The sequence below is a fragment of the Onychostruthus taczanowskii genome, unplaced genomic scaffold (genome assembly GCF_017590055.1).
Source record: "Onychostruthus taczanowskii isolate IOZ18803 unplaced genomic scaffold, ASM1759005v1 scaffold41, whole genome shotgun sequence".
NCBI lineage: Eukaryota > Metazoa > Chordata > Aves > Passeriformes > Passeridae > Onychostruthus > Onychostruthus taczanowskii.
Window position 1 is genome coordinate 5,444,973 of NW_024501571.1, and position 144,179 is coordinate 5,589,151.

The 144,179-nt window shown below is 43.3% G+C and overlaps 1 protein-coding gene across 1 annotated transcript; it reads left to right on the top strand.

Annotated features, from left to right (window-relative positions):
* Window positions 1-5,435: 5,435 nt before the first annotated feature.
* On the top strand, window positions 5,436-95,193 carry SFMBT2 (Scm like with four mbt domains 2). Its single transcript, XM_041413410.1, has 20 exons — window positions 5,436-5,541; window positions 10,508-10,602; window positions 13,694-13,934; window positions 38,561-38,649; window positions 41,790-42,036; window positions 46,813-46,910; window positions 59,276-59,377; window positions 60,019-60,166; window positions 65,917-65,999; window positions 69,086-69,212; window positions 73,385-73,498; window positions 74,789-74,831; window positions 75,436-75,506; window positions 76,503-76,642; window positions 81,024-81,133; window positions 88,083-88,258; window positions 89,704-89,876; window positions 91,625-91,873; window positions 92,917-93,045; window positions 95,053-95,193. The coding sequence occupies exons 1-20, from the start codon at window positions 5,436-5,438 to the stop codon at window positions 95,191-95,193; spliced, it is 2,682 nt and encodes an 893-aa protein (XP_041269344.1).
* The last annotated feature ends 48,986 nt before the right edge of the window (window positions 95,194-144,179 follow it).

Consider the following 144,179-nt stretch of genomic DNA (forward strand, 5'->3'; position numbering starts at 1 on the left):
TTGAATGAAAAAGTGCTTTAATTTTTGAGGTTTGATCTAGTCCTCGGAGAAGTTTGTGGCAGGTTTTGGCTTCAAGTCTGTCTCTAGGTCCTTAGGTTTTATTTACACACAGGACAGCTAAGAGGGTGATGTGTACCCAAGCCTGGGTGTCTGCCTGTCATTTCTGTTTCTTTTCTTAATACTGCAGGGCTTTTTGCAAGTTAACAGTCTCTAATTAGGTTTATTTTACTTTCTGTTATCTCATCTTACTACCATTTATCTGTGTGTGTATCCCGGACTCAGGAGTGTGCAAGGTAGGGAGGATGAGAAAATTGCTTTGTAGAACAGGTTTGTCTCTGTTGGCATCAAAAGTGTGAAGCTTTTGGCACCAGTGCAAGAAGAGAGGAGAGCAAGGACCAGCTGAGTTACAGGGGCTGCCACCTCCTTGCACAATCCCTCCACCACCATGTGTCTTCAGAGGAGTTTGGTTCCTTTGCTTCTCTGACTTCGAGGTAGACAATCCAGACCATCCCTGCTCTGGTGGTTTCCTAATTTCCTGTTTTTACGTGTTTTCCCTCCAGGCTTACTGTTTTATTTTCTGCTGCTGGACAAATGCTGACTTCAGGAGCAGAAGGATGAGTCCTGTTGAGTGGCTGGAGGAGGGGGACTGGAAGGGGTCTTGGACTGACCATCCCTTACCCCAGGGCAGGATTAACTCTACCAAGATCCCTTTCTGGGCACATCAGCATCCTAACTCCTCCAAAAAGCAGAGCTCTGTGCTCTTCCCACTTCTGTGTATTCCACTTCTTCACCAAATTCATTATAAGTTGATTTCTTCTCTTGCCCAAATCCTGTCCCCTCCCTGCAGTTTCAGCCAAGCTGCCTTCTTCAATCCACCAAGAACATGGAAAACAGATTATGTTCTTTCCCCATTCAGTTGTTTTTTATGTATTTGAATATTGTGAACATTCCTGGTTCTCCAGAGTACATGGGATTTGTTTCTTCCACCCCAGAGTGCAACACAGCGCTGTTCAAAGCAGTAAATTTCCCTTATTAAAATCCTGTGGGGTCTTCAATATGAAAGAGAAATTGTCAGTTGCTATAAGTGAAAACATTTGGCGAGGGAACCTCTCAAATAAATAATAAAAAAACCCTCACAGGAATTTGAAAGAAAAGGTCCTTTAAAGGTTTCCAACTGGTACTTTGTCAGAGAGGAGAGACAAGCCGTTTTTCTAGGAGGTGAAACTGTTACTTGACGTGTTCAATATCCCTTCTGAATGAGCTTCCACTGCATAGTGCAGATGCTCAGGGATGTGAGTATTGTGGCAGGCTGTCACTGGCAGTGCATCCTGGATCATATCCCACAGGATGAGATCCCCTTCATCCTGCTCCACAAACACCACCAGGACCACATGGCATTGAGCATCTCTCTTCAGTCTAGTGGAAAGTGTCCTGCCCATGGCAGCAGGGTTGGAACCAGGTGATCTTTATGGCCTCTTCCACCCCAAACCATTCTGTGACTGATGCAGCTTGTCTGCTGGGAAATCTGGATATTTAAAACATTAGCAGGTGCTGTGCAAGAACAGGAATCCCCTGGGGGTTGTTCATCTCATCTGAATTTCAGGTGTCTGAAATTAAGTCAGTCATCCTTTGGATGTGATTTTTCTTGGTTTGGTTTAGGCTGGGTATTTGGAAGGGGTTCTCCCTCCAGAGGGTGGCTGAGCACTGGAACAGGCTCCCAGGGAATTGGTCACAGCACCAAGCCTGACAGAGACCAGGCTGGAGGTTTTAAGGGTGCAGGATCTTTTTTGTCTTCCTTGTGTCAATCCCGATTAACCAAGCATGCTTTGGAGGGAGAAATGAAGTTTTTCAGGAGTAGCTTTAAGGAAGAGCCCTAGGGGTGCTGGATTTGTGTGTGGGTAAGGGATCTCTCCCTACAGAGGATCACTCCAAAGGAAGAAACACCAGGATGGAGCTGACAGGAGATGAGAAGTGTAAAATGGTGTGAGGAAGCCAATGCTGTGCTTGTACAAAGAGCCAATATTGATACAGATGACAAGGCAGCACGTTGGAGATAAAGGCAGGGCTGAGACTGACAGCCGTGGGAAGAAGGAAATAAAAGAGATTCTTTATTATATTGCCTGGCTTTTCCTGCCTGTGAGTTAAGAGCCTAGATCTGAATTAAATGCCAGGGGAATGGGAGCTGCGTGGGGGGAAGAATCGGATCTGTCTGAGCCACTGCTGTGCAGAAACAATGAGCAAGGGATCTGAAACCAGGGAATTTCCCCCCTCCCTGCTCCTTCAAATGCATTTCGTAGGATTTTCCTTTGTGCATCTGCCTGGTGTAATGTCACCTTGAGCCTCTTTTGGTGCTGTTTCCCATCACCTTGTTCCCGGGCTGGCTTGTGGTCCTTGATTTGGTTTCCAGTGGATTTCGCACTGGCAGAGGAATTGGAGTACAGTGGTGTGTGCTGCTCATGTAATGTTGATGATTGCAGGCCAGCCAGTGTGCTACTGTTAACAGTATGGCTGGGGACTCTGTTTGAAGTGTTAATTAGCAGCAATTAATAAGAAGTGAAAAATTAATACCCTGTGTCAGCTTTCTTTGCTAGTTAGTTATATCAACACTAAAGCTCAGTGCTGTCATTTGAGGCTGGTGTTTGCATAAGAGTTTGGTCTCATTGTCACATGCTGTTGGGAAAATACTGAAGTGCTCTCCTACCATAACTGGTAAACTTATTATTCCCAAAATAAGCCAAGTAATGGCCTCTGATAGATCCAGCTTCCTTGGGATGTGGATGCTCTAAACGTGACATTTCAAAGTCAGTAAAGTTGTCCATAGTTTAATCAAAAAATACATTAAAATAGAGTTGAAAACCCCAAAAATGTTGATGTTGTTGAATGTGCCTCAGAGAGTCTGTATTTCCCCCTTTTAATTGAAGTGGGCTCAAAAAAAAAAAAAAAGCATATACTGTTATTGTCTGATTGGGCACCTTCAGCTTTTTGTCAGCTCATAACTCTGTTTTATCAGCATAATAGAAGCATCACAAGATTTAACTACAGTACTGAGAGGATTATGTTTCTTCTTGGTATTTATATTGTTACCCCTGAGCTCTCTTTTAAGATGATGGATTTGTTGTGTTTAAATTGATACCTCTGTTTCTCTCTGTTCTTTGCATTTTTTGGTAGACCCAGGTTATCTTCCATCCTTGTCTGGTCCCTGGCAAAAATTAAAGCAGCCACATCCCCCAAGGTTTAACTTCAGCTGCCGTCTCCCCTCCTCTCACATTTAACAAGCTTGATGTAAAGTCCTGATACTTAGCTAATTTATTATTAATGATATTTACGGAGCATCTCTATCAAAGGAGAAGTGGGGTTTTTTTTTTGACTTTCAGTAAACTGGCTGCTTCTAGTTTCATGGTTAATTGAAACTTAATATACACTGGGGATGAGTGATGTGCATGTTCTGAGGTTAGCTGCACTCAGAATACTTGGAGTCTATAATACACTTAATTCATTAGCAAGTCTCATGTCAACAAAGAATAAAGATGTAGTGCTGGAGTGGCCATGGCAGTGGGAAAAGGGTCATATTTGTGGAGTGCTTAAAGTTTGCTGAGCACTCTGTGAAGAGACCAGCAACCATATTGCTCTAAGCTGGGTTATGATCTTCATTTTTTAAAATATTTTCTAAAAATAATTTTTTAAAATACTCCTTTTTTCTTTCATTACCAGATTCCTTTGGGGTGGGGAACAAAAATTTCTAACTTTGCCTGAGCAGCCTTTGGTGGAGGTTGAATCACCTGCCTTGGTAATTTGCTTCCATCAGTGATTTTTTTGGTGAAACATCTCTAGTTTTTGCAGGTTTTAATTGCAGCTGTGATTCTCCAGCAGACATTTCCACCATGGTCCATCTGATGGATATCAGGCACTTGACATGCTCCTCATCTTTCTCAGTTCTGATATAACTGCTCACACACGTCCATTTCTTCTTTTAAATTGCCATAGGAGCGACCTTAAAAACTGGGAGTGAGAAATCCATGGCAGAACACTCTCCTCCTTTCTATTTTACAACCATCATATCTAGTCTTCTAGAATATGCCTCCACAGTAGTAAAAGTTGAAAAAATCCCATATATTTTTACCATCTTATTACATCCTGCTTTGCCTGGCGTCTGGCAGTAAACTTCTTTCCTACTTTTAGTCACACATTTTGCAGAGCATTTGGCATAGTCCTCTGTGTCCTGTGGGATTTGGAGGCTTCTCTAACAAGCAGGACCAGTCTTCCCCATCAGATATTCTGGACACACACCTTCCCTACTGCCTGGCTTTGCTTTAGCATATCTTGTGTGAATAGCTGCTTCCCTCTGTGCCCATAACCGCAGCTCTTGGTTTCTCTTTTTCAGTCGTCCTTTGACACCTCATAATTCATCAGCATCTCAGAGTTTTACTGAAAAGCTCACTTTGGAGTTGTTTTTCATCTGCTCCTGAAGGTGTTTCTTGGGGTATTGCTTGTCTGGTGGCTTAGAGTGGCTGGAAATACAGTTCTCATTTAGTCTGGTGTCTGATGCAAAATCTGATCAGCCTGGGTGCCCTTCCTCATATTGTTTTTCATTTCTGTGTGTCTGTATTCAACTTTGAATTTACTATGGTCACTCCTGCTAGAAGAAACTCCTCTGCTAACACAACCCAATTTAAAATCAGCTAGTATTTCCTGCTGTGCATGTTAAAATTGGTACAGTTACCTTAGGTCAGTCCTCATTCAATAAACAGTTGCAGCCAGCACTATTTCATGAAGGTATCTGCATTTTGCATGCTCAGTTTTATTATCTAGAGTTACTCCAGTCTCTTTCTCATGAGTATTTTCACTTTGGTGTTTGCTCTGTTTCATTATCACAGATCTCCCCCTTTGGAAGTTTAAATATTTATGCAGTGAGATATATCTCACACAGCATCAAAAACTGGAAATGAAGGGCTGAAATGGCTGGAACATGGTGGAGATGTTGTTTTTTGGCATGGGTTGTGCTGCCTTGTGGGCTCATCCTTCTCTCTCTGTTGGTGAGCTGGTGGGAACTTTGAGATGTGAAACGTCTGATGCTGTTTGTTACCTTATTATCTTCTCTCTTGTCATTATTTTTGCTGTTGCTCATATTATATTATTGCCACTAAGCTCCTTTGTTGTGGTTTTCTTCCAACCCCAGCTGCAGGCTGGAGACGAGCAGGATGGAAGGGTCACCATCAGAGAGTCATAGAATTATTTAGGTTGTAAAAGACCTCTGAGATCTTTCATTCCAACCATGTCAAGATGGGGTGGCATGAAAACCATCAGGAAGTGCTGAGGGAATGGGTTGGTGTGCAATAAATTACTCTTTTTTTTTTTATTTTTTTTTTAATTTTCCTTGTAGCTTGTCCTCCTTGCTGCAGGATGAATTAGGAAGGCCAAGCCTCTTCCTCTGAGCCATGGAGACGAGGGCATCCTTCATTGCCAGCATGAGGGAGACCCAGCAGCTCTCCCCAGAGAAGGATCCCAGCCCAGCCAACGGTGATGGGGAGCAGTTTGATTCAGGTGAGCTCCCCTTCACCTCCACGAGTCCTTGTCCCTGCTGCAGCTCCTCACAGGTAGAGCTGGGAGCCAGGGAGGCATTGGGAATGGTTGTACTCTTTTTTGGGTCTTAAGGATTGGACTGTGTCCCGTGATTGATGGGAAATAGGAGCTTTTCCTCTTCTGGACCTCATCTGCAGTAGGTATCAGCTATTCAAAATTTAAACAGCCGTGGAAAACCTTTCCTAAGGCATCATATTGCGTTCTCCCAGCTTCCCCAGCGTTTTTTACGCTGTTGAAATTTTGTGGTAAAGAGAGACAGAACAAGCATTCAGAATTTTTTAGCATTTCTCCTTTGTTTTGACCTTCCCCCTCATTTCCTTCGCTATTTTTTGGAGTGCTTCAGGTGAGGGGGTTTCACAAACACTGAGGAGAGCTGGTCATATGTTGTCCTTGTGCTCCTGACTGGATGCTTTGTAATGCTCTGGGATGGGCTCCTGAAGGTGTGAGGATCTGCTGTGCTAAATTTGGGTGTTCTGTGGTAGATGCAGAAAAGTAAATGCTCCATTCTGGTGATTTTTCGTGGGATCAGGTGCTTTAACTTCCCATATCCAGCCTTAGCTGGAGGAGACGGTGTCACATGATGAAAAAATACATTATGGCTAGACCTAACCTACTTTCTTTCTGAAGCCAGGCTATTCCCTGCTTTTCCCTCAGCATGTCAGAAATTTGGCCACTCAGCCTTCAGTTTCCTCACTTCTTGTAGCAGCTCAGTGATTTTCCTGTTTTCTTGGACACCAGATCCTTGGATTTCCAGAGTAGACACATCTGGGCTGGTCTAGTCACACACTGGGTCTATTTTTATCTGTGGTTGAGAGGTAGGAATCTCTATGATGAGATTCAGTTGGCCAACCATAGACTTTTTTTTGGGGATGAGGAGAACTGGCCTGCAATGCCTAAATTGTGGTGGGGATAAGGATTTTGATGGCTCTCCCAAGGCTGTGCCAGAGGTTTGTGGTTGATCAGGTGTCTCCCTCTCCCCACACCTGTTGTGGGAGCATTTCAGTGCTCTTTTCACTCAGAAAGTAATGTATGTGTATGTACATGCTATGAATAAGATGTCTAAGCAATTTGCCTTAAATACTTTCTCCTACAGTGAAGCCTGGGGAAAAAAAAATAGTGTTTCTGGAGCCACAGGGTTTGGGTCTTTTATCCCTTTTCTTTTCCATAGCTGAACATTCCAGGGGGCTGTTAACAGCTGGAACAGTTGCATTTTTATAATGTCAATGCATGAGCACTTTAAAGCCATTGAGAGGCTCGCAGATAATGACTTGTTGATTTTATTTGTCATCCTGGGCTTGTTTATACATCACCGTATTGCAAACCAGCCAGCCTTGACTCTTTCATTAAGAAAAAGCTCTGGACCTAAGTGCCAATAATTGGAAAGGGAGCTGGTATGTAAAATAGGTTTAATGCCAGATTTATCACCTTTCAGGGTGTCCTGTGCTCCTCAGCAGTTGGGTTTTTGTGATGGATGAGGAGATTTGTGTGCAGCCCTGTTGCATGTCTGCGTGGTGTTAGGTCATTTGGGCTGGTCCCATCCCTGTGCCACTCTCTGTCTGCTCTGGATGCCCCCCTGCCAGAATTCCAGCAGGGAGCAAAATCCATTGAAAAACCATTTTGAAAACATACAGTCCCTTCAGAATCAGTTGTGGTGAAATGAAGCAAAATAAACCGCTGATGCTGTGATAAATGAGTGCTCTGACATTATTTTTACAGACCTTGTAAAAGTAATTTCCTGATAAAGTCTGCAGATAAAACATGGTAGAGGAGCCAGGCTGGTGATGTGTCAGAGAGGAATGAGCTGACAGCGAGGGAAGGCTGCAGCTCTCACTCTGCCTTGCTCTGGGCATTGAAGCCTCTTTTTTTGGGTTTAGAAAGGAGAGATCTGGGTGGTATTTTATTCAGCAGGTGGTGGTGTGAGTTTTGCTGGGCAGCATGTGAAGGATCCTGCCAGTGAGAGTCTCTGTGCTGGCCTGTGGCAGAGTAGGTCAGGGTTAATAAGGTTGTGAAGGACTTGATGCATTCATAACTAGCATCTAGTTATATTTGTTAAAAGCTTTTTCCAAATTCTGGAGAAGACTCTGACCTGCCTGGAGACATTGCTCCTTGCAAGGGCTGGGGATGATGCACTGAACTGAAAACCTCTGTGGAATGAATCTTCCCTGTAAGACTGCTGAGGAGGGCTGGAGAAGAGGAGAAACGTGCTGGAGGAGAGACTTACCTTGACCCACACAGGAGATGAGAGCAAAAACAGGGATAAAAACTGAGAGCACACTGTGAGCATCCTGGGCTGAGGGAAAGGGAAATGCTCTGACATGGAAGTGCATTGTATTTGTGGGGTTCCCAGAGGAAGGCAGGAATGATGAATCTGACTCCACATTCTCAGAAGGCTAATTTATTAGTTTATATTATATTAAAGAAGAGTATACTATACTAAAGAATACAGAAAGGATACTTACAGAATGCTAGAAAGATAATAATGAAAACTTGTGACTCTCTCCCCAGGGCCCCGAACCTGATTGGCCATTAAGTCAAAATAACTCACATGAAACCAATGAAACAATAACCTGTTGGATAAACAATGTCCAGGCACATTCTAAAGCAGCAAAACATAGGAGAAGCAAATCAGATAATTATTGTTTCCTTTTTTCTCTGAGGCTTCTCAGAAAATCTTGGGCAAAGGGATTTTTCTGGAAAATATGACTGTGACAGTAGTGTCTGACCAGGAGAGAAGAGAGGCCAGGGCTGACCTGGAAGTCACAGAATCACAGAATTATTTAGGTTGGAAGATATCTCTAAGAGCTTTGGGTCCAACCATTCCCCCAACACTGCCAAGAGCACACCCTAAGCCGTGTCCCCACGTGCCACATCTCTGTGTTAATGTTTTAAATCCCCCCAGGGATGGTGACTCCTCCACTGCCCTGTGCAGACTGCTCCAAATGTCCTGGCCAGGTCCTGAGGTGGAGATGCCCTTGGGATTGTTGGAAAATTCCATCCCAACCCCACAGACACAGGTAGCAGGGAGAGATGAGGCAGAGGGGATGATGCACTTTAAGCTTTTCATGTCAGGTGCTTCTGACCTTTGATGGGATGGGGATTGGTTGTGCTCAGGGTAAAACGTTGCTTAAGCAATTCTAAGCCTGGAATGGACAATCATACCTGCCCATCTACTGATGGACTTGGTTTTAGAGGCTCAGCCTTTGAAATCTCTGCACACAGCTCTTTGTAACATTAACTCTGCAGGGTTGCAGGCACGAAGGCCGAAAAATACCCCTGTTCATCTAAATTGCCTGCCTGCATGATACAGAATTTTTCCACCAAGCTCCCACCTTGTGGTTAAGTTGTGGCTTATCATTCAGTCAAGGTTGAACAAACCCCTCATTCTGGGTCAGATAGCTCAAGTAGAGCCAGCTTCTGAGCCTGGAGGTTTTTGCAGTGATTGCAAAAATCAAAACAAAGCCCATTCTTTATTCTGCCATGAATTTGTCTATTTTTGGATTGTAATCATGGAATTGGGTTATTTCTTGCTGAGTTGAAGAGTCATCTGGTAGCCTCTTTATCACTGGAGTAAACGTTGATTTGCATCTCCATATTTAAGGAGATGATTTGAGTTTAGAACAAGGAGTCAGACTTGATGCAGAAGCATGCAAGTGTTTAATAGTGTTGACAGCTCAGATTTGAACTCCCAGACAGATCTTTACCCTCCACCAGCTCTGTCTCAAAAACCCTCTTCTGATCCCCTTTTTTCTCCCTCACCTATATGGGTCTGGTGCCACAGGCAGCAAATAAAAACTGTGTCTTCCCCTTTTAATAATGAGAGATTCCCCTTGCACAACATAATTTTCTCTGGTCCTGGAAACTGGAGACCTGTAGCAATAATTGCAATAAATTAACCTAGCCTTTTTCTTCATAAAACTGTCTGGGGAGGGTTCTTAATTCAGTTTGTCATGAGTCACTTTAATTACATCATGACCACACTGATGAATGCTGGGGCAGGTAAAGGGTCTCGCAGAGCTTGCCTGATAAATGCTTATTGCAAAGAGCTCATTGCTAGACTGTAAATATTTTTGCTCTGGGGATGAAACTGGCCTTGCAAGATTGCTTGGGAACAAAATGAAAACAATCAGATTTGGCTGATTTTCTGTAAGTGAAAGAAGATTTATTTTTAATTGTTGCTGGGTGCGTTTCAGGGATGGTTTGGGGCCTTGGCTCTGCCTCAGTGTGGTTTTAAAGGAAGGAGAGAAGGAGTGGTCATGTCCAGCCCTTGCTGTGGGGATGGGGGAGAGAGGACACAGAGCCCCAAATCTGAAGGAGAGCAGAGAATAAGAAGGCACTAGGGGTCTTGGGAGGTTTGGGGAAAGCAGCTGTAGCCTTGGGGAAAAGGGGTTTATCTGAAATGTATGGATGCAGCGATGCTGAGGAAGGAGAAGCAGCAGGAGTGACAATGGGTCTCACTCACCCAAGGGTTGGGGTGTTTGTTCCACACACGGCTCAGCCAACAGAAGCATCTTCTCATTTATCCCTGGGGCACTGCTGCAGTCACCAGTGCTGGGGGAGCACTGGGAGGGGACATTCATTGAACCTCGCTGGTGGTGGGCAGGCAGGGAGTCACCAAATGCAAAATAAAAGAGCCCAAGTGCCTCTTGCAGCGTGTGACAGTTTTGTGCCCCTACTGCCATGGAAGCAGAGTCATTTCTGGTCTCAGTGTTGGCTGCTAAAACCCCGGAGTCTGCTGAATTCATAGCAAGAGCTGGTCAAAACACAGATCCTTAAAGCAAGCTTTCTGTTTTCCCTTCTGTTGATGTTTATACTGGTTGCTATTCTCACCCTGAACTCTTTGACACAACTTTTGCCTTCTTTGGCTGTCTTTTAGGCTGCTTTTCTTTCTCTCATTTTTTAATTTTTTTTTTCTTTTGCTTTTGAACAGATGAGGGCTCCAGCATTGAGGATGCAGACTTCAACTGGGACGAGTTCCTGGAGGAAACAGGAACCAGTGCTGCTCCCCACACCTCCTTCAAACATGTATGTGCTCCCTCTGAGCCTCGTGGGTGTTGTACATGTTCCCTCTGTTGGTTTTCAGGGGCTCCCTGGAGAACTGTAGTGGAGTCTTCCCGTTTTGGGGAGAAATTGTCCCTCCACACACGTGACAGCCTGAGTGGGAATAGCCCCCCAGCTGGTGTTGGGTGACCTTGGTGTGGTTGCAGTCACTGATGGGAGTTCTGTGTGTCTGCCACTCCCATCCTCTGCATCAAACTTTCCATTTTCGAGGGGTTGTGTTGCTCTCCTTTTGCTTCTGATGCACTCATTTTTTTTTCTCTTCACTGGTTTTCCCCTGTACATTCATTGTTGTCCATTCCAGCCTGCAGAGATGCATCTCACAAGAGTGTTGTGGTTCCCCAGAGCTGCTTTTAGTGCCTGATTTACTGCCTGGCAGAGTCACTCAGCACTGGAGTTCAGTGTGGCCCTTAGGAAACCATCTCTCCTGCCTGGAGGTGCTGTCTCACAAGTGTGGGGAGCAGGGACTTGGGCAGGTGGTGCTTTTCCTGGCTGGACATGGGCATGCAGACAGCTGTGGTAGTGAAAGGTCTGTGCTCTGCTCTGTGTTAGCACAAGCAGCATCTGGGGGCACCTCTGGAGATCACCTGGTCAAACTACCTTTGCCTCCAGGTAATTTTGTGGCTTGTTTTGTAGGGCTAAAGGAGCTGCAGGGATGAAAAACCTCTCTTTTATGTAGTCTGAGAAACCAGGAGAGTCCTCCATTCCCTATTTTGCTTTCATTTAACAACAGTTAACCCAGAGAATTGCAGGGTGAAGGACCATAATTCTCTAAACTGGAGATTTGCAGGGCAGTGCTTATTGTGGGAGTTCATTCTTGATCCAGCAGCTGCTTGGAGAGAGCATCTTGTCTCAGATTTCTGCTCCAGGCTCCAAGTAGAAAGTTCAGTGCTTCATGAAGCCCTTAAGGATGTCTTAATTTGTGAGGAGATGCCCAGATCACCCTGCTGATGCTGCTGACTGCAGTGTCTCACAGCACCTCAGTCCTGGGAGTGTCAGTGTGGGACACATTGGTGCTGGGAACAGTCCTTGGTGACTGCTTCACAGTCTGAAACATGATCCTCAAAAATCTGGCCAAAAAAAAGCTGAAAGCTGTTGGAGGAGATTGTATTATCTGTCTGTCTGATTCTCCTCTTGATGTGGTTTCCAGTCACAAGTCTCTTGGCTTCCAGAGCACCTCGTTGGTGTTACGGTGAGCAGAGGGAGAAAACCAGCAAATGAATCACTCTCTGCAGGCATCAGGCTCAGGTGTTTGGAGCTGCAGCTGCCAGTCTGTACTGGGAGGAGGCCAGGAGATCCCATTTGTACCGGGACATGGGCCACTCTGTACCCGGATTGTTTGTGAGGACTCTGAGCATCACTGAGATCCTGCCTTAGCACTGCGTAAAGCAGTGCATGTCACTGACCACCTCAGTGTTAGACCATGTCCAAAGGTCCCTCTCAATTGTTCTGTGCCTCTGGGCATTGATTCTGCTGGAAGTGCCCACATCAGGAAAGGCACACAGAGTGCAGGTGATAAATGGGTTTGGCTGGGCAGCCCTTGGGGTCAGAAGCTGGAGCTGGATGAGGCAGGGGTTACTGCTGATGGACCAGAGGAATGTTTTCTCAGCAGCTTGGCATCCCCACATCTGTGAAATCCTCAGTTGAGCAAGTAGACCATGTTATATTTGTCTTTGTGAATAAAAGAGTAATTTAAAACTGCTATTTCAATTGGAAATCTATCAGAGACAGGCTTACCTAGAGTTATAATCCCTCTGGATTCAGTAGCTGATAAGGTCCTAAGAAACCTGTGACAACCTGTCCTTAAATATCTCCTGAGGAATGACAGGTTACATTTTGGATGGTTTTGTGAAGGCTGGCACCTGACAAGTGTCCTGGCATCCACCTCTACTTTATCAGCAACAGCTGGAGGCATCCCACTGTCCTTGGAACACAGGTTGTGCTGGTGTTCATCAGCAGTGCCAGCAGTGTCCCAAAAGAGATGCAGTGGCATCTCCAGTGTCCTAAGGCAAGTTATAGGTGCCCTGTTGCTGCTGAAATAAGTGGAAGTGACATCTCCATCAGATGGCAGGACAGTGACCCAGACAATTCACTTCTTTCAGTGGCAGGTCATAACCTCATTTTCCATGGGGGGATTGATTGGGGCTTGAGCTGCTGAGGATGGGTGCAGTGGAAATTCTCTCCTTGGTCTGCCTGGTACAGCATTCAGCCCTTGATGCTTGTCAAGCCTCTAGAGGGGCTTCAGTGTTATTGTGTGACCAATTATTGTAGTTGGGCTTAACTCCTAGAGGTGCTCCATAGCTGCCTTTCTGTGTCCTGTGATTTGCCTGGGAAATGAAACTTCATTTGAGTTATGCTGACTGTACCCAAGGCATTAGTGACATTTAGGGGTTGAAGATGAGTGCCAGTCCTCTCTTGGATGCAGTACACCTGAAGGTCCTGACTTCAGAGCCTGTGGGACTTACATTGTGGGCAAGTGAAGTAGGAATGGAGCTGCTCAGACAGATGGAGAAGTAGGTGGTTGGATTTAGGAGCACAATCAGCTCATGTCCTATCCCAGTGCTGCTCTTTAAGAGCTGTGGTATTTTCGGGGTCCCCAGGACAAAGGAGGAATGATTGAATCTGACTCCATATTCTTAGAAGGCTAATCTATTATTTTATGTTATTATAATATTACAGAATGCTATACTAAACTATACTAAAGAATAGAGAGAAGATACAGACAGAAGGCTACAAAGAATGATGATGAAAAGTCGTGACTTCTTCCAGAGTCCTGACACAGCTGGCTGTAATTGGCCAATAAGTAAAAACAATTCACATGCAACAAATGAAGCAATCACCTACCACGTTCCAAAGTAGCAAACGCAGGAGAAGCAAATCAGATAATTATTGTTTACATTTTTCTCTGAGGCTTCTCAGCTTCCCAGGAGAAGAAATCCTGGCGAAGGGATTTTTCCAGAAAATATGACAGTGACAAAGAGCAGCGTTTCCAGGGGAGGGGAGAGGGGTGTCCCTACTCAGCAGAAAAAGTAACACCATCCCTTTCTCGTTTTGCAAGGTTGAAATCAGCCTTCAGAGCAGTTTCCAGCCCGGGATGAAACTAGAAGTGGCCAACAAGAGCAACCCAGACACGTACTGGGTGGCTACCATCATCACCACGTGCGGGCAGCTCCTGCTGCTGCGCTACTGCGGCTACGGCGACGACCGCAGGGCAGACTTCTGGTGTGACGTGATGACAGCAGACCTGCACCCCGTGGGCTGGTGCACGCAGAACAACAAGGTCCTGATGCCTCCAGATGGTGAGTTCTGCCTGCTTTGCTGGGGTCCTGCTCTGGTGTTGGGCTTTCAGATTTCTGGGGTTGTTGTATTTGCGGGGTGCCGCGATGAAGGAAGGGATGATGAATCTGACTCCGTGTTCTCAGAAGCCTCATTTATTATTTTATGATACTGTAATATATTAAAGAATACTATGCTAAACTGTAGTAAAGAATACAGAAAGGATACTTACACAATGCTAAAAAGATAATAATTAAACTCGTGACTCTCCAGAGTCTGGACGCAGCTTGGCACTGATTGGCCAGTGGGTCAAAACAACTCATAACAGAACCCAGTGAAACAATCACCTGTTGGATAAACAATCTCCAAACACATTCCAGATGAGCAAAACACAGGAGAATCAAATGACATAATAATTGTTTCCCTTTTTCTCTGGGGTTTCTCAGTTTCCCAGGAGAAGAATCCTGGGCCAAGGGATTTTTCAGGGAATGTGAATGCGACAGGGGATGGGTACTCCAGGTCCTCAGCTGGTTTTGGGTGATGTGGACAGGGTTGTGTCCCCACAGGATTCAGTTTGCCAGTCAGCCTCCAGCAAAGGAGTTTTTGCCCTAGCTGGTGACAGAAGGCTCTTCCATAGGGAGATGTCTTGTTACCGATGAACTGCAATGCTGTGATTGTCACTTCAGGGAGAAAACTGTCCTGTTCTTGTAGAAAGGAGGGGTGAAATTCAAGAGTGAGAACAAACTAACATAAGCAAGATCAGCTTGGGTGTAACCAAAATCAGAAGCTGACTTCGCACTCAAAAGTGTTTTGCCCTGGAAATTTATAACCTTCCATCGCCAGACTCTGGCAGCTCTTAATTCCAGTGGTGGATCCATGTGATTAAAGATAGCAGAATTTGGTCATTACTTGTTAGGGCATGTCCTGATGGGCAGCTCCTATGTGCACAGAAGCTGAATGGAAGTGTTGTAGGTTCCTGAGTGGCCCATGTGGAGCAGTTTGTTAATAATACAATTTGATCCCCAGTGTATAAGAATAAAAATATATATATATGTATGTATGTATAGGCTGTGTGCATCAACAGAGCAGCTGTGGTGTATCCTTGCTACTACACTGCTCCAGGCAGAGGCATATTGTCAGCGTTGCTGCTAAGTATTCCTGCCATATATCCCATTTATTCTGGATCAAGGGAAGAAGAGATGAATATTTAGCCTCCAGCTTGTGCATACATTTAAGGAAAGTCTCATTTAAGGGCTCTGTTGCAGAAGTTACTCTTTCCCTTTTTGCTGTGTGGCCACTGGAAACAGTGCATGTGCCAGTTGTGTGCCACGTGGGAATTCTCCTGGAGTAAGTGTTCCCTGACTTCCTCCTGAAGTGAGCTGTAGACAGAGTCTTTGAATCAAAGCTGACATTCCTGCCTTGCATGTGCCCAACTGTGAGCTAAACTTGTCTTTTTGTTCTGGTCTGTGTGTTTTGAATAAACACAAGATTGATTGCTTAAAAAAAAAAAAAAAAGAAAAAAAAAGCCTTGAAGATAAATATGGCTGAGAAATCTCTTGGCTTAGTACCAGTAAATCAAGCTGATGTGAGAGGGATGAGGTATTTTATTTTATTGGCCTCTTAAACTGCATTTTATTATGTGGATTACAATCAGCGCTACCAGAAGGGTGTACAGTGCTGCAGACTAAATCTCAAATGTGAGGGTCAGGGGGGTAAGAGAATTTACTGAATGTTGTAATAGAAAATAACAATTCCCTTATAACCTGAGGGAGCTGCTTTGCACGGATCTGCTGGAATTTGCCCTTTGGGTTGTGGCCACTCTGTGTGAATTGCCTTGCTTGAGTGACTGCAAGTGTGCAGTGTGTCCTGCATCCCTTTTTCTCTGGTGGGAGATGTAACTGGACACCCGGGTGCTGAATGTGGGCAACTGCCCAGTTAGTCTGGGGCTTTTTTTTTGTTTATTTTCTCACTCCCACTCCCATTTTCAGTGAATAAACTTTGTTGAAGATGTCACAGTATAATTTTCAAAAAGAAGAAATTAAATGCATGGGTTGTTATTCCAAAAGAGATTTAAGCATTTAAGAGCTTGGCTCATATTTTGGAATGAGGCATCTAAAATGCCCAAGAGGATCTGAGCTTTCAGGCCTTAAAGAATCATAGGACCTATGCACTGGTAAAAGAGAAGCTGATGTTCTCTGTGAACTCTGTGGAGTTTTTTTTTAAACCTCTCTATTTTGCTGTCAGACTTTTGGGGGAAACAAAAACCAGCTTTAAATTGCACAGACCTGGTTCTGAAGGCATCAGTTCTGCGCTGTAATCTTGATTGCAGTAACTGTATCTGTTGGCTAGACCATGCAATCAAACAGCATGGCTGGGGCTGGTTGTCTGTCATTAGGCTGTGATTTTAATCAGGAGCTGAAGGCTTTGGTTAAAAAGCAGAGTTGCCCAAATGGACTTGTTTAACAGCCAGAACGACAGCACTGGGACAATGCTTTGTTTCTGCTCACGAGTCAGGTTGGACTGATCGCTGCTCATCTCGTAAATGTGGTGCCAGACAGGAATGGTGGAGTGATGGGACAAAGAATTTCATTAGATGGGAGAGAGATGCAACAAAATGGGCTGGTTCAGTTCAGCAGATCAATAGAACTTGATTTAAAGTCCAGCACACACAGAGCTTTTAAGAGGCGGCTGCCAAATAATTGTAGTTTATGATCCAAATCGAAGGAAGTTGATTCATTTGCAGGCTGCTGCTCCGTTATTTATGGGGTGACATTAGTTGCATCATGAGGCCCGTGGCCTGTGAGTAAAATGTCAAGTCATGTTCTGTCTCCTGTGACGTGATGGTGCAGTCACCAGATCAGGAATACCTGAGGTGGCAATAAAATGTCTTGGTTTATGGCAGGATGGTTTGAGTGCACGTGTGCCTTGTGAGCTTCACGCTCCAACCCCCTCCTTCACAGGAAATCAAAGGAGTAAAATTGTAGTTACTTCAAGCTTTGCCATTAATTATATTTTTCTCATTACAAATCGGTGTGTAATTTGAATTGCAAACTCAACTATCCTGGCAGAATAGATCTGTTTACCATTCAAAGCAAAATGAAAATTATTTAAATTAGTTAATATAGAACTCATTTGAATGAATTGGATGTTTATTCATGAACTAGCTGAGGCAAGTGTGAAGCTGTCCTTATGGTCTGTAGCTTTGGCACTGATCAGCTCTAATGTCACGTCCTGGGACAGAGATTTCTTCTTTATTGCATATTAACTGTGGTGTAAGCAGTGGGTAACTACAGTCTGATGTAGCTGAGTGTGAAATTTTCATCCTTCCTGACAAGACCCTTCAGCACTTGTAGTTCATATGAGGAAGGGCAACCTGCTTCAGAGTTCACTGGCAGCGGCAGGGCTGTGGTAATGTGGGAGGCTTTGTTTCCTGCACTGTAAGGGTGGGATGTAAGGCAGATTTTCTATCAGTTACTTAAAATTTCCCCATTGTATCAGCCTGCATGGAAACAGGGGTAGCATTTATCCCCAAACACTCTCTTCTTCCTCTTAGTGCACTTGTTTGTTGCCATCCTTCATCCCTTGGACTGAGCATCCTTCATCCCTTTTACCCACTGAGCATTAAAAATTTAAGCCTAACTAAACTTTGCTGACTAGTGAGAGGAAAAGAGGTGTCCTTTAGCCTGTTCATTTCCATGTGCTGTTTTCCTGTGTTGGTGACAGTTGAGTTCCTGGACACATCCACCATCGGGCGCAGGAGCGGCGTGGGGAACCTGACAAGTGTAGTAGCTAAATTATGCATTGTGAAAGAGCAGGGATATCCTGTGATTGACACTCGGGGGTTTTTGTACAGATTGCAGATTTCCAGCTGAGCTGACAGAGCCCAGGCTCTCCTGGCACTGTTGTAATGCCTCCTGGAATGAGCTGAAGACACCGGATGACGGGATTGTTTTGTACACTTGGAACTGCAGCAGCGGCTCTGCTTTGATGCTATTGACAGATGGAAATTCAAACAGGGCATTTCTGTGTGCAGATCTGTGAGCTGGAGTCTGTGGAGATGGAAAGAAACATAGCAGGGACAGAGCCAGGTCTATATTTTGGTTTTGTGGTGGGCTGGTGCTAATGGGGAAATCGCTGAACACTGGCTTTGCCTGGGCTTGGTGACCAAGAAGATCAATCCCACTGTGATTTTGTGTAGGAAAGCAGCTTTTACTTCCCTGTTGCCTCAGTGCAAGGAGGATTAAAGTTCAGAAGTCTGATCCTGAGTTGAAATAACCTTCTCTTTCATGGTGCTGAGCTTGATAAAGTTTAATCATCAAATCTACCATTAAGAAGGGTAGACTTAAAGCATTTTGCCTGCCCAGGCTTTCTGTGAAGGCAAACGCCATCATTTGGTCAGTATTTGAGGCAGGTTTTCATCTGGCTGTCAGGTGAGATTAACTCCTGTCCCAGATGTAGGACAAAGGAGGGAAATTTCACTGTGATTCCAAGAGCTGGGGCAGATTCTGGGCAGGATATGGTTGAAAAGGGAGATAAAACTTGTGCCACGGCATATTGGGTTACCTTCAAATGGCAACTTACTGCTTTTTTTGTTTGGTTGGTTTTATATACTATCATTTGAATCTATCACAGAGCAAAATCCTGCTCTTTGAGGTCAGCAGTGTAAAGAAGGGGAGAAATGAATCTGGTTGGCCTTGTTGAAATTTACAGCAGGATGATTCTGAAAGGCCAGAAAATGGTCTGCTGTGTTGCAGGTGTGGGTTTGATGTCACTCCAAGGCACACAGAAGGCTTTTTTTGGGGTCACAGCTCAGGGTGGTGGTGATGTGGCCCATACCCTTGGCTTTCAGCATCATTATTGGAGCTCCCTTGCTGAATGCAAAGCTTGTCCGTGAGTGCTCAAAAGGAGGACAGAGAGATGCAAGATAATGTTTTTGACAGTGGATGAGTTCAGAGATTCCCTTTCAGAAAATAGTCATGGATATAGTTGGGGTTTGTTTGTTTGTTTGTTTGTTTTTTTTTTTTTTTTTTTTTTTTAAATGAAGTCATCTTCTTGCTGGTGATCTCATCCCAGAGGAAGTCAAAATTAAACTGTACTTGCAGGTAGAGGGATCAGATGGGCAGGGTGGACTTCTCCTTTTGCTTTTTTACTGATATGGAGAGCAGATGTGGCCCCAGTTTAGCTCTTTCACCTGAAATATTACTTCCTAAGAGCTTGAGGCTGGAGAAAATAAGTAGGCATTCACTGAGCTTATGCTGTTTTACATCAGCTAAGAACTGGGCCCTCGAGCCAAGTAAAATGAAACTTGGAAATCTTCTTTGGCAGGTTGCACTGTCAAAGCCTGTGGATGTTTCTAAAGCAGTATACAGGGCTGTTTCTTAAAATCTCTGCCCGATCTTTATCCTATTATTCCATCAAAAATGAGTTTAGACTAACCTAATGTAAATAGATGGTAGGATTTCTTTATTTTAAGTGCTGCAAATGACTCTTAGTACAGTGTTTTATGTGTGCTTTTCAAGTCGACTTTAGCAGACTATTAATTATGCAGGGATGACGTTAGCATAAATAACTAGTCAGCAAATAAATGTCAATTAAATATTCTATTAGCATAGTAGGCAGCTTTATGCATTGGCATAGAACATTTAGCAGATCATACTTAACGAGCACATAAAAAAATAGTTGTTTTTTTTTTCTCTCTAAGCTCTCCTGATGACGGCAAAGGGGAGGAGAGGAGGTAAAAATGCTGGGTTTGGCTGAAATTTGCTGTGGTAAGAGTCAGGTCAGTTGACTCTGGTGTATTTTGGGAGTTTCCAGGAGCTGGAATTCATTGGAGCAAGTCATGGCTTGGCATTTCCTCCCAGCCCCTCATAGCCCTTGCAGACTTGCTCCTGAGAAAAGCATATTTTCATTACAGCACCCTGAGTAGTTTTTTTCTTCCCTTCCTTGGCATGATTCAGATCCCTCAACCTGGGATGGGAAAATTCAAGAGTCTGCTCGTGGCTTGAGTGCCATCAGGATAATGTTGTCTTGATAGGGAAAATGCTCTTTTCATTGTTGTGTGAAACTGTAAATCTTTTTCATGTGCTACTGGCTTTAGTTACTTTCAAAAGACTTAGTATTGCCAAGTGAGGCCCTTTGGGGGTAAACTGAGCACAACAGCCCCCCACGTGTCTTTTGAGAATATAATTAATTGTTGAGCTACTGTGTAAATGTGGCGCAGCCTGGCCATGGGTCAGGCTTTGCAAGAAGTTTGAGTTGTAGACTTTATCAAATGCAGAGGGTTTTGGTCATCTCCAGGTCTGCTGGGCTGGAAGTAAACATTTTCTGTTTTGATTTTCCTTTTAATATAATTTTTCAGGTCTAGAGGCATAACTGCAGAGAGCCTTGCAGGGATGAGATGCTGGCAGGTTTATTAGGTGGAGTGGGGAGTAAATGATTTATCCTGATATTTCAGTTGTGAAACTCGTGAAACTCAGACCAAAAATCACATCCTGAGTGGGAAATGCGAGGTGTGCACTGCTGTGGCTCTGTGAGGGATGGAGAAAATCGAGGGGGGAAAACAGTGTTTGGTTCAGCACAGGTCTTTTTGTTTAGAGTGTTTTGGGAGTGCTGTAGAAGTGTTCTTTAGGAATGTGGACAGGATTCCCAGCCTTGGCTCTGCAGGGGCCCTGTGGCTCAGGTAGTGACCTTGGGGCACTCTCAGTTCTCTGCTGAGGGGAAAATTTCCCCTGAGGCCAAGTCTCATCAGCTGGGGTCACTCTTCTTGCTCCTCTTGAGTATCTGGTGGAACTGGCTTAAAAAAGTTCCTTTCTCGCCTTCATGAAACCATAAATTCAAAGCTTCTGCTTTGTGCTCACCAGCATTTTCCTTCAGGAAAACATCAGTGTTTTTGCACTCAGAAACATCAGGGTGGCTGTCTTTGGGTTTAAACACCCAAAAAACTGTCTTTGAGTTGAGTTGCAGCAGACTCAGCGCCCCAAAAATGGGCGCTGGAACCACCTTGCCCTTTTGCCTGGGTTAGACTTTTTCTCAGAGGGCTTTGGCCTCTCCTTGTGCATTCATCTTGAGATTCTTCTCCTCCATTCCCATGAGATGCTCTTGTGCCTGGGGATCCCAGTCCTTGCTGAGGATCAGGCATTTGAAGAACTGAAACCGTGCAAGATTGTTTAGTTTTCCAGCAGAAAAAAGAAAGCCCAGAGCTTGCACATGAAGTAGGCTCTGTTTATTAAAAGCAAGAAAAGAAACACACTTTTATCAAAACCTAATTTTCCAGTAAGAAGCCGTTTCAGCAGAACATGCCCAGCAAGCCTAGTTTCCAGGGACAACAACATCTGCTTATACTGTATTTATATTTATTTATGCTCACAAGCAAATGGAGGAAGGGAAAAAGGAGCAGGCCTGACCAGGCAGCCTGTGGTCCAGCGAGGCAGGGATGTGTGCAGTGTCTGTGGGCACCAGAACTGCTCAGCAGCCTGCAGGGCACCTCAAGTGCCTCTTCAGCATCTGTATTTGGGTGCTTTTTTATCATAGAACCTGAGAATGGTTTGGGTTGGAAGGGATCTTACTGATCATCTCATTCTAATCCCTGCCATGGGCAGGGACATCTTCTGCAGAGCAGAGTATTACTGAGGATAATTTGGAAAAATCAGATTTGGCCTTCACCTAGATTAGATATCAGTGCAAGTCCTTAGAGGGTTGGCAGTTTCACAGATGCACTTGTCCCCTAATGTAAATCCTGGATTTTTGCAGATTTCTAAATGGAAATACTTTTCATCTGTAACTGTAGCCTGTCCTTGTTCCCGTACTGGACTGAGCCGTGTAGTCAGCAAACCTTGTAAAAAAATATGACTTAGTTTTACGGCTAACACTGAGGATAATGCAGCACTGTTTACTCTAGTGTGTTATTAACCCAGCTCGGAGCAGGGGTTTAATCTGCAGGTTGGCTGGCAGCCAAGGAAGGGTTCAAGAAGTGGTTCTCCAGTGGATGAAGTTTGAAAGCCAGTGACTCAGACATGGCCCTGCTGCAGTGAATCCACTCTCTGCCTGCTTTTCCCTCGCTTGGGTGGACTCTCTGTTCTGACTTTTATCTCCACATTCTGCTGCCTTCCCCCATAAAGGAGTGATGCTGCCATTCCCACAGCAGCTGGATGGTTTGCAGCATTTTAAGGGTCTCTTTTGGGTGGTGCAGGGAAGGCTGAATGATGAATCCTGTTATGATTAAAGAAGCAGCACCTTGTGTACAAGCAACAGTAAAGCTGAGGATCAGGGATATTGCAATGAAAACTGAAAGCCTAATCCTTTTATAAACAGTCTGGAGGGGGGAAAAGGAAAAGCAGTGATTTTCGGGGACTTTGACAAGTTATAAATATATCCTGAGTGAAACCAATAGTGTGGAGCTTTATGAAAGATTTAATGAATGAATATTTCATGCCCACATGGTGCTTCTTCTGTAAAGTGTGCTGTTGGTAAAAAGCAATAAACAAAGAACCTCCTTCAGGGTTTGTTTGGGCTTTTAAATTAAACTAATTTAATCAACTTTTTCAGTCAAGCTTGATATTAGTTCATTTCTGTACACAGCACTGTACTCGGTTGTGTTTGTTTTCTCCTGATACCTGTTCTGCTGTTTGGAAGATGCCTGAATATCAGAGACTGATTCATTTCATCCTGGCCTTATGGTGCATCTGGGTTTTCAAGGCAGAGAACTCCTGACTTTCTCCTTTTTCTAAAACCTGAGGAGCCATCCACCCTCTACCATCACAGCTGGAGGTGTTTCAGGACTGCAGCTGAGGTCATTATCCAGCAGGAACATCACTTGAGCATGTTGGTCATTTCTGATTGTAAGCAAATAGGATTTTTTTGGGTTTTGGAAGCCTTCAGCACCCAGTTTGCTGCTGCTTGAAGGACTAGACTAGCCCCAAGTGCTCTGGAGTCTGGCCTCCTATGGCCAGAGAGGTTTGGACATTTCTGCACTGGATATCAGAGATTTATGAAGGGAGATGGAAATTCTCTTCAAGCTCAGGCTCTTGGCAGGGCTGGGGCTCGGGTGTGCTGGTGAAGTTTCTTTATGGTTGGCAGTCATGACAAATGGCCAGGAGGAAATCAGGGTATGTGTTAGCTCTGTGTTCCATGTCTTCTGCAATAATTTCTAAAAAATCCTTGGGGATGTGATTGCTCCTTGGGAACAGCAGGACTGAAGCCAGTTGATGTGTTCACAGCTGGCCCAGCAAGTGAAAAGCAAATGAGGCAAGTAGGGAGGTAAAAGCAGGGGTGATTGGAGGAGTAGAGCTAACTTTGGGAAGGCATCAGCATGAGCTGGGGATCCTCTCAACCCCACACCTTGCATGGAATGGTGTGGTTGGTGTTGCATGGAATGAGGCATTTCTTAGCTGCTTTTGCCATGAAAAGGTGCAAAAGTGCTTTTTTTTTTCTTTTTTCTTCCTTTTTTTTTTCTTTTCCTGTGGAACCAGTTAATTTTGTAGTGGGCAACTTTGGGAACTGAAATTTATCCCTCTTGAGTGGATGGAGTCTGGTCCCTTGAGGTTTCTGCTACATATGAGCAGGGCTTTGTATTAGAAGAGAAGTTGTGTTAGAAACTGAGGGAATTTTGCTTGTCCAAACCCACACAGATCCGAGTTCCATTTTTTTGGTGGTGTTATTAGGCAACGTGTGAGATTCTCTCTATAGATCAAGGCTCAAGCCCGTTGCACAGGAAAAGCATTAAACTTCAGCAAATCCTGATGCAGCAAAACTCCTCGCGAGTGATGCTGAGCTGCAAAAACTGCTTTAATCCAGCCCAAAATGTTGGCAGAACCAATTTCTGCGGCAGCTCCTGACCCCCTGCAAGGAAAGCTCATTTCAGTGGGACTCAGGCTCTGTTCAGGATGCTTGGAGCACTTGAGGTGAGCAGTTGAGACCCCATGGCTTTGCCTTCTGTTGCTGATGATTCTGATCACAGTCTGCAGCTTCCACCGTGACCAACCCATTGGTTTTGAGCCTGAGGTTTAGTGCAGGTTGTGCTGGAGGATCAGAGATAGGGCAGGAGAGAGGAGTAATTGCAGCTTGAGGCAGAGACTGAATGAGAAGCTGCATTTCCAAGGAAATACTGCAGGAAAAGGCTGTGAGCAGACACCAGACTTTCCTGCAAGTAGAGATTTCCTCCTTCTTTAGCAGCAAGTGGAGCAGGGTGGATTTTTTGGGTGGTACCTTTGAGACCATTTAAGAAAAAAAAAATTCTCTTTGACAATTCTTGCAAAAAACTTCTTCCATCCACTGAGTGAAAAAGCAGAATCCTCCTCCCAATACATTTAAGTGTCAAGATGGAAATTATTTTATAATCAGCCTCTGTGAGGTTCCTTAAAAAAAAAAAAAAAGTTTCAGAATTACTGGCCCCGTTGCTCTGAGTTTAACCAGTGTTTGACAACATCCAGCTCCTTGTTTCAGGCCCTGTGAATATGAAACAAAATGCAGAAAAGTTGAGAATCTCTTTAGTATCTAACAGAAGAATTAAAACCCCTTTTCTAGGCTTGGTGTGTTGTCACTGAGGAGACTACAGTGTCATTTTTCAAGCAAACACCACTGACATGTGCACCTTGCTCATGACTCTGGAGATCCCCACACCTTGAATGTCCAGCAGTGAATATCCACAGTTGTTCTTCCACACTCACACCATGTCCTGGGACATCTCCTCTCAAGCTGTGGAGCTAAAAAGCCCAGAAACCACAGAAAAATGGGATGATTGACCCTGAAAGCATAACAGTGGGTGCAGACCACTCATTTTTGTAATTGTCAATTTAATTAATGTCTGGCTGAATGCATTTTTAATAAAATACTCTTAAAAATTATTAGTTTGAGAGATTTTTAAATAGTCATTCTTGATAATTGAATTTAATTTCCCTTCCCAAGTCTCCTGTAATTTTCCCCAGAGGAGTTCTGGAATGGAAATGCCACTTCAACTGTAAGACTAGACTTAGGCAGTTAATGATATAAAAGGTAAAGCATGGTCAAACTTAATTAATCTCTATTGGAGACATCTGTGGAGACTTTAAAAAAAAGTCTTTAATATTCAAAGTTAGGCACAGCTTTGGGTGTTTATATCAGAGAAGGAGGTGATATTTTTGGTGCATTGGATAGGAACTGGGGAGGGTGAGTAACACAAGAGATTTGATCCAGAGCATGCCAAAATTCAAGTACACTCTTCTTCAGTGTACCTTTTTTGATCAGTTTGATTCTTAAATTATGCCTTTTAGTGCTGAGGGAGGATTTTCTGAGCTCTTTTAGGCCAAGGACAAACCAGCATGTCCAGTGCCATGTCTTCATCAGAGCTTTCCTTCAGGTGCACCTCGGATTCGTGAGGAACAGGCACGGAGTGAATTTGGGAAGCTGCTAGTGGCAGATGCAAGCACCAGCATGATCCCGAGCCAGCTGTGACTTTCACTTGATTTTTCCTTCATTATGCATGATAATGTGGGCTCCCAGTCACCGTGGAAGGGGCTGGATTCCTGAAGCAGGCCATATGCTCCTGGAGCCCGTGGAGGTGGCTGATAACACAGTGTGGAGGTTTAAGGGATGTTCCTATAAAGCATTTTCCTGATGACAACTAAAAATCAATTCTTCTAACCCAGATAACCAAATTCTGGGTCAGTTCTGGCCCTTCTGCATTGGAGAACTTTTGCTCTGAATTCTCAAATAATCTGATTCTATGTCTCTGTGTGCGTGCTCTCGCTTCCATTTGATTTTGGTCACAGAAGAAATAAAACCCAGACCCACAAATGAGCTTAAGGACATGCTGAAACCCATCCTGATTGATGGTTTATTTTGTGTTGAGAGGCAGAGCATCCACCTCCTGTGTTTGTAGCTAAAAAAAGCTTCCTTCCCCACGCTGTCACTTGGGAATGAGGAAATGAGGGGAAAGTCAGTGTTTTTAGGTGTAAAAAATGTAGCTACTTCCAAAAGTGCTGGAGTTGATGTAGAAGATTAATTATATCCAGGGGAAGCCTTTCCAGATTGAGGAAATCATCCTGCTATGTGTTTTGCCAGGGCTCTGCCCTGATGAGTACAGGACCTAGAGAGGGGGAAATCTGCAATTCTCCTGTGCCAAGCAGCTCTGGGAAGGTCAGTGAGGAGTCTCTGCCCATGGGAAGCATCTACACCCGGAATGTTTTGACTGCTGAAATTACCTCTTCCATAGATTCTTGCCTTGCTTTGAGCAGTTCTGCTGCTGAGCTTTACCTTTTCAGCAGGTGCATCTTTTGGGAAGGCCTGTTGATATAAGACATCTGAATTTATTTAGAAAGAAGCCAAAAAAACTTAGAGTTAGCATTGTATGATGAAGATGAGATTAAGGGCTCACAAACCAGCTGAATGAACCACGGCTCTGCACTAATATTTGATTTAGCAGTGAAGACATTTGGGTTCACCAGAGCATCATGATCTCCAGTCAGAATATCCCAGGCTGATGGAGAAGCTAAAGTTTTATAATTCAAAGGAAATTTAGAGCACTGTGGAAAAGCTGTTCCCGTTTCAGGTCCTGTAGCACATTGTTATTCTCATTTCACACGTTGCCTTGCATAATGTTCCACATTTATCTCCGATTCAGATTTAAACCCTTTAAAGTTTCGGGGTAGGTTTTTGATCCTGGGATTTATAGTTCAAGCCCCTTTTTTGTTTCCAAGTGAAGAAAACACATGTTTAGCAAGCACAAAATGAGCCTTGATGGAGTATTTCTTTGATGGTGTTGTGATGATGGTTATGAATTTACATTTTGTGCATAGGATGTTGAGCACCTCATGGGGCCTGGCTGTGCTTTGACTGTACCATTAATTTTGGGAAGGATGCATGATGAATGTTCATCAGGCCCTGCAGGTTCTGATTTGTGGTGCTCACATCACACAGCTGAAAGGCTCCAGAGTGATTAAACGGGATTCAGTCATTAGGAGCTGGCAATACAAATGTGATTAATTACAGAACGCACTGTAAATTGTGAAATGAGTTTGATGGGGGTTTTTTTGAAAACATATGTTTCTGCTTCATAGGGTGTCAGAAGTTGGAGTCGTGGTGAATGAGGCTTGTTTGCTATTTCCATGATAATTTGGGAGGGTGCTGGGTCATGGGAATAGTTGGATTTCCATTGTTGTCCCAAGCTCTGGGGATGATGAGATTTGTGGGAGATTTGGGGAGAGTCACAGGGAAATCCTTAAATCAAACCTTACAATCCATCTTGGAGCCCACAGCCAGGCTCTTGTACTGCCCAAGGTGTATCCTTTGAAGACCTTATAATAAATTCCTACTTTATTCCTTCAACTCTGTCTAGCCTCTGTTTCAGTTCAGTCTCTTTAAACATAAATTCCTCACTAACTCAAGCACAGTGGCACCAGCCTCCACTTGAGTCCCGAGAGAGTTTTGCAGCAAAGAATCCCTTTGCCTCTTGCCTCTGGGATGCATCTTTGTGTTGGGAGTGTCAGACTGAAACTAGTAATGGCTTGCTTTTCTCGGGGGAAAAAAAAAAAAAAAAGAAATTGGAAAAAATTTGGAACACACTGCCCAGGGAAGTTGTGGTTGCTCCATCCCTGGAAGTGTTCAGGGCCAGGCTGGATGGGGCTTTGAGCCACCTTGTCTGCTGGAAGGTGTCCCTTCCCATGGTAGGGATAGAACAAGAGGATCTTTAAGGTCCCTTCCAGTGCAAACCATTCTGTGATTCTAAAAAAACACTCCCCCAGTTTTAAGCATTTACCAAAACTTCAGTCCTTTCTCTTTTTTTCAGTTGATATTTCTTCTGTTGTGTCTTAAACAGTATAATGCATACAATAAACTGCAGGCATCCTCCCCACTCATTCTCTTCTTTCTGTAGAATTCAGAAAATGCAAAAAAGAAAATCCCAAAATCCCAACCCCAAATCAGACTGGATTTCTTGGACATCACATCCCTCTATTTGTCTTCTATGTTTAGATGCTTTTATTTGTAGTGGATATTTGCTGTAGACTGTTGGCACTACCAGGGAAAAACAACATAATTGTGCAGTGAACTGGTTTATGCTTTATGTAAGAACATTGTGCTGCTGTAAATTTGTTGGGTTTTGCAGAGCTGTCTCCAAAGAATATCCTTCAGAAAGTGACCGTGGGGTTTGGGAGTGAGAAGAGGCACTTAGTGTGGGGGATAATTGGATGGAGTTTGGAGGTGTGAGGTCAGAGCCCTGGGCAGGATATTTATACTGCAGTGACATCCCCGGATGGAATGACCCATAAATTTTAGGTGTTGTTATGCCACAAAATCTATTTGGGGTTGGTCTGTGAGATCCCAAAGGCACAGGGCATGGAGCTGCCTCTTGTGTCCATTGCTAAGGTAAGCCAAGGGGAGGGTGTTTGGTGTTCAGGAGACCTCCAGGTTTTCTTTCTTTCACTGTGTGGGCATCTGTGACACCTGGGGCAATGTCATTTTGTGTGAAAGACCCCAGTTCACACCTGCTGTTGGCATGGGCCAGCGGTGTGCCCATGCTGCCCAGAAATACTGATTCAGCTCTGAACCAGGCTGCTGGCTGGCTTGCAGTGGTTCTGGCTGTGGTTAGGAATTCTGACTTGGATGGGGATTTATCTAGGAATTCAGCATTTTGCTTTGTAGAAAGGCTTTTTTTTCCTCTTTCTGTGTTTTTGATGTGGAACTAGTGCACAAGGAGCTGTGGACTGCTACAGGAAGACTTTACCAGGACTGGTGGCTGGGCAAGCAGCATAAACATCCTCCCCCATGGCTTTCAAAACTTCTAAATTTTACTTTCAAAAAACTTTTAAAACTTTTACTTTTAAAACTGTTAAACTTTTTGGGATTTTAAAATTTCAGTTACATTTGTCTGTGCATTTCTGTCTACCTGCCACAGTAAATCTCTTTGCCTGCATAGATGGCTAAATAGTTTTTTGGTTTCACCCAGAGGGGCTAAAATTTGGAAGGAAATAACCGTGCAAATGCCTGCTAAGTGCAAGGAATCTGGTGTATGTACTTGTTTATCACACAGGTGAATTCATAACCTTCTGATGCAGTCACTCTGAGCTCTGTGATCTGGTTTTGCTTGGCTAAAATGCTGATTTTCCCTGAATAACAGGACTCTCACAATGTTATTGCTATTATACTTTTATCTCTATAGGCTAAAACCTGACGTAGAAATTACAGTCACAATACCAGGTTCCCTCCTCTTTTCCCTGAAAGCTCCCAAACTGCTGATTTGACAAGGCCTTCATTAAGACTCCTGGGTCTGGAGATTGGGAGCTGGCGCTCTCAGTGCTCATGATCCATCTCTTCCGAGCCCTGGGCACGGTGCTTAATGCACAAGGAAGGAAAAAATAATCAGGGAATGTGCGTGGAGGCTTGGGGTTAAGTGCCAGGAGCTGCAGAGTTTGGATGCTCATTTTCACAGTGAGCCATCACCCTAATGGTCATTGATACTAATGATGGGAGAACCCCTATGGTTATGTGGTGTGTGCAGAGCTTTCATAATCCAGGCATTGCCTGACTCTCAGAAATGCCTTTCAGGAGCTCTGTGTACACATCCAAGATTATTTAAGTCAGCCAGTCCTGATTTGTTTCTAAGACTGTTGTTGACAACAATGAAATTCAGTTACCTTGTTCCTAGAATTCAATGGGGCAGAGAGCATTGTTACTGCTATTGTTTAAAGTGTGCCATTTCTGTTCAGGTAAGAAATTTTGGAGGAGCACAAATGGCTAACTGTAGGTGAAACACTCTGACTTTGTAGTTACACCTCAGGTTTTTTCCTAATGTATCACAGAAGTGACTGAGACTAAAGTCAGCCTGTTTTTGCCACGTTGGATTCCGTAACAAAATCAGAATGATTTTCAGCCTTCATTCATGCCTGCTGATAACTGACCCAGTGTCCTGGGGTGACTTTATGCTGCTTGTATCCCCAATGGTCTGTTCTGCTTATGCTGGATATTGAGTTGTGTGCTTTTAAAACCAGATCTGGGAGCCAAGGGGGGAAAGGAGAAGCAGTGGAATGTCTGAGGAGTCTGTATCCAAAAACAGATAAGAGCTTCAGCTTTCCTTCTCACAGACAGTGTTGTCTGCAGCATGGACAGCAGGAAAGAGCTCTCTCTGGCTTTTAGTTAGCTTTTGGCTAGCTGAGGCAGAGAAGTTCCCCAAACTGTGGCTTTTCTTCTTCTTGGAACTGATCAGCCTGCTCTGGACTGAAAATCCAGAAAAACACCAGGAGCCCATGCCTGTGACCCACTGGAGCCTGGGATGTGGCATTTCCCAGCACAGGAGAGACTGATAAGAGACTGAGTGAGCTGAGCTTATACCCCATGACAAGGACCTTCTGAATTTGCCATCTCTTCAGAAGAGTGAGAGGTTCCACTGTTTAATATTATCCATTTTTTTGTGCTTGTGAATACTTTGCTTGTTACATAAATAGGGATTTTTTCCACTTTTCTTGAAGGAGATGTACCTCCTGAACTGATTGGGCAGGGGGGCTGCTTGAATTTGCTTTCTAGAAAAGACCACTTCAGAGGTTTCCTCCCAAAATCTGCCCTAAACCAGGACACTCACTTAGAAATGGTTGTGTCCAGAAGATAATTTTGCATTCCCTTCCCAGTTTTGGTGGTATTAATGAGCGTGGGTTTTGGTACCTAGTCTAGATGACAACATTGTGGAATTGTGTTCCAGGTGAAATCAGTGTAAAAACACCTTAAAAATAAATAAATAATCGTAGAATTGTTTGGGTTGGAAAAGATCACTGAGCCCAGCCATTAACGTAGGCTATAAATACGTGGTAAATGCTCTGAACAGTTGAATGCTTCATCATTAAATTCCAACCTGTTAAGGCTGGATGGCCCCAGGTGACTTCTTGTTATGCTGAAGGACCAGGTGAACGAATTGGTTGCACCCCTGCAAGGTGAAGGGTGGGAAGAGATTAATTCCCCTCTCCTCCTGCCATGTCCCACCTGCATCTCTCTTGCCCCATTCCCAGATCCTGAGGGAGAGCAGTGCTGTCTCTGGGTGATTCCAGGCTGGCAAGGGGAGCTGATGGATTTGCTGCTGTTCCTTATCTACATGATCTGATTGCAATTGATAAGTAACACCACCAAGACAGAGTTCCTTCCCATTATCAGCACCTCTCTTTTTTCTCCATTTTCTAAAAATTTATTTTAAATACTTCAGTGCAAGACAAGTATTGACTTTGAGTGAAGGGAGGTAATTAATCACAGTACTTAGGAGTGGTTAATTTACTGCTGGGTGGGTGCCTGAGGCTCTTGTGCTCAGGGAGTCAGGACAGGCTGGTCTGGGTTTGTGGCACATTGTGCTGTTGGGCTCTAGGAGGCAAATTTCTCTTCTGATCTCGGGCAGTTGGACTTGGGAGCAGAAAGCCACAGAGTGGGATGCCAGCAGAGTGTCTGTATCCACAATGTTGTGTTTGGGGTGAAGACAGCTGATCCTACTGCATGGGATGGCCTCAGTGGTTGGTGGTGGTGACCCTTCTGCCAGGACAAAGTGTTTTGTTCAGCTTCCTGAGCTGCAGTGAGTTCATGGAGGGGATTTTTACCAGATTTTGCATTATCAAAAAAAAAAAAAAGTATAATAGCATCCACTCACTCTGGACACACTGATGGTTTTCTCCCACAGCACCCCACATCCACCTTTTCCACCCATAGTTCCTGCAGCTGGGTTGGAGTTTGTAGCCAGTGCAACTTTCAAGAAATGAAAAAGCAGCTCCCAAACCACTCGCTGCTTTTTTATTGTTAAAAGGATAGCAGTTAATTAAAGACTAGAGAAACCCGAGGGGAATGGTGTGCACCTCTGTGAAGAGCTCAAAGGATGGTGGAAGCTAAGTGTCCTATGGACAGTGAAGCAGCTTTTTGCTCATGAACTTACTTGTTTTGACCCAGAGGATATAAGCAGATAATTTCTGGAAATGCTGAATGGCAGCAGAAAGGATGAAAGTCGCATTGTACTGAAATTCACTGTAGTTGAATAGAGAAAAACTGTAAGGGAGTTGTTCAGGTGTGAACCTACAGCATGTATTCATGCCTTTATCTGTTTTGGTTTTTTTTCCTCTCTACTTTTTCTAATCAAGGACTGCTTTTTCATGCAGAGTTGGGTGTGCAAGGATTAAAGTCTGTGTGCTGGCCCTTTCTTGGGTCAGGACCACAGAAACTACAGTGTAATCTCTTAGAAATGAGATCAGGGTGGTTTGGATAGCTTGAAAAAACAAAGGACACCAAATATCTTGAAGAAAATTTAACAAACATTCAGAATATTGTTATTAAATTAAGTAGCTCACATGGGCTAAACATTAAGTTAAAGTTTGCACTTACTCGGTTTTATATTTTAAAAAGTGAGATAATTAAGATCAAGCAGATTCATCAACAGCTTAAGGGATCATCTACTCAGAGAATGCAAGAGTTACACATTCTCCTACAGACTTCACACTTCCTTCCAGCATCTGTTCATTAGCCTGTTGTAAATTCACATGAATGGCACCACAGAGTACTGCTGGTCCAGAAGTGTCTTTTGAGCACCTGCATTCTTTGATGGGCAGTTGCTTATGACTTCTGGTTTCCATGAAAATCCTCTCTATATAATATAATTTTCCTTGAACACTTTATTTAAGACAGGTGGATAGAAGACAATGCCTGAGCTCTGAAGTTGGGGGTCTCATGGTATTTGTGGCTGCACCACAAGGAAATCAGATCAGCAGCTTTTGATGCACTTCCTTTTCTTCTCTGGACTGAATTTGCATTATTTTGTGATCCAATTCAAACCACAGAACTCTGCTGCTGTGAGAACAGAAGACTGTTTGAAGTTTTAAGTAAGAAATTGTTTGAAGATGTCTTTAGCCCCATTTGGCTTTTTTTCAGGGAGCCCACAAAAGAATTCAAAGCAAATAGTCATTTTTATGAAAAATGTCGTCAAAGCACTAAGTAAATTTTTCTTTAAACATAGGTTTTACTTGATTTATTTTGGAAATTCTTAATATAGGACCTGGCTTTGTAGGGTATGCAGTGGAGTGTGTTCCCAGCCCTGAAGGTCTTGGGGAGGGTTCAGAAACAGCCTGAGCCTTTACTTGGGGCAGCACTCAGCCCCCATCCTGTTTTCACATCCAGTCTGGTTCACAGGGATGTAAATAGTTCAGCAAGAGGAATGAAAATGTGGGGATTCAACCGTTTCCTGTCAAAATGCTGCTTTATCAAAATGGAAATATTTTGTGAGAACATGTCAGTTTTGACAAATTGTTTTGATGGGTGAAGTCTAAACAAATTGTTTTAGCATTCTATGTTATTTTGATATAAAGACATCTCATTTCGACTCCATCATTTAGACCTTTATAACATAGTTGCAACATTTATGTGTTAATATTTTTGTAACTTATAAATATTGCATTGAATGTGTGACAACTTCAAAATTAAAAGAAAATGTCAATATTGTAAGCTTTCTATAGTTTTGCAATATGCTGTTTAGCTTTTAAAAAACTGCATATATCGTCACAGAGTCACAGAATGGTTTGGGTTGGTAGGGACCTTAAAGATCATATTTTTCCACTTCCCTGTCATGGACAGGGACATTTCCACTAGACTTTGGATGCTCCACACCCTGTACAGCCTTAGTTTTCCTGGCTGGGTGACCTGTAGCAGATCTCCACCCAGCCCTGCTGGATGGAATGGCTGGAATTCCCTTGTGTTGCCCTTCAGGTGCTCTCCTGCTGATCTGGGATCCTCCTCCCCAGGCTCTGGGCATTTATTTCTGACACCAGCAGCTTTACTTTAATGTATCTTAAATGTACATCTCATTCTTGTATCTAGTATCTAGTGTGTGTGTATATATATATATATCTAATTTGTGTATTAAATTTTGAACATCCTGAATTATTTGTTTAGAAAATTAATCTTTTAATGAGATCCTGGTATTTTAGTTTATTTTGCAACGGAGGGAAAAGAATTGCCTGAGTCCTGCCCAGCCATAATTCCCCTTGTTAACAGTTTTTGTTCATTCCAGTCCTAGGAAAGAGTTAAATTTTTAATGATAAAAATAGTTTCCACACTGAAAGTGTTGTCACTTAGCAGATTAATCTGAAAGATCTTAAACCATTTTATAAAGCTGTTTAAGATGCTGTTCTTCACATATGAGAAAATTAAAACTCTGCTGTTTAGAGGTTGATGTGTTCCAGTGGGGATTTTCTAGTAGAGGTGTCGACAGGTTGCTGTTGATCCTGGGTTATTAAAAAAAAAAAAAAAAAAAAGAAACCCAAGATGAAGAGTGTTTTGTTGTTTTTTGGTTGTTGGGGTTTTTTTAGGTATGGACAAAAATGAGCATAATTTGATATTACTGCTTGTTGGGCACATGTATCCATAGGGCTTGCTGAGATGTTTCCAAGGAGTAGCTTATTTTTAGGTGCTGTATGCCTGTAAGTTATTTATGCTACCATTCCTCTATTTTACCAAATGCAGCAGTTCAGATCCCTGAATCTTGTTCTTGCCAATCAAATGGGTGCCTTGGGGGAAAAAAACAGTCATGAAAAGTAAAAAACCAACCACGTTCTTCCCATTGTCTTGTTGGTCTTTCAGATTTCAAGGTTTTTCCTGCACTTTCCAGTGTCGTCTTCTTGGGGGGAAAAAAAAAAAAAAAAGGAAAATGAGAATTTCCATGTAAACCTGAGAGGAGTGGCTCTCAGCAAAACAGCAACTACTAGAAAACGAGATAAAATCCCAAGAGTTGCTAATGTGATAATAGTATCTCATATTCATTGAATGGAGTGCCTGTGCCTCAGTGCTGTCATGGGACTGCGAATGTGCTTTTAATCTCTTATTTCTCTAGAGAGGCAGATAAATCTGAACCCATTATGTGCCGAGGCAGGGCACAGGGATTTACCGGGCTGCAGGGAATGAAGCTGCTGTCCTGGCTCTGGGGCATGTGTTCAGGGGGATTGGAGGGGATGGGGTGTGCCTTGCTCCAGCATTTCCAGCTGCTCTTGGAATGGTTTTCATGGTCAGCACGCACAGAGCAAGGGGAAAGGGCTGGGCTTGAGCAGCTGATGGGGAAAACCTGATGATAAATACTAAAACCTAATGATAATACTAATTTAAATGATAAATACTGATGGGGCTTTGCACATCAGCCAGTGACCAGCTGGCAGCAGCCCCTGCTCCTCAGGTGGTGCCAGGTCCAAATGTCCTGTAGTCTCAGGATGCAGCTTGGGAAAATGGGACCAAGAGTAAAAGTGAGGGAATGGCAGTGGGTCAGAAGGAGAGGGAGGAATTGGAGTCAGAGATGTTCTGGGCAAGGTGAATTGAGTAAAGTGGGAAGAATTTGAGGGATATTGGATATGATCCATTTCTTGGTGGAGTTCAGGTCTCTGGAAGGGGCACTCAATTTTATAACCTGAGTCTTAATGTTGGAAAGGTCCTTTTTTCTTTCTCATTCAAGAATTTGCTGTAATATTTGCCAAACTAGAAGGCTATCTCTGAAACAATCATTTTTTTTCATGGAAGGAGGCAGTGAGCTGCAAGGTTTTTTTTACTGGTTTTTACTTTTGCAGGTGTGGATAATTTCAGGTCTGTTGGGAGTGGTTCACCTTCACCTGCCCATCCCTGAGTCTGGGAACTGGTGCATCACTAGTGCTGCTCCTCAGGAATTGGGGAAGGAAATGTTGGGTCTTTTTCAGGTGTCTGAAGCCATGGATGACTCACTGAATTAATTTAATGTTTTGAAAATGTTTTGAGAACAGGAATGCTAGTGGAATTTAGGTCACCATGGAGCAGGATTCTTTAGCCTGGCCACCTTCCCTTCCCACCAACTGGCCAGCCAGCTGCAGAAAAAAAGCAGAGTTCTCCCAGCCTGTCCAGCAGTAGGAGAGGTTCAGTAGAGCCTTTTCCTGTAGGTAATGAGGGAAAATGGGAAATAGGGATGGAAAGTTCACTGCTTCAGTCCCCAGGTGCTGAAGGAATCTGGTGTGCCAGAGGAGCAGCAGCATTTCTGGAGAGGGATGCTCAGTTTGGGCACCCATGCATTGCACTGAGAGCTATTCTCATTTACCCAGCAGATTTTCCTTGGTTTGAATATATTTGTTTAACATTTTGCTTGGGCCTCAAAGGCTTTGGCAGATATTGTGATCATTCAGATTCACTTCATTACTACTAAAAATTAATATTTGCACTGTGGTGACTTGAACTGTAAAACTGAGAAGGCTGATTGTGCTCTGTAGGCACAGAGGAAGGAACAAATCCCTGTTTCTACAACTTCCAGTGCAATTTCCTGCCTCTCAGAGGTTTTCAGAGTCGTTTTATCTATGCCACAAAAGCATAATATAGGAAAACCCTAGAAATTAGATTTGTATGGGAAGGATGGCTCTGAAACCACCTAGAAAGTGAGAATAGCTCTGGTTTTTTTTCAGATGAGCCTGTTTAGTCTGAAAACAGAGGTCACCTTGTGACTGTTGGACTTTGGAAGCCTCTAATCCAGGTCTGAGTGTGGAGAGGAGCTTATTTAGATGTCAAACTGTGAGGTGCAAGTCTTTCAAAAAGGACAGGGGATTTTTTTCTTTCCCTCTCTGAAAGGCACTGGGAGACTGACTGACAGACAGCCAGATCTGTGAATCAGGCATCGTTATGACATCTCCAGTTGGGCATCTGGAAGTGGAAGCCCCTGAAATCTGTTAATCTGTTGTCAACTTTGAAAATCCTATTCTCCCCCCATCTCCCTCCCCCCCACTCCTGCCAGCTTTGAAAGTTCAAAGTGTGTGCTTTTTATCACATTTGTCATTCCTTGGTAGTGAAGCTCTGGCATTCAGAAATTTGGCTGACAACTTCGTGGGAGTGAGCCAAAATCGAGTTCAACTTGCACCTTTCTGTGCTGCACCCAGTGCTGTTCTCAGGGGGAGGCAGAAGTCTGAGCCAGAGGGACTCCAGCCTCATTCATTGCCACAATTACTATCCTCTCCCTGGCGCCAAAATTCAGCTTGTTTTCTTTATCCTGAGGTAGGTGGACAGGAACTGATGAGGTGTACACAGCAGGAGTGTTGAGACAGAAAGTGCCAAATCTAAACCATTTCTTCTCAGGCTGTTCTTTTCATCGTAAATAATGCGAAAGTCATAAATCTTCTGGAAGTCGTGTGAAATCAGTGCTGAAAAAGACTTAGAACGGTTCCAGGCAAGTTCAAACACTATTTTGTGGAAGCTGAAGTCCAGCAGTGCAAGGTTTGATAATTTTAAGTACATTTAAATGCACATTTAAAGTAATTTAGATAACTAAATGGGATGTATAGCTCAAGCTGGGAGAGCTGGCTTTTGGGGAAGGAGCAGAGCTCAGAAATGAGGTTGAGGTAAGGTGCCCTGGGCATGGCTTGTGTCTTTATCCATGCCCAATCCTGTAGATTACCATGGGGCAATGGTCTTTAAACAACATATCTAGTTATTTATTCAGAGGAAATGCTTAAATTTTCAAATGCTGGTGATTTTTCCCTTCTGTAGGTGTTTCTAAGTTAGCAACATAACTGCATTCCTGATGATTTTCTCACATACAAGTAAGATTAGTTTGGATAGAAAACAAAATTTCAGATGTAATTTAATTCTCATTTACAGGCAGGTAGAATTAAAGTCCAATTTCTGGATTTTTGATTGCAACTGCACAGTGCATTTGAAGAGGCATCTCTGTCTGTCAAGCTGAGATATGCTGAATTATTGCCTTTGTGTGTCTACTGATTTAAACAAGAACTGACCTGGAATGTGAATCCTAGAGGCAAAATTTATATATTTCTATATTTATTTTTTTTTATTTATAAAGTTTATATATTTATAAAACTGCATACATGTCCTAAATTAATGCTGGTTCACAGTATTTACCTCAGTAATTATTCATTTTTTTTCCTAAATGAAACAGAAGTTCCTGATAAGAAAGACTTTAAGTCTTTCTTCTTGCTAGTGTATTGACTCAGCAGCTGATATATGATGTTCTCAGGGTTGATTTTTCTACTCTGTTGGAAAAGCACCTGGAGTATCTGGTCTCCTGTCAAGGAATTGAAAGTTTGCACAGCTTCTTTTTTTCCCAGAGGTCATTAGTGAACATACAGAGAGACTTTATAAATCACATCTGGGCCCAGGTGATAAGCAGGAAACGAGTGGTTACACAGGCAGTGGCCAGTTCTGAGTGGGAGAGATGGGGATGATAAGCCACGATGTTGTAAATCACTGTCAGGGGCTACAGTGGATCAACACCTTCCCTTTTTTTGGGATTTTACTGTGTGCACAGGTTGCCCAAAGAACTGGACAACAAAGCAGCTTTTTTCCTTGTCTGAGTTGCAGTTGCATCCAAAACTTTAGAGCTGGTAAACCCAAAGAGATGTTTCTAAACTGACTCAATCACAGGATGGTTTGGGATGGAAGAAACTTGGAAGACCATCTCATTCCACACCTTGCCATGTGCAAGGACACCTTCCACTGTCCCAGGGTGCTCCAAGTCCTGTCCAACCTGGCCTTGGACACCTCCAGGGATCCAGGGGCAGCCACAGCTGCTCTGGGCACCCTGTGCCAGGGCCTCATCCCTCTAATAATGAATAATTGCTTCTTAATAAATACACCAGGACCACTGTGTGACACACACGTGGCAAGCAGCTGCAGTCTGCTGTGCTAAGCATTTCTTTTCTTCTCTCCCCTTCCCCAGCAATCAAGGAGAAATACATGGACTGGACAGAGTTTCTCATCCAGGATCTGACCGGTGCCAGGACGGCCCCTGCGAACTTGCTGGAAGGTGTATGTATTAGATTGCAGTTCCTCCTCTTCCTCCTCCTCCTCCTCGCTGTGTGCTTGCAGTGTCTGTGTGCCAGCCCTGGGACCTGACCCAGCCCTGCCCCAAAATCTCTTGTCAGCAGTGCCTGGACTCTGCTGGCTCTGCTTCTCACCCGGTCACGGGGAGTTTGTTTTGCCTTTTAGTTCTTAGAAAGTTGGGTGCTCGTAAAAGGCCTGGTGGGAGAAGTAGAGCATGGGGGGGATCCACAGAAGGGAGAGCTCAGCACTTCAGTGCCCCATTAGATCCCTCAAACTGGTGGCCTGAGCTGCCAGTCCATCTCTGCCCCATCCCTGGAAGTGTTCAAAGCCAGGCTGGATGGGGCTTGGAGCAGTCTGGTCTAGTGGGAGGTGTCCCTGCCCGTGGCATGGGGTTGGAACTGGATGATCTTTAAGGTGCCTTCCAAGCCAAACCATTCTGTGGCACAGGTTGGAGAGGGGGTTTAGAGTAGGTTGAGGGGGGACACTGTCAGGTTTATCTTTATATGGGAAGTGCTCCCTCGAGGATGTTCCTTCCACCTAAATCCAGCAGTGACATTTAGTGGGGAAGGTGTTGGGTGAGGTGCCCTCAGAAAATGCACCCATTCGCCCAAAATCCCAGTCTGTGCAGCAAATCCATGGGGTGGCTTGCACCTGGGACAGCCTCAGTGTGCCTTGAGATCCTACACAGAAATCCCACAGCTTCATGTTGAAACGAGGGGCAGCTTTTGCATCAGGACCTGCCCTGCTCTCCTGTGGGTGCTGTGGGGGCATTTGTCCAGGAGACAGATGATCCTGCAGGAGCCCCTCATTCTTTGTCCCTCTGTGCTGAGAGCAAGGGTATACAGGAATTTACCTTTGTGGAAGTGCTCATGTTGGCTTGTGGGAAGGCAGTGTCCATCCAGGCACCATTTTTGATAATTTTGTCCCTGGTCACTTCCACTATCCCCAGCTGCACCCTTTTTCCATGTGCCCAAGCAGCATGAACGTACCTGGCAGGGAGAATTAATATTGTACCATTAGGGTTTTTTCCCTCATCTGAGGGATGAACAGCCTTGCAGACCCCAAATAATCCACATCCTCATCCTGCTGCATCCCCATTCCTGGACTACACCCAGGTGGACACAAGAAATCTGATGGTGTCCAACCCCCTCTGTGGTGTGTGCCAAACCTCCCCTTCCTGCAGGCAGGGAAGAGAGGCAGCCCCAGGCAGAAAAGCAGAGAGAGAAAACATTGTGTTGGCTTGAAACAGTTTCTGACCCTTTCCTGGTGTTTCATGTGCTCAGTGCTGTCTGTGTCGTGCAATGTATGTTGGCCCCTGTTGACAGATTTGCTGTTCATGAGTGCTGCAGATTGTTGTTAGACTGTTAAATCAATATGTAGTGCTACTTTTTAAATTTTTTTTTTTACGTGCCAGCTAGGCATGTGAAGGGTTCTTGCATGATGGTAAATGTTAATATTTCATGCAAGCTGATTATTAATCCTAGCCATTCAGTTCTCATGGGGTAAGTGACAGCCCATTGGCTTAAAATTTAGCACACAAATCAGGGAAGCAATATTCACTTTGATACAGCCAGGGATTTATTATAATAAGTTAAATCATTACACCATCGTTTCATATTAGAGAATATTTTGTTGCAAGCAGTTGTATGAGAGGGGAAAAATCCACTTTAAAGTGGATTTGTGTTGTATTATTAAATTCTGACACTGTATTTTGCCATGAAATAATATTTGAAGAGATTATACAGATGCTTGCAGCTTGGACTGTAGAAAAATAGCTTATTATGGCAAATATATTGTTCTGAGAAATATCTGTTAATCATAAATTTGTTTAAAATTGTACATGTGATAAGCTTTTTGTTAATTGCATTTTTTATCATATTCTCATGCTCTTGCCTGCTCTTTTGGATTAAGAGAGATGTATAAAAATTGATTGCATCTCAAAATTTCAATATTTTCAATATTCAGTAGGAAAAATAACTTTTTGAAAAATAAGACTTTCTCCTTGTTTTGTTTTGTAGCCACTTTTAGAAAGAACCATCCTGGACTGACTCTTGATTTACAGAATTAATACTTTAAAAAGTAATGTGAGATGTTTATATGGTTTAATTAAGTAAAAGTGGGAGAAACACACAGGAAAAAGAAGGTCTTTGTTTTTAATGTATTTTGCCTTTGCTTAGCATCTCCTTTGGGGACCAATGCTTCCAAGTCTTGGGGTCGTTTTAATGCTGCTCTTAAAACCCCAGAACTGAGACACTGCACAAGAATTCAAACTTGTATTTAATAACAAATAAGAAATCTAAGCATTATGTTAAAGCTTGAGAACACAGAGATGCTTACAGTCACAAAACAAAAACACTGAGCCCCAAAGGGGTTGTTCTGCAGAGCATCTCATGGTTTTTTAATGCCTGTGCTTGCAGGTGGAAAGTTGCACAAATGTGTAAATGGCTGCAAAACTGGGATCCCAGAAAATAATCATGTGGAAGCAAATAACCTCAGTCACTGGGATTTCCTGGGCATGGTGGCTTAACCCAACAAATCCTGTGTGCCTTGGGCTTGGAACCAAACCTGCTGTGGGCTTTGAGCTTTGGAATAACCCCCACAGACTCCTGCATCCATGGCTGTGGGGGAGAATTTGCCCACCATGCCAGTAGGAACAAGATGAAGCTGATATTTGGTGAAAGAAATCAGTACACTGAGTGAAATTTCTGGGTCATGCACAAAGTAGTCTCCTTTTAGGTAAATATTAGGGTCCAGTCCTGTGGTTGGTTCCTATCAGCTGCAATCAATGAGAATTTGTTTAAAATCCTTCAATACAGCTGGGCTTTGAGTAGACCAGGAGCGTGTCCTTAATGGATGTGCCCTACGAGCTGTGCCACCTTTATTATTCTTTTTTTTTGTTGTTGTTGTTGATGATGTCGGTTGAGAAATTAGCACAACTGTTGTTTTCTGTTTTACTTCTGAATTTGCACTTGGAAGACATTGGGTAAAATAGAAGAAGAACAGACTGTTTGCTGATCGCTTGGATGATGGTGTGAAAAACAAAAATAATCTTCTGCTGTCATCTGTTTCCTTGAGAAGTCTTCAAATAAAGTTTAAAATAAGGAGTTTTGCTTCTATTCAAACAGCCTCTGCGAGGAAAAAACCCTGTAGACCTCATTACAGTTGATTCCTTAATAGAGCTGCAGGATTCCCAGAATCCCTTTCAGTACTGGATAGTTAGTGTGGTTGAAAATGTTGGAGGAAGATTACGCCTTCGCTATGTGGGATTGGAGGACACTGAATCCTATGACCAGTGGTTGTTTTACTTGGATTGCAGACTTCGACCAGTCGGTTGGTGTCAAGAGAATAAATACAGAATGGACCCACCTGCAGGTAAAGAACCTCCTTGAAATGTTGTCTCCCTTTGTGGGTGTTCGCTGATGTTTTGAGATACTTTGTCCTTTTCCAGCATTCACATTGCTTTGTCAGTAGTTTCTGGCTGTGGCACACATGGGAGGTGAGATGCATCTAATTTGGGTTCAGAGTGGGTCAGGTGAACTGTATTGTTTATTAAATAAATTCAGCTGAAGTCTTTGCTAATCTGTCAGACCATATGAAACACCAGGAGATCACAGCTTGCAGATGAAGCTCTTTAGGGTTGAGTTTAGTGTTCAAACCAGCTCGAATGGAAAGGGATTGGGACTGCAGTTAAGCCAGTCTGGGATCACACATTGATCCACCTTCTCCTCTGTAGGTTAACAATGTGTCCAGGTCTGTGCTTCATTTTCTTTGTGCTGTGTAAGTTTTCCCATGAGTATTAAATTCACCTCCTCTGGGAAGGTGTTTCTGATGTGGCTTCTGTCCCTCACACCTAATGAGGAGAGTTGACCCTGACATGTTCAGTTCTCGTGTTCACAAGTTTGTCTGGGACTTGGGTCTTGAGTGCTTTTTGGAAGTGTGTGTTTTTCTTCACTGGTAGGTAGGAATCAATGTTCCCCATCACTTCTAAATTGTAGTGAATGCTGGAGAGCATGCATATCACCCACTGTTACTTTACAGAGTCTTTGTGTTACAGAGAAACAACTTTTTCATTGACTGTCTCTGAGCCCTCTTGGCCTGTATAGGTTTGGGGAATATAGAAATGGCTCAGAGGAGATTTGTGCTTCCTCTTTGTTCATTCCATCTGCTTTCTACTCTTTCCTCCTTTTATCCAGTTGTACATCCTTCTCTACCCCTCGTGCCTTTCTTTTAATTTTTTTCAGCTGTTTTTCTCTAAACTTGTTACTGGACTCTTTATTTGCTGGAGTTGTTTACTTTTCTTCTTCCCTCTTCTTGATTTAACTTTTAAAATTTCTGTCTCTTGTTCTTACCTGTTTTCATCTGATAGCTGTTTCCTCTCCTTCCATTTCTCTGGTCATTCACTTTTTAGTCAACATTGTTATTAATGGACTCAATGCCCAGATCTTCTTCCTGACTTAAATAGGTCTCATTACTTTACATCTCCTAAAGCTGAGCCCTGTAGGATTTTGCTGTGAAAAGACCCTTCAGGTCTGAGCTCTGCTTGTTTTGCCCAAATCCTCTCCAGATCATTGTTCCTGGGGTCTTTCATTGATCCCCCTTTCTGACCCAGCTGTCAGGCTCTGCCAGTCAGGAGTGGAAATCTGAGGAGTTTCTGGAGGCAGGAATGCTGTTTGTTCCACTCCTGATCATTTGATGTCCACTAACACGGAATCACAGAATCGTCAAGGTTGGAAAAAACCTTTAAGATCTTCTCGTCCAACCATCCAGCATTTCCATGAGGCACAATGAATTAATGAAGTGTGTGAGACATTAACTGAGAGGGAGAAGAGAGAAAAAAACTAAAGTGGCTCATCTTATGGGATCTGCTTCAAATTAGAGGTCTGTGAAAGGAATCTTGGAGCAGTCAGGGCAGCAGCAGTAAGTTGTGAGGATGAGATGCTGGCAGCAGAGAGCTCTAAAGAAACTCAGGGATGAGGCTATTAAACCACAAACTCAAAAAATGAAGTTTCCTAAGGATTTGAGGCTGGGAGACTGTGTCAGGTGTACATCTCCTAGTGACTTCTTTAGGGAATAGCATATGGACTAGGAAGATGTCTGTGTGAAAGACCTAGTGTGGACCTTCTTAGAAAGGAGAGATTCTGTGGGCAGTACCTTGTTTTTTTACACATCAGGGATTAGATTTACCTGCCATGGTGCAGGCATCAGAAGACAGTCCTGCATGAGAAGTCTGTCTCTTTATCATGGGTAGGATAAAGAGGGTGCTAAGACACACCTAACATAGGTAAGATGACATGACATCTTTTTAAGCCTATTTGTTTTCACTCACGGGGGTTGAAACCAATGAACACACACCTGGTTGTCCTAAATTTTGAACATCTGAAGCCAGTTAAGGTGAAACCTTGGCTGAGAAAGGGAACAGCCTTGGACTGTGTATCAGAGCTGTTATGAATCTCCTCTGAAGAGATGCTGAGGACATGTAGCTGCTCCCACATCAGGCTGTGTGTCCCCTTGCTGTCAAACAAGGGTGTTTTTATACATCACTTCTGCAGCTTGTGGCAGTGCTTTGCCTACCCCTGACTTGGATGCTGCATATCCACCCTGAGCTTTATTTCCCTCTGTGTCTGGGGTGTGACTTTTCCCTGTTGATCCACCTCTGGCACCTGCCAGGTTTCACTTCCAGGTCAGTCTTTCAGGATGCAGAGCACCTCAGATAAAGGACATCCCATGGACCCAAACAATATTTTGGATGGAGGGTTCTCTTTCCTGAAGCCACCCACATCCTAACACCCACTTAATGTGAAGGAGGGTGCTCTGGGGCTTGGAACTAGGTGATGTCTAAGGTCCTTTCCAACCCAAACCATTCCATGGTTTTATGAAACAGCATCCCAGCTGTCTTCTTCAAACAACTCTGTATATCTCACAAGGCCGTTAACTGAAGCAAAGGGGTTATAGCTTATTTTCCCCTTCAGATGTATATCTGAATCTGGAATAAGCCTCCTTGCTAGTGCAAATTGGCACAGGCTGCTTGACACAGAGCCACTGATGGCCTGAGCTCGGCTGTTTATGCAGGACAAGATCATCCCATTTTGTGCTACTTTCTGTTTAAACACAAATTGCCAGTCATTTTAATTGCTCACTGCTTGTGAACCCTAATACAAATTGACACAGTACACTTTGTTCAATTACCTGGAGCCCTGGCACTTAAATAAAATGCTTTATGCTCTTTTAACCATGCAATTTAGTGTCCATACACTTGCTCAGCATAAACGAGATGCCACTAATTAAATGGGCACATGATATTCCTTGCTGGCCCTTGAAACCACTGGAGTTGCCTCTGTATCTTGAATTTTGTTGACACTGCCCGGAGAAGTTGCTGCTTGTTTTCACTGATTTTGGCCGGAGTTGGCCAAAATGGCAGTTTCATCTTTCCTGTGCTTCACTGGCATCACAATAGAAAATGAGGGTCTATTTCCAGCAGGGAAGCATCAGGCAGAGTTTTTCTGAAGTCAGACCTGAAACAACAGGCTGGCTGCAGCATGGGGCAAAATCATGTTGTGTTAAGTATTTCCCTGTAAATTAAACCAAAAAAAAAACGAGGTGAGTCGTCCCCTTCCCTGCCCTTCACGCTGATCAGAATTCCTGCAAGCAAGGGAGAAGTGGGACAACAAAACTATAAAATAATGAACAATTAGATAAAGAGTGCACTTCTTAACACTTGTGCCCGCTGCACATGCTGTAAACAAAGACTTGAAATCTATATTCCCATTAATAACCAGACAGCTGAGGAATTAAAAATACTGCCCTGAAAGGTTAACATTCCCCTTCAAGTGTGTTTAAATTCATATGCATATCCTTGATGTCTGTTCTGAAGTAGTGAGATTTGATATAGTGGAAGTATAAATACATCCACTTCAGTGAGTGATTCTGCAAATCCTGCTTTGATAAGGTCTTAAATCTGTTGAGTTCAGAGCATAAAATTCTCTTGTACCATCAGTGCTAGGTGGAAACAGTGCTTGCCAATTCCTTTTTTTTTAACACATATTTTTTATTCCCTCTTTCAGAATTGTAAGATACAGCAGTAAATCTTCTGTTAGCTAGTAAATATATATGGTTATTAGATGTACAGGATTTAAATGCAAATTGGGCCAAATTGAACCTTGATGTGAATGTGGGGAGCTAGACTGGCCAAAGAAAAGCTCCACACTCTTCACTCTGTATCAAGGTTCAAGTTTATTACTGAGCAAATGTTCATTTCCATTTTAATAATTGTTGCAATCTATCTACCTATCTTCTCTCTTTGAGGCCTTGATATGAATGTTCTGCAATAACTTGTTACGTGCAAGATAACAATGTGTTTTCTAGGGCAGGAGTACATCCAATATAATGTTCCTCATCACACCATTGTTTCCTACATTGTTCCCTTTGATGATTCATAGGCATTTCACTGCACTGAACCATAAAGGGCTTGTTAATATCATGATTTAATAATATTAAACCTGTGTAAAGAAACTCACTGGAAGCAATGTGAAGCTGCACAAAGATGTTGCCTAAAAGTATAATGATGAAAATTCATAAGTGTAAGTCCTTGATCTAGTGTGATGCTCTGGTTTGAGTGTGATACCAAAAAATGTGTCTGGGTAGAGATTTAGCTGAAATGTTTCTTCCCACACCCACCAAAACCTTGCAATTAAAAAAAAAAAAATCCAAAACCCACTTTCTGATGAACAGGTGCCTTTATAATGATAATTTTTGTTTTGTTCAAATATGACTAATGTTGGCTGAAGACCTGAGGCTCCTCAAACTAGGAAACATCAGGTGTTTTGAGAAATAAAATGAGAGTTTTTTCACTATTTTCAAGGAATGAGATAATATGATTCTCATTCCTTCAGCAGTATTTGAAGGATGTGAATTTTTCTGGGTTTTACTCCAGGTTATAAAACACAATCTTCCTCCACTGTGCCCCTGCTGGCTGCTTTTGTGTTGAATTTATCCATGCTGCACAGCTTGGAGTATAGATACTGTTCATTTCACATGCTCTGTCCATTCATATGACTTAAGAACTTTAGTCTTCCAAAAACATTTGATCTCCAAACAGTCACCTCTTGGTTTTGTTGTTCTTTTTTTCTTTTGTTATTGTCATCCCTTTAGATATCTATTCTCTGAAGACTATAACTGAGTGGAAATGCGCTCTGGAAAAATCCCTTAATGATGCAGCAAATTTTCCTCTTCCAATGGAAGTGTTCAAGGTAAAAATACTTTTCCTTTGCTTGTGGAACCTGTGATGAATAAATGTCATGCCATGTTTAGTTGCTAATGTTAAACTTTCTCTGGAAAGGCCTTTGCTGTACATAACCATGGAAGGTCACAAGTTGGATGTTTGTATAAAACACTTTTTATGTGTGGACTTGTTTCTTGGTCGGTGTTTTCTGGGGGCTGGGGGTGGCCAGCAGGGATTTCTCCAGTTATTTTTCCTGTGTGTTACTCTGTTAGATATGTGCCAAGACAACACACATAACTGAAATAGTAAGGCTGTGAATATAAAACTTTACACAAACTGGACAGATTTCTTGCTCCAAAGTTTTCACCTGATAACAAGCCACAAGGTAGAGAAACCTTCTTCAGGGACCTGCAGTGGAAGTGAGAGATGATTTTGTTCCTACATCTTCTTTTTTTAATTTTTATTTTTATTCTCACTGGTGCTTCAGCCCCAAAGGCTCTGCCTTTAATTTCCTGTGTAAATCTGCACTGCTTTTAACCGTGGTGGCTCCAGATAATCCTGATTTACAGCTGTGCCTGCCTGGTTTCCAGGAGTTCCGTCCTGGCTGGGGTGGGATGGGCAGTGAGAGGATGCTCATGGAGGTGTGAGGTCCCCACCACCAGCCTGGGGACCCTCTGGGTTCCTTCCCAGCCCTTCACCAGAACTGCACTGGGATACTCCAAAACATCCCTGGAACTGGTGCAGTTCATGTGTGGATGTGGCACTTCTGGTGGCCTTGGCAGTGCTGGGTTAATGGTTGGACTCGGACCTTAGAGGGCTTTTCTAACTGAAACAATTTGATGGTTCTGTAACTGGAATAAGGCTCTTACCATGTCCCATTCTGGCTGCCACAAAACCCCAGTGCCACCTTCACCCTCCCTGCAGGGATGCGCCAGCAGCTTCCCACGAGGCATCCAGGCTCCTCGCCCAGCTGGGATGCACTCAAATTAGCAACATTAATTTGGGGACACGTTGCTGGTAGCCCAGGCTCATTGGCAGTGTGGCAGCTCTGCTGTGCTGGGAGAAGAGGGAAGATTGGTGTTGGCCTTGGGCACGGATGTGGGCTTGAGGAGCCCTGTGTTGGGATGGAAGTGGTGTGCAGAGCGTTCTGGGTCTCTGCCATTCGTCTCATCCAAGGCTTCCATCTGCCAACTCTATTAAAAGTTTGCATTGGCAGCTTCAAGATCAAAAATGCTTTGTGTGGGGCAGGGATTAAATCACAGAAGGGAATTTCTAATGTGTAAATTTTATTCCTGTCTGTGTGAAAGAGTGAAGAATGTTTCTGATGAGGCTCATGAAACATCCTTTAAAAAAAAAAGTTTATGAATAACAGCTGTGTTGCTGGCTCTTCCCAGTGTGCCAGACTTATACCCACTTATTTTAATTATTGCATGCAGGTCATAAATTTGAATTCTGCTAATCCCAGTTGCTGTGCTGTGTGCTTGGAGCTTGCAGAAATGTTCCTCTTAGAAGACAGTGCAAAACCTTGTAATGCTTGAATGGCTCAAGAGTAGAGTTACTTTGAGGCCAAATGTGGCAAAAAATGTCAATGTTTAGGTCCATGATTAGGTCAGTAGGACTTTTCTGTTTATCATAATGTGGAAGGTGAGCACAAGATGAGCAGCATTGAGATGTTGGTGATGTCTAAGCCCTGGTTCTGGTGCTGGGAAAGCAGGAGGCTGAATAAACTTCCTGTGTGTGGGCATCACTTTATTCTGCCCATTTAGGGTGAATCAACCTCATTTTGTACATCTTAATTAAGGAGGAGAAGAAAAGATGACATCTGTGCCTGTGAGCAAGTCTTCCTCTAGTAATGACTTAAACATGAGTTAAGGCTTTAGGAGACTATCTGTGAGTAAACTCAACTGATCTTGCAAAGAAAGCCAAGGATTATGTGTGGGACCTTCAAGTAGAAGCCCAGATGCCAGCAAAGAGTGTCATATCCAAAGGTGTCTTTTATAACTTTCTTTTAATTTTAATTTTTTAAATTTTATTTACAAACCCAGCACAGAAGTAGTGTCTCTACACAGTGCCTGGGGCTCCTTGCTATTGTAGCTGTTGTTTGTTAGATGAGATAAAAAACACAAGGTTTGACAGCTGGCAAGTCTTAGAGATCTTCTGGAAAGCTGAAAATGTCTACTTTGGCAGAGATGGTGACTGCACACTGAGCAGTTACATTCTGTTTTTTCCACATTTCCCTGCAGAATTCCCTGGCTGAGCAGGGTGTAGGTGTGTGCTTGCTCTTCATGAGCACATCCCCTGGGCTGGATTATGGTTTAAATCCATGTTGTCCTCAAAGCTGTGCATGACTGAGGGAAGTGTCACTGGTGCCATCAAGCTGTCCCCAGGAGGTGGCACTGGCAGAGCAGAGCCACGTTTGTAGGGTGAGAAGCAGCTGCTCTCAGGGGTCTGCCAGCCCATTGCTGCTGTGACTCTCCTCAGTTTTGGTGTCACAGGGTTGGGTTCTGCCTGAAAACTCAAAAACCATGGGTTTGAGCCTGAATTATCAATGCTCAGAAGTGTGGCAGAGCTGAGCTTGGCATGTGGTGGTCTTCAGCAGCAGTTCCAAAAACCCCTTGCAGAAACACAGCCCTGATCCCCTCTGGGCAAGCAGGGAGAGGACACCAGACCACAGGAGCCAGTTGCAAAAATCAGGAGAGAAGCCTGCAAACAGGATTTTTTTTTCCTGGTGCTGTTTTACACTTGGCCATATGTTGGAAGTGTTTGTAAAATGCTTTAGGATCCTTTGAGAAAGGAACATGATGTTTAACTGTCACAAAATGCTGCTATTATGCAGCTACTAAACATAGTGTTTTGCAAACTGCACATCCTGGAATAAATTTTCCTCCTCACAAAAGCTTTTTGCAATGCACCTGCTATTTTGTCGTTCCCTGCTTTTCAGAAAACATGTTGATCCTTGAAGAAAAATAAATACAGACAGGGTTTTCAAGGATCTGTGAATGGCTTAGGAGCACAAATCCTTCCAGAAGGCCACAACCCAAGGACATGTGTCCTTTGCTGTGTCTGCTCTGATTTCAGGGTGCTGTTGGGATGCTCCCACACTTGGTTTGGTACTGGCCATAAATGATGGCGTGGGCTTCAGGTGACACCTGATAAAATGGTCAGGGCTTGTTGTGAATAAAGGTGGTCAAAATGTTACCAGGGCCTGATTTCAAGTTAAGTGGAACAATTTCAGTGGTTTGCTTCAGTGCTGGCATTGCTGATGCTCTCTAAGAGGGAGCCATGCTCCAAGCACAGCCCTAATACTACAAACCAGTGCATATTTTAGAGTTACAGCCCAGCAGCTTGTGTGAGATTAATTGGTTTCATTTCCTGGAGAGAGGCATTCAGGAGATCCTGGATATGCTCTCTGACCTGCCATTCTGCTTTCTCCAGTCTCCTGTGCTAGATCTGTGCATCCCATGCAGATGGTGTGGATCCTCACCTCAGACACCTCTGTTTGGGCAGCTGAATTCTACCCAGCATTTGGGGTGCTCATCATCTTTCCTTGGATTTTGCATATTGGCATCCTGTTCCCAATTCCTGTGAAGTGAATCCTGATGAGTGGCTTGGATGGAGCTGTTACCAGCCACATCTCTAAACCAAATCCTGATAAACTGCTTGAAGAGCAGCTAAGAGAGAGAGAGGTGTTAGATATCTAAGACACGTGGAAGTTCCTGGTTTATAGCCTTTGGTCCCTTTCCTTTACGCTCCTCCTTTCCTGAAGTTGTTGTTTGTTCTTTACCGCTCTAAATCTTTCTAGCAAAAACCCTTATTTATTATCCCCAGCCCAGTGTTCCCTGTTCCCCTATTCCTGACTGAAGTTTCTGGATGTCTCCTGTTGCCAGTTAATAGTATTAATTAATAGTAAAACTAATAACATAGGAGGAATCAGTTGGGACAGATCTCTCGTAAGGAGAGAGATGAAGGCACCATCCACCACCCAGGCAAGAGCTGCCCCTAAAATTCTGGACAGAGTGGTTCTTCTAGTTCTGCACTCAAAAGCCTGAAGAGAAATATTGAACAGGACTCCTTCCTACCAAAAAAAACAAAAAGTTTTTTCCATTGGATGAACTATGCATTTTAGTAGTGAGAATAAGAGCAATGCTTTCTCCAAGATGTTGATGGGTTTTTTTAAACAAAAAGGAAGACAGCATGTCTTAGAATTTAGTGACCATTGTGGGTGTTTCAGAGTGCTTTCCATACTGGCAGAGTTTAAATTAGAGAAACCCACAGGATCCTTTTAACTCATAGACAATCCTGACCTGGCTGCGTGAGTAGCCTTGAAGTCCAGCAGGGTTTTTGAGTCTTCATCCCCCTCAGTGGATGGGCATGTGCTGCTGCAGCAGCTTGAAAGGAGCGTGCCTTTGGTCTCCCTCAGAAGCCAAGCCCCAATCCTGAGCTCCTTCATGCCCTGATGCTTGGCTGGCCCTGGCTCGGCACGCTGTGGTTTAATAACCCGTGAGTTGCCACGTTGTCTGCAGGCTGCCAGGTTATTTATATTCCATCTGTTCTCCCCCAGCCGTGGGCTCGCCAGCCCTTCTCCATGGCTGCTGTTTGCCTGGCTGGGAGACGTGCGTGGTGTCTTGGTTTGGAAGGACAGGTGTCTGCTAAGGAAGGCAGGAGCCCCCCCTGAAATGGTAAATGTAAACTCCCTCCCTCCGAATTGTTATAAATTTGAAATTAAGGGGGAGCTCTCAGGAAAAAATATGGGAGCAGGAATAACAGTTCTTTATTAGGGAAGAAAAGGATAAAATAAAAAATGCAGTAAACTAAAGCAGTGCTGACAGAGTCAGAACACAACCTGACACCCTGTGGGCCAGGGTCTTGGTAGCAGTCCAATTGGAATGGGGGCTGCAGTCCTCCTTGAGGGTCAGGTGTGGCTCTGCTGGAGCAGGGATCCTGTCGAAGGGTGTAGTCTTCCTCTGAAGATCCAGTGGAAGAGGCAGCTGTTCCTTTGGGAATCCAGTGGAGAAGCCGTGCTGGTGTTCCAAAACTCAAGATTATATCTGGGTAGGAATGCTTGGCTCCTCCCTCTGGGCTCATATCTCACAATGGGATGCTGTAGTTCTTATCAGCCATGCAGTGACATTCAATAGCCTGTTATCAGCAGATGCCTCCTCAGAGGGAGCAGTGGGTGTGGAAGAGATGAGGAAAACTGCCTGTTTAACAAGACAACTGCCATACAGATGGCAGATAGAATACAATTTGCTTGGCAATCCAGGACACATGGCTTCCCAATCCCTCTGTTGTTCTGCGGCCTTTTGATCCACTCCTGCTTCAGCATTTATCTTTCTAAGAACCAAGGGACACCACAGAGGGAGTAAGGATGTCTCTGATACCAAGGGGTGAGATGGAGCCTGGTGGTACCTCTGTGAGCAGTGAACAGCTCTAACCCTGTCCAGCTCCCTCCTGACTGTCCGAGGCTGTGCAAGGATCTGGGTTGGAAGAGCAATCCAAGGAGGTGGGTGAAGCCAAGCCCTGTTTCAGGTGCCCCCAGGGTCTGTTTGGCAACACCATATGAAAGTCAGGGTTGGGAGAGAAATGCTGGAGGCAGTTCAAGCCAAGCAGATGGGATGAGTGAGAACCAGGTCCCTCAGCCTTCCTCATCCCTCTGACACGTGTAGTTTTCTTCATTACATGCTGGGGTCTCTCAGGATGGGGAGAGGTCAGCAAAAGAGCCTGGTTTAGTTGAATCACTGCATCCAACCTTGCTGTGAGGGAGTTTGTGACATCCTGAGCTCCTGTCTTCCACATCCCTGGGCAATGTTTTTTGCTGGGAGAGGTTGATGTGCATCTACAGCAGCATCTGCTCCCCTGTACAAGGTGGTGATATCTAGAAGTCACCAATTTTAGGGCATTTTGCAAGGGCATGTAGTGATAGGGCAAAGGGGAATGGCTTAAAACTGAAAAAGGGAAGGTTTCGATCAGATACTAGGAAGAAAGAATTTATAAAGAAAGAATACTGGAGGGTTGGTGAGGCCTTGGCACAGGTTGTCCAGAAGTTGTGGCAGCCCCATCCTTGGAAGTATTCAAGGCTAGGGTGGATGGGGTTTGGAGCAACCTGGGATCGTGAAAGGTGTCCCTGTTCATGGCAGAGGCTTTGGAATGAGATGATCATTAACGTCTCTTCCAACCCAAACCATTCCATGTGTCTACTATTGTATGATCTAAAGGTGAATTAATGGCCTCAAAGAAAGCAAAAGGAGCTGTGGTCTGTAGCTGTTTTTCAGGATGGTTGCAGCTCACAATGTGCATTGAATGGGCTCCTGATCCTCTCTGCTCTCACAAATTCCTGTTGATTTCTCAGTAATGGTTCTTGCCATGATGTTACTGCAGGCAGCCTCAGTCCCTCCTCACAGTCGAGGGGCTGTGTGTTGAGGGGGTGTTGGTTTCACTCCGAGCACTCAAGTGGCTGTTCCCACCTGTGCCACCCTTTCTTTGTGACTTTACCCTCCATGAAATGGGACCTGGGTGTGTAACACAACCGGCACTTGCGAGCACTCCTGTTGCTCTGAGATGCTAAAAAACCCAAACCAAGCACACCAAAAAAACCCCAAGTGGATGAATATCCATCTCTTTTACCTCTGCCCATGCTTCCAGTGGCCAGGCAGAGCCAAGCAGGCGCTGTGTGGGAGGGGATCTTTGCCCTAATGCCATCTGCGGCGGCCCGAGCCATACGGAGAAGGTGTGCTTGGATTTCGACTGGCTACTCTGCAATGTTGCTGTTTCTATGGTAACTATTTTTTATTCAACAAGAGGAGCTTAAAATCCGTAGGGCTAAATCCAATCCTCGGCACAAGCATCTGCAGTTTTTCAAGGGGCTCTTCAGTAGGTGCAGTTTGTAGCTGGCTCTCGTTGCTTCAGGGTTGTGTTGTCTCTAAAACCTCCCTCCCAGCACCCTTTCCTCGTCATCCCACCCCACATCTCTGCATTTTGGTCTTCCTCTGGTGGCTCTTGTCAGAACAAGGGGACAGTTTGCACGTGTTGTGCCTTACAGGGATTTCTGTCTCCCTGCAGAGAGTGCACCTTCAGGGAAAATTGCTCCGTGTTTAGCAGTGGAAGTTGGTGAATCACAAACGAGCCTGATTCATCTGCAAATCATGCATTGGCTAGAGTTGCTTTCTTTATTTCCTCTTTTTTTTTTTTTTTTCCTCAATTAAAAAAACAAATGCCAGATTCCTGTAGAGGCAGTTTAACCACTGCTATTACTGTGTTTGTGACTGGTTCCCACACGTGAGCTTTGTGATTAAAATTACGCTATTAGAAACAGCCAGTTTGTTGGAGAAATTAGAGAGAAAACACAGAGAGGAAGTGATTTCTTCAGAAATAAAAACCAAATCAACTAATATGTTCCCGGTTATACCAGATGGGGCCTGCTCCTCTCTGTCCTTTATTAGGGTAAACCAGGAGAGATAGGACTGAAGGCAAGAGTAGTTCACACTGTTATGTTTAAAGGAGGCTCAGGTCAATAATTTATTAAGTGGTCAGTGTTTCTAATCAGCCTCTCAACCTTGCAGCTTTTCAGCATTCAGACTTAGTTCTGAAGTTGCAGTTTTGTAATTTGTGTGTATCTGAATGTCCTGGATCAAAAGAGCCCTGACTTTTAAGAATATTTGAAAATAAGCCTGAAATTTGAAAATTTAGACACAAATGAGAGCCTTTTGCTCTTTTCTATACATTGTGTAAGCTGCTGTGTTTAAAATTTTATTACTTCAGTGGTCTTGAGCAGAATGGGCTAAAAATGGACATTTCACAGTCTGAAAGTGATTCCCTTCATTGGGTTTGGGAACACAGATAGAGCAACCAGCTCAGAGTGCAGCTTCCCTGAGTGTCACAGACAAAAGCAGCTTAGCCAGGTCCCCCTGCTCTATCAGCTTTACCCAGTGCACTGTAAAATTACCTGAGCTCCACTCTTGTGACATGGACAAAATTGAGTTTATTTGCAGCCAAATGGCATTTTTTAGAAGAAATTGCATTTGTTGACCTGGCATTTAGCTACCAGGTTGGGCAAATGGCAGGGATGATTTTGAAATTTATGAGTCCATCACCTAAAATTAATACTTACTGACTTAATTATAAGGATTTAAGCATGTCACCCACACTGGTACTTCCCTAAGCTTACTCAGATCCTGAAGAGTTGCAATGCTTTTTAAAATCTGTTTGTGGATCTCTTTTGGAGTGACATTTAGGCTGCCATGTCTCCTGGTATTTCTGAAATCCACACTGCTAGTGGCTTGTTAGCTGTGAGGGAAAAAAAAAATGTGGCTATCTCAGATCCTGAAGAAAGAAGGGAATTTGGGAAGGGAATTAATTCCTCTAATCTGGGAATTTGGAGCCTGTTTCTGCTCCCAGCACTGTGGCTAACTTGTTAGTTGACCTCCAGATGTTGCAGTTTCCAGCCCTGTGTGTGATGCTGGATGCAGTGAGCTGTTACAAAGCCCATCAGTAATTTTTGCAGAATAATTACAGAAACACAAGCCATGTAAAGATGGGAATCGTGGTGTGGATGTGTATCAAAGCAGGGCTGTCTTTCAGGTGGCCCAGAGGGTCACAGCCTGTGCATTTGCAAATGCACCCCCTGCTCTAAAGCTGTGAGCGTGGGGCTGTGTTTAATGGCTTTTTTGGGATTATAGTGAGAGCTGTGACAGCTCTGGCTGTTGCCAGTGGGTTTGTACTGTGAGTGACAGACGTGCATTGAGGGCTTTTTGCAGTGCTCCACTCATTACCCCTGAGCTGTAATCCATCACGTTAGAGACTGTGACCCTTGGAGTGAGCAGCTGTGGTGCCCGTGCCACGTTAATTTGTTGAATGTTTTGTGGCATGATTTTTCACTTTGCTCTAAGGGACTCTCCTGCATCCTTGTTGATTGTCAGTCCAGGTCACTTGGCTGCTCCTCAGCAGCCAGAGGGTGTTTCCAGTGCCCTCTCAGGGCTTGTGAACCCCAGGACAAGCGATCCAGTGGTATAAATTATGAAATCACAGAATCACTGCCTCATTTAGTTTGGAAAACACCTCCAAGATCAAGTCCAAGCACTAACCCAGCACTGCCAAGCCCACCACTAACCCATGTCCTCAAATGCCACATCTACACAGCTCTTAAATCCCTCCAGGGATGGTGACTCCAACACTTCCCTGGGCAGCCTGTGCCAATGCTTGACAGCACATTCAGCGCAAAAATTTTTCCTAATATCCAGAGCAAACTCCTGTGTGGTCAGCGAGGCTGCCTCTGGGAAGCCCTGACTGCCAGCAGGAGCAAAGGCCCACCATGCATGAGGCTTTAAAATGCTCCAGCTGGTCAAAACTATTCTGCCTGTTGATCTCCATTTCAAAGGAAATTGAGTCACTTGGAAAAGTAGCTAGAAAATAATGGCTGGTGACATCCTTGCTGGTGGCATTGAATGCTGTGAAATAGCAGCAAAGGGTCAAATTCTGCCACCCATTATCATGTCAGGCATTTCTTTTGTTCAGCTGCGGAGCCTGGCGGGGACCAGAGAAAGTCTCACCCCTCCAGTCCTCTCCTTGTAGCTGCTTTTATTAAACAGGCGTCGTTCCTGTCAACGTGAATAAAGGGAAGAGAGAGCAGTTCATTATCCAGTGTATCACTTTGAGTCTAATACTAATTAAAAGCTTTGCCATCACTTCTCTGGAACCTATTCTTAGAAATTATGTAAATTAATTGGAGTTTTGAAGAGGAGCATATGCCAAATCCTAAGTAATTCCCTGCTGGCTGAGGCAGCTCCAGCACTGGAACTGGAGAATGGCATCAGGATTCTTTTTTCTTTCCTTTTGTGGCTGCAAAAATGTAAAGCTGCTTTGGTAAATTCTGATTATTCTCTTTAGCCAGTATACAAGACAGATCAAATATCCAGACCCTGACCATTTTCCAGAGAGGTGCAATACAAGGGCTTTTTCACCATGAAAGCTTTTCCATCTCAAAAATGACATTTAACACAGAAAGGGTTTTTACTTCCACAGCATTTCTCTAAAGAAATGCATGTTTCTGCTTCAAAGAGGATTTTGACCCTCAAAAGGGAGACGTACTTGAGATCCTGTGAACTCCCCTTGTGAGTTCACTCTTGCTACTAATTTAATGGGCAAAATATTTGCTTGCTGTGCTGAAAGACAAGGGAGATTTGATCCCAAGGTACACAGTGCTTTTGAAGTAAAATACTTTTAAATATTATTAGTGCTTTTTTCCTCCTATCTGATTATTTTTCCCCTTTGAAAAAAAGCCAAAACAAATAGAAGGAGAAACACCAAAGAAAATGGTTCCGATAAAAAGGAGAAGCAGTGTGGTTTGGTGTCAGTATATTTTGGTCTCAATCAACAAATCACTTTAAAAGTTGATTAAACTACTTGCGTGTTTAAAGATAAACATGATTAAGTACTTTGGTGGATCTTGGCTTATTACATATTGAGGCTGGATCTGAGCGTGAGTTGAATCATGGAGTGTTTGTGGGGAGATGCTGACTCCAGATGCACATTTTGCAAAGTTGCCTTTTCTTTATTACCTCACCCTGAGGAGTAAGAGAATCGGAGTGTGGATCCTCATGGAGGAGGAGGCAGCCCTCCAGTCCAAATGCTATTTTTCCTTTAGGGGTTTAAAGTTCAGTGCTAATGATGTTGGAGTTTTGTAGCCATCATCTTTTCCCTCTGAAGCCTTTTCAGTATTAAAGGTGGCAGTCTTTGATAGGACCTTAAAGTTCATCTCCTTCCAGTCCCCTGCCACAGGCAGTGACACCTTCCACTGCCCCAGGTTGCTGGCCTTGAAGGCTTCCAGGGATGGACATCCACAACTTCTCAGGGAAACCTGTCCTAGTGACTCAGTTCCTCCACAGTAAAGAATTTGTTCTTAATATCTGATGCAAATCTGCCCTTTTTCAGCTTAAAAACATTCTGCTTCATCCTATCATTGCATACCCTTATGAAAAGGATGCTCAAACTCCTGGATGTCTGCTCCATCCTCAGCCATTAGTTCCCTGGGCTCTGGGCCATTATTCTTAAATATTCCTCCGTTTTCTCATCAGTATTTTCTTCTCCTTTGAGGCAAAATTCATTATTGTTCCATTGGTGTTTTTTTTCTGCTTTTTGATTCTCACCAAAAAGGGCTCTCTAACACTGCAGGTTAGTAGGATGAAAACAACTATTCATTTAGCTGTGGTTGGAGCTTGTAAAAATCCTTATCTCTAGCAGCAGTTGGAGTGTAAGATCCCAAAATAGAAGTTGTTAAGCCCTTACAAGTGCAGACAGTTCTTGGGAAAAGAAAGCACAAGGAAACACAACTTTGGATCAATAGAAAATCATTTTAGAGCAAGAATACCACATGTAGCAATGAATGTAGATGGGATTGTTGTTGCTAACCCTTATTAGATAGCAAGCTTTGTGCATGTATTTTGGAGTAGTCTCTGAGTGTGTGGTAAATACAGCATCATCTCTCTTTATGCTTACATTGGCTAATGCACCAGTGGTTTAGAAACACTGTGGGACATTTTTATTGAATGAACACAAAATGCAGTCATTACCCTGGAATTAGGGTGGCAGCTTGTGTGACTGCTAGATAGGGATCACAGGGGATGGAGTAATTAGGTGTTAAACTAAACTGGTGGCAAAGACAGGGAGTTTTTTCTGGGTTGCTTCTGAATTTCAGGACTGCATCCTGCATCCCCAGAGCTGCTGTGGGGAACCCTCTGCATGTAGCCTGTGGGTGCAGCCAGGTTTTATCCCAGGTGGAAGTGTTACGTTGGGGATGTACTTGAGCTGCCTGTTTTCCCATCATCATGTTCTCTGGTTGCCTACATTTTGGGTCTGAGTTCTCTGTCCAAGCTCTAATCCATTTCCAGTCTCCTGGCTGGAAAAAAATACCTTTCCATCTTGAAGACCAGCCCAGTGGTAGTTTTAGTGTCCTGCAGGTGCTGGACATCCATCAGGGTAAATCAGGGCCATGCTGTGCTATTGCATCCATCTTGTGCATTACCCTGGGAGGCTTTAGTTTGAGTCTTGGCACTCTCAGTTGCTCCCAGAGGGTGGTTACTGTCAGAGGTGGAGAGGCTCTGCCCACAGGAGATTTTCAAGGAGCAGTTCCTCAGCCAAGTTCTCATTTTGGTGAGCACAATCTCCTTGTGGACCAAATTCTGGTTGGATGCCTGAGGTGGACATACCCTGTGCTTCAGGTATGATGGGCTTGGTGCTGTAGATGTGGACTGAGGCTGTCCCCTCTCTTCCTGTGGCTGGATTGGCATGAAAAGAACACAGGACCAACTAAGTTGACAAAACCCACATGGAGGTCTTTCAGATGGATTTTCAGATGTATTGGCTGTTTCTTGGTGTCACCACGTGTTCCTCTTCCCACAGGACCATGCTGACTTGAGAAACCACTTCTTCACTGTGGGGATGAAGCTGGAGGCAGTGAATATGAGTGAGCCATTTCATATCTGTCCTGCATCAGTGACCAAGGTGAGTGCTCAGAAAGGAGGGATGGAAAGAGCCTGTCTGGGAAACCCTTCCTGATTTTCACTACATTTAGAAAAAAACAAGAGTGGTACTTAAGTGGCTGGAGAGCATGTTAAGAAAAAGGTTTAAAATCCATGTATATGCCTAATTAATTCCTTCCCTCAAGCATCACCAGCTGATTCCATGCACTTAAAACCAATGGGGATAAGCATGTTCATCTACCACTTGCAAACAAAAAAAAAGGATCCCTCTTTTGTCTTTGTCTCCCCTCCATCCATACGTATTTTCCCTGCACATCTGAGAAACCTTTGGAAATAAAAGAGCTGAATGGAGGTGGTAGCTGGATATTTAATCTACACACTCAAATACAAGAGAGAGGAAGGCTCTGGGGTCTTCAGGATCATCTCCATCGCTGCTCAGTTGGGGGACCCTGAACCTCAGCACTTTCCATTGCTTCATTTCACCCATCTCTAAAACTCAGGCTTTGATCTCTTGGGTAGAAACACTTGGATGAAAAGGTTTAGGTGGGAGAAAATTATTTTCAGTAGTTTGATCCCCAGGTTTGGCTGTTTCAGCTTTCCACGATACCTAATGTTGCAGCAAATCTAACCTCTGATTTTGGTCTCTTCTTTTTCACCCCTTAGGTTTTTAACAATCATTATTTACAAGTGACCATTGATGACTTGAGACCTGAATCCAGCAAAATCTCAATGCTTTGCCATGCAGATTCCCTGGGGATCTTGCCAATACAGTGGTGCCTTAAAAACGGAGTCAATCTCACACCTCCCAAGGGTTTGTATTCTTTCTCAGTGATTTTTGTGTTTACTCTGAAGTGCACTTGCTTGTTATTATTGCCTTTCAGATTGTGGTGGTGGTTGCTGCAGAGCATCAGCTGAAGTGTCTCAAGCCAGAGTAGTTTTGTGGAGTGATTGAGGCTGTTCTGGCTCCTGCTAGCCCATGAACATCTCAACAAATGTTTCTTGCTGGTGGATTGATGTCCCTGTGCTTTGAAGTCTGATTAAGGCTTGTGAAATCCTCGTGAATTCCTGTGGGATGAATCCTTGCAGTTCTTTGTGAGTGTAGAGAGCAAAAGAGCATTAAAAGTCCAATCACTGCAGAGGCAAACCCTGTTTCATCCGTGTCAGTACAACACTGAGGCCAGGCAAAGCTCCTGAATCTGAGTGTCTGAGCTGAAAACAGCTGCCTGCCCAGGAGTGTGGAGGGATTTCCTTGGCTGTCTCAACAAATCCCAGGGCACACTGCAAGCAGTGTTCAGGTCAGAGACAGGAGAAACAGCCTCCAGCCCTGCTGTTCCTCAACTTTGTAGCAGTGCAGTTAATTACTCCCAACTTCAGACAACCACCTGTGGTGCCCTTGCAATATTTCTTCACTTTCAGAATGTGTTGGTTCCCTGGAATTTCAGGTTTTTGAAGCTGGCTGGGTTGTTGGTCTGTTTGCCAAAAATCAGTGTTGCTTGGGAGTAAGAAATGCCTCCAAAAAAAAAAAAAAAAAAAAAAAGCTAAGTTTTGTGTGTGAACTTTTGCCTTCATTTTGGAAAAAGCATGATGCTGCCAAACCCAGGGAAGGGAAGGGTTGTTCCCTACCAGATTTAGAATCCTCTTATGTATATCCAGACTGCTTCTTCAGCACATGTAATTTGAAATTCCCACCAAAGTCCTGAAGCCCTGTGCCTGCAGCTGCATACAGTGCATCCATGACTGCTCTGCTGCTTCTGCTGAAATAAATCTGCTGTCTGGGGCTTTAGCTCTTTCCTGCTGAAACCCAGGTGCAATGATAATGCCTGTATAAGCACTCACTGATACTGGCCAGAAGAGTTGCTAGAAATCAAAGTAAATGGAATATTTTTGGCTTTTTCCACCCAAATTCACTTGCAGCTTGCCCAGGCAGGATAATTAACTGAAAGAGACCATAGGCTTAAAAATTACCATTCCATGCTGACACAAAGCCCATCTGAGATGGTGGTTTTTGGGTCAGGTGTGTGTGAACTCTCTTTTAGATGCCAACATTTGAAGACATATCTGAAGCGTCTGTCATGTGAATATTTTTCAACTTGGCCAGGTCTAATGAGAGGTGTCCCTGCCCATGGCAGAGGGGTGGAACTGGGTCACCTTCCAGGCCCCTTACACCCCAAACCATTCTGTGGTTCTATGATCTTGTGTGGTGCGTGGTTATTGGGATCCACCTGGGCACCTGAGAAAGTGCAGAAAGTCTCTCCTCATCCCCCTGGTGAAAACCAATTTGGCTTTCCGCTGTGAGATCAGAAATCCTGGAGGAAAGCTATTAAAAAGGCATAAATCCAGTGGCAGATAGATGCATTCTATGTGTTACTTTTTTTTTAATATACTGTGTATAAGGGCTGCATGTACAAACTGAATTTTAGCACCTTAAAACCTTTTCTATGGGCAGACAGATTCTTTGAGTAACTAAAATGTAATCAGATATTAGAATGAGTTATTTGAAAATAAACACAAACTAAACACAACAAAAACCCAAAAACACCAAAAAAGAAAGCAGATGGAAAGTGAAAAACATCCAAACCCCTGATTAATTTAGGCTTGACAAGGAGGTTTTCTGATCTCAAAATCAACTGATTTTTTTTTGGTCAGAACAGTATGCCAGGTTGGGATATTGGAGTTTGGAGTCCTTTATTTGTCTGATAGCCATTCTCTTTCCTTTTTGCTTATCAAGGCTTTATGGAAGACAAACAAAGAGTAAATGGGTCATGAACAGGAGGTGCAAATATTTGCCACTTGAAATAGAGAGCAGTATTTTCCTGTACAGTGCCAAAAATGAATACCCATTAACTGCTGCTGTATAAACATTGTACAAGCTCTGTTTATATTTATTAGAGCAGGATTTATAGACCACTTCCCTTTAGAGTAACAATCATTGTTTTATGAGCTATTATTAAGTGGGGGAAAAACCATTTTGATACTGCTCGTAGTTGTAAAGCTTACTAAGGAAAAGCCACTTCCAAAAATCTCCAGTACGTTTGTATTGTGATATTTGCTTTGAATTAGCTTCTAATGCTGGGCTCTTCCATGGCCAGAGCTGAGATGGCAAACATGGTGAAGGTGTTGCATGTTTGAGGAGCAGCAGCTGAGTTGTACAAACACAGCTCTCAGTGCTGTCCCTTGGGCTGAGCCTTCCAGGATGGCAGGGTGTGAGTGCTGGGTGCTGATGGAGGCACTGGCCACCTGGTACCTCCCTGTGTGCTGATGGAGGCAGCTGAGAGCAGGATCACAGAATCAGGGAGTCAGTGGGGTTGGAAAAGACCTCCAGGCAAGCTGGGTCGTTGAGTCCAACCTTTGATCACCACCTTTGTCACCCAGACCACAGCATTGAGTGTCCAGTTGTTTCTTCACCATTTCCAGGGATGGGCACTCCACCCCTTCCCTGGGCAGCCCATTCCAATGCCTGACTGTGGCATTCACATTCTCTGGAAAAATCCCTTCGCCCAGGATTTTTCTCCTGGAAAGCTGAGAGGCCTCAGAGAAAAGGAAAACTGTTTTTATCTCATTTCCTTCTCCTGTGTTGTGCTCATATGGAATGTGTTTGGAGATTGTTTACCCAAAGGTGATTGCCTGATTGGATTCTGGTATGCATTGTTTTGACTCTTAGGCCAATTAGTGCCAAGCTGTGCCGGGACTCTGGAGAGAGTCACAAGTTTTCATTATTATCTTTTAGCATTGAGTAAGTATTTTTTCTGTATTCTTTAGTATAGTTTAGTGTAGTATTCTTTAATATAATACAGTATGGTAAAGTAATAAATTATCCTTCTGAGAACATGGAGTCATATGCATCATTCCTGCCTTCATCAGGGGGTGTCTTGCAAATACAATACTTGGCAACCCTTTCAGTGAAGAAATTCTTCCTAATATCCACCCTGACCCTTCCCTAGTGCCCCTTAGTGCCATTCCTTCTCCTCCTGTCCCTGTTTCCTGGGGCACAGCCCTACCCCTGGCTGTCCCCTCCTGTCAGGGAGCTGTGCAGAGCCACAAATTCCCCCCTCAGCCTCCTTTTCTCCAGGCTGAGCCCCTTTCCCAGCTCCAGGGACTCTGAGCCTCCTTTTCTCCAGGCTCAGCCCCTTTCCCAGCTCCTCTGAGCCTCCTTTTCTCCAGGCTCAGCCCCTTTCCCAGCTCCAGGGACTCTGAGCCTCCTTTTCTCCAGGCTCAGCCCCTTTCCCAGCTCCAGGGACTCTCCTGGGACTCCAGACCCTTCCCAGCTCCATTCCCTGGACAGCTCCAGCCCCTCCTGGGCTCTGTGGCCATGAAGGCCCAGAACCGGCCTCAGCCCTCAAGGTGCAGCCTCGCTGTGAAAAGGCCACAAACAAGGCAGGGCTCATGTGGAGTCAGTTCCGGGGTGTTCCCCTCTTGGAATCCTCCTTGTGCTGCTGCAGTGAGTTATTTTTACCTCCCCACTGCCCTCCTGGGTTCCGTTCCTGCTGGAGCCTGATGGGAAAGGGCTTCCAGTGGTTCCAGTGGTGCAGGGCTGGGCAGGGCAGTTGTGTGGTGACAGCACAGTCAGGTTTTTGTACCTCACTCAAACACCTCTAATGGACCTTTTCCATCCACTCTGACATGATCTGTGTAGCTTAAAATCGAGATGCAAAACCCGGGTGTGAGGGGTTTAAATTTGAGATAAAAAAAGAGATGAAATGTGAAGAAAATACTGTTGTGGAAATTGTTAAAAAACAGTTTAAAAAACCACAGTTAAACAGTTAAAAACAGTGCAAGGATATTTTCTGAATGAAAAATGGCATTCTTTATAAGTAACTGCCCTTTTTTTCCTTCCCTGTGCATGTTTAGTTTTTTTAATTATTAGGCACTTTAATGCCCCACAGAGACAGGCATCGTAGCTCAAGGCTTTATCTCAGTAATTTGTTTGTCATGAATGCAATTACTAGGACTAAAAATCATCTTATCTGAGATACTTGGATCTTGGCAGGATGCTTGTCACGTTGTTTTCAAAAATTTTACCTCCTTTTTTTGGGATCTGGCAAACTGATAGGGGATTACACTCAATATTCCAGTCCTTGCCTATAAAAAAAGTCACCATTTTCATTGTCATAAGTGATTCATTCACATTTGATCTTGAGTGTCCCTTTTTGACTATCAATGCAAAAGGCATTTAGGGATGTTCTGTGAAATGAGGCCAGGCTGAGATTTGAAAGGAGATTGAGTGGAGAATTTGGCCTTTGGGTGACTCCTGAAACTTTCCAGTAAGAGTAGTTCTGCAGTAATGTCATTAGAGTATCCACAGGCCCCTGGACAGGATTAGCACTCACTGGTTTCAAGCACTGCAAAAATAGAGATTTAAGAGGCAGGCAAAAAAACCCAAAAACAACCCAAAAGCAAATGAAAAAAACCCCAGACATTTCTGTTCCAAGAATTTATTGCCTAAATTGCCAAGAATAGTGAATGAGAAGAGGTCGGATTTGTCTTTCTGTGATGGGACTCCTTGAGAGATGCTCATATAAAGGAATCCCTTTATTTTACCTCGAAGCAGAGGCTGAAGGGATGATCTGCTTGCTGGGAGATCTGCATTCATTTTCCTGCTCTGCTCCAGATTTCTGTAACATTTTTACTGTGATGGGATTCAGGTCACACACCCTGAGCTGCTGGGGAGCCAGTCAGGAAGGGTATATGAATGAGGAGAGGGGAATTTATCTCCTGCTTTGAAAGGGAGGATGGATTGGCTTCTGATTGTGCTGATCCCCTCCCTGTCCATTCCTGAGGGTGCAGCAAATAACCCATGTCCAGCTCCGTAACCTTGTCCACCTTTTAGACAGCTAAAAGTTGTCACTGTTATATTTTCTGGAAAAATCCCCTTGCCCAGGATTTCTCTCCTGGGAAGCTGAGAAGCCACAGAGAAAAAGGAAAACAATATTATCTCATTTGTTTCTCCTGTGCTTTGCTGCTTTGGAATGTGGTTTGGAGATTGTTTACCTACAGGTGATTGCTTCATTGGTTTCATGTGAATTGTTTTTACTTATTGGCCAATCACAGCCAAGTTGGGTTGAGGCTCTGGAAAACGTCACAAGTTTTCATTGGTGTCTTTCTAGCTTTCTGTCTGTATCCTTTCTGTATTCTTTAATATAATATATATCAAAAAACAATAAATTAGCCTTCTAAGAACATGGAGTCAGATTCTCATTCCCTCCCAACATCAGGGAACCCAGCAAATAAAAGACTAAAAGCAGGAGAAGGAAGTCCATAACTAGCCCCATGTGGAAATCTGGGACAGTGGCACTTGTCATTAGTTATGGGTTTGTTAAAAGTTGGGAGATGCTCACAGAAAAGGGAAAATAGGGGAAATAATTATGCCTTACCACTTTTTAGAGGAGACTTGGCAGTTACATGCAGGAGGTGTGTGACCAGGGGCCCTGTTGGCACTGCAGGGGTCACTGGCGCAGGATGAGATGCTGAAGCACAGATGTTCATCTGCTGGGGGCCCATTTTGTCCTCTGTCTGTGGTATGGAGTGGTGGCTGATGGTTGTTTTTGTTTTGTCGTCCTGCAGGTTACTCTGGCCAAGACTTTGACTGGGCAGACTACCAGAAGCAGTGTGGAGCTGAGGCAGCACCTCACCTGTGCTTTAGAAATGTAAGTTCTTCCTTTTGCTCCTGTCCAGCCATGTGAAACAAAACAGCTTGGACAGAAAAGGTGCTGCAAGGCTTTGAGGGGTTCCTCCCAAAGCACCATGAGGATGCCTTAGGAAGGAAACTGGGGAGTGCTCCAGGTCTCCATCCCTAAAACAGAAAAAACTTATTTTATTCTTGTCTTTATCTGTAGTTATCCTGCTCTTCTTCCCCTCTCTGGTTTTGTACAGCACTAAAAGGATCTCAACTGGTTATTGCTATTAAGTCAAGTGCTACTAAAAATAATTCAGATAAAGAAGTTGCATAGTATCATTTGCCCCTTTTTACATTTTAGGTGTTTTGTCTGTATCCCAGGGATACAAAGAAACCACACCACATGCATTAAAATGCTAAATGTTGAAAATGTATGAGAGGGTGATTAACCCTCATGAATGCACTGGTCCTTGGGACAGTTCATGTCCTTCCTTGATGCTGCAACAGTGATGTGAGAGTGATGGATGCCATTAAGATTCTCAGCTTTTGAAATAATCTTTTGCAGGCTGTTTTATGGCAATGACAATCCTGTGTGGCTTGATCTGACAGGTATTCATTGCTAGGGGGGAGGCAGATGTAGCCTTCTGCCTTTTCCAGCAACCTGGTCCTTCCCTTCGTGTGCCCATCAGCTGATGGAGGTTGAGATCCCATCAATGACTGAAAATACTCCTGGTAGTGGTACATAAGTGTTAGTGGTGCACTTAAAATGAACACAGAAAGCTTTGCAAAATAAAGTGGTGTGGTGAATGCTGGACAGACAAGTTTCTGTAGGAATTGTACAGCATTTCACTGGGCTCAGAAGTCCCAGGACTGAGGGATGTGGTATTTATGGAAAGTAGAATGGAGACAGACACCAGCTGTGGTTTTCCATGGCCTTCCTCATCTCTGGTGGCCTAGGGACAGCCTGGCTTGGAAGCTTTGATGGTGAATTAGCGATTTTTTTTATTGATGAACTCACAGGAACTGTACCATGAACAGAGTCTGATTTTGGAGTCAAACCAGAGTAAGGATTTCTTTGCCTCATAGAGTCCCTCTTCCTGAAGGGACTTAAAGCAAAGATTTCCAGCAGTCCTGAGGGAAGCTGTGTCACACCAATACAGTGGGGCTATTTTGACGTTTCTCTTCTGCAAGCATCCCCACCTTTTCTTTATATCTCTTTTCATTTTGCCAAGTAGTGGATATCTTCTCTCAGCAGTGGCAGCCTTGAGAAAAGTCTCTGCATAATATCCTCTAAGATTAAGTCAGGTCTGGGCATTTTTTGGTCTTTTTTTTTTTTTAAGGAAACATTCACCAGATGAGCATGTGTCTCTTATTCTTCCACTCAATAACACAATTCTTTTCAGAGGGAACTGCTCTGTTGTCACTTGTGCAGCCTCCTGGCTGGCTGGTCCCCTTGATTTGTGGCTGTGAGGGGCTCTTTGGTGGAAGCTTTTTTTGCATCTCCCACCTCGTGCAGCCAGACGTGGTGCTGGCAGTGGAGGTGCCATAGCTGTTTCCCCAGGAGGGATTTTTAACAAGGAGAGGCAGTTATGGAATGGATTGACGTGCCCAAATGCTTAGTAAAATAAACTCCACCTAACTGTTTTGCCATTGATTTTGTATAAATGAGCCTCCAGCACTGAACTGCAATGAAAGGAGCCGGGGTGATGATAAATGGCATTTCCTTGTTAGGCAACATAAAAGACATTTAAACAAACTCAGCCTGCATTCCTGCAGCCTTGGCCATTAGCAGCTTTTGCAGGGTGAAGCTGATCTGTGTGCTGAGCAAGGCTTGAGGCAGTCTAAGGTGTGTTTGAGAGTAGCAGCATGTTCTTGGATAGAAAAGAGACCAAAGCCATGAGTTTTTAGTCTCTCGGAGAGCTCTCAATGGTTGTTCCAAGTGAAGTGCCCTTGGTCCTTGGTGTAGTACCAATAGGAGGAGGATTGAATTTGAGCCTGGCTTCCAGTTTCTCACATAGGATGAGAGTGTGGTGTCATTTTGAGTCAGTGGCAGTTATTACCCATCCCAATTATTGTTAGCAAAAAATCTCATTTCAGAGAGGGAACCCTTTCTATGCTACTGTGTGCAGAGACATGCAGAGCAGGTGGAACAGAGCAGAGGGAAATCCAAGGAGAGGAAGGCCTGGTATGGACACAGGTATTGCATTAGTGTGTTTTCAGGGAGAGTGGTGGGAAGGGACTGAGAATAAGTGACAGGGGGGGACATTGCAAGGAACAGTGGCAATAAACACGACTGGATACAGCTACACTCCAGCCTATGTATCTGAAAGCCTTGTTCATTGAGCTTAAAATAGACTCACAGGATGGTTTGGGTTGGAAGGGTCATTAAAGATTGTCTAGTTCCAGTCCTCCCGTCCCATGGACACTGCTGCCACCCACTAGATTGGGTTGCTCAGAGATCCATCCATGAAAACTTCATGAAGAAAGTCATACTTCAAAAGGTTATTCAGATATCTTCAGCTTCAGTCAGCTTGACTGAATGCATGAAGAGGTTTCTCTGGTCTCAGGCAAGATGGTTTTTTGCTTTATAAGGTTTGTCCTAGCAAGGTGAGAGATGCTTAAACACAGGAGTTCTGGGAATCTTCTGGATAGTATCACATTAATAGAAAATGCATCATTGGCAAACATTCAAACATCCTTGGAGCTGATGTGGAGCAGCAACCTCTTCCCAGTCCCCTAGGAGTCAGGGATAGGAGTAGAACATGACATGCATTTCATAATTAATTTTTCATACGGGTGTTAGTGCAAACCTGCTCCTGCATGGGCTCCTCTCTCCAGGATCACAGCCTCCTCTGGGAATCCATCTCCTGTGACAGGGATCCTCCAGGGGCAGCAGGGGCAACAGACCCCCATGTTCTGCAGGGGCACAGCTGTCTCACCCTGGGCTGCACCAGCACAGCTCTGATTTGACTCTGGATGCCTTTGCATTTTTCAGGGTATCCTTCCCTTACAGCAGAAAGCAAACCATGCTAACTTTATGCTTCCTAGCAGACAGTCTGGTTGAAGTTGTGCAGTGCTGCAGTGCCATGTTTCAGCATTGTCTCCTGCCTCTTTCAGACATCCTTCAGCCGTGGCTTCACCAAGAACATGAAGCTGGAGGCAGTGAACCCCAGGAACCCTGCAGAGATTTGTGTGGCTTCCATCACCTCGGTGAAAGGACGGTTGATGTGGCTGCACCTGGAAGGTACATGCTCTAAAGGCTGCCTGTGTTTGTCTGCTTCACTCTCTCACTCACTCACTCACTCACTTACTCACTCAATTTTGTCCTTTATCCTCTGCACAAAATTTCTCTCTTCAACTTTTCAATTTTATGCACCTTGACCACTTGTGTGCCATGAGGAATTACATTTACCTGCTCTTTCTCTGGGGGAGCTGCAAGTTCCCCCACCTCTCCATCCACGTGGTCTTTATCAACATGATAACGACCTCCTCCCTGCCATCATCATACACCTTTATCTTAGGAACAGAAGTTTGCCTCACTTGTGCAGCTGAGACTTCTACAGCAGTTCCCAACCTGACAGTTTGTACAGGAGGAGAGGTCTCTAATGAAAGCCCTTAAAGTTGGTAAAAATGTTGCCAGGTAACTCAAAGTATTATAGTTCTCCCGAGTGTTTGCTTTTGGTAGAGCTGTGTGCAGTGGCAGGTTTTGTTTTTTAACTCTAAGATGATTGTTTGCCTTCTAGCTCAAGGTAGCAAAAGCTCATCTAGAGTCTGGTCCAGACACAGGGTAAATATTTTGTTTTAATTGCTGGAATCAACATTTGTTTGAAATTTCATTCTCACTAAGGCTGTTGTTGGATTTACACCCATCTGATCAGGGAATTTGACCCATTTTGGCAACTTATTTTCTTAAATGACCAGATGCTTTCACTTGTGTATGCCGAAGATGTGGATAGATGCAGGAAGAGGGCAACACACTCCCATCTTGCTTCCTTCCCTTATCTCTTTCTTCCTGCCGTTTACTCTATTAATTTCTTAAAGGATGTTTTTTTACAGCTTACCATAAAAAAACCCTGTGTGCATCTACTTTCTTTTGAGTTCTGATATATAAATGCTTTAAGATTGGTTTATATCTCAATACCAGGAATTGAATGATCTGTCGTAAACAGAAAAGATGCAAAAGACTGCAGAAAACAGAAAGAAATCTTTGCTGCTCTAGGAATACATCACTACAGTATGCACAGTGTTATACAAAAAGCAGGCATTAAAAAAAAACAACACAGCCAAAAATTCCCTGCTTGCAGAGTTGTAAAATAAATGTGGCTTGAAATGTGGCATGGGTTTTTTTGACTCCATTAATATAGTGTTGCTTCTAACTGATTATTTATATTCTGGAAGCAGCAAACCTCCCCAGCATCCATGGGAGCCCCTCACTGAAGACCTCAGGTCCCACCATTTATCTCAGGCACCTCTGCAGCTTTCACTGTTGCCCTCCCAGTTCGACAGCCCAGGCTGCAGCCATAAACCAGGAACACAGGAGTTAAGCAGGTTGAGTTAGACATGAGGGAACATGGTGTGATAAATCACACTTTGTACAGTAGCAAAACCCTAAACTGGAAGGTGAGCGTTTAATGAGCAGCAGTGCGGTTCCCCCGTGGTGGAGGAGAAGCTCAGGACTGATGGGATGCTCTGGGCTCTCTGCTACTTTATTACTCATCATCTGCATTGTTAATTTTTACTGGTTCATTTTAGATTTTAGGGCTTGAAGCTTTCTGGTGTGAATTTATACAAGTAATAATGCACGCTCCCTGCACAGCCCAGGAATTTGAGGAAAACCCTTTAGTTAATCACTTCTCCAGGGAGGTTTCCTGTAATTTCCCCTTTCACAGTTTTCTAGAGTTGCTGCTCTGTTCTACCCATCCTGTAAAATTCATGGTAGACATTTTCCTCACTCTGTTTCTAGTCTTGTTTTCCCTTTAACCTCCCAATTCCCTTGGACATTTCTTGCTCTGAGAAGAGAGTGGCATAAAACCCAACAGATGAAACTAATGAGTCTCAAAAAAGCTGTTTTCCACTCCTGTGAGTGAGGCTAGAGGAAGCAGTAAGATGTTGGAAGTGGAAAGCAGGGTTATCAATTGCCAGAGGGCAGAAGCAGTGCCAGGGAGGACAGAGTAGCTGTGAATATGTCTTTGCTGCTTTTTTGCTGGTCAGGGTGGCTGCAGCTGTAAACTTCAGAAGCAGAATGTTTGTAGAACCATTTTGGTTGGAAAAGACCCTTCATGTCTCGTTTATTGTTGCTTGTAAGCAGGAAAGTACATTTCATCTGGTTACTTTATAATAATTTTGAACTGTAGAATAATTAAGATTGGAAAGGACCTCTAAAATAGAGTCTGATTTGTCAGAATAACACCATTACAGTAATGAAGTAATGGGTTTTCCCAGATCTGGTGACATTTCAGTGGGATCTCTGTTGATTTCTTACTTTGTTTAGGGCTTGATCCTTGGCTTGCTCACTGTGTGCATGTCTTGCCACTGACTCACTGTTGTCACATGGGCTCCTTGCCTGGATTTGTGGTGTCAGATGAAAATGGAGTTCCCCACTGTAGCTTTCATCAGGTTCAAACTGAGCAGTGACCACGTAGTAGTATCTTGTGGGAGGGAAATGGTTTTTCAGGGAATTTCAGCTACTGCTGAAATCTTGTATTCAGCAAGTTGTGTCCTTGCCCTATACCTTCATCCCATTCTCTTCCCCATATTCTAGTATGTATTTTAAATGGACAGTGCCTGAACACGATGCAGGGTTCAGAGAAACAACATGAGGACATCCATGGATCTACACAGATGTCATGATTCCATTTTTTTCATTGTTTCCTCCAGCAGTGTGATCACCAGCACCTATTTCCCTGCTTCCTTTGAGGAGGAGGCTTTTTCATGCAGCCACACACTCTCAGAGCAGCAGGTTTGTTACTGATCCAAATGCTGCACCTCAGCCTCAGTGCTGTTCCCATCGCAAAGTTCAATTACTGTTTCAATTACACCACAGGGCCTTGATGAACACACATTAGTGGGAAGCTCCCTGTAGTCATCTGGCTGTGCACAGTCAAACACTTGCTGCCTTTAGCAGGAGAAAAAGATGTTTTAACAGATGCCAAGGGAAGGGTGATGCAGAGGAAGCTGCTGATCCTTTGGTCCCTTTTATTAGGAGATCACCCCATGCTGGTGCTGGAGCTGTTTGTCCTGGGGTGGAATTGGCAGAGGGAGGAGGTGAAGTTGCTGGCCCAGCTGTACCAGCAACTTGAACTTGAATTGGAGTAGCTAAGTGGTGCCTTGACTCAGGACACAAGAGTTGTTTTTGAAAGAACTGAAAGCCAGCAGGAATATCTTCATTAGTTTTTGAGTGGAAATCAGGTAAATTAGGGAAAAAAAGTGGGATAAAGTTCCTCCATTTCCTCCACTGAAGGGGTGATAAAGCATTGGAACAGGTTTCCCAGGGTAGTGGTGGAATAACTGTCTTTGGAAGTGTTCAGAGGTTATGCAGATGTGGTGCTGAGTGACATGGGTTAGTGGTGGGCCTGGCAGTGATGGTTAATGGTTGGGTTTGATATCTTGGAGGTCTTTTCCAGCCTAAATACTTCTTTGGTTCTGTGAGTGGGACCCAATCAATGAAGACAGGAGGTTGTCTTCTAAAGGAGGTGTAATAACCAAATTGGAAGATAATTGCTTTAACTAGTGACTTAAGGTGAAGTTTTGGAGTCAGCATGGTGCCAGAGACCTTGGTGCATGTGTCCCACTTGGGATTTTCATACTGCTTCTCTCCTGCTGGGTGATCAGTTCTTGTTTCATGTGAGGTACCCTAGAAGAATTTGTGGCACTTCTGGACAGAAGACTGGCCACCTCTCACCCTTAAAAAATGGGACTCAAGGGCAGAGCTGCACAAAAAAGCTTCAGGGAAGCACTGGGACAATAAATGTCCCAGTAATAATAAAAGCTCTCTCCCACATTAGCTACCAGCCTGGGAAAGCCTGGATACACTCTCCTACCATTAAGAGCAAGCATTCGACAGGTCCTTCTGACTCAGTTATGCAACTTCACAAAATATCCAGGGGTCAGCCAGGCTGTCTTGTTGAGGGAAGTTATGTATGTTCAACCTCCCTGGCTCTTGGCTGCTTCACTGCACACCCTCTGAGTGCTCTTAATGGGGTTTACCTCTGAACCACATTGCACTGTAAATGCAGCAGCCCCATCCTTGCTGTCTGTGCAAACCTGAAGGTTAAATGCTGCCTGATTTTGGTGCAGGGAAGCAGATTTATCTTTACACGTTCCATCATTCACTTTCCCAGGCTTGTGATAGATGCTTGGATGGCTCTGAGCTTGGTGTTCCCATGCCTAAATCCCGTTATAAATTTGTGTTTGTAGGTTCACAGATGCCCTCTCCAGAGTACATTGTTGATGTGGAGTCTATGGACATTTTCCCTGTTGGCTGGTGTGAAGCAAATGCTTATAACCTCACCCCACCACACAAAGCTGTTTGTAAGTACATGGAGACCTCAGCAGTGCAGATGATGTCAGGGATTTTTCCTAAGGTCTATAATCCCATGTTTGACACTATCAACCTATCCAGCAGACCAATAAGTAGGCTGGAAGTATACTGCAATAAATTGTAATAAATCTAATTAGTGACCAGACTGGAATGATGCAGTTTGTATTTTCCTCTGTGATCAGCCCCTCCAAAAATGGGTTTGTCTGTGCTGGGGAAGGCTATTCCAAGGGTTGGGATTGCAGAGGGGCTTGTGGGTTTGCAGAGGGGTTGTTGGTCAGTGGGGTTGTCAGAGGGAAACCAGGTTTTGTTGTGCTGAGCCAGATTCACTCAGGCAGCTGAGTGGATTGGGGACAAAGACCTCAAATTGAAAAAAAAAAAAACCAACAAAAACCCTAAAATGTCAGGTGGAATGGACATTGAGAGGCCATCCAGGTGCCCCTTTCCAAAACATCTGCTCCATCTAAATGGAGAAATAATTGCTGCCATTCTGTGACGGAATTTCTGCCCTTTCCCAGGATATCTGTCCCTTATTTCACTGCCCTTGCCAGCTCAGAGATTTTCCTAGTGTTCAGTTTAAGTCCCCCCACAACACAATTAAGCCCATTAAGTGTTTTGTCCTGCCTCCAGTGCATATTAAGACAAATTTCTTTCTATTTACATTTGAAGGCAGTTCACAAGAACTCAGTGGCTTGGTGTTGTTCTCCTGTTCCAATATATCCAGTCTCAAGCCACCAGGTGAAAAATTGGCCTCATTGTTTATATTAATTAACATCCGAAAGGCAAATTTTAAAATGTAACATCCCTTTCGAAGAGTTAAATATGCTTAAGTTAAAAATCAGGCAGCCAGAGCCTAATTTAGGAGAATACTGCTATGGCAACATTATGCAGCCTTATCACAAGTTATTGCTGGGGATAAATTATGCTGGAGGTAATCATGCTTGTAAAATATAATCTTATCCATATGTGTTTCTGTATGGAAAAATATTTGTGTTTTTATTTTAATTTTTTTTCTTTTATGCTGATCCCATAAAACACAATATTAGCATTCCAGAGGAAAGATTAAATGTATTATTACATCCTTAAAGTAGGTTTTAATGATGTAGTGACTTACTTAAAAAAATACCAAGAAAAGATGGTGATAGTAATTAAGTACCATTTCATTGTGTTCAAAGTCGTTTTATAGTCAGTGCATTTACACAAATTTTTATGCATTCTGGGTGTACTTAACAGGACAGAAGGGTACAAAACAATTTTTTTTCTTTCTTGCTTCATTTTTGCAGTACGAAGGAAGAGGAGAATTGCAGTTGTGCAACCAGAAAAACAGTAAGTTGTTTTGGTTTTTTTTGTTATTTAAGGTGGTGTTTTCACAGGAATGCATCAGGTCTTCCAGGGGGGATAATACACAGCAGCTGTGTGGCTTGGTAACTACTGCTCAGATACTGCAGCACAGCCAGCAAGAGGATTCTTTTAAGCCTGAAATATTTGTTAGCATATTAGAAAGTCTCTGTAACAGCAATTTTTTGCTGGCTGGGGCTCTACAGCCCCTGTCTGATGGCCAGCAAGGGATACTTAGGGAAGATGGACATATACCAGGAGGGCATTTCCCTGTCTAGCTCTTGCAGTTTTAAGAAACTTGAATTTAAGGGGTTCAAGGGAGGATATTTGAAGCCGGGGGGGTCTAAAGCTGATACATCAGAGTATATTTTTATAGAAGGGGTGAATCTGGCTCCTTCATCTTCAATACCCTGGTCTGTGATCAGCCATATGGAAGTGGAATTGTGTTGGATTTGCCTCTGTTCCTCATCCCAGGCTGTTGCTGGTGCAGCTTCTGGTCCAGCCTGGGGACTAGTTCTGGCCCTTTGTCCTGTCTGATGCTGTTAAATACACCAAATACTGTATTAAATACACCCAATTTCTCTTTTAACAGGTTACCATCCACAGTGCCTGTTGAGAAAATACCTCATGACCTCTGCCCGGTTCCTCAGCTAGACACAACAGGTAAAGATCCTTGTTTCAAAGACCCATGTCCTTTATGGAATGGGAGGACCCCAAAAAGGCAGTGAGTTCTCATAGGAGTGGGGAGATGGAAGCCACATCCTCAGGGGGTGTAAGGTGGAGTGAACCCACCTGATGCACAGCAGGTGAGGGTCTGGTTCTCCATGTGTCTTGCTGGGGCTATCAGAGTTCCCCTGGAGCTTGCCCATTTCAGAAGATGATATTAAGACAAGGCTAATGAATCTCTCTGGTGGAGATGGGTGCAGGTTGTTAATTGACACCGATGTAACTGGGTACAGCAGGACCTGATGGGTTCCCTGGGTTATGTCAGGACATAAGCAGAGGTACCCTCTATCCCAGGGTAGAATTCTGTGCCTCCTTTATGCTCCTCCCCTTCCTCCCACATCTAGGAGGAAGAAATGTGGAAAATAGAAAAATAGAAACTTCCACAGGCACAGGAGAGTTTAATTTTCAGCCTTGGAAGAAGCTTGAATTGATGTAAAAATAAAGTACACAGACATTAAACAGAAAATTCATAAACTTATGTTTCTAAAGTTGTAAGTAAGAATATACCTTAAGTGAGAAACTGTATTGATAAGACAGTGAAGTGTTTAAAATGTAAGGGTGTAATTGTATAGAATAAGCTAAGAGTTTAGAAGTTATAATAAATGCATATGTGTGTACATGTGATAGCAACCCATTAGATGATAGTATGCACATTACAGTAGAAGTTAGTAAAGGTGATAAGTTAGAAAAACAAACTTTGTGGCAACTATCCATTAGATTAGAAAGTTATGTATTATCTTGTAACTCTCTTAAATCTCACAGCCTCTAAGACTAATGTTCATTTAAACAATAATGTTCATTTAAACAATAAATTGTTTTTAACCCAACTGTAGTCCCATCCCTTCAACTAAAACAATGATTATAATAAAGAAGTGCCCTTGATTTATGGTATAAAAGTACTGCAGGCACCTCACTGCTGCTTTCTCCTTGCAGGCACCATCAATGGGAGGTACTGCTGCCCCCAGCTCTACATCAACCACCGCTGCTTCTCAGGTCCATATTTAAACAAAGGCAGGATCGCAGAGCTACCTCAGTCTGTGGGGCCTGGCAAGTGTGTGCTGGTCCTCAAGGAGGTATGGCCCAGCTCTCTTTTGGGGGGATTTCAGAGGAAAGTATGGGTCATGGCTTGCCAGACCCAGAATTTGCAAACAATGCACCTAAAATTGTCCTGGAGTGGGTTCAATGAGGCAAAAGTGCAAGCCAGGAAGACGGGGCAGGTTTTGTTTGTGGGTTTTAATGGGAGAGCTGATGTTTTTGAAACATGGAGAATTCTGTTGCTTGGAAGCAACTTTAGTGTGGGCTGCAACACAGGAGCAAGTAGCAGTGTCATGGAGACATGGGCATCTCGTTTTGGAAACATAAACAACTTCCCAAGGACCAGGACAATGGCAGTGCCCCAGCACTGGTCTGTGTTACTTTGCAGAAAATATTCAAGCTTATTATGGTCATAAACTCAAGCTCGTTCTGACCATGGGAACCAATTCCAAATTCTGGAAAGGATGAAAAGAAAACATTCAGGGTGTTGCTGTAGGGGAGAGACACCTGATTCCTGGTAGCTGTTGCTGAGATGAGAGAGGTGCCAGCAGCACAGAGAGCCATGGGCAGGGTGGAGGTAAAAAATGGCAGCACAATTGAAGTTCCTGATGCTCCTCAGCCCTTTCCACCCAAGGTCTTGTCCTTACCTCCACCACTGATGCAGTGAAGCATCATCCTGTTTGTGTAGCCTTGAATCCCAAAATCTTAGCTGAGTAACAAATAACTCTTGTGTAGTTTAGTACCAAACTTATTTTTACAGCCTTGCTGTTCGTTATTCCCAGTGCCAGCGCAAGTTTTCTGCTGGTACCACTGGTAATTGTGGTTCCTTTCACTGGAAGAGGCAAGTGAGGTGGCAGTGCCTGTTGTTTGACATCACCTGCAAAGTTTGTCTCATTTCTGAAGTATTTTCTTGGAAAACAAGTTGAAACCTGGAGCCAAATACAATGGAGACATCAGCTACAGCCATCCAGCCTTGCACCTGGGCTGGAAAGTGGTGGCTTAAGGTAGCTGTTCTATATCATAAAGGCTGACTTGAAGGTGAATTAAAATAAATACATGGTCAGCTTTAGTTTTAATCCTGGGGTCAGAATATCTAAGAAGCACAAAAAGTTCTTCATATGTGCCAAGAACTCCTCAGCAACATTGTAAAATAAAACAAGGTGTCTTCTTGAGACTCCAGATGATCTATAACCCCTCATATCTTGGAGAAATATGCTGTAAAGATTAATTAGCTTCATTGCTTACTGCTCGTACTATTTTTAAGACACTTTGCTCTTTCTCTATTTAAAAAGAAAATGGACTATGACATAAGATGCCTTTTAGATCCTTGATCCTCTAATGAAAGAATCCCAGATAACTCTTTGCTCTCCTCTCTCTGTTCCACAGATATATCAGTATTCCAAGTTTAAAAAAAAAATAAGTTTACTGCCCTGCTTTGAGGCCACCCTGGGATTTAGCATCTCTTGTTAGGTAGGAGTGTGGGATTGTATCTCAGATAGAGGAGGGGAATTGAGTTTCTCCTCATAAGAATGCTGATCATTGAGGTTTTGAATAGGAGAAAAGAGATGTGATTATATTTTTAGCTGTACCTTGACAGTGAAAATTAGGAAGTTAGGAGTTTTCTTAAGAAAACTTCATCCATCTCAAAACTTGAGACTGTTTCAAGGAGGTTCGAGATGGGAAATGTGTGAACATCAAAGAGCTGTGATGGGAAGGAAAGTGCTGAACTGCCCAGTGGCATCAGGCACACCAGATATACTCAAAAAAGAGCCCCTGTGCGCATGAAAATACATGACATGGAGAACTTTAAGAATATCAGGTGCTTGTGAGGTGGGGCAGAGGCTTGTGATGGTGCTGCCTGATCGTGTTCACTGGTGTGGCTCCAACTCACTCAGCTCTGAAAAAACCAAAGGTCGGCAGCATCAAAAGAAAACCTCACTGATGGATAACAGCAAAGGCTGAGCTTGCCTAATTCCCCCCTGTGCTCCAAGGCACAGGTGGCTGCATCCAAACTATTCCTGATGCAGAGGGCTGAAGTTAAACCACCAAAATCTCTGATTGGTCACACTCCAACCAAAGGAAATTTGACCGGTCTGAGATGGTTGATGTGATTTTCCATCTCCAGAGAAAGTTGAAGACTGGTCTAGGTTTCTTTACTGGTTTTGTTTAAATCACAGTTAATTTATTTTTCCCAAAATTCTGTTTATTTGCATTTAATAGAGTGCAGTATGAAGTGATACTGTTGCTGTAAGGTACCACTGTTACTGTGATGATGAACCTTTGCTGTAGGGTAAAATGCCAAACCTAGTGATTGACTTGAGATACAAAAACAGTAAAAGCCAGAGGTTTTAATTTTTTTTCCTTCCCTGAAAAGGAAATAATTGTTCTTACAAAACACTCATTTTTTGAACTGAGTTTAGAAGTTTACAGAGTCCTGCTGGTGACAAGCCAGCTTTGAGAAAAGTCCTGGCACTGTGGGTGCCTGTGCAGGGCTGGAGTTGATTAGGTGTCTGGGAGAACGCCCAGACAGGGCCACACTGGTATTGCAGGGTTGAGTTTTCTTTTCTTGCTCATTTCCCAGCTATTCTGACAACTCATAAAAAGCACCATTTCACTGGTGGGGGGGCAGGACTGCACTGCTGGTGGAAATTGGTCAGCAAGATGCTTTCTGCCCCAGATGTCCCACCAGCCAGCAGGGTGGGTCTGGAACTGTGCTTAAGGAGAGCTTTACCAACAAACTGCTGCACAGGGGTTAAAAAACTCCCTGGATTTGCTGATCAAGGCGCCTGATGAGCTGTGAATGAGTGTGGCAGCTCCCCAGGCAGTTGATGTTTTTGAAAACCCACTTGTGGCTTCCTAACACCAGGTGTCAGAGGCCAGTGCCCCTCAGTTTGTGTGGGGGAGACCAGCAAGAGAGATGTGTGTGAGCAGCTGGAAGGGCTCACTCAGAAACTGTCTTTTCATAGCATTTTTAAATGGTTTGGGTTCTATGGGACCACAAAGATCATCCAGTGCCACCCCCTGCCATGGGCAGGGACACCTTCCACTATCCCAGGTTGCTCCAAACCCCGTCCAACCTGGCCTTGGACACTGCCAGGGATTGGGCAGCTGCAGCTTCTCTGGGCAACCTGTGCCAGGGCCTCACCACCCTCACAGGAAAGAATTTGTTCCTCATATCCAGTCTAAATCTACCCTCTGTCAGTGTTTGGTGTCTCTAATTGGACTTTTTTGAAGAGTGGTTTGAATTATGTTTCCAGGGGCCCAATGATAAATTAAATTTTGCTTCTAGTAAATAACCTATCCAAGCAACTCCAGCCAGTGCCATTTTACAGAGTACTCTACAGCATTAAGTGAAGCCCTTGCCTGAAAATGATTAATCCTGTAGGGTTTTCAAAATGCTAGCAAATCCTCAGGTTTCTGGATTTAGAGGGGGAAAAAACCAACCCAGAAAAAGCCAACCAAACAAACACAAACACATTGGTCACTGCAGTATGACCTAGATATTTTTTCATTTCTGATGAACTCTGTTCATGGTTGCTGGATAAACTTAATGTTCATCATACTGAAATGATTTGCAGGCCCCCAAGGAATTAAGAACAGGCATTAGGTAACGAGCTAAATTAGATGAAAACCAATCCAGATTCACTGTGGGATCACTCATGTGCATACAATGCAGAGTGTTCAAACACACAGTCTGGTGCTGTTAAGAGATTTGTTTTCCTTGTGTTTATCTCCCTATGCCAAGTGTAGGCTATTAAAGCTTGGATTTCCTGAGCCAATAGCAAGAACCATTTTTATTCTCAGTGACTTTGGATTAAAAGGATTGGCACATGTGTTCTCTTGTACGGAGTGGACACACACTGGGCTCCAGGCACACCTCCTGCAAACTCTTTTTGTGGAGACTTCATTACTATTCTGTTAATGCAGTCAAGGCACACAACTCTCAGGCTCTTAAGCACATTGCTGACCTCAAATGTGTGAATTTCCCCTTCAGTGTTCACTGTGTGCACATGACCTGTACCTGGTTGTGCCTTCAGAGCTATTTCTGTTTTCACTTTTTTATTAAACTGGTCCACCATGGGTGCAGTCTGTGGAATCTGCTTTGGGTGAGAGGGTCTATCACAAAGACAAAATCACTAGTTAGCAGATTTTTGGTGTTAAACAGCAGCATTTAATGGGTTTTCTTTTGGTACCTTTCAGACTTTGGGTACCTTTTCAGACTCAGGTGTTATCTATAAAATGGCAACAATGATCCATTCTGAGACCCCTCCTTTTTGCATCCAGCACTTAACATGTGCAACCAGGACAGAAACAAGCACTTGCATGCTGCTCCTGCCTGTGCAGCACCTGGGACCATATTCAGTGTGGTCAAGGACTACTTTTAAACCCATCATTGTTGTTGGTTTTATCTCCCCATAGGTTCTCAGCATGGTGATCAATGCAGCTTACAAGCCAGGGAGTGTTTTACGAGAACTGCAGCTTGTGGAAGACCCTCAGTGGAATTTCCAGGAGGAAACACTTAAAGCAAAGTAAGTCTTCAATGTGTGTTCTTTTATTTGGGAGGTTTCAGAAAGGAAACTGACTAGGGAAAAAAACAAAAAAAAGATAAGAAAAGGGCTTTTTTCTATTGTGAGAGTTTTACTTTTCTAATGATCGTTTTGCTTCATTGAATTATTTGATTCATTCATAGTAACTTCAGAAATATTCACCTGAACAGTTCATTTCTATTGTCTTTCTCCAAGCAGCCATCCAGTTTATGATGAACTCAAGTCCTGAGTTTTATGATAAGCTGTTCTTACAAGCTTGGCTGTTACTGAATGAACTCAATTCCTGGCTTTCTAAATGGAGGAGTATGGCTGCTTTTAAATTAGAGCCTTTCAGGCTAATGCAGAAAAAACTGGTGAGAATGAATGGTACCAAAAAAAGTTCAAACAAATTAGCAGGGACACATTTTTTAGCAGGAGTATGATTAAGGCAAAGTAGTAACAGATCAGAGATTCTGGTCAAAATTTGATGCCTTTCTAGAATATATTCTTCAATTCTCTTCTAAACAGCACCAAAGAATACAGAATTCCTCCTTCCAGCATTAAAATCTACCTGTTTATGTCTACTTTATAATGGGCACTATACTTAGGATGTATTTCAACAATTGTTGTCTCTCTGAAAGAGGGGAGTCTCACCTAAACTTTATCCAGAGTCCTTCTGAAGAATAATTCTTCCCACTTGAAGATGGATCTCAGTAAATGTTTCTTTGAAGAAAGCTTTCTTTGTTGACTAATGGTCACCTTGACTTTTTAAGTAGTGTAGTTAAATGCAGTGAATCTCACCCTTTGTACTGAACTCTGTAACTCCTTTTCAAAGAAAAGCAATTTTCTCTTGGTTATTTGATATGAATAGCTGCCAAACACAGCACTATTGATGGCTACTGTATTTGATCTTTGCCCATGCAGATATTGCAGAAAGTTCATGTGTTCTCTGGTTGAGGGAGGGAGTTGAGGAACTTTTACTTCAGTGTGCACATAAACTGATTTCCTAAAGGAGGATTGCAAACTGAAATGAAAATCTACTAGAAACATCCTATTTTTAATTTGCTGCCTTCACCCATGTGGAGTGTCAGGGTTTTGTGTTTGTTGTGGATGGAAGCCTAGAAGTCAACTTTGTGCATGAAGATTTTAATGTAAAACAGGTCTTTGTCCATGACCTGGCTTTCATTGATTCCAGGATCTCACATCTTGTGCTACAAATATCTCGATAATGCACTCCTACAGGTACTTAGCAGTTGTGAAATCAAGTTGTTCCTATACCCTATATTACTTAACATCCTCTCCTGCAAAGAACTGAGCTTACAGGCAGTTTTCCTGTTAGTTGTATCGTGAGTAGGATTTTGTTAGAGTTTCTCATTTGAGTGTGGGGATCTGCCTTGTGCAAAATCAGAAGTACCTATTTCTTAAAGCTGCAGTCCGTGTTTCTAATGGGAGACAGCCTGGGAAATGTCTAACTGACCATCCATGATAGTATTTTATGTTGGCCCCCCAGTCACAGCCCATGTTTTTGTTCCTGTGTGCTGGCTGCCCCAGCAGGCGTCCACCTCAGCTCTCCAGGGAGTCAGGCAGCATTTACAACTTTATTAAGCCACAGAATGGATCATCATAGGCCCAGAGCCTGACAGCAAGTTTTGAAGTGCCTTCTGAGAGCAGCAGTCCTCCAGTGTGGCATTTCCTTCTGGCTCCTGAGGAGACAAAGCTCATGAGGCTGGACAGTGCCTGGTTCCTGCAGCTCTCTGGCTTCTGTGAGGGATCTCTTCACAGGGCAGTACTTGGTGGTGGTGCCAGCTTGTCTGGGGGTAGTTTGAGTACTTGTAAGAGTGGATGGCAGAGGATTTACTTGCCCCAAGACTGTCTGGCTACCCTAGGACTTCGTCTTTCTTTCCGTTTTGGTTTGCTTGAGTTGCTCCATCCAGAAGTTTTAATTGCATTTGGTGTTCAGGGGCAAAAAAGAAAACACAGTCATGAAACCAGATACTGTGGAACATACAAACAGCACATGACACCTTCCACCAGGTGTGACAGTGCTCCAGAATCTTAAACAGAGACCTGTAATGAGCAACAGAGATCTGCAATGAGCAACTTCCAGCTCCATGGGCTCTGGATGGTGCCTGTTGTTAAGCATGGCAGCTCCAGAGCCAGCTGTGATGGGACACAACTTGTCACCTCCTTTCTGATGTGGACTGGCACCTCCTTGGATCTTGGCAGTGCTGTTTGTTTGCAGTGCCTGCAGTAGGGTAGAGCAAAGGGATGGGTGAAGAGAAAGCTGCTTTTCCCACTTTCCAAGGTTTTGCACTGCCAGGAAAGCATTATCTCAGTGTTGGGGCAGCCTGTGTTTAGTTCACTATGCTGCCATGAGTGACCACTGTGGAATCAATTAGACTCACCTTGCAAAGAAGATGAAACAATTTAGATTGTCCAGAGAGATGTGTTTGCAGTGTGTGATGGCAGCTGCTTCCCATCAGTGTTGCCAGCTCCGTGTGAGAAGAGTCAAACCTGATTTATTGGTGATGATGGGTTAGAAATGTCAGACTTGATCCTCCTGAGTTCCCGTGAGGGCCAGTTGAAGCTGTTGGCATTCAGCTCTTATAGTTTTGATGCTCTTAAGTGCAGTGCCTACATCTTGATTTGCCTTCCCAGTTTTACATAAAATGCTTAAGGGACTTTATGCTTTTCAAGGGTTTTCATTTCTGAGGGCTGATAATGGGGCTGTTTGGATTTACCCATTTTTGCAGGACTTTGGATATAAACAAAAGCAGTGTGTGCACAAAGTTGTCTCCTGGGTCTTGTATGAAGCCCAGTTGATCAAAATAATAAAGATGAGTCTTCCTGGACTCCTTCATTAAATGAAATCCTGAGAGCTGCTCAAATCCAGTAGCTGAACTCTAGGAATATTTACCCCTATGCCAGACATCATTGCTTATTTATGAGGCATCATTTCAAAGAAAGCCTTTTCACTGCAGCTGCTTTAGAAGACTGCCTTTCACTTGTGATAAGGTGAGGTGTTTGAAATCTTCTTTGCCTCAGCCTTTGCTAGTGAGGGTTTGCTCTCAGGCTTCCCAGAGCCCTGATCCTGTTTGAGGGAGTGAAGTGTTACCCACAGTACGTGGAAAATAATCTAAAAACACTGGGAGCAAAGTGGATGTGTACAAGTGCATGGAAGCAGTTGGGATGCAGCCAGCTCCACCTGGGAGAGCAATGTCGTTGCAAGGCCACTCTCTGGTGTGTTTGGAAGTTGATGAGGATGAGGGAAGAATCCTAATTTTTGGAAAAAGGCAATTATCACGCCCCTCCTTAGGAAGGGCAGGAAGGAGGATCCAAGTAGCTATACGCCGTCAGCTCAGTTTTCCTGGAAAGGTGATTAGCCAGATCCTCTTGGAAGCCATTTCTGAGAACATGCAGGACCAGTAGGGGACTGGCAAGAAGCAAAGGGCGAGCTGTGCCTGATGTGATGAAGTAACTGGTTAAGGGTTGAGGAAGAAACAGTGGGAATTAATTTGTGTTCATTTTGAGCAAGGCTTTACAAGCCAGGATCAGTGGAATGATTTAAACCTTTTATTTCTGTAATCAGGAGACTTAATGAGACAAGGCCTTACAACCAGAGCATTCCAGTGCCCTTTCTGAATCCTGTGTTCAAGAGTACAAAATGCCACTGGAAGATTAAATAGCTTTGAAGGAAGTTAACTCCTTACGTTTGACACACTTTAAGGCTGACAGACAAAATAGAAATTTCTTACAAAGAATAGAAAAGAGTTTTCAGTCCCCCAAAAGGAAATTGAGACATTTCAGTTGTTCAAATTAGTCTCAAGAATTGTCAGAATGCCTTAGAAAATGGGACTTTTGAAAATGAAGTTCTCAATGTTCTTGCTTTTTGAAGTTTTTCAGCGAAAGACTTTCTGTGTCATCACACAGCAGTCCATAACTGGAGCTTCTGGAAGGCACTGTGTTCTCATGAACCTCTAATCTATTTTAAGGAGCTTCAACAGAAGAATTCTATTGCAAAGTGCTGCTCATTTAATATTTTTGCTCATGGATCAGCAAATGTATTTTTCATGGAAATAGTTCCAGCCTTAAGGTTTTCTCTGAGTTTGGCATCTGAGGACAGAGAAAGGGGAAGAGGAAAGATACTTTTGGTTTTAGCTGGAAAATCTTTCTTTCTTTTTTGTTTTTTTTTTTCCTAAAAAAAGAACAGATTTCTAAGAAAACCAAAAGTATTATCCTTGACACAGCAATTTTCCAGGTCTCCAGTGCTGCCATTCTATGCATGCAGATACTTGATTGCAAGTGATTGAGAAGATAGGAGCCCTGGTATAAAATCATAAATAGGAGCATCAGTAGTTGGTAACTTTTTGAGAGATGCTAATGGAAAATGTTTTCTGACAAAGGAGGTCCTTCCACATGGCTGTCCTAGAAACAGCTCAGATTACATTTGGTGGTGCCTGTGTTAAAAATCTTTAGTGTGTGAGGAATATGGAAAGTATTAGTAGAACCTGGTTTATAGTTGAAAGAGGTGCTGCCAAGACCAAAATGATGTAAAAAATATTGCTGTGGCCAGTACTAACACCTTGGGTTATTGAGACTGATTGCTGCAGTCATGGAGATCTCCATTTTGCCATCCTCTCTGTTAATTAAAATGTGTGTTGCATTCAAAGCAGACGATGAAATCAGTCAGTTGTTCATTTTCCTGGTTTCATCTTTTCCTTTCAGCAGGCATTGTAGTACAATGGGTCCTTCCTGGGCAGCCAAACACAATAGGAAGCACACAGTTAGAAAAAGTCAGCCATCCTTGAATAATACCCATCAGGCAGCTTTCTTAGCTTATAAGAAAGAATATCAAGAGGCAATTTGATTAGAGTGCTTTTGCAGGGAAACAAAACCAGATGCAGTCTTTTCATCCTAGTGGTGAAAGTCAGAACAAGGACAAATAAATGTGAGTTAAATTCAGATGCATCCAGACATAAAATGAGGTGTAGGTACAGATGCTCCCTGTGCCATGATTCTTCCAGTGTGGAGACCCTCGAGGCTGGTGCTTGTCTGGAAGTGCTGGTTTAGTCCAAGCAGAGGTATTTGGGTCCAGGTGAAAGCAGCACAGTGAAATCCTGCAGCCCATCTCTGAGAGCAGACTCACTGACCAAACGATCCAGGCTGTCATTAAACTTAATGGCTCCTGGAGAAGTAATAAGTGCAGGAGTCTTTTCAAACACATTGAAAAGAAATATAAAACTTTTATAAGTAGATGCATTTAAATGCCTGTGGCATTTAGTAGTTTTGGTATCAGGTATTGCCAAAGCCTGCTCAGCCAGCCTGCCTTTGCAGCTGTTTCATAGGGAAGCTGGGATCATAACAGTGCTCTGTACCTGAAAGGAACACTTTTCCCTTTTACATCATCTGTCCAGGTCTTTAAGGGTGTGTGAAAAGTTGGCTCATTAAGTCATTCATGCATTCAGGTGAATGAATCCAGGATTGTCTTGGCACCAAAAGGGGTATCAGAGCCTGGCACCTTGCAGGAATGCTCATTTGGGTTTTATGCTGAGGTGATAATTTGGATTGCGAAATGAGGGTGGCTGGACCGGGCTTTCTCAGACCCAAGTTTCATTTGGGTTTCTCCTTTATAACATTTCATGTGCCACAGTTTCGAACCCTTTTCCCACACCCCTTTGTTTCAGAAGGAGCTGTCTGAATGTTTTAACTCGCTGGTCACATCTTTATTTCACCACCTCCTCCTCTTCCTCTCCCATATCTATCAGCAGCTGCGGATCTTAATACACTGACAAATGCTTTGTTTCATTTTTCCTGGTGACTGTATCTTTGTCTTTCCTTGCCTCCCATCCAGTAATCTTTCTTCCACTGTTGTTCCCTCTTTTTCTTTCGTTTTGTGTTACTTTTCCCTCCTCTGAGCACATTTGTAATGCCAGCACCGGGCTCTGGCACGGTTGTTTCTTGTGTTGCATTCCTCAGGATGCGTAAGAGATGTTTTAAAAACCTTATCTCACTGTTTACAACAGCTTGCTGCTGCTGTTTAATAAATTACAGGGATAATTGCTTTTCCAGGGTTCACATCTACAATGTACTACAGCAGGGATGTAACTGTATCTTTCTCAGCCATTTATCACTCAGAAACACTTCATATGAAACACCGAAATAAATGTTTTAGTGGCGTAGCAAATTTAAGACAAACCTTTCATTGTGGGTTTGTGCTCCAAGCATTCCCTGTAGGAATCAGTTTTTAGGGCCTGTTGCTGCAGCCCTTTTAAATAACTCCAGAGACTCCTGATGAGTTCCTCAGGTTTCGTAGCGCCCACATCTCAAGAGTGTTGAAGTCATCTGGTCCTGGGGGGGCAGAGATTGGTGTTTCACCCAGATATTTCTTCACAGTGAGTGTGTCCTGATAGCCACAGCTGGCACCATGAGTCTTGGGGATTGTTGGGAGCTGGAACAGGATATGGGAGCAGGAAAGATGGCAGTGGAGAAAACCAAAAGTGCACTGAGGGCTTAGAGAGTTCAGTGCAAACACAGGTTGGTGACCTGAAAGCTCTGCAAGGTGTATAAGCATCTCATCGTGGGTCAACACATGAAGAGAGACTGCATCCCTCTCCCAAAACCTTTGCATCAGTTCACAATAAGGGCTTGCTGTCCTGTGCAAGCCTACTGAGATTTTTTTCCTTCTCTTGCCATATCTACAGATATATCCAGTGTGCACATAGATTCCTTCCCAACCCATGTCCACACCTTCAATTTATTTCACCCTTTCCTTCCTCAAGTCCATCTGAAATGGAGCCACTAAAAAAAGTAGACCTGTTCTGCCTGCATTCTCAAGAGAGGCACTCTCTCAAAAGTCGCTGGGGAGGATCTCTCCCTGGCAGAGGAGAGTCTGCTGTGCAGCACCACAGGATTTTGCTGGATGGGTGACGTGGGGTCCTATCCTCCTCCCTAGGTACAGGGGGAAGACGTACAGGGCGACCGTGAAGATCGTGCGGACATCGGACCAGGTGGCAGATTTCTGCAGGAGGGTCTGTGCCAAGCTCGAGTGCTGCCCCAACCTCTTCAGCCCTGTGCTGGTGGCTGAGGTCTGCCCCGAGAACTGCTCCATCCACACCAAAACCAAGTACAGTGAGTATTGGAAAAATGCCTCTTGGTGCTGGCTGGAGACAGAGAAGTGGGAGATGGTGTGTGGTGAAGAACAGGAGTTGTGTGATATGTTAATACTGATGAGGATTCATCTCATCTAAGAGCAGTTATTTAATTCTGGGGCCACCACAGGTTCCCTTAGAATTGTGTATCAGAAAACTGTCCCTCTCACTCCATCCTCATTCATCTGTTCGAACATAATTACTTTTTGGAAGTCTTGAATTTTCTTCATATCTAAAGTTAACACATGGAGCACATAAAAGGAACCTGCAGTGGGAAGCTGAGATTTTAACTTGCTACATCTGAGACAGCTTTGTTAGGTGAGATGAATCCTCCTTGTAAAGAGTTCTTGACATACACACCAGCACAGGCCAGAACCACAGTGCTGAGGTGCTGGAAGGTTTGAACACTGACTCTCTACTCAGAGTGTTTAATATTTAAACATGATCCTGCCTGTTCAGGAAGGCTGTTGTTAGTGTTCAGTGCTTTTTGTTGTCAATATTACTGTTGTTATTGGCTCTCAGACAGGTTAGAAAAGTGGAAGTGAGTGTTGTCCTTCTTCCACAAAGGTTGCAAAAAGCAGTGTAATTGATCTAAAGCAATTCTCTTCAGTTTGGTGCCAGTAGAAGGAGGAACATGCTCGGGGGGGATACTGAGATCCCTGGGGATGGGTTTCTGTAGAAACCTGCACCTGAGCTGGAGTCCTGGCTTCCACTGGTAGCAGATGAAGAGCTGGAGGAGCTCCAGCTGAGGTTGTCCCATCTCGAAGTTGATGGTTTATGTGACTTGATGAATTTTTTCTCAAAACTCCATTGATTTGCTGAAAGGCTCAGTTCAGTTATGAACTTTGACGTGGATGCCAGGGGCCATTTTAGTTGACCTGGGATACCCTTGCTGTCAAGGACAGTGTCTTTAATCCCCAGAGTGTGTCAAAAGATATTTAATACAAATGTTTAATGCAAGGTCAGAGGGCTCTCACATCCTTAATTTCAACCTGGACCACAAAATATTTAAAAGTAATAAAAAACGTATTCCTTTGTACATGACTGAGGCTAGCTGGCCCTCTCCCCTCTCTGCTGAAAACTTTAGCAACTTTACCTCACACAGAACTGCAGTGGATCAAATCTGGAACTTGTTGGCCTCTTTCCCTCCAAATCACTGCTCAGCTCTGCCTAAACACATTGTTAAATTCTGAAGTCTTCATTCATCATCAATAAATCTGGATACATAAGAGCTGTAACACTCTGTGCTAGTCCAACATGACCTATTTATGCTGTACTTTTTTTTTTTCTCCCCAAATCAATGTATTTTAAAGTTTAAATTGCACTTAGAGTACAGTCCTGAGCCTGTTGTAGCAAGGAGCAAGCCAAGGTTCCCTTCTTTGGGTGGTTAAAGTTTTTAATGGGCATTGTGCTTCATTTCTCCAGCTTATTATTACGGGAAAAGGAAAAAAATCATTAAGCCACCGATTGGGGAAAATAACAACATGAAAAGTGGCCATGGCAAGCCAGCCAGACGCAGAAAGAGGCGGAAATCCATCTTTGTGCAGAAGAAAAGGAGATCATCAGCTGTGGATTCGAATGCTGCAGGCTCTGCAGAGGTTTGTGTCACACTGGATAAACCAGCAAAAACCCCTTGGTGCCTTCTTCAAGTCCCCCATTCTGCATTTTCCTTTTGGGGGGCTTCTCACCACACCTGAACACTTCCAGTTTCTAGTTTGGATTCTTCCTTGCTGCTCTGTTCTCCTAAGATCAGACTGGTTTTATTGGGGCACTTTGGGGATTTTTACCTTGTCCATTTCAGAAGCAGCAAGCAGATTTTTTGCTCTCACCTTTCCAGTGCTCACTGGCTGACATGCTCTAATATCTCTTTATTTTATTTCCTTCCTGAAGAGCAGGCAGATGAGCCTGTTGTATGCTTTGCACAGCTTTTAGCAGAGTGAAGGAGCTCTGTGATCCATGTCTAAGATCTGCAAGTATTGTAATAAATAATAATAGCTCATAGCCATTGTGGTTTCAAAGAGGTTTTTTTCATTAACTATTCCTAATATTTTTGGCTCACAACATCAAGCCTTAGCATACAAGCAAATGGTTTGTGTCCCAAATACATGGAATTTGGGGGCTCAGTCTTTCCAGTCTGCTGTACAATACAACAGGTTCTGAGCCTCAGCAAAGATTCATGTCCAAATTAAACCTGGAATAGACTTAGTTCTGTGTGGGCTGTTTTCTGGGGGCTTTTCCCATGGTGGCAATAACAGAGCTCATGTGTGGTTTCACTTCCTCAGCTGAGTGCCAGTGATTGCTGCTTTGTGCAATGTGAAATAAAATTGGTTTACTTAAATTCCCTGCACTTCAGCTAGAGTAGGTTATTTTATTCAGCTTTCAGTTGATTGCGTGCATCTTCATGGCTTGGTCCTCATTTAGGTGTAGTTCTGCTTCATTTCCTTAGATTATACCTGCTTCAAAGGAACTTAAACTTATGTTAAGCCTAAATCGACCATTAGCCAAGTTTTTCAAGCTTTCAGCCAATACAACTATCTTTGTCTAAATTGCTCTTTCACTCAAGACCTGAGCATATGGCTTTAGGTGCCTGCTCACACTCAGATCACAGATAAGCTGTCCAAGCCATTTGGGCAAGTTATATATAAAGTTCAAAATGCACAGTTTCCATCAGTTGGTGAGTGCTTGTAAAACCCTGTGTGACAGAAATAACAAGAATCTGCTATAATACTTCAGATGGAACTTAGGGCTTCACCTCCAGCAGTTCAGTGTTAGGCTGAAAGCAGAGAAATCTAGGTGAAATCCTCTGTCCTGAGTTTTGCAGAAATGTCACTAAAGAGTGCTATCTTGAACATCTAGACATTTTCAAAAGGCACCAAAATTGCCCTTTTTTCAGGAGCAATAACACCCAAACCAGTCTGAAGCAATGTGAAAGTTTAAAGTCAAGCCCGTTTCTGAATTTATTTCATCTGAATTTCATTTTATCCTCTTAAACCTGAATTTAATTTTCTCCTCTTAGTATTTTCCATTTCTCCTCCTGCGCATCCGCAGCGTCACAAGTTTTGAGATACCAGCCCAAGAGAGGAACATTTCATGCCAGATGAGTTATTGCTGTTGACCTTTAGTTGGGAGGAGAAAAAGAATTTCCTGCCACCTACTTTTTTTTTTCTGCTGCGTTTTGTAACAAACGTAAATCGAGGGCTAATTCACTTAGCGCGGTAACAAAAACGAGGTAATTCAGTTAAAATAAATGTTACCCCGCAGCAGCACGGCCACGGGAGTGCAGTTTGACCCCGTGCCTTTGGATTTGCTGCTGTGTCCATCTCCTGGATGATGTTTGTGCCTGCAGGAGAGCGAGGAGGACGAGGCGGACGCCATGGAGGACGAGACGGGCAGCGAGGAGACGAGCTCGGAGCTGCGCGATGACCAGACGGACACGTCCTCGGCCGAGGTGCCGTCTGCCCGGCCCCGGAGAGCTGTCACCCTGCGGAGCAGCACCGAGCTGGACAGGCCTCCTGCCACGGAGAGAGCCCGCCGCAGCCGCAGACCCCAGCCCCACGCCTGCAGCGAGGCCGACAAGGGCACGCCACCCAAGGAAGTGAGTGTCTATTTCATAGCACCACTCCTCCTAAATTAACCTTCAGTGCCAAACTTTGCTGGTCTGAGGAGGGAATCCCTGCCCTGGTTCTCCACAGGAGGTAGTTTGCTGGATGATGTCAACCTTGAGCCAAGAGTGACACGAGAACAGAAAGGGGACCCAATTGCAAGAGGAGAAAAGAAGACCTTGTTACAAAGGATTCTTCAGTTTTTATAGACCAATACGATGCATTCCACTTAATTGGCTAGTTAATAAAAAACATCTTTCTCACACATCGTCCTTGAGAAGAATAGGAAAACAAAGTGAAAAAACACCACCTGCAGATTGTTTATTGTGAAAGCCCAAGGCACTGGGAATATTTCTCTGTCTGCTCTGGGAGCACTGACTTTGACCCTCATTCAAACAGAAAGCTTCCTAGACTTCAACATAGACCAGAATCCACAAAAGTGTGAAATAGATTCTAGAGAGTAGTGTAGGTGTAGCACTTGGTGAGAAATTTAGGGTTTGGGATTTTTAGTATGTTGTGGATGGAAGCAAGATGGAGGGCACAGGGTGTTGTCCTGGGTTTCTTCATGCTGCTTCTTCCTCCTTCTTACTGGGTTTGGGTGGCATTTTGTAGTTGGGCAGAAAAGTCCACATTACAGGCTCTCTGGGATCAGTTATTGGGTTAAAAGGGAAAATAATCTAGGTGTCAGTTCTTAATTGGACAGTTTAGTCTTAAAAGACTTTGGAACAAGAGATTGTTAGCCATTTTGTGCCTTCTAATGAGAAGCTGCTGAACTCACAGTAATGAGACTGTTTTACTGATAAGAAATAATATACACCTGAGTCTGAACATGAACTGCCATCTCAAGTGTCTTCAGTCCAGACCCAGAGAAACCAACAACTGGGATCCCCACAATTTATACTAACAAGTTATCACATACCTACAACTCCCTAAAAATTCTCACAAGCCACTGGGAGAAACAATTACTTTTTCTCTCTCCCTGACCAGCTGGCATCCACATTATGAAAACATTTCTTTGTTATTTTTTTCCTCACAGGAAATGAAGCAAGAAGAGGAAGAGAAGCTTGTCCTGGACAGTAACCCACTGGAGTGGACTGTGACTGATGTTGTGAGGTTTATTAAACTCACCGACTGTGCACCCCTTGCCAAAATATTTCAGGAGCAGGTAAAAGTCCTTTTGTCACTTGTCCCTTTGTGTCTGTGGTGCCTCTTCATGTTACAGGACATCCCACCTTGATGGCTGGGCCTGGGACTTTGGTACAGAGACTATGACCAGACTTCAGATTCATCAGGCCAGGTTGTAACACCAGTTTTGGCAAGGCATGAAAACCCTTAGAATCTTGAGTCAGAGCCTTGCCAGATCCTCAGAGATTCCAGAGACTCAGTAGCTTTGTGAAGAACCCTTGTGGAAAGCAGGAGGTTTAGTCCTTTCATGCCACGGTTCACGGTGCCATACTGATGTTCCATAGGTAGGAACCTCAGTGTAAAAACAGGTACTGGTTACCTGGTACATACCAGGCTTTCTCCAGGCCACATGGGTTCCATCCTGTTCTAAAATACTGACCTGGGAAGCAGAAGAGTGCTGCTTGAAGCCCAAACTGGCTGTCTAAATTTTGCCATTAAAACCTAGATGTCCTAAGTGTGTAGACACCTAGTTCCTGAGTACGTTTCTCTGAAGATCTGCCAGTCAAGCTGTGGATGATCTAAATTTAGGAGATGCCAGTCTTCTCCCCATTAAGCAGATAGGTTTTCAGGAGCAGAAGCCCATGTTCTTCATCTCAAGCCAGTGTGAGTGTGTACAATTTCTGTGGAAAAAGCCATTCCTTGGCAAATGAGTCGCAGCCACTGCCGAGGGTAAAGGGCAGCACTAATGAGCAGCAGTTAGGAAGAAACAAGTGTGCTTAATTAGTCAGTGGTGTGGCCAGCTGCTCATTGAACTGTCTCTGATTCCTCACCATGAATGACTCCAGTTGCTGTGGCTGGGAGAAGGTGGAGAGTGAGTCTGGAGTGAGTGAAACTCCCCAGGGCAGGATGCTGCAGTTGCTGTGTCACAGCGTGCTCCAACCATTTGTTAACCAGTCTGGACCAATGCCAGGGCTTGGAAGCCAACCCTGTCTCTCCTTTGCCAGAGAATCAAACTTGCAGTTGATTGAATCAAACACAGATGACTGGACCTTTTCGTTGTGAAGCCCTGGTGCAATGGTCTGTGCCATCATCCTTCAGTGGAGGATGAACCCGAGCTGTGGACAGTCCTGATCAAAGCAGCACTTCAGGTGTCTAAATTCTCCTTACGTTCATGCTGCCTAATCAGGGCTGTCCTGGGGAGTTTTATGTTGGCTGTGAGTTGCTGTGCATAGACTCTGATTCTCCCTAAAGGGTGAAAAGCAGTTATGTGGCCTGATCATCTCAGTCTATTAAAGAATTAAGAGAAATTGAGCTCTTCATTAAGCAGAGGATCATAAAGCCAACAGAGGTTCCCAATAAAAGTGCTCATCTGAGCTACTGGTTCTTGGAGTTTGGTGCATGGTTGTGCTTGAGGGGAAGGCATGACCTGCAGGGGTCCTTTGCAGCCTACGCCATTCTGTGATTGTGGGACATCAGAGATTGCAAGGGCTTTGCATGGTCAGGCCCCTCTCTTGGTCATGGAGCAGTGTAACAAGGCAGGTCCTGAGTGTACCTGGCTACAGGGCATGGAGCAAGGCAGACATAAACCTGTGCTGAGCAAATCATGGGCCAGAGGAGGTGAGGAAAGGATCTGACTTGGCAGTGGGACCATCATCAGTTTCTCCATTCAGCTCTCTCCTGTGTCTCCTGGTGTCTCTCTGCAGCCTGCCCCTTGTTTCAGTTCCTCAGGCATAAAATGGACTGATCTGTGGACTCTGCAGAGGTTCTTTAGGTGATCCCTCATTTCAGCAGCTGGGAGACTTTTCCCAGGCTTGGGGTCAAGGTGAGAACCTATGAAGAGACACTAGACAGCTTCTGAAAAATCATGTTGTATCTCAGGGAAAGGAGATGGGCAGTGTCAAAGTGGGAGAAAAAAGAGAAAAAAGCAGAGGATAAAAGAACTTGATTGTTAGAGCAAGCTGCCCTTCTTGTTCTTCCAAACTTGCTTATGCATTCTGCCCTCCAGAGTCCACAAACAAAACCATTTTCCCTGTGTTTCTTTCCCCAGGACATCGATGGCCAGGCCCTGCTGTTGCTGACATTGCCCACGGTGCAGGAGTGCATGGAGCTGAAGCTGGGTCCAGCCATCAAACTGTGCCACCAGATCGAGAGAGTAAAAGTTGCTTTCTATGCACAATATGCCAACTGACTGCACTTCTGCATTCCTTCCTGTCCCCCTGTCTTTTTTACCATTTCAGCTTGTTCAAGGGGTTTTCTTCCCCCATATGCTTTTTATTTTTCGAGAACAAGTGGAATTGGAAGCACTGGGAACAATCCATAGGGGGAAGAAAAACAAACACAAAAAGAAACGAGCTACAAATGGAACTAACTTTTCTGTTCTTGTAAAGCACATGGAAAGACTGCTGGCATCTCTCCTCATGAGCCTCTCCAGCCCATTGCCCAGTGGTGCAAGGCCAGCACAGATCAGGTGGTTTGTCCCCAAACCAAACCTACCAGTGGCAGACACATTCCCAAGGAGAAGGGTCAGACATTTCCAGGTGGTCATGGTTTGTCTAGGACAATTTCTGGACATGAACATTCCTTTTAGACAGCTCTGACACTCTTCTTTCATATTGAAATGTAAGTCATCATTTGTAGCATTACCTGGGGTTTAACTGCAACTTTGATCTTGGTGGTCAGTGGGCTTTTTTTTTTTCCTTCCACCTCTCTGGTTTTACAAAAGGAAAAAGTGTTACACCAGGCATATAATGGTTATTCCTGATTGAATTTTGAAAGGGGACTCAACCCAGGATCTCTGTGATATCAGACAAAATTGCAGTGGACTGACAGGGGTGACACAAGACCTGGTGGGGCAGCAGCACATCCTGAGCCACGATGGCTCTGCACAATCAGCTGAGTATCTCTGTGATGGGTTCTGTACAATGCTCCATTCTTGTACAGGAACATGAAGGCTTTCGTAGTCAAAATCTTAACTCCCAAGTCAATTTAAAGACGTGTCTTTGAGCCATAAGGTGACAGCAGACTTGGATCAGGGACTCCTGCTGACCTGTGTGCTCAGAAGAACCTACTGACCATCACCAGGCTGCAGCTGCTGCATTCTCCTTCATTGGATTCCTTCTTAAATTCTTTGGAGAAGAGGGAGGACCTTCAGATATAAATACTCTGGAATACATCCAGATCTTGCCCAGAGGGTGTTTTAGGCAAGAAGCATTGACTCTGCCATGCATCACTTGGGAATTCCTGGCTTGGTTTTCAGCAAGTTTCCTGATTTGTCACTGAGGACTGGGATTGGTGCAACTGCTGCAGGCTGGACCAGATGCTGAGACTTCATCAGAAATGTTCTTATATGGGAGATGAGCAGGACTGGATCTGTTCTCAGCTGTTGCTTTGTTCTGAAGATCTTCTTCAAGTTTTAATCGGTTCAAGGCAGTATTAGTTACCTCTGCATTAAATACTGGGGTTTTGTTCTTCAGAAATCCAGAAACAGGGTTCTGTAGTGGGGCAGTTATTAAAAAAACTGGGGTTTAGACTGGATTTCCTACTGACAGTGACAGTGAAATGTGTCAGTGCAACTGATTTGATAACTTTTGGATCCCTCTCAGGGTCCCCTGAAAGTGTTGCTCAGTGTTTCGCCTCTGAAGACAGGATTGCACCCAGCAAAGTGAGAGAACAGCTGAGAAAATCAGGGAGGCTGCTTCTCCCAGCTCCTCACTTCAGCCCAGTCCTGATGTTACATCTGTCAGCAGGAGACAGCTCCTGGGAGGATTCTGTCAGAAGTGGTGCATGAGGACATTCCAAGGAAGAGAAGCAGAAAGGCTGTGTGCTGAACAGCATCCCAGCACTGATCCTTTACTCGTCAAATCCAGCTGCTTCTGCTGCTCTGATGTTCTTGGAGTTTCTGGCCTCTGGGATTTGTCAGAGACATTTCATGCCTTCTGGGACACACGGCAAAAATGTCATTTTTTGTCTCCATCCGCCTTGTAACTGTAGATATTCCTATGGCAGCTAATTCCTCGTGAAGGCATGACTGGGAGCAGACACACACACAGACTCTGAGAGCAACCAGTTCTAGTGTTGGCCAGTCAAGGAATGGGTGAAGCACTGAGCCAAGAACATGGGAATCTTTACTGGCTGTTCAGGGAAGTTAAATCATATTCAAAACTCGAACTATGAAACAACAAAAAAAAGTTTTCATTTTATCTCACAATGGCTTTTTTATTTCTTCAGATTTCTCTCTCACTATTTGTCTTTCACTTTATTGTTCTTCAGTATTGCTTCATATATCACTTTCTGTCCTCTCAGAGAAGTTGATAATCTGAAATCTTTATGCTAACATTTTCCTTGGGTGGTAAATGCTTTACTATTTCTTCTTAGTCTGCAGGTTGGGAAGAGATACAGGATTGGGTACTGTTGTCTGTTGCATTGGTTGCTTTCCAGAAAAGCTGGAGCTGAACTTCTTGGGCCACTTCCTTACACAAGTGGAGAATGAGTGGTGTGGAGTTTAACTGGACAATATGCTCAGATTGAACAGAGATCAGAAGGAGCTTATTACCTTTGCCTAGACTTCATTTCAATTCTGGAACATCAGTAAAGCTTTGGAGTAATGTATTCCAAAGGAGATGATGGGAATCCAATCTTGCTGGAATAAAATGCCACTTTACTTTGCAGTGTACAAGTGTAAACCATTATAAGTTCGTGGGATTTTTTGTTCCAGACCTGATTGATTCTAAGTTAAATTCAGATCTGCTGCAGTTCCACAGATGCACTAATGACAGTGGTGAAGCCACACCTCCCCTCCCAGTTGTGAATTTTGCATCCAGGCCTGAAGTTTGTTGTGTTACCAGCTGCAAAAGGCCACTGCTGTGAAGTGCTGAACTCCTCATGGTTATCCCAGGCCACTGCCAAGGGCTGGGGAGCAGCCCTGCTGTTATGTCTGGGCTGTTGGATGTTGACCTTCAGCATACTGACACAGACACTTTGCTCCTGTGCAGGTGTTGCTGGATGCTCTTCGGGCACAGGACCAAAGATGAGCATTTTTGGAACAAAAATAGGGGGCTAGAGAGTGTATGGTGCCTGCTCATCTTGGTCTGCACTTCTTTGGAGCTTGCACTCAGGCTGAGCAGATCCATGTGCAGGTCCCTGCTCCCTTCACAACCCTTACCTTGGCAGAATCAGCCAATTCCCACTTTTCAGACCCAAAGCATCCATCCCTGAAATTTGATTAAATCATTAACTTAAGGAATGTCCATGATTTCCTGGTAGGTTGTCCTGCCTTCCTCCTGCTGTCATGGATGCTCTTCAAGAAAAATGATCTTTGATTTCAGGGATTTTCTTCCTTTTTCAGCTCAAAAAACACAGTTGCCAGGATGACCAAACCCTGGCTTTTCCTTCCTCTCAGAGGCACAAGGGCCTCTCAGTCTAGGAGGATTTCAGGGTTTCCAGCTCTTTTGTGTTATCCATACTCTATAACCCTTGATAGTTTGGTCCTGCAGGGTGCAGAAACCTCCTAAAAATGCTGTGTGCCCTCAGAAAACACCAAAATCCAGGCACACCCTGTCCTTAGTGAAGCATCCAGTAGATGCATGTCCCAGCTGAGATGGCCTGACCCACGCTAACAGATGTATTTGGATGTCTGCTGGGATTTAAAAAGTTTCTCATTGGGACACCAAAACGCCTTTGTTTTACTCTGGGCAAACAGCTGATTTGCCTTAAACTGGAAAGTCACCATTCCTTGGCTTTAACCTTCAGCCTGTCCCAGTTGTGTCGTGTCCCCATCTCAGCCTTTTGAAGGCAAACCAGGCAATGTTGGGCTGCCATCATCAACATTTAGTCACCTTTTAAAGCCTGCCTTGGTCTTTTCAGGGCACAAAATCGAATTTGGCAGAGCTGCTGTGCCATCTCAAGTGTTTCAGAAGCTCTGTACAATCAGGGCACTTCAAATACTTTGTGGTTTTCTGGTGCAGTGCATGTTGAAAACCATAAACTCAGAATGTTCATCTTGTTTCCAAATTCAAGTGCCAAAAGAGAACAACATGCTGCAACTGAACACCATTAAAACCAGCTTTACTATGCGTGGATAAATACAGTCCCAAGGGCTCCATTTTGGTGCTAAGATATGTCACGCTGTATTTTCCATTGCTTGGGATTGCAAAGCTGATTCCTTACTCCAGGAAATATTTTCTGTAATCTGCAACATCTTGAACATTAGTTTTCTTTTTTTTTGTTGTGACTGTACCCTTTTTAACTTGGATACACTCAACAAATACTCCTTCACCCACAATACTGGGTGTTTAGGACATGTTTTATACAGTATATTTATGTAAAAATTCTTTCAAAATGTGGATGCATGTATATTTTTCCCTCAATAATATTTTTTATCACATCAGCTGGCCCAGAACTAAAGGAATCTGTTACTCAGGATTTGATCCAGAAATAACTGAGGTTAGTGTTAGGGCCCTCAAGACATGTGGGCTGTGGGACTGATTCTTCACCAGTTTCTCTCACATAGAAGTCAAAAAGTCTGCACTTAATTAACAGAAAATTTAAATGCCTCCTTCTCCTAGCAGGCAGAAATGCAGCTGCAGTCTGTCAGACTTCACAAGAGAGGGCTTGTGTCCTTAGGTGCTCATGAACTCCCTACAAAGGAGCAGAAGCCTTTAATGGTCTCATTTATTCTTTGGTATAATATTCCAGCAAGAAGTGTAAATGGTGTTAATGGCTGCGTGTAGAATGTGAGTCAGTCATCAAAGATGAGAATTTTCTAGCCCAGCAGTGCTTTAAATGTCAGCTGTCCTGCAGAGTAAGAGTGGTTTTGCAGTGATTTGGTGCCATGGATGGGAATTCTCTTGGAGAAGACACAAACCTGGGTCATAGCTACAAATACTCGTGGCCTTTCTCTTTTTTTAATCTATCGTGTTAATTTTTGCAGTGAAAAAAGTAAGTCCTGATCACTGCCAAGGATGTGGGAGAGGAGAGAGAGGGCTTCAGGAGGAGGGAGCCTGGAGTTCTGGACTTGAATTGTCTTTGTGGAGAGGGACCTCTCAGAGCAGAAGCACAGCTGGGGTCTGTGAACATCGTCCCCAAAAGCTTTTCTGTTTCACAGCAGAGATGGTTTTTGAGTCCCAGCAGGGGCCAGGTGAGAGGAGGGAAAGAAGCTGGCAGTAGATTCAGAGCTACAATGCTGAAAGGTTCTAATTTTGTTTTCCCAGTGGAGATAGAGAAAGCAGACTCAGATTTCTTTAGGCTCATTGGCTGGATAGGAGGGAAAATCAGTCTTTTTTTTATTGTACCCAACTCCTGTGTGTCTTCTGGAGTTTGGGGGCTGAAGAATCTCCTCTTGCACCTTCCAGAGCTCCATAGGAAATATCAGGCTAAAACTTGAGCTCTCTCCCACAGGAAAAGGTGACATTGCCCTGAGTTCAGGTTGTGGATGTACAGAACCCTCTGCTCTGTGTTGTGACAGGATGAAAATGCTCATTCCCAAGGCACCCCACCAGCTTCATGTTGCTCCAGCCTCACTGGAGATTATGGACATAAAAATGTCCGTAATTTTTTACATTGTAAATGCGTGCATTCCATTTCCCAATCCCTGTTCTGCCAAACCTGGCCAGGATGTGCCAAGTCGTTCCAGCAGCCTTCACCTTCAGGGACCTGCTTTCTGGAAAACACCTGGGGAATGGTGCCATGACACTTTCACATGCACAGGCAGGGCTGTCCTGTGTATTCCAAGGGAGGTGAAAGTCTCAGAAGCAGCCTTGGAGGGGAGTTGAGTCTTTTCACGTGCCTTGTGTAGGATGAGGCAAGCACTTAAACCCTCCTGTCTCTCATGGAGCAGCAGGAATTGGCTCCACAACCAGCAGTTACCCTCCATTCGTGGTGGTGCATGTTGGAAAACTTTGAATTGTTCTGCATTCCAGTTTGTACTGAAGGTTTTGACTCCAAGTTTGTGTATATAATCCCTTTGGTGTGTTGATACATATGTGTGTATATATATATGTATATATATGTGCGTGTATATGTATGTGTATATATATATACATATAAATCAATCAATGCTGGTGTTTTTACTTTTTGAAGTTCCCAGGGCGAAGGGCATGTTGTCAGTTTGCTGTAAGATTCTATTCTGTATATATGTTTCCATGTAAATAAGTGAAAATCTATATTCAGAGTTATATTTTAATTTTTATTCAGAATTGAAATCCCTTTTTACTTGAAACAGTTGTAAGCCACGTTGTTAATAAAGTAACAATAAGTCATATATCTCTCAAGGCTAGTTTCTTTTTTGTTTGACAGGGCTGTTTTGATGTATCTGTGTGTCCAAGCTGTCTGGATCAGTTTTGCCTTCACTAAGCCCCCAAACTTCCAGAGGTACAACAGAGCCTCCCTGGCTCAGCCCTCTGTAGATGCCAAGCTGAATAATTTGGGTTTATGCATCTTAAAGTTCTTCCCAGAAGCAGGACATGAAACAAGAGAGGTGGTGGGTGGTGAGGAGACACAACAGCATCCAAGGGCACTTTAAGAATGTGATGGGAGCAGGATGAAAGGCAGGAATGAAAATAACTCAGTGAGCAAAAGGCAAAGGAGGGTGTAGTGACAGAGGAGCTGATGGTGGCAGGATGAGACTTCCAGCAGCACATGGAGTAGGGAGAGAGAAAATAAAACTTCCCCAGGTGCACAGAAGCCATTGAAGATGGGGGAAGCCATTCTGCAGTGGGGAAAAAATAGCTGTGAATTCCAAAGGATGGGCTTCAGACATACCTGCTTTCCAGACACAACCTTGTGTGCATTACGTGCCTTGTGTGATGTTTTCCCTGCACTTATAAACTGTGCTGAGCTTAAATTCCAGCTTTGCAAGTCCTGTCACCTTTCAGACTTCTCAATGGCATCCTGAGTCCTGCTCCAAAGGTCTCTTGTTTGTTGGGCTGGCTTGGCTACCAAGCATTTGCCACTGGTGTCCTCACCCATCCTCTCTGCCTCAGTGAAAGCAGGGTGGTGCACACCCCGACAGCTTCCATTGATGTGTGTATGGGAGAAAGTGAGCACAGAATCCACAGAATTGGCTAACAAGACTTTGGATGAGTTTTGGTTTTGCTCCATCAATCCTGTTTAAATGCCTTTTTTAGATACAGCAAAAAGAAAATTTCTCCCTTTGTGTTCCATCGTTTCTCCAATTTCATTGAGACTGGCTATTGTCGATCAGGCAAAACCACAACCATGGGCAAGCAAATGGGGATAGAGTGGCTTAAAAAAGAATCAAGCCATTGAAAAATTGTTATTTTACAATGTAAACAAGTTTGGGATGATAATCCTGTGGTCTGACTCCTTATAAGGCTGTCCTAAAGGAACAGGCTTTGGGAGGGGCAGAAGTGCAGGTGGTCAGTGAAGTGACCTGTCCAGCCTTGGGAATAAAGCATCAGACCAGTGGGAATGCTGGGTGTTGACACATGGCCTGCTGGACCACAGAAGAGCTCACTGAAAGGTGAAGTAGAGAATGGGAAGGATTTATCAAAGGAAATAATTCTGAGTGAATCTGATGGCATTACAAAAGCAAAAGAGCAAAAGCTTGAATGGTTTATGGTATTCTTCAGGATCCAGAGGTGAAAATAAATCCATGTGTCTCTCCATAGCTCATTACTTAGTCATTTTAAAGTAATGCAAAGGTCAGACATTAGTTTTTAAATTTCTGTCCCAGCTCAGGCAAGACACAGAGCTCTGCAGAGCTAATTTTTGGAGAATATAAAGTGATTTTAGTCAAACCCTGGCAAAATACTCCGAGTTCCTCAAAATTAATGTTCAACACATGAAATATGGTTGCCATCTATCATTTCCTGAGGGGAAAAATACCTACCAACCAGTCTTGCTTCTGGTATCACAGACCAAAATTTTGAAGACACATCCATTTTTAGTGTTTTCTCATGTGCAATTAATTTGTGAAAGATTTCTAGATACTTGATCTGATTTGTTGACACAATCAAGCAGCCACGTAAGTGGAAGTATGAACACTAACATGTAGTCAACCATCCCCACAACAAAAGCACCTACAAAACAAAAGTTATATTTTCAGGTCTCTCAGGAAACACCATTTTCTTTCCTGCATACAGAATGAACAAAACAAGCAGGTAGTTATATTTCATTCCCAAGCTTTCTAGACAGACTTTCAAGGCAAATAATTATTGTTTTTAATAACCATGTTGTTGCTGTTACTGCTGCTGTTGATAGCAGTTTTATTGCTTTTTTAATTTCAAGATTCATGCCTTTCTGTGAAATTTAATGATTCTCCAAGTCCCTCTACTGCTGCAATATTTACTTAAGACTGATACACCTCTTGCTGTAGTGTCTGTACTCAATTACAGTAAGTTGATTTTATAACTACATCTCAGCTGAAGTTGTAATTATGCTGTCTTCTCTAATATGTCATAAAATCTTAAAACCAGAGAAAAAAATAGTGCTGCAGGACACCTTGAGGTGTCAGGTTGACTGTTTCCCTCCGCAAGACAGAACCAATTAGACAAATCTTGTTCCTATTTGGCATTTGTTTAACCTGACCTTCAGATGGGTGTCAAAGACCTCCAGCAACAAGCCTTTCCCCAGCACTTCCACAGCATGTAAAACAAAAAAGTGATGGCATTTGGATGATGAAGCGTGATATTCCCAGGCAAAACCACAGAGCTGGTGTTGCCATGGAGTGGTCATTTCATTTGGAAAAGCTCAGTCTGGCAGGTGATTAATTAATAATTAATAAAAGTAGCAATTAAGAAAAGTAAAAGCAGAAGATTCATGGTTAAGATGGAGAAGGAGGGATGGGATGGATGGGATGGGATGGGATGGATGGATGGGGTGGATTGCCAAGGCAATCAGCAGCCTCCCAAGATGACAGCCAGCAAAAAAAGGGACCTGTTTAGGGGAAGAAAGTGTTACTAAAACTTTCATGGACTTGTCACTCAGACCTGCTGACCTTGCAGAAATCAGGGACCATGTTCCCACTGATTTAAGGTGAGATCACACTTATCTGTAGGGAAGAGTATGCTGGGGGAGATCACCACATCAAAATGCAAACATTGCTCTGAAATTGACTGTTGTTCATAGCTGGAAGGACCTTGAACATCCAACCTGTGAAACTTTAGGTTTGCACAGGAAAACTGCAAGCTCTGCTGAGCTCCTGGATGTATGATTGACCTTAATTGCATTTTACCAGTGCAGTTTTCTGCTCAGAGCCTCCACAGCAGGACTTTCCCTGGCCAAGGAGGAATTGAGCACAGTGGATCCCCAACCACAGCCACTCAGTGCCCTGCTCCTGAGTTCCAGCTGTGACCCTTTGTTTTTGTGCTCTGTCATGAGGACAATAGAGAGAAGCACAAAAGGAGAGAATAGGAACCTGGACCATCTGAGGAATTCTCTGCCTCCAAGGATCTACTTAAGCCTGGAATAAAGCCCTGAAATGTCATCTCCTTGAGGGGAAAAACCCTCATTTTGTTCTGTGCTTGCTCACTATCTACAGCTGCTGGTGCCTTGGAGCTTGACTTCATTTTTAACCTCTATTATTACAAGTGATAAATACATTACTGCCAATATCTTCAACCAAGAACTTGGAATAAATTCATAGATCCTTTTTCAGTGGGGAAGTCCTGTTGTCTTCTCTTGTCACATGAACCACTGAGGCAGGCCAGGATGATCCTGCACATCATGCAGTGTTGCAGTGAAAAATTGGGAATCTCTTTCCTCCTTCTCCCTGATCCAGGGTCTCTAGCACACTTAAAAAGTCAATGTATAACCTTCCCTCTCCTTCAAGTGCTTGAGAACACAGTGTCCCTAAGAGAGGTGTCTGGGTGATGCCTTGGTCATGGCATTTCTTGATGAATCTGAATTTTTATAGGAGTAAACTGCATTTGTGTGTAGGAGAGCAGCGTAGAAAAAAAAAACAGTCCAAGCCCAAATATTTGTTAAGAATGAGGTGGAGGAGGAAAAGATTGTTGGGGAGGTGGAGGAGGAGAAGAAAACCAGTCAAATAAGATTCGCTCTCTTCTTTTATTTCTCTTCTGGGAATGAAGTTGCTATTTGAGGTTGATGCTGGGGGCCTTTTCTTTTTTCCTTTTTTTTTTCTTTCCTTCCAATTTACTTCCTTTAATAAGAAGCAGCTTTTCTGTTTTCATTTAAAGTTGTTAAGCTGTGGCATCAATGTGCCCGGATGTGTGTGAGAGTCTCCAGTCCACTGTGAAACACAAACCAGAATATCAAGTCTTTGCATTGCCTTAGATCGTGGGTTTTATCTGATATTGAATTAAGTAAAGGGCTTAATGTTCAAAGTGGTGTTTGGGGAGTTACTTGCACAAATTCTGTTATTGCTGTTAATGGGATTTGTGCAGATTGCTTTGAAGATGAGCTCCTTCATGTAGAATAGGAAAAGACATTCTCAATTATAACTTATTTCAGACAAATCTATCGTTAATTTTTTTTGCTGATAGGGCATTAAAGATGTGAAGCAAAAAAGCATTAGATGAGATTTTTATTAGTATTATTGACAGGCATGTGAGGACAGGTTTGGTTCAGATAATTGGGTGGATATTTGGGTAATTTTTAGAAGTGGACAGAATGAGACTTTGGAATTTTGGAATAATGATAAATGATAAATTTTGGAATAATGATAAATTTGGTGACATTTCAGAAAATCTATAAAGCTGGGAAATAATTTTAAGTGTTATTTAATTTTCAGGTGCCTGGGCAGAGAGTTTCTCACCTGACTCCAGCCTGGGCATCCAAGACATGAATGGGATGGCAAAGCCAAGGAATAGTCACACCCTCTTAGAGCAGCAGAAGTGGCATTTTCAGGTCTCTCAGATAGTGGTAAATACTTATTTTGTGTCAACTCATTCATGTCCCACCTGGATTTCTGCCTCTGCAGCTTCCCTGGCTGTGCCAGGTGCCTTCACAGACACTGAAATACTTTCAGACATGGAGATTTCCATTATCCTTTCTGAGAGAAGCAAGGTCCACACTCCCTTTGTTGTTTCTGTCTCTGAAGGGGTACATGGGGTGATAAGCACGCTGGTGCAGGCAGCTCCTCTAAGATGGATGAGCAGTTTAATGCTGCTTTTCTCACTGCTGAGCTTGCAGTGAAGATTTGTGGGTTGCTTCCTCCTCAGATCCTTGCAACCCCTATCGTTTATCCTCTGATCTGGATAACAAATCTGACAGAAGTTGTATAAATTACAGACTTTGGAATATTAATGGGCTGTTTCTAAATGATTAATTACAGGGGATCTCTTGCATTCACAGATCAGTATTAGTGAGTCACGCAGTATTATCCCACAATATCTCTTCCTCACTCACCCTGTCCTGGATGGAAACACATTGGTAGTTTCTGGGCAGAGAGGTGTGAAGAAGTCACAGGAGGAGAAGGAGTTAGGATGGACTTCTGTGCTTTTTCTACTTGTCATAACTACCTAAATATAGGTTTGTGGCTGAAAGTAAACAAGAGGAATTTAATGCTCTTAACCTACAAGCCAAGGTTACTCTGGCACAATTCCTGCTTCACTGAATTGTTCCATCCCCTCCCTGTGTTCCTCCTCCTTTCTCCCTCATGCTCACATCAGTATTTTTGCAGTTGAGAAATTAATCTGGTTAAAGATTAACCCACAAGGAAAAGCTCTCAGCTGCCCCATTTTCCCAGTCTATCTACCTGGATGTACCAAGCTTTTCAGTCAGTTTTTTGGTGTGGGGAGGAAAGAGCACTTGGGAGGGAAAGAATTTTCCTTCTTTTTCAGTTTCACATGGATTCTTTTTCAGTTTCATCATCTTTTTCAGTTGCACATGGATTTACACTGGAATCAGGAGCAGGAGTTGCCACAGACCTAAGGACAAGGGCAGACACTTCTTCACACCGCCTGCAGAGCAGGAGAATTGTGTCTTACACACCTCACTCATCCACACATTTCACTTAGATAGAAACTTGGCTCACTATATTTTTGCTCCATTAAAAAAAAACCAAAAACCTATGATTTTGAAATGAGATTTCCCTCTTCCTCTCCCAAAAACCTGAAAAGGGAGTACTCAGCTGTATCTTCAGGCACTTCTAAAAAGCTGTCCCTAAGGGAGCAGCTATTTACCACAAGCCAAAACAGTTCCTTTACTAAATAAGATGATTCCCTGATAATGCAATTCCCAAGGTAGAGAGGGACAAGAACAAGGACAGCATAAGAGACTTTAATTGTCTCCCTTTTCCAGCAGGAAGCAAGTTGAAGGAATAATTGTTAATTACTGTTAATTGTTAATTGCTGCCTACTCCATCTGCGAAGTTTCCACTAGGAACTAATGAAACCATGAAAGAGCTTGGATGGGTGTATTGTTCTCTGTCTCTACAACTTTTTTCCTCCATAGCAGGAACAGGCTGAGTTTTCCACTGAGCTTTGTTTAGAAGGTTGCTCAGAGCTTCTGACCCTGCCATGTGTTTTCACCATGCCAGAGGGGCACATCACTGGGAAGAGTTCAATTTCTTCTACAATATGATGAGTGTTTTGCTATAATTTTCATTGAATCACAGAATGGTTTGGGTTGGAAGAGACCTTAAAGATCCCCTCATTCCACCCCCCTGCCATGAGCAGGGACACCTTCCACTTCCCCAGGTTGCTCCAAGGCCCATCCAACCTGGGCTTGAACACTTCCAGAGATGGGGCAGAAACCACCAGGTCTTCAGGACACCCACTTCTGCTGTTCTGCCTCCCAACAGAAGGTTGTTGTGCAAACAAATTTAAGAGCAATTCATCTGGAGAAAATATTGGCAGTGAGACTCAAAAAGGAGCTGAAAAATCCATATTTCATTCCTACAATTAATTACTGTGCAAAAAGTGTCTGTCTGTTGACAAGCTTTGCATCTCCCCTTATCAAGCCTTTTACCTCATCTAGCCTTATTATTTTATTCACATTTTAGTCAAATCTGGAGGCACTGGGCTGTTCATGGGACAGGAAGATGGCAAATCAATACCAGGAGCTGCACTTGAGGAGCTGCCTCACCTCCTGCCAGCCACTGCATCTATTTCACGTATTTTTTCCATCTCCTTGTCTGTAAAATGTGCAAAGTGTTGCTTACTGCACTTCAAGAATCTTGTGAGTTCCTTAGCTGTGGATAACTAAATATTATGACATATAAAAGCACAGGGTATAGATATATCGTAGACTTCACACTTGTACTTCACACTCTCTATTAATGTGGCACTCCACAGTGACATGATATTTACCAAAAACTTCCTGGAAGCAGATTCAAAATTTTAATTTTTTTTTTTTTTTCAGGGCTAGAAACTGTTAAGCTCAGTGTTTATCTGCAATGGCAAGGCAAGGTGCTCAATGAATGGTAATGAAAGGTTTCTAGTCCTAAAAATAGCCTTTCCTAGGCTGAGGAAAGAAAAAGAAAGAAAATACCCTGTGAGATTTTTCTGGCATTAAGGCAGTCAAATTGTCTTTTTAAATAGTGTGAAAATTGACAGATTATAAAAAATAGAGAGAACAATCACTGGAGAGTGTACGATAATCTGGCAATATGGAAATTACAAATTTTAATATTTCCCCAGAGCCAATGAAATATGCAAAGGAACAACTGCACAATGCAGCAGGCTTTCTGCAACCCCGAGGTGGCTTGACTTAGCAAAATATTCTATCCCAGTTGTTTTTTTTTTCCCCTTGGTTAATAACAAATCCGCCAAATTACTTCAATGGTGAAGGACAGAAAAATCCTCTCTGAAGTTCAGTTGTTGCACAAAGCTGCTCCATTAAATACCCAGATTTAATGATGCTCTGGTAGTTCCTGATCTTGCTGAATTCTTTACTGCAACACGAGAAGTCAGTTGTTCTAAATTGGTGCAGCTGCCATCAGCGTTCAGTTGCCATAATGGATTTTCTTGGTGATCCATCAAACCCAGGTTTTCCTCCAGCAGAATCCAGCAAGCCACCTGGAACTGTGGGGAGGTTTGCTCTCCAGCTTGTAGCTGGTTTCCTTTTTAAATCACCACATTTTCCTGCAAATTTGGAAGAAATCTGAATGGATGTCACATCCAGGGTTCCTGTCTCTTTGGGAATGAAACTGCTGAGTAATTCCTTCGTTAAAGAAGATCAATTCCTTCTTTGAAGAGAACAAAATATTTTAACAAACATCAGTCACCAAATGACAAGGTGTTTTGTTCCTGCAGACAAACAGCAGCATCAAACTCACCAAGCAGAGTCTGTAGAATGTGAGTTTTGCTTGAGAGTTGCTTTTTCCAGGAGCTTCTGTTTGGTTTCATTGCCTGAGCTGCATTTGGAATAATGGATTGCAGCAATTTTCACATACAGCAGAAAACTCGGCCTGAGCTTGCTCAGGCTCCTGATTCAGAAGAGCTCTTCAACGTGTGCTTAATTTAAGCATATACTTGAGGGTCTGAAGGGATGAACAACACACTTGTGCCCTTCTAATTAGAGATTACTCAAATTATGACTCAACTCATCTTCCCCTAAAGCAAAGGCAGAAACAACTCCAGTAGATGAAAAACCTACTTCTCACAGAAAAAAAAATACAAGGATATGCCTATAGTTAGAGTTACACGGGGATGTTCTGGGCTGAACTAAACAGGAAGGTACTGGCAGGACTGTCTACAGAGTCCTGAATGTAGAAATTGGCTAAAACATGGAAATCAGACTGTTTTATTTAATCCCTCTCCTGTTTTCATGGGAGGCAGTCATTCTGTGAAGTGATGCTTTGCCTGGAGGGATGATGTTGAAAGTTCATTGTTGACCCACCTTAGGTCCAGACTTACTGAACTTAGGGCACCATGCAGTGAACTTTGCATTGTGCTAGACCTGGACGAGTAGTTTTCTTTGAAGGCAGGGTTCTCTACTGGTCAGATTTTGTCATTCAAAATTTCCACTGAAAAACTTCCTGTTTCCAGTAGTTCTGACTGTAATCCTCCCAAATTAAAAACAGGTGCTTCAGACAGGAAATCCTCCTCACACATCTTCCCTTTTAACAACTAAACCAACCTGCCTTGCAGTGCCTGGGCTTAGAAGATTTCAATAATGGTTTTGATGCAAGTTCATCATCTCCCTTCTTTCTCCTGGCAAACTACAGGGTTTTTTTTTGTTAAATGTGATGCTTGTCCCTGGATCAACAAGCCAGAACAAATATTATCCTCCAGTAGCAAGAGGAGCAGCCCTTTTTCAGGGGGAGCAATCAATCCCCTCCAGCGACACGTGCCTAATGGATCTGTCTCTTTCATTAGCTCTGGGCTCCTAATAACCACTGTCTTTGCCAAATGAGGGATGTGTTATGTCGGCCTCCTCTGCCGTCTTCTCCTCCCTTCCCTGCCTTGTCAGCAGCATGCTAATTTATGTAATCAATTCATAGGACTGCTTAATGAATAGCTTTGAAGTCGTTAGATTCATCTGCCGGTAAAGGGGCTGATTGGTCAGCCTCTGAATCGTTTCCATTTTCTGAGGCTTGAAAGTGTCAGCCAACATAATTGCTTTAGAAACACCCTTGGGAGACACTTGGGAAGTAGCTGTACAATCCCTCTTTATATTTAAGTGGAAGACAAAGTGGAACAATAATAATAGTTAGCATTTTTACCACACTTCATATCATTAAAACGCTTCCCCAAACATTAACTAATCCTTGCAGTGTGTCCAAAAGGTGAATCATTGCTTCACTTACACAGAGGAGAGTGAGCAGTAAAGACAGTAGATCTCAAGCCTCTTGGATGCTGCAGCTGATGGGTACCTTTGTGCTCAGGAACATATAAACCCAGAATCACAATGTCCCTTAGGTACCCAGCTCCTATGGAAATCCCTGGGGAATGTGAGCTCTAGGATTTTAAACCAGAAAAGGCAGAAAAAAGGCACGTGGTGGGATTGTTGGGATATCTGTGCAGGGCCAGGAGTTGGACTTGATGATCCTTGTGGGTCCCTTCCAACTCAGGATATTCTGTGATTTGTCTGAAATACTGGGAACACTTCCAAAGATGTTATCCTGCTCCTCTGAGGTCTGTGCTCCTGATGAAGGCACAGGCAGCCACTCACAACTTACAATTACTTAAAATTGCTTTGGGACAGCAAGGTTTTTGATCAGGATAGACAGCTCAGTGCATGCCAGCCAAGCACTCTTCTGTCTCCACATCCAAGTCCTGACCTCCTCATGGAGAAAGCTTGTTGAATTCCCACCCCAAAGTGGATGTGCTCAGAAGGGACCCTTGTGGATGGAATTTGCTGCCTGGATCAGACACTCAGGTGTGTCTCAGTCAGCCCCACCTGCACAGAGGCAGGCTGGGACAACAACAAAACCGCACTGGTTTAGCTCAGAAATGGAAAGCAGAAGATGAGATTTCCTTCCAGCTCCTGCCTGCTACCAACAGAGTGGAGTATTCCTCTAAGGACTTGAAAACTTTCAAGCACAGTCAGTTTTCAGTGCTTTGTAATGTTTATTCAGACTCCACAGTGAGTTGTGATGCAGGGTGCCCTCTGGCCACACCAGCTCAGTAATGACTCTGGCATTTTTGACAGAGACTAATAATAGAAATTGTTATCAACGTTTTTTAGCAAAATACTGCAAGCTAGAAATTGGATTTCCCCCCCTTCTGCATCCTCCTTCACTCGTTAATGAGCCACTTCTTCAAGGTGCCAATGGTAAAGCTGTAAAGTGAGATGGGCAATTTATTTTCTGGGCTTGAGACCCTTAGACACAGGAACACAGTTATTTATTTTAATGCATCATTCACATAAAATTACATCATGCTTTACAGGTGTAGCAGGAAGACAAGTTTCCTTATCCCTGGCACTTATAAGGAGATATTGATGAGATGCCAGAGCAAAATGAACATGAGATGAAGAAATCTCTCACTGCAGGTGTAGGTGAGGGTGGTGAGAGCAGTACTTGCTATGCATTACCACTGAGAATTCAGGAATGGACAGGACATTTCTTTCTTGACGGGGATATTTGGACTTTTAAAAAAATTATTGGAGACATGTAACATTTCTAATAGAATGATTTGTCCTGCACTAGTTCAGAAGTTTAAAATCAGTGAGATCAATAATGCTCCATTTACAATTCCCTGTTTCCCATGGTAGCCAACAGTATATCTGTAACAACTTCCAGTGTAGGTGTTTCCACCTACAGTCATGGACATTTCTGGACTGATGTTACCTGTGCAGTAAAATTGCTTTCCTTCACATTCTCCTCCCTTTCCAGAGCACTCTAATTTTTTGAGGTTGTTTTTCAGGCTGTAGAAATACATGTTATCTCATATTGGATGGATGAGCTTTGCTCTTTGTCTGTGGAAGCTCAGGCCTGCATCATCAGCAAGAAACTATTTTATAAGCATATTGATATTTTTATTAAGGTAGGAATATATTAATATTTATGGGTATATGAACATCTCTATTAATATTTTACGGAAAATGTAGAAACCAGAATATTCAAGTATGCAAGCATGTGCCAATCACTATCAGTGCTGCCCCAAAAATGAACCTCTCATTTCTGTCCTCCATCAGCCTTGTGGTCATATCAGGCATCCCAGGAGGGCACAACCAAATCCTAGAGGTCTCTATGAGAGCAACAGCCTTGTTCCTGGACTGAGTCATGGAGCACAGCAAAGAGAAACGGGCACTGAAGGGGTTGGGAGAGGTTATCCTGGAGGCCTGATGGAGGAAGAGCCTACCCAGAGTGTACAAAGCATCTGGGAGGGTAGATATTGGTGTTTAAAGGGAAATTCCCTTTCAAGCCTTTAGGAAAGGGTCACTAATCTTCTGGATTCTGCACATTGACATCAGAGAAGGACTGTGACAAGGCCTTGATTCTGCAACTCAGACATGGGCTTTTCACAGGCAGGAACAGTGATCCTTGGTGGCTTTTTCTTCCTCGTACTTTTTCTTTTTTTCTGTTAGTGTTTTCCTTCCATTTGCTGCGAAGGCACTGTGCTGCTCCTTCCAGGGGAATAGAGACAAAAAAAGAGAGCTGTGACCTTCCCTGCGATCACAGAGGGGCAAGATCTGGTTTTCCAGGGGAAGGTTTCAATGCCAGCCCATCCCAGGTGGGCAGTGCACCCCCAGGACATGTGTAACCCCACAGATGAACCTGTGCCAGCCAGACCCACAAAACCACCACGAGAGGTGGCACAGGGAAGGGGCAGGGACACAGCGGGGAGTTGGTCCCTGAGAGGGAGCACAAGGTGAAGCCAAAATGGACAAGGACACAGGGGACAGCAGGGACAGTCTGTGTGCGTCCTGGCCACCACTTTGCTGCTGCTGCTTCCAGGGAAGTCAAACATCACTCATTTTGTCACGGTCTCCAGCCCATGCCACCACAGGAACCCAGCAGGTTAACACCTTGCCATCCATTCTGCACTGTTCACCCAGCCTCAGTTTTAATCTCCAGAGAAGTTTAAACAAGAAAACCACCAGCACCACCATGGAAGCAATTTAATTTCTTGATGGAATTCCAAGGCAATCCCTTCACCTGTAGTATCTCACATAATTACTGACAGCACTGAGAGGAAAAACCTTGTCCTTGCTGCTCAAGAATGTCCAAGGGACACTGTTATTATTTTGCAAGAACTCCTTTCATTCTTGACTTATATGATTTGATTTGATTTATAAAGGGAGACAGCAAAGCAGTTGTCACCTCTTCTTCCCATGCAGGCATCAGGCCTGAGCAGAGACAAGAGGTGAGTGCTGCTTGGTGACAGGTTATTGCCAAGGTTGAGATATGGGGCCTTTTTGTTTTATTCTCCATCTAAATTAGTTACTGCAAAGAGATTTCCCTGGTGGGAAATGCATTTCAATATTTATTTCCTACCTGACACTTTATTATTCTTTTATTGAGTGGAATGTGTTCTCGCTCTCTCAAAACAGGTTTTCACGCAGAATTTGCTATGACGCTGCTTTGGTTTATAAACTCACACCCTGTGCCTGGTCCTGTTGGCTGTGCAAAATGAAAAACTGTCTGGGGCTGACCCTTTGTCCACCCTCAAAAATAAAGGTAATGCAAACATCCAGTTCAACTTGACTCAAGATGGAAATAATAATATTTTTTTTCATATTAATTAAGAAAAAAAAAAAAAAAAAGAGGGTTGGGGGGCACCTGACACAGCATTCCTATGACTTAGCAGACAGGTTTCATTCAAAGTGGTTCATTTATATTTTGATAACTTGTGACAACAGGAGAGTAGGCTACGGTGATTTTTATCCACTGGGGAAGGGAACAGCTCAGGTTTTGGAGACTCCAGAGTCTCAGGTGTTGTGCACTGCCTCTCTCTGCCTGGGAGCATGTAAATCACAGAATCATTAGGTCTGGAAAACACCTCTGAGGATATTGAGTCCAACCATTAACCCAGCACCATAAATGATCTTCATCTGTATCATGGGGTTGGACTAGCTGGCCTTTAAAGGTCCCTTCTAACCCAACAATTCTATAATTCTGTGGTCTAATTCTTTCTGCTTTGTACAATATGTTCAAACATGCACAGGAGAGGGGCTGGAGATGTGGCCTAGAGTGAGGGACTCCTGAGCACAAGGGATATTCCCTTCTCCAATAGTTCCCTCTCACAGGTTTTTCTACAGTCAGGTAGAGGTATATAAATATTGCGCAAGAAACATCAGACCTGCTTTTCATGGTTGCCTAAGGCTCCAGGAAAAAAAAAATCCCCAATTTAGCAACCTATATGATTTTTATTTTTGCTTCCCTTGAACAGATTTCGAGATTCATTGTATTGCTCCAAGAAGAGAGAGCAACAATCCTCCTTGTGTTACACCTCAGACTTTCCATTAAAAAGGATGAATGTGATTACAAATTCCTGCAGGTCAAGGAAATTGAATCTTGGTCTTCCACCTCACAGCTGGATTACGAAAAACCCCGCCTTAATAGATTTAAATATCACATTCTAAGCCTAAAACACTGCACCTTCTTAATGCTCTGACTTCAGCAGTATTTCAGTAATTCAGCTGCCTCTGGGGTCCCCTTTATCAAAACATGTGGTAAATACATAAAAGTCACCCCTCAAATAGGATGGAGAATGATCAATCCTTATGGTGCTTTTCCTCAAAATGCATCAAAGTAGTCTGAGTTGCAAATAGATTTCATGTATTTATAAGGTACAGTGGAAAAGATTTAGCAAGAGAATATTTATAATAGAGCTTTTTCACAAAACAACTCTATGCAGGACAATATAATATTACAGAGCATATCAGACCTTTACATTAAGAATGTAATCTATTTTTATAATGGAACTATAAGAGTTTCTGCTGATGTTTTGAAGACTGAAATGTGTTTTTCTCCTCCCTGAGCTGATTATTTTTTCTCAATTTGGCATCTTATTTGTATCGTTTCTTCTTATACAATTTTATTGTGACATCTGGCTGTAAAATAAAAAATGCAGCCTACAGGAAAACTTAGAATTGTGCTCCCCACAGTGCATCAGTCAGACAATAAAATAGCCATCACTAGAAAAGTGTGTTTACAAAAGCTATTCTTTGTAAATGGCAAGTTTTTTTTCTTGGCTTTACATCTTCATGAATGCAGAGGGACAACATTTCAGGTGGGGTAAGCTGGGCTCAAGACAGCTCTACCAATTTTTCCTTTCTACAGCTTCTGAGGTCATTTAAAAATGGACCTCTGTTGGGTGAGCTTGGGGTTGGGTTTATTTGGTTGGTTGTTTTCTGTCCCTGTGTGCGAGGATTTCTTCCTTTGTGCTCATCCCACCATTCCTTCTCATCCTGTGACCAACTCCCCTGACTCTGGTTCCCTCAGTGGTGTGTGTCCAGATTTAAGGAAAGTTATGGTAATTTGGGCTTCAATATCCTCCTCTGAATACCATGAATAATACAGCTAACAGGTCAGTGGGAGAGTTAATACTGGATTAGAAGCAGCTCCAAGATTGTTATCACAGTATTAATACATTTATCTACTGCAGGCTTAGGAAAAGAAGCAAAGCAGCATGATTACCTTCCTACAAATTGATTACATCCATGCAAACACTGTGGAGGAAAGTGCAGGCAGATCAAAGCATGATTTTGACAGCAGACTTGCTAAACAAGTTATTTTAGCAACTCCTTAGGAGGCAAAAGAAGGAGAGTCTTGGCTGGAGGCCCCATTGCACGAGCAAGGCCTTGCAGAAGGGAGGGACTGGTTTGAGAAAAGGTTCTTTGGAGCTGGTAAATCTGCTCTGTTCACCTGATTGTGCTGTAAAAGGATTGTACTGAAAGGATTTGACTAAAAGGGTTGCACTGCAGCGCTGCCATGAACTGAAACAGAACACAAATGTAGGGATGAAATGGCATCTGCTCTTAGAGATCATGGAAGGAATCAAATACTCCTCAGGTGTGAACTGCTTTGGATGGTCAGCTTAGGAGGAAATGAGGTGTGCACAAAATCTCCTTGCCTCCACTCAGAAAAGAGGATAGGTGACCAGTCCAGATGAAGAAACCTCTGTTATTGTTCTCTCAGTGGAAATGAATCCAGACAGGATTTCAGGAATGGCTGGAACTGGCCATTTTTGAGGAGGAATGGTAAGACTAAACCCCAAATCTGTGGTTTAAATCCCATGCTCTTCTGCTGAAAGTAGAATCATAGGTTTCACAGGATGGTTTGTGTTGGCGGGGAACTTAAAGATCACCCAGGGTAGGATGTAGGCAAATATAACCCAACCTGTACTGCCATGGCACACAAAGATGTTCCTTTGCTTACCAAAAATCTTCATGGGCTCATGATATTTAGAGTGGCTTTAAGAGCTCCTCAGTAGAGCTACAGGTACTCTGCCAAGTGACATCTAGGAAGAAGATGATTCCAACCTATTTATCAGTATGCATCTGCAGCCCTTCCCAACTCATCTTGCTGAGGTTATGTTTTTGTTTGTTTGTTTGTTTGTTTTTTTTAATATCTTATCACATAGATAAGTTTATTATTACCACAGTGTTTATTATGACCACAGTTCAAATAAATCCATGTAATTAATTTTTTTTTGCTGGTAATTATCTGCTCCTCCAACTGTGATTGTGCAGATCAGAATAATTGCACTAATGTTTTCCAAGTTATCCAAGCCTAATCAGAGTGTCTTGTGTCCTAAGATAACCCACAGAATGTGTATTTCTTGACCTCTTTTACTCACTTCACCCTTACACAAGTGGAGGTGATAGATTAATTCAATCAGTTTGGAATGCAACCAAACTGATCTAAAAGGTCCTTCCCTACCTGTCTCATGATCTTGTTGAAGATTTTAGTCAGGAACAATTTATGTCTTCAGAAGGAAACACGACAGCAGGGCCCAAGCAACACAGCGTCAAGAGAGAAGAGCTGGAGACGAGGTGTGGATGGAAGAAGCAATGAGGATAAATTATTCTGGATGTTTTCAACTACCCAGATTCTTGAAGTTTTCTGAGTTCTGCTTCAAAAGCCTTTGGTGAATCTGTCAGAACAGGTGCAGGAATCAGTTGCATAAGGGCCAGAGTTTGCAAAGGAGACAAGTACAAACATAACTCACCACCTTTCTTCTGTTGCTTTTCTCCTTCCAGACCTAAACCTCCAAGGCAACGACCTGTGGTTGCACCAGCAGATGGTGACTTGATTGTCTGTGAAGAGCCCTTTGTTTTTCAGTGGCTGCAGATGGCATAGGTTAGAATTCAGTGATCAAATATGCAACCCCTTGTGTGTTAGATAAATTCCACCTATGCAAGGTTGCAGCACAGCATTTGGGCTGTTAACCCCCAGCTCCCAGTAGGGCCAATGGATACAAATATTCATTTTTAGAATCCATGTGACTGATTGTAGACAATTATTTTACAATTAGATGAATGATTTCCTGAAAGTACAGTGCCCTACTGACTGTAAAACTAGTCTAGACAAGTAGTTTGGTTGTAGGTACTGGAATCATCTTGATCAAGACAGGTGTGACCACTCCAGGCTGATGTCATACTCAACCTAACCTGCAATCCTTTCCAGATCAACAAACAGGCACTTAATTAATTTTTTAAATGTTACGAAGGTGTGACTAAATACTAGAATATTTACAATTTATGGGAGTACACAATAAAATACTTGTTTTTTTCACTTTAATAAGGTTATTAAACTGATGTTGACAATACTTCAACATCAAGAATTGGTATCTGTCTGCAAGATGAGATGTGGTTTAGCACAGCTTGTTGATTTGGAACAGATCAACTGTAAAACTGTAAAAATTGTATATACCTGAAATTAAATATCTATCTATGTATCTCTCTATATTTATAAATGGTGCAACCATGCCTTTTCTGTGGTGCAGTCGCAGCATTTAACTCAGATATTCGTACCAAAGGAAAATCTTTTCCCAGTGAGTTAAACTAACACTGTGTAATTTAATTAACCAGTGGATACAAATATAGAGCAGTGTAGTCTCAGACTGTAGAATTTCTGATGGTAGCAGAAATACACTGTGGATTTTTCAGTGTCATATTTGCTGACATTTTTCTTAATAAGCTTAGTGAGTGAAGCTCACTGAAGCACATCATCTCCAGAGACCTTCCCGTTTAGTTTTACTGTGGATTTGGATTTTTCCATTTGAGGCCATTTGAAATCCCAAATGGTCTCCTTCAAAGCCACTTTCACTTAAAAGAAAGTTGCTGCAGCTTCCTGAGCTCCCTTAGAAATCAACTTATCCAAATCTTGGCATTAAGTGGGGCAACAGTATTTAATTTCAAACAGTTGGGAAATTGAGTCTTACACAGCTTTGGTGGTACAAAGATGGCTGGTAATTTCTAATTTTAAAGGTCTTTTGGAGGATTCATAAAGCCCTTGAGAATCCTGCAAAGGAACACGATACTGTGTTCTGCTGCTAACGAAATAAAGTGTCTGAGAGATTTAGCAGGGGGAAGTCTTGCATTAGAATGGGTTGACAAGACAGATGAAACATTAAGAATTCATCCAGCTAATCAACAAAGGTTTGACTAGGTCTCAAACAGTAGAAATCTCTATGCAAGCCTCACTTGGATGCCTTTAAACCTGAACCTGACATGCCAGTCTCATATAATTCTCCCTTTCCCAACAAAATGGTTTAATGGCTTCATTGGACAGAAGAATAGAAAAATGGTATTTGCAAGAAGCACACAGATGCTAAGATGGAGAATTATACTCCATTGCCAAGTCCTCCAAAACCCTCTTTGTCTGGGGATACAACCAGGAACTGATCTCTGGGGATCACAGAACCATTAAAGCTTGAAAAGTCCCCCAAGATCGAGTCCAGCTTTTGACCAAATACCACCAGGCCCACTAAACCATACCACAAAGTGCCACATACATTTGTTTTTTGAACACTTCCATGCATGGTGATTCCACCACTTCCCTGTGGAGCCCGTTCCAATGCTTAACCATTCTTCCAGTGAAGAAATTTTATCTAATATCCAACCTGAACCTCCTCTGGCACAACTGGAGGCCATTTGCCCTTGTTCTCTCTGTAGCTGTGAGAAGAGAAGAAGTAAGAAGAGGCCAATCCCATCTTGTTACATTCCTTTGTGAAGAGTCTTGGGACATGGCCACTGATAAAAACACCACAAAACCAGTGCAAGTTGAATCCTGAAATCAAGAAAACCAACTGAAGAGTGCAATAAAACATGATTACTAGAGTTGTTCACTCAGCAAATCCCACCCCACTGCTCACCAATCTCAGTCAAACCCAAAAAACACTTCCTCAGCTACTCCTACAGCCCAGGCAGTTCTGTTGACAGGAAAAGACATTTTCTAACTTTATGGGGAAGAAGAAATCAGAAGCTGAGTGTCAAACTCAGCCATCCTCTTACCTACCTGCTTCAGTTTTACACGGGAGACTAGGGGATGATAAATCCACCTCCTCCCTCCTCACAGGAGCAGCAAATCTGAGAAGTCATTCCAGGGTTGAAAAACGAGCTATAACTAAATGATGCCAGTATATCTATGCCCTTGTGTTCTCTCTCTGCTGGCATTTTCCTCCCTACAGCTGAAAACACCACCCATCCCAGAAAAAGGAGTGACAAATCCCCACGGAACAGGAAGGCAAATGCATCCCTGCTGCCTGTAGATCACACGAGCTGAAGGCTTCATGTCTCACGACAATAACACAGCACATGGCCCAGGAGCGGGAGGCCACTGATTCATCCCTCCTGCTTGGGTGCAGCACACAGCAGGACTTGAGGCACATTTGTCCAGCTGATGGTTTGACTTCATCTGAAATGTTTCCCCGGGTCAGTGACCTGTTAATTGCAGGCAGAGCGCGGGAGATAATAAATAGTCGATACGCTCCCGAGTCAGATCCTTTCCTCACAGTTACCAGGCAACCTCCTCCAGCTCTCCACAGCTCTGCTAATACTTTTCCCTGCCTTCCACTGCAAACTTAGGGATGGAGAGTGTGTGTTCATCGGAGGGTAAGAGACAAGGCAAGGCATATTTAAGTTGGATGGCTCTTTACAAGCATGAAGCAATGCACTCCTGTAATAAACAACTATGCCAGAGCTAATACTCAATAAACAGTGTGCTTTATAAGCAATTAGGGACTCACATTGTGGAACAGCCATTTCGGGGGAAGATACACTACCCCAGCAATGCTTAGGAAGATAAGTGCCTTGTTAAAAGCACCATAATTCTCCTTTAAAAATCAATTAACAGTTTGGTGCATTTTTTTTAGTGTAAGGACTGCTGGGTGTCTTATTCAAATGACAATGAATCCAAGGAACTGCTTCTCATGTTCTATTCATTGGCTGGTGTTTAACCCCAAAAAGTGCAACTGGAAGCAAACCTGCAAAATAAAGAAATAAAATTATTTAACTGTAGTCGTGTTCAGTTGCCAAGAGGCAGCTGAAGTTGCTCAGATGAGTCAGATAAACACATTTTCTCTGGGCAGAGGAAAAATCCGAGCACATTATAAAACCATTTCCTTTGTGTTTCTTATTTGGTGTTGGGGTTTTTTAAAACTAAATTCATTAATAATCCCTTCCCCCAATCACAATGGGTTAGGCAGCAGAAGTTTAGCTTAGAGATAGTTGATTGTGATTTCTACCCAAAAAGGCAGTGCAGAGTCCTTTTCCTGAAATTACAGAATATCTTCTTTCTCTTCTAATGAAACCTGCTGCATGGGATCCCTGGGAAGCACTCTCAGGATACCAAGCACAGGAAAAGAGAAAATCATGGGAGAGGATCAACCTTGCCATGGCTCCTCTCCATCACCAGCACCAGGGCACTGGAGAGCCAAACATCCTCCTCTTTTCACCTCACAAAGCCAGAACTACTTTCAGCCACTTCTGCTTGCAAAGGTAAAAAGCCAAAGCCCTATTCTAAGTGCGACTGAGTATTTCCAGTCTCCCTAAATATTCACAGGATTATTTTTCCCAGCCCAGTCTGATGCACTCCTGATTTCTGAGCAGCAGCCTGCTCTCCTTGCCATTGATTTCCCATCAGCCCTTTACAAATGCCTTCAGTCTTCTCTCCCTGATTAATTATTAAACTATTAAATCAATTGCTGCATCCAAGAGTTTGCAAATCAAAACACAACCTCCACCTGCCTCTCCTCAAATGCAAGTGGTTGCAAAAGAGTTTGGACAGACTTTATAATCCTGCTGGACTGTGTTGATTTCATGGGTGAATGTGCCCTCACACTGCAGAGCCTTGGAGTTGATAAAAAAGCAATTGTGCTGTTGTTGATGGGTCACAAAAATGGAAAGCAAAGGATTTCAGAATCCACCTTCAGTAGGAATTGTGGTGTAACATGAGCTGTTCAGAGAAGTTTCCAGGTGTCATGCTTGGATTAAACTGGCTAGAAAAGTGGTTTTTTTTCTCATCTGCCATGCTTTGTGCTTCTGGGAAATAGATGGGAAAAAAAATGAATACTGTGGCTGTCTAAAAGTCAAACAGTTCAATTCCCCCTTGCCAGGGCTGCAGACTCAGTTGGCTTTTCCCTACTTTCCATCCCCTGTGTGCCCCAGAGGAGGAGCAATGGGGATGGTTGCAGTGGTTTTGCTTTACAGAGCAACTTCTCCCAAACTCCTGATTTAATCTCTACACTCTAAAATCTGAGAGCAATTGAACCAACTGAAAACTGGGACGTGGTGCCATCCAAAGAGGCTGCCACAGCTGCTCCAGCTAGAGATGTGTATTTCTCAAAAGAGTGAGTGCATGTCAAAATATTTACTTTTCCAGTCTGGAAAATTTCTCATGTCCACCCAATGGAATTTATTTTCATCTTGACAAAGAGCATCTTCCACTAAAAAACCAAAACAAATGGCACTGCTGAAGATAAACCTGTTCTTACACACCCAAGCCAATATAAATAGCCAGCATCAAAGTCAATAGAGAAATGTGACTCTTACCCAAAGGTTTATGCAACAAAAAAAGGTTTGCAGATACAACTTGAAAAATAAACCCAAATTACTCTCTCTATCATCTTACAGCTTTTTTACTACTTTGATTTTTTTTAATTTTTTTTTTTTTTTAATTTGAATCACTTCAGAATGGGATTATTGGCATGTCAGATAGGAGCTAGCAGCATTTCTTAGGTAAAGTTTCATTTTTCCCATGCTTTTATTTCAGGCAGGTCAGACTTTCTTCAAGAGGAACTGAAAGGCTGTTTGCGACCTTTTGAGTGAAAAAGTGAGATTTTCAGTAATTTTGGAGAACTTTAGAGTGCTCTTCCACCTTTTTGCTGAAGTAGTAAAACAAGAGTAAGGCCTGTTAGCCTCTGTAAGCATAGTTATACTGATTGCCTATGAAAAATTTGCATTTAATAACAAAAGCAGAGGGCTTAAAATATTTTGCCAGGTTCTAGCTATGGCAAGAATTAAGCTGTCAGGTCTCACAGCTTCTTTCCTTACCAGGTCCTACTATCTTTTTAGCCTTGATTTATATAAGAAAGAACATGACTGAAATCCTGACCCTTTTCCCCTCCAGGAACCTGCTGTATTTAGGGGAGATAAACTCATCAAGCTTTGAGGGTGGAAATGCAGTCCCTGGCCTCCAGTCCACTGTTGCAGGAGCACTTCAGCTGCCACTGAAGTGACAATTCCCAGGCATTGCACAGGGGGGTCTTAGGGGTCAAAGGTATCAAAATTTTTACCATGTTTATCAATAGAAACTCTCCTCTCCTCTCCTCTCCTCTCCTCTCCTCTTTCTGTCATCATACAAAAAGGAAAGCCCTGCTGGTTTATTTCCTCCAGACAAAACAAGGAAAAAAGTGATTTTCCCAATTTTAGCTGTAATCTGGCCTATTTCACCCCAACAAAGGGGGTTGGGACTGTAAGACTAAGGACCATAAGACTAAGGAAAGTCTTTTGCCCTTATGCACCCTCCTTTGTCTCCTAGACAACTTCCAAGTCAGCTGATGGACCTCTCCTCTCACCCTGATACGTGAGCATCCCTTTGTCATAACTCATCCACTCCTCTCAGTCAAAGTCAAAATCCTCTTAAACATTCACAATCCAGCCTGGAAATATCTCCTTGGCTCCAGGCTTCCTGGCTCTGTAGAGTCTGCAAAGAAGCATCGTCACTGAAGAGCATCCAAAAATGTGTAAATTTTCCCATATAAGGCCTCCTTGGGAGGTTGCCAGAGTGAGCATCCTTTTGGGAGCAATCAGCTCGGGATTGATCCCATATAACCCTGCACAATGAACAGAGGCACAGCTCATCATCCTGGGCACCCTGTCAGGGAGGAGCTGGCCACCTCTAAGCCATCCCAGGGAGCCCAAAAAGACAACTGAGGAAAGCCAGCCTGCAGCCAATAGATGGGAATTTGCTCCTCAGGGTCTTCATCTCCAGTGTAAAATATCTACGTGGTCTGGTTTTGGAACCCCTACTGTGAAATCACCAGACAGAAACACAGCCCCTTGGGCTGGATTTGGATTTCAGAGAATTAGACTGTGCTCTTCAGAGGGTCCCCTGTTCTCAGGTGACTCTTGGAGAGCAGGTGGTGGCTCAGTTTTAATGTAGCAACTCTGTTAATTGTCCAAAAAATCCAACTTGCATGTATCTAGGCTCTCACAAAGTTCAGCTCACTTTTAAAGTCAATATTTTCCAGGGAGGGTGACAGAAAAAGCTCTCTGCTCTGACATGATCTTGGCAATTCCCAGGGGTATATTGCAGTACCACAGAATTTGGTGAGGATTCTTTTTTTTTGTAAATCTCCAAGTGTTAAAATGATAAGAGAGTTGCTTCTTTCCATCTTCCTTGTGTTCCTTCTCATTACAGGAAAAAGCTGAAGAGTGGGAACCCAGAGCATGTGGCTGCAAATATGCAGAAATAAAAGCTTGTGTTTCATTATTTTTAAATAATATAATTTCTGAAGCCCAAATTTTATTTCAGGAAGCTAACTGAGGTTTTCATGTTTCGAGTCTTGTTGGTGTCATGAGTCACAGAAATTCCCTCTGAGATAATCTCAGGCGAAGGGTTGGAAACTCAAATGCAAGCTCATGTTATCTTTAAGCTGGTTTATGGCCTGTTGCATGGAAAATACACTGCATTCTTAGGTGGTCAAGAAGTAGGCAAATAGGATCATATCTTCCTCATTCTGTGAACAATCACTGCAGCAGTAAAATACTGCAAACCCAGGTTTGTAAAACACAGCTCTGCCATGTGCTGCCCATTTCCACCCAGGAATACATAGTGGAGGGTGGAAATGCTGCTCATGAAGTCTGTCATGATACCTGAAAAGCCTTCAGTGAGCAAAGCTGAAATGGATCATAAACAAAACAAATCCTGTTTTTCTCCGGGTGTGTTTAAGCGTATGATAGCTGTCAGGGCAAGGCGTACATTCACAGAATCGTAGAATCCAGAGTAGTTTGGCTTGGAAGGGATCTTAAAAATCATCTTGTTCCAATCCCCTGCCATGAACACTTTCCACTATCCCAGGTTGCTCCAAGCCCCATCCAGCCTGCCCTTGGACACTTCCAGGGATCCAGGGGCAGCCACAGCTGCTCTGGGCAACCTGTGCCAGGGCCTCACCATCCTCACAGGGAAGAATTTCTTCCCAATGTCTTATCTAACCCTGCCCTCTGTCAGTTTAAAAACATTCCCAATTGTTTCATAATTACATTGCTTTGTCCCAAGTCCCTCTCCAGCTCTCCTGGAGCCCCTTTAGGAATTGGACACTGCTCGAAGTTCTTCCTGGAGCCTTCTCTTCTCCAGGCTGGACAGCCCCAGCTCTTCCAGCCTGGCTCCAGAGCAGAGGGGCTCCAGCCTTTGGAGCATATCCATGAACTCCTCTGGATCTGCTCCAGCAGATCCAGGTCCTTCTGCTGTTGGGCCCCAGGGCTGGAGGCAGCTCTGCAGATGGGGTCTCACCTGAGTAGGGCAGAGGGACAGAATCCCCTCCCTCAACCTGCAGGTCACAGAGTCACAGAATATCCTGAGCTGGAAGAGACCCACAAGGATCACTGAGTCCAGCTCCTGGCCACGCTCAGGACCACCCCCATTAGCACTAATTAAGTCACTCCCAGTACTTAACTGGGAGTGACTTCAGAGAGCAGCTCCTGACATCCTGGCAGTGCCTGGCTTGGTGTTTGTGACAGCAGGACGCTTACACCGTGACAAGTTTAACTACTCCAGGTATCTGTGAAACCCCTGCTGGATCTGGAAGTATTTGAGAAGGGAAGAGTGTCCCACTCTCCCTTCTCCACTCAAAGGATGTTTGTTATCCCATTTAATGCAGCATGAGCACTGCCTCATTTAGCATGACAACTATAACTGTGTATGTTAGCTCAACCCAATTTTGACTCCAGTGTGAAATTATTCCTTTCCTGGTTGGAAAATGAACGACACAGACTAGAAAATATCTCATGCTGAAATCCATATTTTACATACAGTGTGCACTCAAGTTGCACAAGATGTTGCTTCCTCAGGCCATTTTTGTCTTCTGAGACTGTTCCAGCAATCCTCAAGTTTCCCCCAGAGGGCTGGGAGCAGCTGCATGTTCTCCAGGCATGAAAAACCGCAGGAAGAGCTCTGAAACTCTCCTGCAATGACACACCTTGAGCTCCAAAGGCTGCTGATACTTGAACAGTGCAGACATAAAGCAGCTTCCACCACATGGCCTGGGGACCATGGCCTGTTCCTTGGACAAATCCCAAACACTGTATAGAGGAAGCCTATATAATCCTGGCAATCACTTATCTCCCTGAGGACAAAGACCCCATCTGCAAAATATATGGAATAAACGTACCAGCTTTGCAAAGCTTTAATTCAGCTCATGGCTGCAACTTTTCTAATAATGACACATGACAGCTCTGTAAAAGAGGTTTTAGCTGCCAAGACAAGCACTGGAAAAGGAAGGCCAGATTATGTTTGAGTCTACAACTTGAATTAGCTCCCCTTGTCTTCGTCTGTGCAGGTGGAATGCATTTGAGGCAAAGGCGATTTATCTTGAGCATGAGATAGGACTTAAATAACTCCTGTAATGATGAGAATACAGAAGATTAGGGAAGAACAAAAAGTGCCTGGCTGCTAAAAAGAAAAAAGGGAGAAACAAGCAAATGCTGATAATTCAGTTTGACTTACATTTCCTTTCCAGAGCAGAGCAAGCCAATATTCACAAAATATAGGGTGAACAAGTTGAGTATATATGTGCTCATACTCTTTCCAACAGCTTGGCTCTATCAGCTGGGCAATATCCTGCAAGACAATGGAAGTCATTCTCCTGTCTGTCCCCAGTGGCATCCCATGTCTGGTTTTGATATCAGCCTTCAAGGAAAATAGCTGGACCAATGGGAGTGTTCCCAGGGGCAGCAGAGATCATCAGTGTGATGTGCATGGTCTGCAAGAACAAGAGAAAGAGCTAGAGTTGTTTAGCCAGAGGAGAAAGACCTAAGGGAAAGCTTTAGCAAGACTCTTAAGAAGGAGAAAAAAACTTTTACATGTGCCTGTGAGTGGCTGAACAAGAAATGATGGAACTAAATTTCATAAAGAAATTAAAAGGCTTTTTGATTCTCCCATCATTAGTTCTAGCAGCAGGCAGGGGGATGATCAGTGTGCCTCCCATCCTGAGTCCTTTTAACAGAGATGCTGAAATATAGACACTGATGGCTCCTGCCACAGCCACAAATCTGACCATGAGGACATCAAGCTTCTCCTTAGTGTGCTGCTACCCTGCCAGTGGAATTGCTGCAGAGCTGACAAAACCCATGAATATCAGATAATCACACATCACCTGGCTGCCTCTCCTCACTAATGGCTCCTCCAATCTTTCTCCAACAGCCCGTGTCTTTTTTTCCTCCCTTTGAACGTCCCTTAGGTGAGCCTGGAGTGCCCCATTTCACTCTGCTCTAAATTCCTCCAAAGCTCACCCTGCTGAAGGAATCTGACCTCCAAACAGCATGGCTGCTAACACCTCCAAATTTATTTCCCAGAAGAGTTTTGCTAAAGCATGGATAGCAATCTGGGATCCTCTAGCCTACAGGAATATTAATTTCCCATTGCTCCCAGGGAAGTGAAAATACAGAAGAACATCAGATACATCTGGAGTTATATTTACAGTCCATTGAGGGGGAAGGGGCATTAGATCCCAGAGATTTAGCTTCGGGAGGAGCTCTGCCTGCATCAGGGTTTGAGGCAGTCTTTGATGTTAGTGAAATAAAAGAGAGAAATATTTCCCTCAGGGAGTGAGAAAAAGATATCCAAAATCTTCAGCCTGAGGTTTTTGTATTGCTGCTCCAGCTACTGTCTCCAGAACTCATTACAATAAGCAAATACTCATACATCACTGGTTTAATATGACAACTGTGATGCTTAATAAGGCTGGAAGAAACATCACTGTGACTCTGTTTGAGCCCCCTAAACAATCAGTTATTGCTGAGAAGGTTACACCAATTTTTATAGCTCAGGAGCTGATTTGCAATTTGTATTCATCTTTCATTTTGACTAGACCAATTGTGTGTTCTATCTGCATTATCAGCTCCATAAAAATTCATTCTTTTCCATAAAAATAGAAGATTTCTAATAATGCCTCTCCTACTTTGTATGGGTGCATTTGGTTCTATTTAGAAGAGAAAGGCAGTTAATCTGGTAACTGGGTTGTCTTCCTGTCCAGTTTCACTGCAGGACCTAATCTATCTACTCTAAACCCATCCAGTCAGATTTAAACTGAATTGTTTTTATGATGAGATGGGAGAAATTTGTCTTTGGACAGTGACAGTATGAGTTCTGAGTAACTGTGAAATTATTGCCTATCAAATAAATATCTCACTGTACAGAGTCACTTGGGCAGATGAGGCTCCTGACAGGTTTGTCCCATGAGGTCTGAAAGGAGGTACTGAACTGTTAATAAACAATTAATGCTTGCAGCCTGATTGAGCAACTGATGCTACTGAGGCTTTCTGAGCTGTTTAACCAAGGTCTGTCTCTAGAGAGCTGAAAATCCCAATGAAGCAGCAAAAACGACAATATAGGTAATAAAAATTATAAAGAAGTCATGAGTAAGAGGAGTAACAAACATATTTAAGCAATGACAATGCCTTTAGTGTCAAAACCAGCCCCAGGAGCCTCAGGCATCTGTGATCTCTGTGACTTCCAGGTGAGTCTGTGCCTAGAAATACTCTCAGAGCAGAGCCAGTGCTGGGTTGCCAAAGGAAGGACAAAACACTGACCTGTCATGGGGAGATACAAATGCATGTCCAGAGCAGTGGGTATCACCAGGGCCTGATCATTTCTCACCATTGGTTACCTTGGCTATTTGACTGGCATTTGCTGAGCAAAGAGTCAGATAATAAATAAATAAATACACATATAATATATTTATGTACATAAATAATATTATATACATAGTTTTTAAAGTAAAAACTAACACTATTTCTATGTATTAAAATTAACTTTAAATTAGTTTTTAAAAATGTCTTAAAATTGTACTTTTAACTAATTATTTTATAAATAAAATACTTTATAATGAAGCGTAAGAAACAGTAACTATAATAACAAAATTAAAAAGAAAGATAACAACAAAAAAAGGAAAAAAAGAAAAAAAAAAACCTGTAGTTCTTTCTACTGTTCAAAACATCCAACTCATACCAAAAAACAACTATTGCTACTACTGTTCTTACACAAAACCTTAAGACTCCATACTAAAAAACTTTTAATGCAAACTTGAATACTTTAATGCAAACTTGAATACTTTGACACAAACTTTAATACCTGAAACATTTTACCTTCAAAACAAATATTTTCTTACAATAAACAACATACAATATGATGGACCTAAGTAATATATACAACTAATATATTCATATAATAAACAACTTTATCACAGAATGCACAGAATGACAAGGTTGGAAGAGACCTCCAAGATCATTGAGTCCAACCCCTTCCCTAGCACCTCACTAAACCATGGCACCTTGTGCCACATCCAGGCTTGTTAAATACATCCAGGGATGGTGACTCCACCACCTCACCAGGCAGCCATTCCAGAACTTCATCACCCTTTGCATGAAAAACATTTTTCTAATGCCTAACCTATATTTCCCTTGACTCAGCTTGAGACTGTGACCTCTGGGGTCACAACTAACAACTACTCATATCTGTATCAGCAGCTCCTTCCAGGTGTTTGCTTTCTCCTTCCCAGCACAGTCCTGCTCCTACAGCAGAGGCAGCTGGAGCAAACACATGCTCCTGTCCCAGCAATGCTCATCCACAGCCCAGCATTCCAAGATAAACTCACCTTCTTGAGAAGCTGGAGGCCATGCACGAAACGGGGCAGCTGAGGTTTGTTTGGTTGTGCCAAAACAAAGGTGGGACAGACAGGTGAGGCGTTCAGGAGGGGTAGAGGGAGATGGGCAAGAGCCCCTTGTGCAAAAGTGAACAGGCCTGCAGATGCTCAAGCACTAAAAGGACTTGTACAACCCTTCTGTTCTCCCCATTCTCCTGATGCCCTGAGAAGGCTGACCTAGAACAGAGGCTAGATGGAGCTGAAGAATACAGCAGGGATTGATTCAAAGGATCTCCTGCATGGATGCACCTTGGGCAGCACAAGAGCCCAGCCAGGGCTGCCCCCAAGATGAACCCAAATGGCCCCAAAATGCACGAGCGCTCCCGGGGTCTCTCCCTGGGATCAGCTCTGCTCCATGTGCACATTGCAGTTCAGTGTCCAATTCCAGCTCAGCCCCTGCACTCCCATCCTGCTTGTTTTTCCCTCTCCAGCCCACGGGGTTTGTGCTCTTGGGCTGAGATTTGGATCATTTGTCCTTGGTGCCCAGCTGGAGCAGGAATTGTTTTGTCTCCTGCTCTGTGCACAGAGCTCACCATCCCATAATATCAAGCTCAGACCCACACACTAAAGCAGCACAGAATCTGAGAAATAGAAAAGCTAAAACCTGAGGCATTATTTCCCCCCACTATTCCTTATTCCCCCTTATTCCTTTTCTCCTTTCCTTTTGCTTCCTTCTGTACCCTGTTAATTATCTAATTATTGTTAGTTATCGTGCATGGGGTTTTTTCTTCCCCATGATTCTTGCATGCTGCAATACTGCTTAGATGATGTGCAGGTAGCTGAAAAGAAAATAGTTTGCAGCCTTTTCACTTTTGATGCAATGTCCAGGTGTGTTGCTGGTCCTAGATGATCGATCTCAACAAACTCACTAAATATGCTTTTTTAAAATATTGTTTCAAACCTCGTTGCTATTGTTGATCATTGTAATACAATAAATCCAGAGTGTGCAAGGTTCTTAATAGGGACAGGACCATATTTAGTTAAGAAGATAGGAGGGTGTAAAACCAGGCTGGCACAATAAAGAGGCTGAGAATCACCTCTGATCTCAGTGGGTGAAAAAGAAAAAAGAATTTGTCTTCAGGCAAGTGCACTTTCAGAGGAATCCCAGAGAGATCTCTCTGGCCCTGCATTCTTCAGTGTTCCTGTGATTCCTGAAATCTCTGAAATCCACTGGGCTGTACCCATTCTACCTGCAGTACATAAGCAACAAGCTCTGAGGTTTTGTCTCTGTCTTCCTCCCCAGGGGCCTCAGCTCTGGCAGACACCTGGAGGAAAAACCTCAGGAGTTCATTCCACCTTTGCAGTGAGATGCCACAGCAGTTGTGAGGCCAAACTTGGGTGTTTGTTGATGAAAGGCATGAAATTTAGGCATTGGTGGCTTTTACAGGGCTGGAAACAAAGGTCATCAGTCCAAAGAGAGGAAAGGGAATGGGGAACTGGAGAAGTGACATCTCTGGATTATTTGTGGAAACAGAAACTGGCAGGCAAGACCTAAATGAACATTTTTACACTTGGCTCCTTCCTGTATGAGAGTGGGAAATAAGCATTTATTTCTCACTACCGTAATCAATTTATGTCCTACATTCTTTCTAAGAATTTAGGACATAAGAATTTGTTCATTGCGTTTGTGGGCTCCAGCCTTGGCTGCTCCTTGATTCTCCATCCCCACCTGCCTCAGCATCCTCCTCCCAATCCATTCTTCAGTGCTCCACAATAAAATACATCCCTGTGTCCCCACCAATACCCCACTTTGGCATGGCTGAGCTTCCAAGAAGAGAGTTCTCCAGCTGGGGAGGCAAGGTGGGATCTGTGTTAGGGTGGGAGCAAAGTCATAGGGAGTTCTTTCCTAAGAAGCCCTGGAGTCCACAGCCCCTCTTGCATGCCCTCCCAGTGTGCAAACACAGAGGCTGGCAAAGCTTCAAAAACACCTTTCCACATTAATAAAGGCACCTCCAGAGTCTGTGGCTTGTGCTGAGTTTTAAGCTGAAAGATTCCCCAAACCACAGCTGCTTCAGTCTGAGATGCTGTGGCTTTACATGCCCAGTCTTAGTGAAGCCTGAAGCAACCTCTGACTACACCCTGCACTCCAAGTAAAGGAGGTTCTGGGGACCATTCCATCCATTCCCTGCTACCTAGACAGATGGGGACACTAAATTCAAGTTTCCTTAACTTCTGCTTATTACATTGCATTCATCACAAACTTTGGTGAATTTATTAAAGCTGCTTTAAATACTTTGAAGCAGCAAATGTAAGCACCTTAGTAAATGGGACACAGATAAGGCTCTTCATCTGTCAGCTCCCAGCAAAGATCCTTAATATTCAGGTAAATAATATGAAAAAAGTGGAAGTAGAGAAAGACTTATTATGTCTGTAAGGCATGTCAGGACATGATTATCCTGTTTCACGCTGTCAGGGGAGTGTGAGATAGAGTAACTGACAACAAGCAAGACTTAATCAATCTGGAAAACCTGAAAGGAGACAATTTTAAATGGGAAATTTTCCAAACAACCCTCTTTGCCAGTTTAATGAGGGCAATGATCACATGAATGGATTAGAACAGGATCAGCCAGTACGAAGAGCAGTGCATGGATGCTCTCCAAAGCAGGTTGTGCACATGCCTTACCACAGTATACTGTCCTGTATGTATGTGACACTATGTCCCAGGGAGAAGAAAATTCACATTTTTGGTTCTTTTTACTTGTCCTTTATATCCTAAGCCAGTATAGATCAACACCTTCTCTTAAACTTTACCAGCTTTCCAAAAAAATGGATGTTTATATCAGAAAGGCACTACCAAAACCATCCAGTTACAGCTGTTTCCGCAGAAGACACAATAAGAGTTAGTGGATTATAAATTGGACCAGTCTGCAAAGGTCTGGAATTTGGCTTTTCCATGGTACAACCAAGAAATTGTGGTTTATCATCTCGTATATTAAATTGCAGATCATATATTAAATTAAGTTTCTTCATATATTAAATTAGGATCACAAAACCTCTTGGAACAGTGCTAGGAGAACTATAGAAGGTATTATTTATTATTATTATTATTATTATTATTGTTATTGTTATTTTTATTGTTTTGAATAATGCAATAACCATGCAGTGCATGAAACCACAAACTGTGGATGGTGGGGACAGAATATTTTCCTGATGTTCCCGGTCCTATTAAACACAAAATGTGACACCAAACATAGCAACCTTCTCCATGGTGGAAGACAACTTGGACCAAATGGATGAAGAGAAACAGCTTCCATCCCTGTAAGCATCATGCCAGAACAAAAATAATGACTGCTGAAAAATTCCTTTGTCTGGGAACAGCTGAGATGTTGTTTTGTCCAGTTTCCATTTTATGGATAGTGTCCATTTCTCTCCTTCCCACAGTCCTATTCTTAGTTTGAAAAGGTATAAGAAAAAAACAGGGGGAGGAGATGGAGGTGTGTCATGGGGAGGTGTGAACATTCAGCATTTTTTAATCTCAGCCCCAGCTGCATAAATGACATCAACACATCTGGAACAGCAGAGACAAAATCAGCATTACCAGGGAGGCTTTGCTGGTTAAGAAACAGGAAGCAGCCGCGGAGAAGATGTGTGGAGCAATAAGATATGATTTACTCACACAGATTTTATTGTTTGAATACGCACACTCACCCCATCCATTCTCGTTTGCCCCGGCGCGCGCGGCGTTCCTCCCCATTGGAGGATGACCGTGCTGTGTTTGTTGGCATTCCTGCCAATATATCACTAGGAATAGCTGCTCCTGGGCCTGGATGGAGAAAAGCAATCCACTCCCCATGCTGGACCTGGAAATGGGAGCTCTCCATCATGCTGCCAGCTCACGGAGCGGGGTACAAGGCTTGCAGAGCAGGAGCTCATCAGAAGCGGTTTTACAAACATCGTGTAAAGCCCCAAGAAAGCAAACACTTCTCAAATTACTCTTTTTTCCTTGTGTGCTCTCATATTGTGGCACTTGCCTTATTCTGAGGAAAAGAAGCAGAGAAAAACCCACCGGATCTGTGATGAGCAATGCTGTTGCCAAGACTTTGATACGATGTGGACAACTCAGAGTGGCTGGGGATGTGACACTTCTTTTCTGGGATGGATCTTTCATTGATGAATCTGGCTTGGTTCTCAGGGGTTAACTCCACCTTACTCCTACTCAGGCAGGTTCTAGGGGGGAAGAGGACCCAAATATGGCTTTAATAGGGAGAGCCTGAGACCATTAATTAATGGCTTTTAGGTGAAGGAAGGTAGACTTAGATCAGATATTAGGAAGGAATTACTTCAGACTTGAACTTTTCCTAGGAATATGAGAATTAAGTCCCACAAAAAGCCTTTGACTCTCATTTGAAGTCCATTAACATGACTTTGGATTTCATATTTTTGTTACATTATTTTACCTCCTTACTACAAATGGGCTCTGCAAGAAGAGGTATTGCAGCCTAGGATGGTGTGACTGATGGGTTTATTTTTTCAGTTGTTTTATTGCCTGCCCCTAAAGGTATGTTTACATACATTAAATTTTGAGGGGAGTTCTAAGTTACACAAACATCTCAGTAATTTCATCTATAATCACAAAGGCAAGTTATGTAAAAAAAGTGATGTAAAGGAAATAGCTGGAATTAGGAACGTAATGGAACAGCCAATTGACTGTTGGGCAAATTATTCCTTTCTCTGCAATCCAAGTCAAACCCTCCTCACAGCTTTGGGGCTTAATTAGTTAATTATTATTTTAAATTATTTAAATTACTATTTAACTTCAAGAAGTTAAATAACTTCTAGCTCATTACTGAACATGTGCAGAGGTTTCCTTTCACAGTTTTGAAACTGTTCAGCCCATTCCATTGCTCTGATAGTGGCCACGTAACATGATCCACTTGGAAAATGCTAGACTTCAGCTGCACAAGGATGCAGAGAGTCTGGGAAATTATCCTGAGAAGTATTCACGAAATCATGGAAAAAATCTGGTGGGAATTGCTTCAGTGCTTAAAATATCCAGGAAAAAATTACCCCATGTTGAAAATCAACTGTAGAATTTTCCAAATAGGAGAATGGATTTCCTGGAGGCAAAGGGAAGATGTGATTGCTCTCCCTGGCATATTACCTCCTTCAAGATGCATTCTCTTCTAAGAATTTTTACTGACTCTGCTTTCTGTCATTTGTTGGCCAAATCTGTGAGCAGTCTAATTATGTCTTTGGAGATATGTTTTGTTCTGTCATGGTGACAACTTGGTTACATAATCTTGCCTAGGGTTTGATGAACCCCGTTAATACCTCATTTAGCTCAAGGCATTATCACCATGAGTGCAAAACAGTAGAATTATTTTGCATTTGAAGTTGTGTCTCTGGTTTCAGTAAAGCTGCAGTTAGCTGCAGTTGCATTCTCTTTAGAAGGTCCAAAAACTTTCCAAACACTCATTATGCTTTCCTTCCAAAGGTCCAGTCTTTAAGATATTTACACTGCATACCTTGCAAGGAGACGCCCTCAAGCTGCAATTAAGACAAAGGTCTTTGTCCATCCAGTCTAAAAACCTGAAAGAGTTAAATTAAAAAGGTTAGTTTGGTTCAGTCTTCTCAGATTGACAAAGAAAAGGATGATTCATCAGCTGTTCGTTTTTCTACCCAATTTGTTCCTTGTAATTTTTAATAAGCCTTTGAAAGCAAGCAAAAACATCAAGGGGAGATTAATTTGTGTATAACAAGAAAACATAACAAAACTCTGAGCTCAAGAGCTGGAAGTTTACATATTTTCATACCTAAAAGAATAAAGAGCATGAACAAAGACTAAATCACCTTAAAAAGCAGTGGAAGGGAATAGGGGTTTTTTTGTGTTTTGTTTTGGTTTTTTTTTTTTTTTTTTTTTTTTTTTTTTTGTTTCAGAAAAGCAACAGTTCACTTGAAATTGTTACAGACAAAGCTCTAAAAGGATAAAATCACTTTTCCTCACCTCTGCTCAAGGCTGTGCTCTCATAAACCATTCCAGCAGACGCTTGTGCTGTTCTGAACAGGTTTGTCCTTTCAACCCTCCTGCATGACAAGGTGACAGCTCCAGCTGCTGCACAAAATTGCTTAGAAAAATTTGTCACATTTAGAAGCCTTTCCTGAACTCCTTGAAAAAACCTTCTCCTGGCTTCAGCAATACCTTGATTTAGTTCAATATTCAAGAAGACCACCTGATTCCACCAAAAATTGGTATGATTTTTTTCATGGATCTCCATGTTTGGGAAGAAGCACCAGTGCTGGAAATTCTGAGGGCACAACAGTCTGGGGACACATGAGTTTTTTGTCTGGACTTTGTCTGTTAGAAAATTAGAGATATGTAGCCAGTAAAAAGGCTTCCTTGGTTTTTCTAGCTCTCAGATATAGATTTTCAATCCCTTTATGCTCTAAGCAGTTTTTCAGTGCACATGAACAATTCAAGCTGGCTGAAAGACAAGGCACCCCAAATCAATAATTAATAGTTTTCTGAATATCAAAATGGAGACAGGGGAGTAGGTTTACATTGGATATTCAAAAGAAATTCTTGACTGTGAGGGTGGTGAGACCCTGGAAATGTAGCCCAGAGAAGCTGTGGCTGCCCCATTCCTGGAAGTGTCCAAGGCCAGGTGGATGGGGATTGGAGCAACCTGGGATAGTGAAAGGTGTCTCTGCCCAAGGCAGAGGGTTGGAATGAGATGATTTTTAAGGCCCCTTCCAACCCAAAGTAGTCTATAATTCTAGAAAATCATGGCTAACCTGACTGACAAATTGGGACCAGGTAATTCCTGCTAGAATGGCAATATTATTCTTATAAGTAAATCCAAGTGCACTTGAAGGCATGAAAAATTCCACAGAATGAAAAAAACAGGAAGGAAAAGTTGTGTTTGCCTACATTAAATACTGGGGATTTTGTGTATTAGCCCATTTAGTCTACATGAAAGCAAAGTTAATGCTAGTAACATTATAATAATGTGTTGAGTGAATATGGGAATTTGAGGCCACACTATAATCACCTCATAGAAAAACCTAAAAAGAAAATATGCCACTGAATTGCTCCAGCCCACAGGCAGCATGGTGAGAAAAAGTGGCTTTGATAAACCTGTCCCAAATTTGGTGCAAATCACCGTAGTTACTGTAGTTTAGTGAAAATTCCCTTATTTTACACCATTGGCAACATATTTTGAAGAGCAAACCCTAATATCCAAGGGTCAAGACATCCAAGAGGTGTTTCCTCACCATGAGAGGATCTGGACAACCAAGAGCATTAGTGAGGCTTGTGAGAGTCCATGGCTCACTCAGAACATGCACTGTAATAGTAATGTAATTACAGATATTTGTGCAGCACCTTATTCCTCTGCTTGTCAATGTGAAAGAAAAGCTCCTAGGAAAATGGAATGTATTTTGTATTTCAGCTGGCTTCTTCTCTTGTCTGCCTCACTCCAGTTCTTTTCTTTCCAAGAAAAGAGTAATTTATAGGATCATAATGCAGAAAATTACTCATTGTAAGGATTTTACTACAAATTAGTAGGTGAACCTTCAAGGATGTGTGTTCTTACATCATCACATTCACTCACTCAGTTGTCCTCTGTTGTTACCTGTAGCCCTTTATTCTACATATTCTGTGAATAAATCCATAAATAAAAAGTTGTTTCCCCCAACTCTTAGACATTTCTTTCCCTTTTCTGCTTCTTTTTCTATGCTGCACCTAAATATTCATCTGTCCTTTGGAGAGCACAAACAAACTGATGTCTGTTTTCTCCTTGAACAGCAGCTGTGTTCTGGATGTGATTTTACATTCCTGTTTATTTATTTTATATTTATGTGTGTCTCACATTAACTAATGCAGGGTGGGAAGGGAAGGGAAGGGAAGGGAAGGGAAGGGAAGGGAAGGAAAGGAAAGGAAAGGAAAGGAAAGGAAAGGAAAGGAAAGGAAAGGAAAGGAAAGGAAAGGAAAGGAAAGGAAAGGAAAGGAAAGGAAAGAAGGAAAGGAGGAAAAGAGGAAAAAAGGAAAAAAGGAAAAAAGGAAAAAAGAAAAAAAGAAAAAAAAAGAAGAAAGGAAAAGTGGTTCCATAATCTCTTTTGACTGCCAGCTTTTCATTTGCCTTCCTGAAATTCCCTGGAATGAGCATTTCTCTCATGCTGGGGCCAAAACTGTGGCCAGAACTCTGGTGTTCCCTTTGTTTGTAAATTTGGGACCTAAAATCCTGATGCTAATTGTATTTCCTGTTATCCATTCATCATCTTCCAACCAGAAGACCTTAAGGCAGGGAATTAATGTCCCTAGGAGAAGGTGAGAAATGAGGTTCTGGATCATTCCACTACCTACAAGTGGTATTTGAAAATCAAGGGGCATTTCTGGCCATCTGAGTCCTGTTATGGGGTTAAGTGTTCTCAGGATTTTGAGGGATTTGAGATCCTGTTGCATCTCAGAGAATGTTTCCAGAGTAGGTCCGTGTCAAAGATGAGGCTAACTCTAATTCCTAGATTAGAGGATTCCTAGATTAGAATTCCTGACTAAAGGATTTCATCCTTGAATTGTGTCCCTGCTGCAGAGTAGTAATTGCACTTGGAAATAAAATCACCCCCAAAAAATCCAGTGAGCATCTTTGCTGATGCAGAGTGGCTGTAACCTCCCACCCCAGTACCTGCTGAAGGATCTCTTTATTTATGGCTTAGGAAGCACCTGGGAGTTTTTGAGGATGACTGACCCCTCACAAATGTACATTGTAATCATTGCCATTCAGACTGAAATCAGCTCTGTGGTGCTTTATGGTTTAGGTTTTATTGTAATATTATTTTTCTGTGTAGGAGGGCTGTTAAATAATATATTCCATTATGTGATAAAGTTAAAATTTTGTTTTTTTTCTTCTTATTCTTTGTGTTCTGTCGCTCTTAAAATACTTTTTCTCTTGAAGACACTGAGCTTTATTCTGCATTTCAGTTGCGAGGGCTGTGGCTCTCCAGGATGGGGCCCAACATTTCTAATGACAGATGAACAATACCTTTCCAGTCTAAAAACTTTTCTATATATACACACATTTTTAAGAAAACATTTTGGGAATTTTGTTAAATAATTGTATTTTCCTTTTTGGGCTGCTCATAATGTGCTTCTTTTGGAAACACCTTAGCAAAGTATTTTCCTGATGCTGTTCAGCCTGATGGGACTGGTAGCTTTAGCCCCATTTTCACCAATAAAATAATCTCCTCAGAGGATTGTGCTTCCATTAAGGAGCTGTGCTGACTTCCCACCAGCCAAGCAATGTGGTTTGTCATGGACATTACATTAACTAGTAATTAGCATGTAATTATTATGAGCAGGAAGCCTGCTCTAGGAGAGTGGGGGAAATGTGACTGTTTCTGTTTTAACTACAGTTCCCACAAGACCACGTGCTGCTGTGAGAAAACAAAGTTGAATGTTGACATGACTCAAAACAAAACCTTTCAGCAACCCAAATGGAAAGGTTTTGATTTCAGGCATGTCGAAACATTTCTCTTCGGCTGAAAATGTCAAAAAGAGCATTTGACATCTGTTGTGTTTTGACCTTTCCAAATTGAATTTCTTTGTCGCTCCCTCGTCCATTCTGTAAAAAATAAAAACACACATTTCTTTTGTCCTGGTGTGGGGGAAAAAACCAGACCAGAAATATCTAGGGGATTTGCCATGAAGGGGACATTTTTCAGTTTCACTTAGCTCTTCATAAGAAAGCTTAGGCTGAAATAAAATATCCCTTTCTCCAAAACCTGCAGAGGACTGGCACTGAGCTGAGCCCTGCAGCACAGAGCAGGGGATAAAGCAACAAGTGTGATCCTGTGCGACTGTGACTCCTTTCTGGGCACCCTCCCCTTCTGGGCACATGATGCAGAGGTAAATAACTCTGCTCCCACCCTGCATGTTCCTGCAGCAGCTGTGTAGATTCCAGATAGTCCTTCTTTTCCATCTCTTCCTTGCTGCTATCTCCCGTGACACCCTGTCTGGTTTATTCTTTGTACATCTAGTATGAAATTGAATAAATGTCCTGTAAGTTACTTTCATCTCAGCATCTTCATTATTTTCATGTCAGAAGTGTCTCAGCGAGGGAAATTCAAGTTTGGGTGAGCTCACAGACATTTCTTTTCACTCGTAAGACAAGAACAAACCATCTGGCACAGTTAAGCCACTCAGCATGATCCTAAAACAAAGACAAATGCTGCCACTGTTGTTTCATTGTTTAAAATAGACATTTTTGGAGCATGGAATATTTGAGTCCAGACCTTCCAGCTCTTTTTTTGTTAAACCCATACATATTGATACATGCCCCTGTATGTCTCCATATCGCCTTAAGGAATTGTCTCTTTATAAACAATGCACATTAAATATATATAGCAACCATTTCTGTGCTGTGTATCATAATTCTAAAATCCATTTAAAATAGCAGTGAAATTAAATGGGGATCTCAGCACCCAGTGGTTTTCTGCTGCACTTGTCAAACAAGACAAGTGCCATAGAATAATGAAATGATTGGGATTGCAAGGGACTCTAAAGATTATTTAGTTCCAACCCCTTCCATGGGCAGGGACAGCTTCCACTAACCCAGGGTGCTCCAAGCCCCATCCAACCTGGCCTTGGACACTTCCAAGGTTGGGGTGTCACCATTCCTACATCTCAGGTTGAACACATCTGTTTGAGACTTTGTTTATGAACCATAAAGGTGCCCACATTGGGAGAGAGATCTGAGCCATCCTGGGAGAGAAACAGTTGAAGCACCAATGGTTTGGGGAAAAGCATGAGCTCAGTTTCCTCTTGGATTTCTTTGAACATGGGAATTTCCAATAGTTTGTGCTCTCCAGAGAGGTCTGTAAGGGCTGGGAGAAAATATCCTGCTTCCAAGTCCTTCTAGAAGCCATTTCCAAATGTCTAAAGACAATAGAGCACTTGAGAGAAGTCAGCATGGATTCATGAAGGTGAAACTTTCTAAAACAAAATTGTTAGACAGTGGGCGAGAGAAGAGCAGGGATTATTTCCATAATTTAACAAGGCTTTTGACACTGTTTGTCACAACATCTTAATTTTCAAGCTGGTGAAATACAGGTTGGACAAGCGGACAGTGAGTTGGATTGGAAACTACGTGAAATGCTGGACTCAGAGGGTCTCAGTTGGTGGAGTGAAGATCAGCTGGAGATCAGGCACAAAGGGTGTCTTGGTTTGAGAAGACGTGCAAATTGAGGCAGGGGGTTTACATTTTGAAATAATTTTGAAATTAAGTGGTTTTCAGGCAAAGATATGGGAGCAGGAATAACAGTTCTTTATTAGGGAAGAAATTAAAAATTGAATAGAAAATGCAGAAATACAAAACAACACTGGCAGAGTCAGAGTAGGAGCTGAGCCCTGTGGGTCAGGGTGGTGGCACAGTCCCATCCCATGGGGGCTCAGCCCTCCTGCAGTGCCAGCTGTGGTTCTGCTGGAGCAGGGATCCTGCACAAGGCTGCAGTTTTCCTCTGGAGCTCCAGGGCTGCTGGAGATGGGCCTGCTCTTCCTTTGGGAATGCTGGGCAGGAGAAAGCTGATCCTCTGGGTACGCAAGTGGGCAAAGGCTGCTGTGCTGTTCCAGGCTCAGATTGTATCCAGGTAGGAATGCTTGGCTCCTGCCCTGGGGGGAACATCTCCCCATGGGATGCTGGAATTTGATCAGCCCTGCAGGGACACTCAGTGGCCATGGTCAGCAGAGATCTCCTGGAGGGAGGATTGGCTGTGGGAGAGATAAAGAAAACTGCCCATGAACAGAGATAACTCTGACAGATGGCAAATAGAACACACACCCTCAGCCACATCTTGCAACCCAGGACAAGGGGTGAGCAGCAGAGGCCAGTTCTGAAACCAGCAAAGGTACATCCTTATCAATGACCTGGTTGATAGGACAGGGGCCTCTTTCAGCAAGTTTGCAAGTGATGCAAAACTTCAAGGAGTGATTGATGCATAAGATGGTTTTGTGGCTTTCTAAAGTATCTTTATAGGCTGGAAAAATGGTCAGGGGGCAAGCTGTGAAATTCAACAGAAGTGAATGTGGAGTCCTGTGTGTGGGAGGAAACAGCCACAGAGCCACTGAAGGGCCAGGCAGATAATTAAGAGATGCAGATGATTAAGAGTTTGCAGCATCTATCAAAAAAAGAAGCCTGGAGGAGAGAAATCTGAGTGGGATCTCATCAGTGTGTATAAACCTGTGAGGAGGGGAATGAAGGGGTTGGAGCTCAGTTTTCCTCAGAGTTGCTCAGTGACTGGACAAGACACAAGGGACACAAACTGGAAAACATGAAATTGTTTGAATGGAAGAAATTATTTTTTCAGGGTGATTGAACACTGAAGCAGGCTATCCAGAGAAGTTGAATATCCATCTTTGGAGATATTAAATAAACTACTGCCCCTGGTGTGGGGCAAACCTGTGGTAGCTGACTCTGCTCTGAACAGGGCAGCTGGAATGGATGTCCTCTTCCAGCCTCAATGGTTCTGTGACTATGAGGGTTGCAGAGCTTATCCCAAATGGACTGCATTCTTACCAAAACAGACCCTTTTCTAGCATTGATACATTTTCCTGCATTATAGAAAAGTTCTCTTCAATAAAATTATCTCTCTGGGGACTCAGAAGAAAGTTTTGGCCATTTAAAATGTGCTTACAGGAAATTGAGCGATGCTTGAGGATTCTGTTGCCATCAGCTTTGTGTGTGCTGCAGTTCCACTTGCCTTCTTTGGGCATCTGCTCCTGTGTGATTGCATTTTTATTCTTTTTCAGAAGGGCAGATGGTATTTTTTTTTCCCTGTGTGCATAATTAAACAAACACACAACAAACTCATCTAAAGATACTAATTAATTCCTTTTCCTAATAGATTGCAGGCAGTCTATTAATATTCCTCACTCCTGGGACTAAGAGTCTGTTAGCAAGAACTTCCTCATCTTGCTGTTTTTCCTTCTCCCTTGGTGAAGTGATCCACCACGTCCCTTTGAACACAGCCAAGCTGGAAGGAGCTGTAGCTGATCCCAGGCTGGTCTGCCAGATAGGCTGAGCATCCTTCACTTGATTTGTTAAATTTTGCTCAACTTGAGCCCCCTCATCTTCCTTTCTTTGGTGATCTGTGCCTGAGTGGCCATGGTGGTGCTTGGGTTCAGTATTGGCTGAGGTCTGGCTCTTTCCTAGCTCTGCATGCATCCAGGGATTTTGGGCTCCCTGATAGTCCTGGAAAGGGTGTTACAAAGGATAAGTTTAATAGTTCTTCTCTTAATATATAACTATATATACACATTAAAAAAAAAAAAAAAAAGTGAGATCAAAAATGCCGTTGGATGGCACTGAGTGATTGTCAGCTCTATTATAATTACCCAATTAAAGAGGTGATAATGAACCCAGACTTGAAATGCTGGAGGGAGAAAAGGAGGGTGTCACCAGCAGCTCAACATTTGTTTTATCCTAAATCTTTATTGTAAAGTAATCACCTGTCAGGAAGTCTGAGGAGAGAGCAGCTACTCCGTGCAGTGCTGTGATCACAGGAACAGGGTGGGAACAAAAGCAGCAGTGACAGATTCAGGTAAGGCAGTCTCCAGCCCAGGAAACTCCAGCAGCCCAAGGCTTTTTGAGGAACCCACCCATCCTGAGGACAAGGAGGTGCATCCTGAGCTGGGGATATCAGGCAGAAGCTGTGCTCTGTCCAGATGGTTTTAGTGTTTACAGGGTGGGTCATATTTTTATTATGCTGGACAAAAAAATAATCCAGGAGCTGTGTATTCACATGCTCAGCCTTAGAAACTGCTGGGAAAAAAAACCTATGACAGTCTGAAAAGAACCTGGGGTGGGTGATCTGCTCAGCAGCCTAGTGTGAATGGGATACTGGTTCACAGTGGCTTAAACAGAGACAGAAGTTCATGGGAAATAATCTTCTCTTTTTACTCGGCATTTGTCAGACCAAATCTGGATCCATGGCCCTTTGGGTGAGTCCAGGTGAGGGTCATGGAGATGCCCAGAGATGGAAATCTCTGCTGTGAAGACAGAGAGAGCTGGGGGTGTCCAGCCAGGAGAAGGGAATGTCCCAGAGAGAATTTAGAGCCACTACCAGGACCTAAAGGGGCTCCAGGAGAGCTGGAGAGGGACTGGGGACAGGGGATGGAGGGACAGGACACAGGGAATGGCTTCAAATTGACAGAGGGCAGGGTTAAATTGGATATTAGGAAGAAATTCCTGTCTGTGAGGATGGTGAAGCCCTGGCACAGGTTTCCCAGAGAAGCTTTGGCTGCCCCATCCAGTAGCCAGCCCTTCATCTTCCCCCAGACTGATCCTTCCAGTTTATTCCACTTTTGGGACTACAAATCCCATCAGTCTTCATTGTTGCCTCAGTTATGAGCGTGGTTGTGCTAGACTTCAGTGGGCCATGGGAACAGCAAGACAAACCAGGTGAATGCTCCCTTCTGAGATACAGGGAGGAATGCATTTTATTAAATTCTTTCAGCTTTTAATGTGTGCAAAAATGTGTTTCTTTTCATATGATCCTCATTGCT

Excerpts from the sequence above, each read along its gene's own strand:
- SFMBT2 (XM_041413410.1), top strand. The coding sequence starts at position 5,436 with ATGGAGACGAGGGCATCCTTCATTGCCAGCATGAGGGAGACCCAGCAG. Across the intron at positions 13,935-38,560 it reads GGTCCTGATGCCTCCAGATG|CAATCAAGGAGAAATACATG; the intron begins GTGAGTTCTGCC and ends CCCCTTCCCCAG. Across the intron at positions 46,911-59,275 it reads TTCCAATGGAAGTGTTCAAG|GACCATGCTGACTTGAGAAA; the intron begins GTAAAAATACTT and ends CTCTTCCCACAG.